This window comes from Simochromis diagramma, unplaced genomic scaffold, assembly GCF_900408965.1.
Source record: "Simochromis diagramma unplaced genomic scaffold, fSimDia1.1 OVJJ01000583.1, whole genome shotgun sequence".
NCBI classification, from domain to species: domain Eukaryota; kingdom Metazoa; phylum Chordata; class Actinopteri; order Cichliformes; family Cichlidae; genus Simochromis; species Simochromis diagramma.
Genome location: NW_024387285.1, coordinates 98,096 through 202,326, shown reverse-complemented (window position 1 = coordinate 202,326; position 104,231 = coordinate 98,096). Strand labels below are relative to the sequence as shown.

The 104,231-nt window shown below is 41.7% G+C and overlaps 6 protein-coding genes across 12 annotated transcripts in view; 3 read left to right on the top strand and 3 right to left on the bottom strand.

Moving 5' to 3' along the window:
• LOC120716111 (GTPase IMAP family member 8-like) overlaps positions 1-8,742 on the bottom strand; it is an 8,911-nt gene extending 169 nt beyond the window's left edge. Inside the window, exons 1-5 of the mRNA XM_040003492.1 lie at positions 8,631-8,742; positions 5,268-5,328; positions 2,274-2,898; positions 1,913-1,957; positions 6-817 (exon numbers count right to left, since the gene is read on the bottom strand). Coding sequence (XP_039859426.1) covers positions 6-817; positions 1,913-1,957; positions 2,274-2,502 — 1,086 coding nt within the window. The 5' untranslated portion in view covers positions 2,503-2,898; positions 5,268-5,328; positions 8,631-8,742. The remainder of the gene's footprint in view (positions 1-5; positions 818-1,912; positions 1,958-2,273; positions 2,899-5,267; positions 5,329-8,630) is intronic.
• An 8,000-nt stretch (positions 8,743-16,742) lies between these two features.
• Positions 16,743-33,398, top strand: LOC120716133 (granzyme K-like). Of its 3 annotated transcripts, none has more exons than XM_040003517.1 (5): positions 16,743-16,852; positions 17,028-17,172; positions 17,831-17,966; positions 20,372-20,641; positions 20,738-21,506. In XM_040003517.1, exons 1-5 carry the CDS (start codon positions 16,789-16,791, stop codon positions 20,888-20,890), a joined length of 768 nt encoding a protein of 255 aa, XP_039859451.1. In that variant the 5' UTR covers positions 16,743-16,788; the 3' UTR covers positions 20,891-21,506. The 3 variants fall into 3 exon arrangements, with proteins under 3 accessions (XP_039859451.1, XP_039859453.1, XP_039859452.1); XM_040003519.1 differs by lacking the exons at positions 17,028-17,172; positions 17,831-17,966; positions 20,372-20,641; positions 20,738-21,506 and adding exons at positions 30,513-30,651; positions 32,048-32,186; positions 32,612-32,878; positions 32,968-33,398 and having other exon boundaries at positions 16,746-16,852; XM_040003518.1 differs by lacking the exons at positions 16,743-16,852; positions 17,028-17,172; positions 17,831-17,966; positions 20,372-20,641; positions 20,738-21,506 and adding exons at positions 30,195-30,321; positions 30,513-30,651; positions 32,048-32,186; positions 32,612-32,878; positions 32,968-33,398.
• A 4,233-nt stretch (positions 33,399-37,631) lies between these two features.
• Positions 37,632-40,129, top strand: LOC120716129 (granzyme K-like). Its single transcript, XM_040003512.1, has 5 exons — positions 37,632-37,820; positions 37,987-38,128; positions 38,696-38,834; positions 39,090-39,359; positions 39,456-40,129. Exons 1-5 carry the CDS (start codon positions 37,643-37,645, stop codon positions 39,606-39,608), a joined length of 882 nt encoding a protein of 293 aa, XP_039859446.1. The 5' UTR covers positions 37,632-37,642; the 3' UTR covers positions 39,609-40,129.
• Positions 40,130-46,862: 6,733 nt separating this feature from the next.
• Positions 46,863-49,510, top strand: LOC120716131 (granzyme K-like). Its single transcript, XM_040003515.1, has 5 exons — positions 46,863-47,072; positions 47,254-47,398; positions 47,768-47,903; positions 48,349-48,618; positions 48,715-49,510. The coding sequence occupies exons 1-5, from the start codon at positions 47,009-47,011 to the stop codon at positions 48,865-48,867; spliced, it is 768 nt and encodes a 255-aa protein (XP_039859449.1). The 5' UTR covers positions 46,863-47,008; the 3' UTR covers positions 48,868-49,510.
• Positions 49,511-62,922: 13,412 nt separating this feature from the next.
• LOC120716130 lies at positions 62,923-64,315 on the bottom strand. The gene is made up of 2 exons (XM_040003513.1): positions 64,182-64,315; positions 62,923-64,037 (listed from the first exon to the last, which is right to left on the bottom strand). The coding sequence occupies exon 2, from the start codon at positions 64,026-64,028 to the stop codon at positions 63,165-63,167; it is 864 nt and encodes a 287-aa protein (XP_039859447.1). The 5' UTR covers positions 64,029-64,037; positions 64,182-64,315; the 3' UTR covers positions 62,923-63,164.
• A 10,791-nt stretch (positions 64,316-75,106) lies between these two features.
• On the bottom strand, positions 75,107-92,321 carry LOC120716127 (GTPase IMAP family member 8-like). Of its 5 annotated transcripts, none has more exons than XM_040003510.1 (6): positions 91,925-92,321; positions 87,692-87,735; positions 81,911-81,970; positions 79,112-79,720; positions 78,236-78,911; positions 75,107-78,184 (listed from the first exon to the last, which is right to left on the bottom strand). In XM_040003510.1, exons 2-6 carry the CDS (start codon positions 87,705-87,707, stop codon positions 76,021-76,023), a joined length of 3,525 nt encoding a protein of 1,174 aa, XP_039859444.1. In that variant the 5' UTR covers positions 87,708-87,735; positions 91,925-92,321; the 3' UTR covers positions 75,107-76,020. The 5 variants fall into 5 exon arrangements, with proteins under 5 accessions (XP_039859444.1, XP_039859445.1, XP_039859442.1 ...); XM_040003511.1 differs by having other exon boundaries at positions 78,383-78,911; XM_040003508.1 differs by having other exon boundaries at positions 75,107-78,911; positions 87,692-87,731.
• Positions 92,322-104,231: the final 11,910 nt, after the last annotated feature.

Sequence of the window (104,231 nt, the reverse complement as noted above, 5' to 3'; positions counted from 1 at the left end):
GGCGCCACAGGTAGGACCAGGATGAAGGCATGGACACCCTCAGGATCACAGAGGGAGATACACCTGAGGGATTCCTCCATCACTGCCTCCTGAGGTTTTCCATACAAGGCAGGCAGCTCCACCAGGGAAACCCAACGTCCACACACCTCTCCCTGATGTTTAACACACTCTGATGAGTTGGAGGCTGAATGAAGCTCAGTCTGACCTAAAATGGCCTTGGCTGCTGACGTCTTCCCTGCTCCTCTCCTCCCAAACAGAACCAGGTTCAGAGACGGTTTGATCGGTTCAGACTTTGGTTCTGTGGTCTTTTCAGTTAATCTGAGGAAATTCCTTCTATTTTCATGCATGATAGCCTCAATCTTATTCATTAACAGTTTGAGGTCATTTTTATACATACTATAGTGTTTTCCTTCACACTTCTTAAGCAGCTGATTTACAGTGAAGTTTGCCTCCACCCCCTCCTGTGCAGTGATGAGCATTGAGTGTTTAAAGGCATCTTCACCAAACAAACCCAGGATGAAGTTCAGCCTTCGTTTCTTCTCCTCAGTGACTGAAGGCTCCACTATCAGCAGCAGAACATTTGGTCCAGGAGGACAAAGACTCACACAGGTCTTCATCTCCTCTCTCACCGTCTCCTCAGACAGACTGAAGATGTTTGGAGTTTGAATGACTGTTAAACTGTTTCCCTCCCACTCTCCAGAGATGGCCACACAGTGATCAGCTCGTGGAGGTTTCTGAACTTTTCCTGTGATGAAGCTGCTCAGTGTCCTCTTCAAATCCTCTTTTTCTCCCAACAGCACAATCCTGAGAGCAGAGGCTGTAAGAAAATGTGAATATTGTTTGATTGATATTGGGAAAACATTTTTTGGAGAATTGTCAGGTGGCTTCAGAAAGATTTCAAATCCAGTGAGTCTCATCCCAGAAACTTGATAAAACTATGATGTACTTTTGTATAACGGATTTAACAGCAGAGAAACCAAACCAAATGTTTTTCACTTCTGCTTTTTTCCATTTCACTTCTCACATTCATAGTTTTCTGTCATCAGTCAAAAGTGATTTTCCTAAACTGTGACTGCACTAATAAAAACACAATAGCAGCAAACATATGTTTAAAAATTACCAAAATACTGCAAAACGTTGCTCTGAGCTGACAAAAACAAAAGCTTTAGAGGTCCAACACCCGTCAACTGGATCTGTATGAGGTGGGTGGAGTGTGTGGATTGCATCAAATTCCCGGGCCTCCACATCACCTTGGATTTGACTTGGTCACTGAACACCTTCGTTCTGATGACGAAGGCCCAACAAAGAACCTTCTTCCTCAGGAAACTGAAGAGAGTGGATTTTTTTTCTCCTCCTCTCACCTCATGTTATGTATTTTCGTTGTTTTTTCCTATCAGCCTACCTCGCTGACATGTCTTCCCAATGTGTTGTTTGTGTAAGTTTGGTCAGAGGGTTCCTTTCTAAGTGCGCATGCGCCATTAGTGTGCTGCCTGCTGTAACCCTGATTTCCTTCGGGATTAATAAAGTATTCTGATTCTGATTCTGAATTCAGTATAATTACTAACTCTGGCAGACTGCAAAGGAAGGCCAGTCGTACAGCTGCTGACCTCACTCACCCGAGACACGAACTGTTCATCCTGCTGTTGTCTAGGAAACGGTACAGATACATAAACACCACCCAGCTGAGGAAAGCTTTCTCCCAAGAGCTGTGAAAGCCATCAACCTGCCCTTCCCTCTGCTCCCCTGCAGACTGCTAAAGATTTCTGCATCTATTTTTTATATCTTTCTAATAAAAATCTCATTTATTTATTTATAATTTTTGTATTTTATATATTTTTGACAGCACCACTGTAATTTTTGTTATGATCTAGCAACAAAATGACAATAAATAAATCTTGAAGTTCTCACGTACCTCTGGGCAAAAGTTTCCTTTTACTTTCAGTGTTAGAGCTCCGTCCTAAGATGACACACAGACACAAATCAATCAACCAATAAATTAATGTCATCCAATAATCAAACATAATGATGTTTATTTATTAGTGCTGTCAGCGTTAATCTTGTTAAAATGACGTTAATGGCATAACCGCATTTGCGCGGCTAACGCGTTAACAAGCTAACCGTGCTAACGCATTAACACTGTGCAGCCCTCGCACCGGGCGTTAACTCGCTAACGGAGATTTGCCGCATTAATGCAGTTATGGCGTTAACGTCATTTTAGTGAGATTAACGCTGACAGCAGTAATGTTTATATTTATTTCACACGTCCCACTTACCAGGATCCGAGTCAACAGTTCGTGTTTCAATGTTTTTTAGACTCCAGGGAACATTCGGTGAAGCATCCACATATAGATCACAGCTCACATACTCTCCATTGTTCTCTTTGACTATTTGAAACATGCGTGTTAACAGCTGTGAGCGCTCGAGGTTCTTCTGCCACAGAAACCTGCCTGCACATTTTTCCATCATGTCCTTTAAGGGTGGATGGTTCTCATAACTTTCCATGTAATCTGAATTTCTCTTCTCCTTTGGGTGTTAACATCAGAATTAGTGAATGCTCAAATGACTGATCGCTGAACAGCTGGAGGACTCTGCAGAGTCTCTTTCTGTGGTTCTCAGTGAAGTCTTCAGGCTGCAGAACCAGCAGGAACACATGAGGTCCAGGATCAGAGAGCCTCACACAGGTTTCTACATGTTCTCTTAGTTTTTGTTCAGAGATGTTGGAAGACATCATGTCTGGGCTGTTGATGAGAAGAATTTCATTCTCTCCCAGCTTTTCTCTGACTCGAAAACAGCAGTCTGCTCTTTCAGCTTTTAACCCAGTTACTCCCAGTATGAAGTTCTCCACCATTCTCCTCTCACTGCAGTTATTCCACAGGAGAACCACCCTAAGTTCAGACACTGACAAAAAAAATCAGGACACAAAATAAAATACCACAAAATAAATATCACAAAATAATATAATGATGTACATTTACAGATGAAAGAAACTGAGTTTTTGCCCTGCACCAATTCTCCCTTCTTTGCTCTGTGGCACAGATCATTTACCTGAAACTCTCCTAATCCACAGTCTGTGCTGTATCTGCTCATTGAGTCGTAACAAGAGTTAAGCACAGCAGGGTTTCAATAACCTCCAAACAACTAATGGGACAAACTGCCAGCACAGACAGTAAATATCAGAGTTATTACAACTCTGGGGTGTAAGTCTCATGCTGGGACTTGTATCCCATCTGGAGAAATGAGCCTTGAACTTTAACCAAAATGCATTTTTTGAAGTTTCATTCTGAGAATGATCGAAAAACAGAAACATGCAGAGACTCATCATCAGCTGAATAACTACAGCCATAAATCCGGCTGACAGTGTAATCATACATGCACAGCAAATCCAGCATGTCCAAATTAACACTGTCGGATTTGATTTCAACACTATTAAAGTGTCTATATGGGTCCACACCAGAGAGTGTTAATTTAACTCTTTTTGGAGAGTTGGTTCGTTAACTCTGATTTAGTGTTAAACACCAAATCTGTCTGGAGTTGATAATTTAACACTTGGTGTTAAGAGTTTATATATTAACTCTCAAAGAGTATTTTAGTTTAACTACGTAAGAGTTATCTTCTAATTCATTCTTAAAAGCGGGAATTTTACTGTTCTGAACTTCTAGAAATTTCTTTTGGAAATAAACATTTACTAAAAAGATGCAATGGTTTTTGAAAAACATTTATTCTGAACTGTGCACCACAATTTCAAAACATTTTCTGAAAGATGTAACAGTATACATGTTCTCACTTTCATTAGAATTTTGTTTATCAAAAGGTCTGACATGGTAAATGCAAATAACAGCATTCTCAACACTTATTTCTTCAATACAATATGCATGTCCTTCATTCATCCCTTTGTGGAACTTCAACGCACTTCTGCTCTCCCCCATATTCCATCTTCACAAGCATATCCTGTGCGGAGATTGAATAAAAATTAGTTGACACTAATTAATGGCACAAATAATCCAGTAAACAATTGCAGCACAGTAAAAAAAAAAAAGGAATCCTCTTTGATCCATTACTTGTGTAAAAGTATTTTCCCAAAAGACAAAGACACAGGCAACAGGTAATACTGAACTAAATGTAAAACCTCAACCTTTTTAATTTTTACCTAAACCGTGTGCACAAAACTCTGGAGGGATCTATGCTAACGCTGAACCCAGTCAGGACGTCTGCTACTGCTGTTTGCTCGGTTTTTTTTTTATGGGCGATCGTTTTCAGGCTTCAAGTAGCACCATTATACCAACATTTCACATTCTAGACATTGTTTTAGGTGTATTTGACCAAAAGTTTGACTGAAAATTCACATGCAAGCTTTTTTTCAAGGCTGTGGTATTTGCCCGCAAACAATACCTTTCAGCTAGCTAAAACAGAATATTATGCTATCACCGAGCAACATGGCTAATGCCTTCTACACAGCTTTGTCTCAACTCCAAAGAGCCACAGAAGTAAAAGCTCATAATAATAATTGAAACAATCTTTGAAAAAATGACTTACCAAGCATGGCAAACAACTCAAATATGTAGAGCAAAATGTTCTGAAACGGCTTCGCTTCAGCTTCGATTGGAGCCGTGCTGGGGGCGGAGTCTGTGAATTTACTCTATTGGTGTCATAGCCCCTGTAGGAGTTCAGAGTTAAGAGGTCAAGAGTTAATGTTTCCATTGTAACACCTCCAGATTTGACAGAGAAACACTCATTTTTAACACTCGATTTTAACTACTATCATTTTACACCTCAGAGTTACATTAAAAGAATGTGACTCTACTTAGAGTAAAATTAACTCTACTTTTGCAAGAAGACTATTAACACCAAAACATTTAACACTTTTGAATTTGCTGTGTGGTTTTAGTTACCGATAGAGCATCACTGTATGTAACCTGCCAACAAACAATTAAATCACAGTGAAGAAGAAGAAATCTGTGACTGTCTGAAACAGCAGGTAGTGAAGGGCAGGTGAAGAAGGAAGGGTGGAGTGGGTGGAGCGTGTCGAGGGATTTGTGAGCAAGAGTGAAAGTGAAGGTTTAAAGACTGTAGTTGGATATTTTTCCAGGTAATATTTATGTTAAAAAAGTAAATTCTCTCACTTTAAACACTCGATGTGGTTTTTATTTTTAATTGTAAATAAAATAAGCATTTGTGAGATTTGCCACTTATTGCGTTTTGTTTTTAATTTCTTCTTCACACAACATCCCTGAATAAGTTTGTGCACACAGTAAATACTGGTTACTTACCAGGCGCTGCGGTCTCCATTACGTCATTCAGCTGTGGACCTGCTGCCATTAAATTAGGAACCTAAGAAACAACAAGTGGAATTTTTACGTGTTTCATGTTTGTTTGTTTTTTGTTTTTTTGATTGCCCAAATCCATATGAGCAGTTTCAGCCAACACCGTATAAAAAAAAATCCTAAAAAAACAGTAATATTCCAGCAGCTGGGGCGCCAAAATAATACCAGAAAATAACAGAGAATAAGTTTCTCATGAAAATACGGTTATTTTCAGTAATGACAATACAGTTTGTTGCCCTACTTTTACATGGGATTTTGCCTTTTTCAAGTGCTTTTAAACATTAAATTAGGAACATTTTAATGTGATTGAACAATGAAATTACCTATAAACAAGGTCAATGAATGCGGCAATATGAATAATAATACTTAAATGTACAGAAGTATACAGTTAACAGTTGGTTTAAATAATAATGGATTGCATTCACGTAGTGCTTTATGAGACTCTCAAAGCGTTTTACAATTCTACTTTATAATTCCCCTCTGGCCATCACCAGTAGGTGGCAGGTGAAGCTTCTTGCTCAAGGACACAACGACCGAGAGTGTTTGAGCCGGGGCTCGAACTGGCAACCTTCTGATTACAAGACGAACTCCCAACTCTTGAGCCACGATCGCCCTAAATAACAATAATAATTATTATTATTTGATGTAAAAAAAAGTTTATAAGAATCATTTTATATAGTTTTCCACAGCATTACATTTGAATTTAACAGTTCAATCTTTCAAATACCGGACAAATATTTGTGAAATTATGATACATTTGTGAAAGTATTTTAACCATCTAAGTATGCATATGTACAGACAGATACATTTAAAAAACAAGAAAATTATGTTTTATTACATTTACAGTGATTTTACGTTAATTTACATTTGAAATGTAAAATCAGTCTATTGAGGTGAATTTAATGATATTCTAGAAGAACAGTACAAAACTGTAAAATACTTTTATATTAGGATTTGTTTTTACAGTGAAGTTAATGAGTGAAGGGAAGCTATGCTAAGGTTAAGTGGCCTATAGTCTACATCTTGCTGTCTGCAAAACACAGAGTAACTTAAACGTACCATATAACTCCTACAATTCGACACAACTACACAAGCATTGTTTTAACCTTTTAAACCGAACGTTAACTTTACTCTGTCAACAGTCTGTTGTCTAAATTACTGAGCTGACAGAGTTATGTAACTGCAGACGTCAGTAATGCAGCGTAATTGAATAACCTCCCGATCTTCAATCTTTTTTCGCTCAGCCGAGCCTCTCTGTTGCTGTGTGGAGCAGCCGGAGTCACTCACTCATGCACTGGGTCTCATAAGGAAACTCAGCTTTTTGATATAACGTTTTTTTGTTCCCGAATACAAATATTTTTTAAAGTATTTGTTCGAAATAAGTATTCGGAAAAAACTAGGCACTATTTGTGCCTCCACCCCTAGTTCTTATATAGCACCATCTCAATAAAGTCCTTGTCTGTTGTTACTTCTGCTCTTCTTCTTTATTTGGGTCGTTTTCACCAAACAGATGACTGATCTCAAGCTCACCAAACTTTGACAGTCTTTAGAAAGAAAACTTTCATCTGAACAGATTAACTAGATCGCCTGTTTATACATTTTATAACTAAGTCTGACTACTTTACTCAGCGATCAATCAACAATTAAAAAAACAGGGAGTATTGCCAAAATTAGCAACATCTGTCTCAGAGTGAATCAGAGTGAACATCTCTGTTGCTTCCGTATATTATTAAAGGCTCCCTGTAAAATACTGCAGTGGATGAACTGACAGGGGCTAGAAGGGTCAGGTGACCCCGGACCCTCCAATAGCTATAGGCTCAGACAGCATGTGTTTCTTTCAAACAAGCTCTTGCTTTGATTTTCTGTCCATATTATGATAAAATATTTACAGTGTAAACAGCCCTCAGATGACTGCGGTGATGAATTATTGCCACATTAACAAAACTGACTGAACTGATGGAGAAAAGCTGTGTTGATCATTTCTGTTGGACAGTTCCTGCTTAAACTTTCAGACTTTTAACTGAGATGAATCTGTATTTGTGGAAACAGGATTTGCTCTGTTTGTCTTACATCATGGAGAAACCCTGAGGTGTGGCTCAGGTCGCAGTTTTTCAGTTTGCTGGACTGTTGGCTTCAAAGCAGTACAGCGTTCACATGATCGCTGATCAATCATACCTGATGTTCAGCTTTGAGAACTTTGTGGACTCATGTCAAGGAATTCAGGAAATTTCTTGGATATTTTTCTGAATAAAGTCAGATAATTATATCCAGTTTACTGAAAACCTGAAGCTGTGTAATTAAAGTAATTACAAACAAAGGAGCGACTAAAAATAAAAATAATCCCAGCTGAGCCGGTTAAACAGCTTCATCCTGTCTCTGCTCCGAACCTGCCAAATGAAACAGTTCACAGCTGAAAGTAAAAGTCTGCCTGAAACTTTTACTTTAATGCAGGAATGTTCAAACATTTAGACGTTCCTATGAAACTGAATCATGTCATCATCTGATGCCACTCAGACTTCAGTGTTTGTACTCTTAACATTTGTTAATGTGACATAAAAAGTGCATTAAAGTTTTTATGTGTATCTAAGAGTGGATGGTTTGAATTACAGTTTGAATTACAATTAATTAATTCATGAATTATTCATGAGTGACATCATTTCAAGTGGACGAGCTCTTTCTATTAAAAGTTCATGTTTAAACAAGGTACAGATTATTATCTGATGATAGTTTATGACCACATGTGTTAATCTTTATTTTCATTTCCTGTGTAATTCCAGTCCATGACATCACTGCCTCATCACGCTGTGTGTACAAACTGTGAGACGCACACCTCAGCTTTAAACATGAGACAAACAGCTTTGCTTTGACACTGTGTTGTTGTTTTATTCTGCACTGAAAATACATGAGCCACTAATGACTAAAGCACAGAGACATTCGCTGAAATTACTTCATGAATCTATGAAAAGAAATAATAACAGTTAAAATTACATCAGCAGTAGGAGACAGAAACATTCAGATTTCTTTCAGCTGACTGGAAATAAAACAGCTTCAGTCTTTCTTCTTCTGTTTCAGTGGGATTATCAGTGAATGGTTGTTATGTATTATTAATAATCGTGTTCAGTGCTGTTAAAATAAGATCAAACACATACTGATTGCAGACAGGACTCTCATATAGACCTCATATTAAGAATGAGTCCAGAAAGACAAACATGAAACAGGTCGGACAGTCCTGAGTTCTTCTGAATGAGATCACAGCAGCTGACTGCTGTTCACACTGACATGAACATGAACACATCATCTCTCTCTTACCTTTCACCCTCCTCTCGCTTCTCATCTGTTTCTCAGCAGCTCTGATGTGTTTCTCAGTTCACACGAAATATTTTCCTTCTGAGTGGAGTGAAAATGATCGTGTGTGTTGAGCCTTTTATCCTAAGGTGTGAGGATGTTCGGGATGAGGGATGGGCTACATCGTCCTTACTCGAAATTACATAACTTCAGGAAACTGGAGTGTTATTTACACACCTTTCCAAGAATCGAGCCTGGGCGCATGCACGCGCACACACACACACACACACACACACACACACACACACACACACACACACACACACACACACACACACACACACACAGAGCTTGTGTTTTAATTTAAGCTTGGTATCCTGCCAGATGACTTCAGTTGAGTGATATTTATTGTAATTGTTGTTCTGCAGCGGTATGAATGCCGGTGTAGAAGTGAGAGTGAAATAAACACTGAAGAATGATGATGATGATGAAGGTCTGCATGTCTGATTTCTGGTTCAGTTTCTTCTTCTTTTGTGTTTGACTGTTTCCTCCTCTCCCTCCTACCTCCCATGTCCTCGTGTCTGCACGAGATAGTCTTTGCCTCTCTCTCAAACTCTTGTTCACTTCATAGTTTAATGTTACTTCCTCTTGTTGTTTCTATGTTTTTACGTCTGCCTTTTCCCGCCCTCACCATCGTCCTGACTGAGGTCAAGTACATGACAAAATATGACAGTCTAAATTCCTAAGCTCTCTCACCGAGTTGAAAACCAAAGAATAAAGATGAGTCTTAAAGCACACTCTGAAAATCTGGAGGGTGAGGGCGAGCATAACATGTGGAGGTAACTCATTCCAGAGTTTGGAGGCTTTAGCTGAGGAAGCTCAATCCCTCAGTCTCCAAATCTATCCTTCAAAATACAAGAGATAATTCAATTCAATTCTATTTTATTTATACAGCGCCAAATCACAACAAAAGTCGCCTCAAGGCGCTTTATATTGTACAGTAGATGGCACAATAATAAATACAGAGAAAAACCCAACAATCACATGACCCCCTATGAGCAGCACTTTGGCGACAGTGGGAAGGAAAAACTCCCTTTTAACAGGAAGAAACCTCCAGCAGAACCAGGCTCAGGGAGGGGCGGGGCCATCTGCTGTGATTAGTTGGGGTGAGAGAAGGAAGACAGGATAAAGACATGCTGTGGAAGAGAGACAGAGGTTAATAACAGGTATGATTCAGTGCAGAGAGGTCTGTTAATACATAGTGAGTGAGAAAGGTGACTGGAAAGGAAAAACTCAATGCATCATGGGAATCCCCCGGCAGCCTACATCTATTGCAGCATAACTAAGGGAGGATTCAGGGTCACCTGGTCCAGCCCTAACTATATGCTTTAGCAAAAAGGAAAGTTTGAAGCCTAATCTTGAAAGTAGAGATAGTGTCTGTCTCCTGAATCCAAACTGGAAGCTGGTTCCACAGAAGAGGGGCCTGAAAACTGAAGGCTCTGTCATGGTTGGCTGTGTGGCAGGTAGGCACAAGTGGTGGACCCAAAATGCAGGACTCTTGGAGACGGGACTTAAACTGAAAATACAGCTTTATTACTGGACAAACTCTTCATAAAATAAAACTCAAAGCAAAACAAAATAAGACTCTAAACAGAGGTGCTGGAGGACAGGACATAACAAACACACAGCAAGTTGAGGGTATGACATGGGTCCAAATCAGTCCAAAACACAAGAAAATAATTAAACACCAACTAGATCACACGAGTCCACAAATAAAGTCAGGGGGTCGGCCTGGAGGTCGACAGCACATGAGCCCTAGCAATTCAGGTGGCCGACCCGGAGGCCAGTGAAAAAGACAAAATGGGCCTGGAGGCAGACCACGCGGCCATGGTGGCAGGGACCTCGTTCAATGGGCCGGCGGCGATGGCGATGATGTCCAGCTAGAGGCCTGGAAAGTGGCTTGCAGAGGTGAGGTGATCCAGGCCGAGCTGGATCAGACGGCAGTGTAGCAACCGCAGGACCAGGCAAGGTAGAGGCTAGACGTGGCAGCTGTGGAACCAGACGGCAGCGAGCCAGCTGCAGGTCGTGGCACTGCAGGCACCGGAGTTTTAACAGCTGTTGGAAGCACTGCAGGCGACAGTGTGGAAAATGCAGGTGGAAACACAGGAGGTGGCTGAGTGGGATCAGAGCGGTCAGAGGACTCAAGGCGCTGGAGCGATTCCTTCATCAAGGACAGATGGCTAAAGCGGCTCCTCTGGTCCCTCAGCGGAGACAGGCAGCTGGACGGGCCCCCCGAAATATCTAGCGGAGACAGATGGCTGAAGTGGCTCCTCTGGCCCCTCCAGCGAAGACAGACTGCTGAACGAGCCCCTTGGACCCTCCAGCTGAGGCAGGCACAGGGCCAGTAGTCAGAGAGACCTCTGGCGGGTACAGAACAGAACCAGCAGTCGAGGGGACCTCTGGCAGGGACGACGCTGGTTGGAGCTGCGCAGGACAGCGGCTCTGTTCAGGGTGTAACAGCAGGATGCAGTCCTTACCTGGCCGCATGAGCTCACTAGAGCTTCCAGCGCAGAACAAAGGTGGCAGTGTTAACTCCTCTGAGCAGTCAGAGGGGATCATTTGTTTAGACAGTCCTGTGGAGCTCCCAGGAAAGACAGGTTGTGCTTGCTTCTGCGTGTCCAGAGTTAACTGAATGCTGATATTCAGTCCCTGGGGAGGCACTGGATAGAGTAAAAGTCTCTAAGTTGGTCAGGTCTTGAGGAGCAACAAAAGTTTGTGAAGTGCTATCCTCCTCCTGAAATTGAGTGGGTGGAGCTGCAGATTGTAGTGGCGGTTGGTGTGATGGTGGAGCTGGTGATTGAGTGGATGACTGGGCAGCAGGAGATTGAACTAGGGACAGCTGGGCAGCCAAACGGGCTTCTGGCCGGGCAGCTGCTGTCCTCACCCGAGGAGCTGATACGGGTACAGAGGCCGGCAGAGCCTCAGCCGGACTGGAAACCAGAACGGGGATCAACTGGGCCCCAACCCTCCTCTCCTGGGGAACTGGGACAGGAGCAGGAGAATGCAGGGCTGCAGCTGACCTTAGAAGGGGAGCACAAAGAGGCAGGGAGGCAGGCTCAGGGAAAACAGTCTTTTTTAGATTACTTTTCTGCTCCACATGAAAAAATAAAAAACAGTCTGTTAATTTCACTGACTGTACAGATTCTGTTAACTCCAGGGGTCCAGAATCAGCTGAGGACAGTAACTCAACCTCTGGGGAAGCCCTGGGAAAAATTTCAGTCTCCGGAAAAGCCAGTTCTTTAACTGCAGTAACAGTCTTAATGGAAACAGACTCTGAGCCGACATTAACTGTATGTGTTATTATATTCCTGGGCTCGGAAGGAACATGAAAGAGACCTTTAAAATCCATGGAGCCAGAAAATATGGCCTGGGAAGAAATAGTCTCAGACCCTGCGATTTCAAATTTGACAAAACCTGAGTTGGCTGTCATAGAGTTCATTGGCTCAGGAATGGTTGACTCAGAGGTTGTAAGTCCAGGCTCGGAAGGAGCAAAATGAACACAGTCCCTCCGACTCACCGCATCTGTTGATGACTGCCGGTGACGTGGACCCATGACATTCATTTAAGGTCATCATGTGTTTTGTGAGCAAATGCTTTTGCATATTCGTAGTGTTTCCCCCCTTAAATGAAATATCTACTTTGCAAGTATTGCAAGTTGCCCTGTTGGCATCCGTTCTCGTAAAGTATAACCAAACTTTTGAGCGTTCGAGCCGCCGTGTTTCCTGCCAGGTAAATGACGCTCCACAACGTGGTGACGTCATTCGGGGCGACTGGAATCGATAAGAGAATCGTTTGCAAAAATGGCAAACAATTCCAAGGAATTGAAACAGTGGGAACCGGTTCTCAACAAGAACCGGGTTTCGATACCCATCCCTAGTGATCACTGACTGTTTTTAGGAGCTTTTTGAGATTAAATAGAAGAAAATACAAAACATTAAACATGTTAACAACACAAAAGCCATATTAAACGCAGCTACTTTAGGCCCGGAAGTAGGATTCATCACGTCATCACTTAAAGACTGGATTGGGTGATATGGTACTACAAGGTCATTAAGACATATGGTTTAAATCTGTTCTCTCTTTCTAGTCCCTGTCAGGACTCTTACTGCAGCATTTTGGATGAACTGAAGGCTTTTCATTGAGTTTTTAGGACATCCTGATAAAAATGATTTATGTTGGTCAATATCAAAGAGCAAACCAAGATAATGAAACTGACTCATGATGGGCTAAAAACTGTCAGCAAAGATGTGGCAACCTGACAGGGAAAATATCGTTCTGAAACCTTTTGGGGAAATTACTGTTTCAAAACCTTTCTTTGTACCAATGTTAGGACAATGTGTCTTTCATCAACATTTATTACACAAAATGTTCTTTTGATTTTTCAACCTGTCTTCTTTTTCATTTCTAGATTATAACGCAGCGTTCATAAACTTTATAAGGATAGATCACAGTTTCAGAGACATACCAGCAAAACATGATAACATAAATTACACTTAGTAGTATTTCACATGTGTGGATGTGTGTGCACGTTTGTGTGGATTTGTTGTGGAGTCTGACAGCAGTTAGAAGGAAAGACCCGCCGAATCTCTCCGTCCCACATCGTGGCCACTGAAGGAGCTGCTCAGTGCTGTCAGAGTCTCCTGCATGGGCTGGGAGATGATAGCCTATAAGTCTGTATCCAGACTGTACCAGCCCATCACCGGGTGCAGACATGTAGTGCAGCCGTTGTATGTGTGTGCATGTGTGTGTTAGATATTAAAGCTCAGTTTCACCCATCGGCTGTGAAGGTTTTGGGTGGATGAGTCCATTTTGCTCAGACTGCATTTCTTCAGCTCAGCATATAAAGCTGTGCACCTCAGTGTTTACTTGCTTTTTATAATTCTGAAATAACAGGTTTACACTTTTCTTATCAAGTGCAAAATGTAAATTATTTTTATTTCAGTTTTGTATTATGAATATTTTAAATGTGCAGAATTTGACTGAAGACCTTATATTTTACAGAGCTGATACAGAAAACCTTTTATGGGATTTCATCTTCCATTTGTAAATATGGAAACTGCATGTGATTGTTAACTAAACGACTGCCACTGTACACTTGAATTAAAAATTAAATGATTCGCTCCTCTTCTCCGCTGTTTTTCCCCCTCTTCCTTTCTCCCTTTTCTTTTCCTCATTCAAGTCTGTCCCGTATTTAGCAAGTGAAAATAAAAAATAAATAAAATAAACAATAAAAGGTGAATCAAATAGACCCAAGGCTGGGATGGTCAATTTGGTAAAGTAAATCCGTTGGGCATCTTTCTTCGCCTTTAGACAATAATTCTGATGCAAAAGATCCAAACGGGACAGGCAAAAAAAAAAAAATGCTTTTGAGAAACACTGAAAGAAAATGAAAGTGTTCAAAAAATGAAAGTGTTGTGCTGATCAAGGGTCATTCTGGCTTTGAAGGTTTGTGTCTCGTTGTGTGTAATTAGGTTCAGCTGTGTTCCCCTCTGGTGTGTCATTCCCTCGTTACCTTGTGTGTATTTATAGTGTGTTCCTGCCTGTGTTCCTTGTTGGTTCATCTGTATTATTTGGTCATCTCTGCGCCTCATTCTGCTCCATTCCCTGCTCTTCATCTCTTCCCTTCCCTCCTTATGTTTTCCCTGCGAGTGATTCTGTGAGTTATCGTTTCAGGTTTTGTTTGTTAGTGGTTTTCCCCAGTTCAGTTTTGCCCTCGCTTTTGTTATTTATCGTTCACTGTAAATGGACTGGTTCTTATATAGCGCTTTTCCACTCTTCTGAGCACTCAAAGCGCTTTACACAACTTGTGCATTCACCCATTCACACCCATTCGCACAAGCACAACTGACATTCACACACATTCACACTCCAACGGATGCATCGGAGAGCAATTTCGGGTTAGTATCTTGCCCAAGGATATTTGGCATGCAGACTAGTGGAAGCCGGGAATCGAACCACCAACCTTCCGATCAGTAGATGACCTGCTCTACCACCTGAGCTACAGCCACCCTTTAAATAAACTCACTTGCATCACCGCTGCTGTCTGCAACTTGGGTCCTCCTTCACTTCTCCACATGACTGCTGCGGCAGCCGTGACAATCGGAGGCAATGTTTGAATTTGAATGTCTCAAAAACTATTAACAATAAAAACCTGAAACTTTCACTGCCCTGTCAGCCACCACGAGATGAGATTCTGAGGCTACAACTGTCTTGGCTTTGCCTAGAAATGCTGTGCATGAAATGTATGCTTTGTGGTCCCATGTTTCTGGGACGCCCGCTTCCTAGTCCTACATGTCCTGTTATCTAGAACCTGGCCTTCAGTTTGGAGGTGGCACTAAGGCTCACTCCAAATAATGCTGTGCAGTGGCGGTCCTAGCCTGTTTGCCGCCCTGGGTGAACACTCCCTCTGGCACCCGCCCCCAAACACCACCACCACACACACACACACACACACACACACACACACACACACACACAAGGCAAATCAAGGATTGTACATTAACATAAAACTGTTGTCGGAACCACACTGAATTTCACCAGAGAAACACACATATGAAGAGAGAGAGAGAGTGTGCATAGTATGCAAACAGCTACCAAACAGCCATCATAATTCGTCATACAATGAGAACAGGACAAAACAATTGACAATAATTAATTAATATTAAAATCTGTAACATAAGGTATTGTTTGGAGTTTAGTCTGTTACTGTTACTATTTTTACCATTTCTTCTTGGAGCAACTGTAACTGTAAGTTTCATCAGGGATTAATAAAGTATTCTGATTCTGATTGGTTCAGGATGACCTGCCATCATCCAATCACACATCTGCTTACCTGCATCTTTTGCTCGTTTCTCTTCTTTTCTCTATTTTCTAAACTGAGCACCTGATGGCTTTGAACTTTTCTTGTCCATCTTCCATTGGTTTTAATTTTGCTCTCCAGTATGAACACAAATCCCCAAACTCGAGGATCACCACAACATAACCTAACACACCTACACCTTAGTTCACAGATTCACTTTGTCTAAGGTTTATTTCTGGGATTTCACACAACCCAGGATTCAAATCATGAATACATGATGGGCTTGGATTTACAACATTATGAATGAAATGTGCTCTATTTGGAAGCAGCCAGCCCCTCCCCCTCCCCAAGCAGCAGGCGCAGCTCGCAAACGGAGGGCGCCCTTACTCCCAGCAAATGGGCGATAGAAAACCAATCGGTGCCTGTGACATTCCCAATATGCGCTGGCTGATGTCGGTATGAGTACGAGCTATTTTTTTTATTTTTTATTTTTTGCCGATGCCCGTGATGCCGCCCCGGGCAACCACCCGTGTCGCCCAAAAACCGCTATCAAAAACCGCTACTGGCCCATTAGTGAAACGTGGCATGCTTAAAGCGGACACAAACTGTTGCAGGATGCATACCACAGGCTCAAAACCAGAGCCGGTAGCAGAATAAGCTGTCTGGCATTGGCAGAGAAGATTTGACAAGTTTTTCATTGGCACAAGCCAAATATTCTGCTTCTCAACCCACAAATGAACTTTCCTTACAAAAGTGGCGCCATTTAAGGGGAAGTAAACAGGCTTTCCAATGTTTTAATAGTTATTGCCCTGAACCATTGCTATAACAAAACATTTATATATTCATGTTATCTGTGTCAAATGTTAATATTTGTTTGATGATTTGTACGTTTCAGTACATCGCTGCAGCTACTGCTCACATTAACAACATGTTTCTTTCTTTTTAGCTGTTTCTGAGCTTAAGAAACCAGTGAAGCAAACAAGACAGCAACTGTCTCAAGTTAGGCAAAGAAAAAAAGTGGGAACAAATTGGGAAAGACTGTCAACGATATCGTTTTGCAAACTTTGGTGAAACCGTATCAAAAACTGTCCTTTGTAAATGTTAGGACATTTTGTCTTTTGTCATCATTTACTTCCACAAATGCTCTTTTATTTTTTTAAGCGGACTTCTTTTGTTCTAAATTCTTGACGGGTTTGGATGGGTGTGTCAGTTTATCTTACTCATCCAATGTCAGACCACGCCCCCTCAGCTCAGCACACAAAGCTGAGCATCACAGTGGGTTTCAGTGCATTCAGCGTCTGATCAAAGAGGGAAGAAGAAGAAATGTCCTGCCTGAAGAATTTCAGTCTCCTCATCTCATGTGTGTTCCTCTTCATCATCCAGCCAGGTGAGTAACGTTTTCCACTCTAATTTAATTTAATGATTGGTAATTTTAATCTTCATGTAAGTAAGCGTAATGCAAAGTCACACTGCTGATATCCTTCAGGTGTTTATTTCACTCATCTGTTCTTCACTTGATCATCAGCTGATTTATGTGTCCTGATGTTTGGTTTCTGTTTCAGGTCGTGGTTCTGAGATTATTAATGGGAAAGAAGTCGAGCCACACTCACTGCCTTACATGGCCTATCTTAGAACTGTGACTAATTCTTGGTGTGGAGGGACATTAATCCATCCACAGTGGGTGCTGACAGCCGCCCACTGCACTGGGTAAGAATCTGAGGTCCTATTTTCCTCAATTTTAAAAATAATGCAGTATTTATTTTCAACAGACTATTATTCCTTCAGTAACTACCCAGAGGTCACTGCCCTCACCTGTGGTCACGAGCTCTGGGTAGTTACTGAAAGAATGAGATCAGGGCCAGAGCAGCAGAAATGTGCTTTCTGTAAACGGTGGCTGGCCTCTTCGTTAGAGAAAGCGAATATTACACACTGCTATAATTATACATGCAAAGCTAATTACATTGAATGGAGAGGATGAATATAGAATATTTAAAGCTGATTTTTCCCTCTCTTGTAAGCACAATATCTGTACAGAGGTGTTCTAGAAAGTTTTATTTAAGATGGAATAACAAGCAAAATATAAGTGTTGCACTCACTTAAAATAACACAGAAGTCACAGCTACATACACATCAAACATTTGATACATTTCTTCATCTAAAACATTTTATGTAAATTTTAATTTCTTCATTCAGCTGGAAGAAAAAATAACGCAGATTCACCCAAAGCTCAGTAACAGCTATAACCCAGCCATATGTAGTAATACACAATAATAAGGAACTATGATGACTGTTTTAGAAGCCGCTGACCTGTTAACCTTTTAAATATGTAAACCTTCATCACCAGATTGTGTTTTTTCTTTTACAGGAGTTACTGGGTGATCCTGGGAGCCCACTCCAGAACGAAAAACGAAAGTTCCAAGCATCAAAGAGTCGTTGAGAAAAGTTTTCCTCATCCTGACTACTGTTGTGCAAGGTTGGACGATGACCTCATGTTGCTGAAGGTAAGGTGATATATCAGGGTCTAGGGATGGGTATCGAAAACCGGTTCTTGTTGAGAACCGGTTCCCACTGTTTCAGTTCCTTGGAATCGTTTGCCATTTTTGCAAACGATTCCCTTATCGATTCCAGTCGCCCCGAATGACGTCACCACGTTGCGGAGCGTCATTTACCTGGCAGGAAACATGGTGGCTCAAACGCTCAAAAGTTTGGTTATACTTTACGAGAACGGATGACAACAGGGCAACTTGCAATACTTGCAAAGTAGATATTTCATTTAAGGGAGGAAACACTACGAATATGCAAAAGCATTTGCTCACAAAACACACGATGACCTTAAATGAATGTCATGTTTTTAATTCCGCTCCGGACTCGTGAATCTCAACCCAGCAGCAGCGGTAACGTTTGCACGTCCTCTCCCGTTAATGCGGCAGGAAAATAATCAACTAACAATGCATATTATGTTAGCGCGATCTGCCTTATTACAAACCTGCCATTACTGTGCATTTAGGTGACCATGATGAGACAGACAGACAGATGCTGTGTTCCAAAATGTCGGCTGCATCCTTCGGAGGACGCGGCCTTCGCGGTCTACGTGGGCCGGGTCCTTTGAAGACCGAGAAGGCCGGAAGTGCGAGGCTGTGAAACGGAACGGTCTAGCCTTCAGATCTGCGTCAGCGCTGTGTCGGTGGAGTTTAATAAACTCGGCCGTCTGCTCCTTGCTATCTAAAATATAACAGGAGACTGGAGTAAACTCTCGGCCGTCTCACACTTCTGTTTAACCAGTTTTCTGTTTGACGTTTATTCAGCTGTGTGAAAATCCCGGAGGAACCCACCCGATAGATTAATAACGTTTTATTTAATCTAATAATCTAAAACCTTTGATCTCAGCCAAATCGATTTACTCCGGAACAAATAAAACACAGAAAAAATGAAAACAGTTACATTTTTAAGTGATTTATATATCATGTTTAACCTGAGTAGCAAAAGAGCGGGGATCTGAAAACGACGAAGCGATTCCGCTGTTCTCGCCGACTCGAGTGACCACTGAACCCCCCGGCTTGTTATCGAGCTGGTGGGTAACAGACGTCTCCAAAAACGTCGGCGCACTTTTGCAAATATTTGAAAGCTTCTTTCAAATATGTTAAAAGTTTATTTTGTGACCCAGAAAGATTAATAAGACTAATTTTAAAACTTAGCAGCGGCCGCCATTGTTGGCAGCTGAAATTTTGCTGGGCCGCGCTATGAATTCTGGGATATGGTGGGCCGCGAAGGACACACCCGACCCATCCTTCAAATTCGGGGAAATGAAGGACGCATTTGAAGGAGTCGACGAATTGGCTGGCTCAGATGCTGGCAGTTCTCGCTGCAGTCTACCGTTAGCGTCTCCTTTCAGGCCAGGATAGACAAATGTCACCGAGCAGTGACTCAGTTTGTGGTAAAAGGCTTGCACCCGTTTGCACCCAGAAGTGTGAGACGGTCGATTTTCGGTAAGTGAATGTGTTTAATTGTAGGCAGGGACATTACTGGATATTCTTGTGTAATTGCTACAGAATAATTTATGTTATACTTTGTTATTGCTACAGAAGAATATTTTTTTTATTATTTTACATTTACAATTTTTTTCCCCGGGGACCCTGTGACACCCCATTGAAGAGCCGTAGGCTGTGGATCTCTTAAGATCTCACTGTTGGGTTTGTAAGGCCATGTTACTCCTAAATTTCTATCTTGTTCAAAGAGAAGATATAAAACAAAGTTCTAAGCTAATCGACCTTAGTGTTCTCCTTTTTTAAACAGAATCGAAAAAGAATCGAATCGTGAAACAGAATCGAAAATGGAATCGGAATGGTGAAAATCTTATCAATACCCATCCCTATCAGGGTCTGATACAAATAATGTAAATCATAAATGGACGGGTTCTTATTTAGCACCTTTCTACTCTACCTGAGCACTCAGAGCGTTACACAACATGGCTTATTCACCCAAACACTTGTTTTCTGTGCTTAAGTGCTTTCTAACACTCACACACACTCACACTCTAACGTAGCATCAGAGAGCATCGTGGGGTTCAGTATCTTGCCAAAGGATTTCTGACATGCAGACTGGAGAGACCAGGGATCAAACACCAAACCATCCAATTAGTAGATAACATGCTGTACCTCCTACAGCCAACTCAAGTTTTGCTTACTTAACTAAAACTTAGTTTCATTTTTTTAAAATATAAAGTGTATTTCCATGTCTTTATAGACATGTTTCAACTCAGCACTGCACATATTTCATATTTTACAAGCAAAATATTAGAAATAAATGAGTGGTGCTACAACTCTTTAGCAAATATCTCTTTATTTAATGTAGTTAATGTGGAGAGATTCATTACCAATATCTGAGATTCTTTTTAACTTTTTTTCAGCTTAAAGAACCGGTGAGGAAAACCAGGGCAGTGCAGTGGCTCGAGTTTGGCGACACTGTGAGAGACCCGGCAGCTGGCAGCAGGTGTCTGGTGGCCGGATGGGGAGAAACCGAAAACAACCAAACATCAGACGTCCTCAAGTCTGTCAATGTGACTGTGGTGGACAGACAGACGTGCAACTCTCGTGATTATTACAACCACAGACCTGAGATCACCAAACACATGATATGTGCTGGTTCAGATGGTACAAACGTCGCTGATACCTGTCAGGTACGCATGAAGAATCCATGTATGTTTCCTTGTTTGAAGTAAATGTGCATTCAGCTCAACACCTGAAACACTGTCATGTGTTTGTTCTTGCTGCAGGGGGATTCAGGAGGGCCGCTGTTGTGCGATGGAGCGCTGGTTGGAGTCACTTCTTTTGGACGGGGTTGTGGTATCATTACAAAACCTGGAATCTACTCGTTTATCTCAGAGAAACAACTGTACTGGATCAAAACCACGATGAAGTTATTCTAAATGTGTGAAAGCACAGCATCAGTCTGCATGATTTGATGTTACATCTGTCAGTGTTGTCTCTGTAGACCTTTATCCATTTCATTGTTCCTCTTACAGTTTATGATTTTTCTGTTTCTGCCAGCTTAATATACTTTTTTTTAAATAGATTCTGCACTTGGTTAGTCCACCACATGAACCACATTTTAGGCCTACTGTGAAAAAAATTGGAAACACTGTTTGAAATTTTACCATCTTTCACCACACAAACCAGACAGAAACATGGTTGTATTTAATCATCATTTTTCCAAATAATTCAAAGAACTCCCAGACATGAGTGCTCCTGGTTGTTGCAGATGAGTGCGGCTGCAGTAAAACCAGGGAGAAGCAATTTTTATGTGCACACAAAACCCACGATTGTAATATGAAACAGAGAGATTATTCAGACTGTCAAACAGACAGATTCAGCAGCTCATATACAACCAACTGAAACTGAAGATGAGGCTTGTGGACAGGTTTGTTGAAAAAGACACAAAAAAAATCTTCTTTTCTTCATTTTGCATTACTGTTGCTTGAAAACCAAAAAAACAAACATCTTTTTCTACTTTCTAATAAAGCTGGAGGCATGAATAAAAATACACATTTGCTCTCTTTTTCTTTGATTGTACTGCAGTTTCAAACTGTACCTTTCAAAGTATCACCGTTAATATAATGAGTTTACAGTTACAGTCTAGTTTGAGGCCCAAGAAACATTTTCACTGCTTTTTTCTACTCTTTTGATCAGCTGTAGATTTTCTTGTACAAAAGCTTTTCTTCAGAAGAAATGAACACAGAGAATATTCACTCATGAGAAACAAAGGAACCTGAGAAATACACAACTGACAGCTTCACATGTTGAGGATCTCCTCCTCCTTAGGATTCAGTGACACGATCTGCACACATTCACCTCCATCAACTCTGTCTTTTGTCATTGATTACTTCCACAAATCCTGATTCATTTCTTTCTTTTTGTTAAATTGGCTGAAAGTATCAGTCATATACGCGTCTGCACCCGAGCACTCGAGTCTTGTGTTAGTCATAATAATGTGTGTGTTCATTTATTCCACTGCTTGAATGCCAGTTTAGCTCCTTAGGTAGATGTTTTTATATAATTATTGTTATCATTAATTATCATTGTTACCAGTATTGCTGTGAATTTGGTGGAACTTACACAGTGCCCCCCAAAATATAGCAGAGACTGCCACCTAATGGTGGAGTATAAAACTACATGTCAGTTACATGTAGTTGTCTTTTGCAGGAAACCTTTTCATAAATATGTTTAGAAGAAAACAAATGAACAAATTATTGTTTCACTGAACTTAAAATGTAAAACAAAGGCAGTGACATATTAATTTTTGATGCCACAGAAAGACTTTGTAGCTGCTGTAGCAACCATATACAGTTTGTGGTGTATGTTGTTGCGTGTCTATTCCTGGATTTATGGTTGTCATGTGGGAAGTGTTGAACGAGCAGGACATGTGTTCACTCGGTCGCTGGTGTGTCAGCAGGGAGGCTGGGTGAGTAAGGGGAGGGTGTTTCTTGTTGACGGCTGTCAGTCATCTTGATAAGTTCAGAGCACCTTGGAGTAGCTTCCTTTTGCTCGGGTTGACTGCAGCATTGATGGATTATTAAACATGCAAATAAACAATTTATGGGCCAGTTCTTGGAAACTGGATCAATTTGTTGGGTTGTTACGAGTCATTAGAGCAGTAGTCCTTACTTCAGCCTCATGTGGCTAAATTGGTCATGACAGCAGCATTTTGAAAGCGTTGTTGTAACCTGTTAACATTTAATACTGTATTGATAGAACCAACTGATTCTGCAGCAGAGCATCCCCAGTCCCTGAGCTCCTGCTGCTGCACCCACAGGTATGTACAGCAAGCACTGATACCTTTTTAGTCGGTGGGATTCTCTTGTGATCACCTTTACTAAAAAATCTACAACCAATCTGATTATATTCTATTTTTTTTTCAATATTGAAATTATAATCTAGTAGCAGTCTTCTCATTTCTTTGTGTTTTGTGCTGTTTTACAGGCCCACAGGGGAGGACAGCTCCGAGGCAGATGAGGGACGGGTCCCAGGACGGTCCATCGGCGCTGGAGCTGGCCATCCTGGTGTCCCTGAAGAGTCCACACCAGTCTCCAATGGAGCATTTCCTCCTCAGCCTTGTTCCTGCTCTGGAGAGCAGCTGGTCCTTTTTATTCCTGTCTCTCTGTAAATACTTATATTTTATATATTTATGTTTAATGTTTTTCTGTTTGAGAATTCTAATATTATTTCAAATAAATGTTTATAATGACTAATGTCTCAGTTCTACTACACAGCAAATGTTGGCACACGACTTGACACATGTAGAATTTATTTCATATTATACTAATGACAAAATATACTAATACAGTGGGATGCAAAAGTTTGGGCAACCTTGTTAATAGACATTTTCCTGTATAAATTGTTGGTTGTTACAATAAAAAATGTCAGTTAAATATCATACAGGAGACACACACAGTGATATTTGAGAAGTGAAAAGAAGTTTACTGGATTTACAGAAAGTGTGCAATAATTGTTTAAACAAAATCAAGCAGGTACATAAATTTGAATTCAATTCAATTTTCAATTCAATTCAATTTTATTTATATAGCGCCAAATCACAACAAAAGTCGCCTCAAGGCGCTTCATAGATACAGAGAAAAACCCAACAATCATATGACCCCCTATGAGCAGCACTTTGGCGACAGTGGGAAGGAAAAACTCCCTTTTAACAGGAAGAAACCTCCAGCAGAACCAGGCTCAGGGAGGGGCGGGGCCATCTGCTGCGACCGGTTGGGGTGAGAGAAGGAAGACAGGATAAAGACATGCTGTGGAAGAGAGACAGAGATTAATAACAGATATGATTCAATGCAGAGAGGTCTGTTAACACATAGTGAGTGAGAAAGGTGACTGGAAAGGAAAAACTCAATGCATCATGGGAATCCCCCGGCAGCCTACGTCTATTGCAGCATAACTAAGGGAGGATTCAGGGTCACCTGGTCCAGCCCTAACTATATGCTTTAGCAAAAAGGAAAGTTTGAAGCCTAATCTTGAAAGTATAGATAGTGTCTGTCTCCTGAATCCAAACTGGAAGCTGGTTCCACAGAAGAGGGGCCTGAAAACTGAAGGCTCTGCCTCCCATTCTACTTTTAAATACTCTAGGAACAACAAGTAGGCCTGCAGAGCGAGAGCGAAGTGCTCTAATAGGGTGATATGGTACTACAAGGTCATTAAGATAAGATGGGGCCTGATTGTTTAAGACCTTGTATGTGAGGAGCAGGATTTTGAATTCAATTCTGGATTTAACAGGAAGCCAATGAAGGGAAGCCAAAACAGGAGAAATATGCTCTCTCTTTCTAGTCCCTGTCAGGACTCTTGCTGCAGCATTTTGGATTAGTTGAAGGCTTTTCAGCGAGTTTTTTGGACATCCTGATAATAATGAATTACAGTCGTCCAGCCTGGAAGTAATAAATGCATGAACTAGTTTTTTCAGCGTCACTCTGAGACAGGATATTTCTAATTTTAGAGATGTTGCGCAAATGGAAGAAAGCAGTCTTACATATTTGTTTAATATGTGCGTTGAAGGACATGTCCTGGTCAAAAATGACTCCAAGGTTCCTCACCGCGTTACTGGAGGCCAAGGTAATGCCATCCAGAGTAAGAATCTGCTTAGATACCATAATTCTAAGATTTTCAGGGCCGAGTACAATAACCTCAGTTTTATCTGAAATTTGGGCACCACAAAAAAGAAATGAAATAAATATTTAGTGTATATCAATGTGTGTGTCTCCTATATGATATATGGGGTGCCTTTGTCTGGACGTGCTTCCCATCCAGAGCTGCACAGCACAGAGGGAAGTTCCAGCGCTCCTGGAATCCCTCTGTGATGGACCGCCGGTCTCCAGGTGAAGGCGCAGCCATGAAGTCGTCCACTAGACAGTCCCAGATGGCCGTCGCTGCCTGGGGGGTGATCTGGCTCACCGTGGACACACTGACTCTGAAACTGAATGCGATGGTCCTACAGAAGTCCCCGGTGGCAAGGAACCTGGACAAAATTGTTTCAAAAACTTACATAAAACATTTTGTAATTATAAGGATAATTACATAATATATATTAGATATAATATAAAACAGTCAGTTGTGTTTTGTTTTAACTTTAACATATCATAATTTGATTGGTAGCAACTTTCACAACTACAGTGAGCCAATCACTCATAATTCCTAAACATGTCAATCAGGTAGGAATGAAGTGAGACATTAATAGAAATAAAGAGTTGTGTGTTGACATGTAGCCCTTTCCTTGCTTAAATCATTAATCTTTTTGAAAAATTAATCTGTGATAAGACCTAGCTTATCAAGATAGAACCATGTAACTAAAGATGAACCAAACTGTTCAGTTTTATCTAACTCTGTTTTAATAAAGGCTGGTGACCCCTGCTATAGAGTCTGACAGCTGCAGGGATTATATACAAATATTCAACTATCCCAGAATCAAACCAGGTCTAAATAAAAAGGGAGTGAGTATCACTACAAAGGTTAACTCAGTGGTCTTAATGCTACAGTTTGATATCAGCAAACACCGAGCGCATACATTGATGTGACACCACAGCCATGCTATCATTGCAAACACTGATAACAGCATAAATCGAATTAAATCAGGACTTGATGAGACCTTCTGAGTATCACTAGAAATATTATAAACAGTCGTCTCTGTACCACAGTTTGCTTTCAGCAAACACCGACAGCATTCACTGTTAGCATAGCACATCCATGTTAGCAGTCTATAAACGATAGTTTAGCATATATTAGCACAGGTATCAATAAAGGACTACCGTATTAAATACTTTTACTAACCTCAGGCAGACGGACAGGCGCTCTACAGGTGGGATTGAGCGCCTGTAGTTGGTGTCTAGGCGGGCGATGCTGGACAACGCGGGACAGCAGGTCCTCAAACTGGGCGAGGGACAGACTGGTATCGCTGTCATCGCTATCATCCAGGCGCAGCTCCTGAAGCAAATAGTGAAACTCACCAAACTGCTCACACCTCTGGAGGACCTGATGGACCCAGGTACGGCGAGGACGTCTTTTACGCCGCTGCTCTGCTCTCCACAGTACATAGAGAAGGGAGACTCTCTCTTCAAGCGCTAGCTCGACAGCTGCCATCTTGCAAAGATACCGGTCTGGCACAACTTCCTCCCACATTTCCGGTTCACGCGCGTCAAAATATGCAATTTTGAGGCACGATTGATTTTTCTTGGACACGTGTCGAGGTGCGAATGTGCACGCGTCAAATTAGGGGCGTTTGGGGCGTTTTCGCTCGCGTCTATCACGTTCCAGCCAGAACCATGGTGTAACATTACCTGACTCTCAGGTGTCTCTCGTTAGAATAAACCCACACACCAAAATTGGTATGGCCCCAATCTGGCCAACACAATGTGCTTACACATGGCCCACATACACATATTGTAATAAAATATTTTTATGTCTCTATTTCCAAATAACTTAAAGATTCTTGCTGTAAAACAAAGTAAATTTGATTATTTTAATGTCTTGATGCATGATCAATAATCCAAGTAATTGGTCCAATTGGTCCACCCCAAGGATCAGGTACTGTTTATAAGATTTGGGGAAACCTGCAGTCAGCTGAGACTGAAGAAGTCACTTGGATGAGTGACGAAATGTTTCTCCCACAAAGCGCTACGTCCAGATGAATAGAATCAACTTTTGGAGATTTACTTACCTGGATCAACATACTAAACATACTAAACACAACACAATCACGTTAATCTAGCTAAGTGTAAACAGCAGTAAATACTAAATATTGAATGTTGTTGTGTAGCAAGCAGGACCGACAGCACACAGTGTGCCTTGAAGTAGCAGCTGTGGGATTATAATATTATTTTATGCCATGTTAGACCCCTAATTAAAGATTGTGAATTATTATGTAGTTTTAGTTTGCATTATTCTCCTGAATTAGAAGAAGGTGATAACTATTGCATTTGTTAAACTGATTTGCATTACATTAGACTGCTGATTTATTGTGAATGAATGATATTGTTTTATGATGCATTATACTGCTGAGTTATAAGAAATACTGTTCGCAGAAAGTCATCGCCTTATTTGTCTGATTAGAAGAGAACAGAATATACTGGAGTTTTCTGCCCCATCTCAGCAGGAGCAGATAAACAGGGAGCCAAGGTCGTAGCTTAGGCGCCGTGTGAGAGAAAGAATGTGAATGTTTAGGCTTTTATGATAAGGTGGGAGAACCAGAGGCTATAAGAGTTTGATCAATGCTCCACCATTTTGAGATCTGATGCTGTCTGCGTACGGTGTCCATCTCCCACGCGTGTGATCATTAAAATCATCGTTTGACTCAACCCGACCAGTGTTGTTATTGTGGTTTTTCCTCTTGTATCCATCCCCAATATTTGAATCCGTAACACAGCGAAGAAAGGTGTAGTTTATGTCTATGAACAGTGAACACCCGTGTGCACACCTGTGTGGATCAGCGCGCTTGTATTCAAATGGTTTCCACATGTAATGGTCTGCTAGAGGATGTAGAGAGCCATAGCCCCGTCCCCCAGGGCATGAAGCAGGCATGGAGGAGATCCAGGCCCCAGACATCCAGAGGCCCCAGAGTGTGAGAGCCCAAGGAGGACCACCGGAGGGGCATCCGTGCCACCCTCCTGGGAAGAGCTGAGGAGAGCCCCAGATGAGGGGTCACCCAGTAGCCATGGAGCAGAAGCCAGAGGGGGCTGCAGTGGTGTGCCAGCTGTGCCAGAGTGAACCAAGCTGCAGGCCCAGAGGCCGGAGGCCCGAGGGCCCCCTTTGCCCCGGAAGAGGCCTGACCGAGCAACAGGCGCCAGCCCCCGCCAAGTAGTCACCGGGAGTGAGCTGGTACATACCTGAGCGCCCAGCCCCGGACACCAAGAACCACCAACGCACCGAACCCTGAGGGCATCAGTTACCGGCAGGGAGTGTGGTGAGGGGAGAAAGGCCTTGGAGGGCTTGGGAGTTCCCAGAGAGGTGGAGTCTAAGACCCGACCTGACGTAGACACAGACAAACAGGCACACACAGACACAAACATGCATGCCCACCCTCATGCACACATTATATCAATATTCTAACTGAATATGTACAAATTTGATCCTGTGTGAATTAAAGAAAATCCCAAATAAATTCAACATTTTGCAGCCTAACCCCCTTAGCCTTACATGGTTTTTAAATAATCACTGGACATATTTCCCACATAATTAATATGTAATATGTCTTACTCTTCTTAGCCCAAGAAACCACTGAAGCAAACCAATATAATGAAACTGCCTGAAGTTGGGCAAAAAAAACCATGCAGCTGGCGACATATCTGTACATCTGTAAACCGTATTGTTTTGCAACCTTTTAGTGAAACGAACGTGTCAACAACAATTCTTTGTCAATATTAGGACTTGCAAAGAAAAGCGTCTGGACTTCTTTAAGTAGCTTGAAGACGTTTCACTGACGTTTCATACACTCAGACCTCTGTCATCATTTTAGGTGGGGGAACTTGCACAATCGGTGGCTGACTAAATACTTTTTTGCCCCACTGTAGCTTGTACTCACTACAGCCTGTACATACTTACAGTTATAGAATATTCACAACATACTTCATACCGTGTACATTATAACATACCATAATAGACCCATTTCTGTAATATACTCACATATCTATATTATTGCTAATATATATTGTAATATATCTATATCACTAAAGCACTTCTGGATGGATGCAAACTGCATTTCGTTGCCCTGTACCTGTGCATGTGCAATGACAATAAAGTTGAATTCTATTCTATTCTATTCTATTCTATTATATAATTATATATTATTTTGTTTTAACTCTTTCTGAGCTTAAGAAACCACCGAAGCAAAACAATTAAGCAAACCTGTCTGAAGGAAGGCAAAAGTGTTTATTTAAATTATTGTATAGTTTTTATAATGTGCTATAAGCACGTGTGCACTTTTATAGAGCTGTTTCCAATGTCGTTAAACTGTGTATAATGACAATAAAGGCTTTCAATTTCAATGTCAATTAAAAAAACCGCAGCAGCATTTCTGTGGCAGCTCGATTGGGAAAAACTGTCAGCGATATAGTTTTGCAACCTTTGGTGAAACTGTGTTGACAACTTGTGTAAATATTAGGACACTGCGTCTTTTGTCATCATTTACTTCCAGAAATGCTCTTTCATTTGTTTCAAGCTGTCTCCTTTTTATCCTTTTTATCCTTTTTATCCTTTTTTCTCGAACACAGTTTGTAGAAACCTTTGAAGTATCATTTTCAGTGAGACCAAACGAGCGAGAGGAGAACTGTTTTTAATGTCACTCTGTTGTTGCACATGAGTCACATGTTCGTGTTCATTTGTGTGTTCTTTCTTTTGGTTTTGTGTTTTTTGTTATATGTTGTGTTTGTTGTCACTTAAATGTAACTCAACATGACTGTAAATGAGATTCAGCCTCAAAGATTTCTTGGAGTAAATAACTTTGTGGGCGTGGTTTAACTTGTGCTTGTTCATAGTATTGATACTATTTCATAATCATAATAATCATGATCAGGATAATAAAACACTTTGTTTAGAAATGTGTGTGAGCGATTACTGTGAGTGTGTGTGTGTGTGTGTGTGTGTGTGTGTTCGTGTGTGTGTGTGTGTGAGTGTGTGTGAGTACGTGTGTGTGTGAGTGTGTGTGTGTGTGTGTGTGTGTGTGTGTGTGTGTGTGTGTGTGTGTGTGTGTGAGTACGTGTGTGTGTGTGTGAGTACGTGAGCGTGTGTGTGTGTTTGTGTGAGTGTGTGTTTGTGTGAGTACGTGTGTGTGTGTGTGTGTGAGTACGTGAGTGTGTGTGTGAGTGTGTGTGTGTGTGAGTGTGTGTGAGTACGTGTGTGTGTGTGTGAGTGTGTGAGTACGTGTGTGTGTGTGTGTGTGAGAGAGTGTGTGTGAGTACGTGTGTGTGTGTGTGAGTGTGTGAGTACGTGTGTGTGTGTGTGTGTGTGTGTGTGTGTGTGTGTGTGTGTGTGTGTGTGTGTGAGAGAGTGTGTGTGAGTGTGTGTGTGTGTGTGTGTGTGAGAGAGTGTGTGTGTGTGTGTGTGTGTGTGTGTGTGAGTGTGTGAGTACGTGTGTGTGTGTGAGAGAGTGTGTGTGAGTGTGTGTGTGTGTTTGTGTGAGTGAGTGTGAGTGTGTGTGTGTCCGTTTATCTTACCCACCATTCTCAGACCACGCCCCCTCAGCTCAGCACATAAAGCATCACAGTGGGTTTCACTGCATTCAACAGATCAAAGGAGGAAGAAGAAGAAATGTCCTGCCTGAAGAATTTCAGTCTTCTCATCTCATGTGTGCTCCTCTTCATCATCCAGCCAGGTGAGTGATGTTTTCTACTGTAATTTAATTTATTTGTTGATCATTTAAATCTTCATGTAAACAAGCGTAACACAAAGTTCCTGATATTGTTCAGTGCTACAGAGCAGTTGGTGCTGTGTTTGTTTCACTCATCTGTTCTTCACTTCATCATCTGCTGATTTATGCGTCCTGATGTTTGGTTTCTGCTTCAGGTCGTGGTTCTGAGATTATCAACGGGAAAGAAGTCGAGCCACACTCACTGCCTTTCATGGCTTATGTGACAGGTGAATATGTCTGTGGAGGGACATTAATCCATCCACAGTGGGTCCTGACAGCTGCCCACTGCACTGGGTAAGAATCCCATGCTCTAGGGGGCCTCGAATTGTCTGGGGTCTGGATCTCCACCACGCCTACTTCATGTCCCTGGGGGCGGGGCTATGGCGCCCCATACCCACTCTTAGACAGTTACACAAAGAAACCTTATGAATACAAAACGTGCTCACAAACACACACTATCTTTGGTGGCTGCTGCCTCTAAATAATCATTTGTTGTCGGTCTGGTGTAGCATTCAATATTTATTATTTACTGCTACTGATGCTCATGTTGGTTGTTTCTGTGTTTCTCTTTTTGCTTGTTTTTTTTCAGCAGGTGATCAAACAGATCTGCTGTCTTTTATCTGTGTCTCTCTTTCCTTTGTCTTTCCCGTCCCCGCTCCTGTCCGTTCTGACTGTAAGAACCTTAAAGTAAAAAGAGTAAATACTGAAGATCGAATGAACTATGACAATCAAGTGGACCAATATGACAAAAACTGTAATGATCCGCTTGTTAAAGTCAGTCTGTTGGGCTTTTTTTGGCCTTCAGACAGTCATACTGATTGTTACAGTGCCAAACAGGACAGGCAAAAGAAAAAGACATTTCTTATTCTTTAAATATATTTGCTTATTTATTATATTTGTTTTTAACAGATTGTGAAGAGTGACCTTCTTAAATTTCGATAGTTTAGAGCGTGGGATCACATGTCTGCACACTTTGATATACTGACTGTGAGTGAGGACATAAACATGATGTTGCTGGATTTATATTTATAGTAGCAAAAAATAATGTCAGCAAACATTTTACTGATATGAGCAGTATAAACATTTTTCCAACTTTACATGACAGGAAGAAAACTAGAAAACAAGTAGACAGGTTTGCACTTTAACGAAACGAGAACGTGATCACAGTCCAAAAAATGATGCTACACAAAATATGTTTGTAATTTAAATTAATAACATTCACAAACCCAAAGGAAAGCTGTTTCTTAGAGAGTAGAGCTGATCCTCTTTGAAGGTGTTATGTATAACAGCTGCATCAGAGTTTTCCTCTCTCCTGTAGGCCAGAGGTGGAAGCTCCTCGAGGGCCGGTGTCCTGCAGGTTTTAGATCTCACCCTGGGTCAGCACACCTGAATCAGATGATGAGTTCATTACCAGGCTTCTGGAGAAGTTCGAGACATGTTGAGGAGGTCGTTTAACCATTTGAATCAGCTGTGAGGGATCAAGGACACATCTAAACCTGCAGGACACCGGCCCTCGAGGCCTGGAGTCCGACACCCCTGTGCTATATAATAACACACATGCAATGAGACAATTATGATTATTGTTTTTGAACCTGAACTTTTAACTTTTAAAACATGTAAACAGTCATCACTAGAATGTGTGTGTGTGTGTGTGTGTGTGTGTGTGTGTGTGTGTGTGTGTGTTTTGCAGTATGAATAAGGCGACTTTGGGAGCACACTCCATCAAGAAACGGGAAGAAAATTCTAAACAGATCCGAGAGGTTGTGACACACGTTCCTCATCCCAGCTACACCAGTGTCGCTCTGGGCAACGACCTCATGTTGCTCAAGGTAAGGAGATGATTCAGTGTCCAAAGCAAGTAAAGAAAAAATGCAACATTTTCATATTAAATAAAGTATTTTCTTTTTAGACACGTTCACACACATTTCAACAAATCACTGCAGATATTTCAGGAAAACATAAAAATAAATGAGTGAATGACTGATGGTGCAAAAGTTCAGCACAATGCTGCATATTTATGTATATATTAGTGCTGCCAGTGTTAATCTCAATAAAATGACGTTAACGCCAAAACTGCATTAAAGCGGCAAATCTCTAATACCTCGTTAACACAGATCGCAGCGCGGGGCTGGTTAGCTCGTTAACGTGTTAGCCACATCATTTTAACAAGATTAAATTAATTGACTTAATTAGATAATTAATAATAAGAATTAATAAGAATTAACTTAATTATATGTATACTTTTTTTTTTTAGCTTAACAAACCAGCAAAGAAAACCGGGGCAGTCAAATGGCTCAAGTTACGCACAGCCAGAGACCCGGCAGCTGGCAGCAGGTGTCTGGTGGCTGGATGGGGAATAACCGAAACAAAACGACCATCAGACGTCCTCAAGTCTGTCAATGTGACTGTGGTCGGCAGGCAGAAGTGCAACTCTCGTGATTATTACGGCCACGACCCTGTTATCACTGATGACATGATATGTGCTGGTTCAGATGGTACAAACGTCGCTGATACCTGTCAGGTACGTATGAAGAATACATGTATTTTTCCTTGTTTCCTTGCATTCAGCTCAACACCTGAGACACTGTCATGTGTTTGTTCTTGCTGCAGGGGGATTCAGGAGGGCCGCTGTTGTGCGATGGAGCGCTGGTTGGAGTCACTTCTTTTGGACGGGGTTGTGGTGTCATTAAAAAACCTGGAGTCTACTCGTTTGTCTCAAGGAAACAACTGAAGTGGATCAAGGAAACATTAAAGTCAGCTTAAATGTCATGAAAGCACAGGCGTGAATCTCTACGAGCAAGAGGAGAATCTTTGATGCTTTCATGTTAAATCTCTCGGTGATGTCTCTGTAGACCATTGTCCATTTTATCATTTCTCAGGTTTTAGTTTCTGCTAGCTTGCTCACATTCTGCACATGTAGCGGTGCTGTCACGGTCAGTCGTTTCCACTGCAGGAACTGAAGGCGGGAACATTAACTGGACTGACCTGAACACGTTTTTTAGCCATTCAGTATTAAAAAAGGCACAGCCACTGTGATGGTTTATGGATTGCTGTTTTTCATTTTAGCCGTTGTAATTACACGTGTATACACAACCCTGTATAAGTGTGATGACCTCGCAACGATCATGACAGCTCCAAAAGCAATCTTCACATTTCTACAGGGGAAAATGAGCTTTTTTACCCTGCAATTTACTGATTTGTGAAAAGATGTTATTTTCACTCAAATTTTAATTTGTAATTTCTCTTTTTCAATTATTTTTTAATTATCACACATAATCCATGAACATAAAACAAGGTGAGTTTATTCAGTCTGTCAGTCATGGTTTGTCACCATCTCCTGTGTTAGAAACTAAAAATTGTGGCCAGAATTTTTTTATGCTGAATTTTTAAGCATAAATTTTTGTGTATTTTATTGCTCTTTGAATATTTGTGCTAAAAAAAACAAACAAACAAACAAACAATCCTAAAACAACAATTTGTCCTGACACATTTTCTATTCTTTCTACTTTCGAATAAAGCTCGTGGCTCTTTCTTTCATTCATGGTTCTTTCAAAGCGTCCTGTTTTTTGCAGTAACTCCTTTTGGCACCACATACTTCACTCTTTCACACTTTTCTTTTTTCGATTGTCACTTCTAACAACACGTGGCTGCAGTTTTGTCTCACACACAGCCACAACCTCAGGCCACAGTCGTTGATGCAGGGAGGTGTGATGAGCTGATGGAGCTCCGGTGTGTCTCAGCCTCACCTGCCGACGAGCCCAAACCAAACTCCGAAATCTTTCACATCACTTTGCAATGAGGAATCGTTTCAGTCCTCCATTTTTAGTGTTCTGCATATGACCACAAGCCACAGAGCAAGAAGTCCCCTGGCCCAAACCCTGAACACATCACTCACCACAAACATCCTTAAACAACACCCTGACATGATGTGCGTCAGTCTTTAGAGCACAGAATGAAAATGACAATAATCTAAGCTGAGTTTCACAGTGATACAGACACAAGGAGCGATCCAGTGTACGGTAACTGTAACCTCTGAGGAGAACAAAAACAGAACGAGGACAATAACACTCGTGCAGAGCGACAATGACAGATCTGGCTTGTTGAGCAATAACCTGTTCGAGGCATTAAACTGTCCATCGGTTCTAACTGTATGATTGACCCTGCATATGAATGTGATCACTTTGCTGATAATGCTTTATGCATTGACTTTAGCCTGTTGTGTCATGGTGCACTGTGTGCAGGCAGAGTAGGAACCAAAGACAAATTAAATGAAGCCTCATTGCTGTTACAGGAAATACAAAAAGTCAGGCAAGGAGAAAACTGAACACACAGCCAGCTGAGATGACGCAACAAGGAACAGAGAAAACCGAGGACACGGCAGCTAACGAGACCATGACTAACAGGTGGGAAGACAACTGGAACTAATTACAGAGCAAAGAGACACAATGCACACAGGACGAGAGAAAAGAAACCAACACACAACATGTCTTGAAGTTCTCCAGACGCCTGGTAATGAACTAATCATGTGATTCAGGTGTGTTGACCCAGGGTGAGATCTAAAACCTGCAGGACACCGGCCCTGGACTAGACTATCATACTCAACACTAAATACCACAGAGTGAAAGTAAATCATCCAAAAGAATAAATAATACATTTAAAAAAATCAAACTTCTGGTCAAAGACCCAGGACCGTGACATGTTAGGTGATGTTATCATTATTCACAGCTTTCAGTTTTGTACACAGTCCAACCGGTTTGTTGTTTGTCACCTGTTTATGGGCCTTTATTTATCAGGCTGCAGCAAAACTTCTAGCTTCCTGTTTGGGTCCCTTAGTCCCGCTGTAAGCTTCAGTCCAGGTTGCTAGGCAAAAGTTTAATGAAGGAGTCCCTCATGGCTGTTTGCATGTTCCAAACTTTAAAAGGAACGGCACTCTAACTCACATCCTGTCACATGAGCAGTTTTAACTTTAACACGGTCTAAATAGCACACAGGAAGACAAACAGTCCAGGATGATCTACAGCGACAAAACCAGCCTGCTACGTGCACACAGTCTGTTAGAGGAGACGGTGACACTCCACTCTGACTCAGTAGCTTTGTTTAAATGTGTCGAGGAAACAAACTAACAAAGATGTAAAGAAGGATTCATGAGTACAGCTCTACAAAACATAACTGGTGATCTAACTGAGGCCATTGAAGACATCCAGGCTGCAAATGTCCAGTGAAGAGAGCACACAGAGTGTGATGCAGTGCACCAAAGAGCTGCTCGTCAAGTGAAACTCAAGAGTCTGCAGACCTCTGGATCATCTGCAGAGAGCCAAAGCATAGAAATGATATTCAAATAAATATCATGAAGTGTGTTTTAACATCATGACCTGGGTACGTGAGGGTGCATGTGTTTCAAACAATCAGTCAATCAATGAGTCATGATCAGTGTGTGTTTGTAGCTGCAAATATTAGTATGTTTAGTTCAGATTTTACTGCCTAATTTAATTGAACAGTGATGATCATGAAAACAAAAAAGCTTCTTGCATGTTGCTGTCAGGGACCTGGGTGTGGGGACCCAGGGTCTGTGAGCAGTTTTGAACTTATTTATATGCTGTTGCGTGTACCGTGATTATGTGTGGTGCTTGTGTGTGGTTTCCCTTTGTATTGTGCATGTGTGTGATGTCCTGGTTTTCCTGGACCACCAGGCCTAGTGGGTGTGTCCCGTTGGGAGGCTGGCCACACCCGAGGAGGAGGAACACACACACCTCCAGCTGATCAGGATTGTCAGGGGAGCTACGTAGCAGTGCGGCTGAGTGCTGCTCGACACTGGATTATTGCGTGATTACCCGTTAGCGTTTTCAGTTTTTCCAGTGCGTGTTAGTGTGTTGGTATTGAAGTGAGTGCTAACGGCTGCTTCTGTGGCTTTTCCAGCAGGAGTGGGGGAACGAGAGGGCACGAGAATCACGGGAGGGGAGACGCGGAGCACGAGCATTGGGAGGAAGGCAATGAACGGAAATCGGGATGCACAGGGACTCTTTATTGTGTAATTATTTACTGCACTGTAAATAAACGCACTGTCTGCATCCAAGAGTCCAGCATTTGGGTCCTGCTTCCCCATTTCCCCACGATCTGCCTCAGACAGTGAAAGATACAACTGTAATGGTGTCAACATAAAGGCTCTAAATTCTGAACTATGTGTTTGGTTCTGATCACTACATGTACCTCAAACACGTCTGCTTCCAATGAAACAGACTGTTTTCCATACTGCTGCCACACAAATGTGTCTACGATTTTTGCAGTGTACTGCAGCCATGCAGGCTCCTCACAAGTCCTTCATTCTGTATCATTCTACCACTTTACGTCAAATGAAATGGCTGTTACTACACTGCCTTCCCAAGTGACTCCCTCTGACATAACAGCATGAGAGAGTGGACCTTTTTTACTTAGGGGTGTATCCATCCATCTCTCTCTCACACAGAGTCAGATTTTAATGTTTATGCCTTTAATTTAAGAACAACTTTATTTCATATTTGGTAAATTCTTTTATTACAGAGACTAAACTCACAATGTTTAAGCTTGAAGTGAACTCAGAGCAGACTCCAGCTGACTGCAGTTGTATTAAAAGCAGTGATGGTTTCTCTGAGTGAAGGTGAGCTGCTGGCAGGAACACAGTTTGTAGGAATACACCCGGAGCGTCTGCAGGGAGAAAAGGAGAAGCTAGAAGCTGCTGTGGTGCGTTTGAAGAGTCTTTGCTTGTAATCGGGTTCATAGAGAGACTGAGGAAGTGACATTTCTCCATTTCTGAATAATCACACCAACACTTGTCACCTTCTCACCAAGCTTATCGCTGATGATCTTGTTGTCTATCCCAGCCTTGTGTACGTCTTCAGTCGTGTCCCTGATGTCCTTCGGTCTTACCCACGGTGGTAGGAGGTGAGCATGGAGTGAATTGATTCGGTGGATCGGTGTGCTTCATACACTTAATGAGTAATCTGTAATCAGTTTCAGCAGAGGATCAAATAATTAGTGTGGCTGATTGAGGGAAATAGAGTTCAGTTATTGTATTCTGAAGTATTGGTCTGTAGTTTGTGCGCTCTGTCCTTTCAGATCATTTACTTTCATAAATATTCTAATTAAAATGGGACATTTAGAAACACTCATGAGTGTAACTGACAGTGTGGACACACCCACTGAAACTGTGAGCTGTTGCTAGAAACATTCATACGTGTTGCTCAAAGTGTTGCACCAAGTTTTGATGTGAGATAATGCACGATATAAAAAGAGCTTAAGGTCATCACTTATGACCAGTCTGACCACAGGCATTAGAACAACATCAGCACTCCTCAGTTTTGTGTGTGATTCATCACAGCGGGTTTCACTGCATTCAACATCTGATCTACCACAGCCAGGAAAAATGTTCTGCCTGAGGAGTTTCGGTCTTTTCCTCTCGTGCGTGCTCCTCTTCATCACACAGCCAGGTGAGTAACGTTTCTATTGGGCTTTAATGAATTAATGAATAATTGTGTTATGTAAACAACAAAGAACACATTGCTGATATCTTGGTGCAGAGTGTTTTTCCACTCATCTGTTCTTGACTTGATCATGTGCTGATTTATGTTTTTGGATATTTTCTTTTTGTTTCAGGTCACGGTTCTGAGATCATTCAAGGGAAAGAAGTCGAGCCGCACTCGCTGCCTTTCATGGCTTATTTAAGAAGTAAACGGTCTGCGTGTGGAGGGACATTGATCCATCCACAGTGGGTGCTGACGGCTGCCCACTGCACTCGGTAGGAACATGAACTTTTAATTTTTTCTTATTTTTTTCTAAAAGAAAAATTGCATTATTTATTTTTTACAGAACGTGTGAAACATTGTCTCCTTTTTTAATTGTGATAAATTGTAATGTCCATACACTCACTCTACTAACATACGGGTTTAGGATGAAGTGCAGTACCGTTTACTCTGCGAAGGGTCCAAAAGACAAACTTTAGCAACGTTGCTATATTTACATGTCTTTCCTCATCTTATATTCTTGTTTTCTTACTTTATAGACAGAAACCAAACAGGTGAATGTGTTTGTGGAAACCACTCAAAGTTTGTCTCCATGAAATGTCTGAAATTCTTATTTTTTTCTTATTCTTGATTTATAATATTTTATATTGTTGAAGTTTGTATTTCAGCTGGAGGAAATACGATGCTACGATGTTGCTAAGTCTCTCATGATCATCAGAGACTTAGTAACAGCCATTACGCAGCCAAATGTATTAATATATACACTAATAGCATTAATATGATTATTCTTATAGAAACTCCTGATCTGTTAACCCTCTAAATGTGTAACTTTTCTTTGACAGTATGTATAAGGTGGTCCTGGGAGCGCACTCCATCAAGAAAAAGGAAAAAGATTCAAAGCAGATCCGAGAGGTTGAGAAACTTTTTCCACATCCCAACTATACCAATGTAACCAAGGGCAACGACCTCATGTTGGTGAAGGTAAGGTGGTAAACTAATGCCCAAAAACAAGTCAAGTAAAAATGCAACAGGATTAATGCATTTGTTTTTACCTTACATGACGTATGTCTGTGTATGTCTACGTTTCAATAATACTGCACATATTTCCCATTTTCAAAGTAAAACATGCAAATAGATGACGGTTCAAGACTTTAGCACAGTGCTGCATAAATATTAGCTTAAAGACCAACTCTGTAAAGTTACTACATCAGTGTCACTCAGTGTTTCTTTTTTTAGCTTCAGGAACCAGTGACTCGGACCAGGGCAGTGAAGTGGCTCAAGTTTGGCAACACTGTGAGAGACCCGGCAGCTGGCAGCAGGTGTCTGGTGGCTGGATGGGGAAAAACCGAAACAAAACGACCATCAGACGTCCTCATGTCTGTCAATGTGACTGTGGTCGGCAGGCAGAAGTGCAACTCTCGTGATTATTACAACCACAGACCTGAGATCACCAAACACATGATATGTGCTGGTTCAGATGGTACAAACGTCGCTGATACCTGTCAGGTACGTATGAAGAATACATGTATTTTTCCTTGTTTGAAGTAAATGTTCATTCAGCTCAACACCTGAAACACTGTCATGTGTTTGTTCTTGCTGCAGGGGGATTCAGGAGGGCCGCTGTTGTGCGATGGAGCGCTGGTTGGAGTCACTTCTTTTGGACGGGGTTGTGGTATCATTAAAAAACCTGGAGTCTACTCGTTTGTCTCAAGGAAACAACTAAAGTGGATCAAGAAGACAATGAAATCATTCTAAATGTCATGAAAGCACAGGCGTCAGGCTGCACGAGCAAGATGAGAACCTTTGATGGTTTACGGTAAATCTGTCAGTGCTGTGTCTGTAGACCATTCTGCATTTGATCATTTTAGTGTTTCTCTTACATTTCATTATATTTTAGCTTCTGCTTTGCTATAATTGTTACACACTCTGCACATATACAGTATGATAGCAGCCCTCTGTTGGTTAGTCCATTACTGCCATTGAAGGAACTTAAAGCAGGTACAATGTGGCACAAACATTATCTGGACCCCAAACCATCTGGGGGGGGTATCAGCTTCCTGATACAAGCTGCAAATTCCTGCTGCAGGATTTTGCAGGATTTATTTTCATTTTGCTCTCTTCAATCAGAGAGATTCACCACCTCCTGTATTATATTCTTTCTTATTTCTGCACGCTTTCTCATTTGTTCATTTCTCATTCCAATTATTTGTGCTTAAAAACCAACAATGATATTTCTCTAACTTTCTAATAAAGCTGAAGGCATGAATAAAAAGACACATTTCCGTCCTCCTCTCTTTCTTTCATTGTTTCAGAGGATCTCTGACATCCAGCACATCCATAGAGTCATGATTTCAGCATCTCCATCAACTCTGTGTCTTTGTTTATCTCATTATTATTCCAGCAGCCTTCTTTATTTAAAGTTTAGAACAACATAGTTAATATTATTTATGATAAATGTGACCTCAGGTTATAATTGTATGTTGAGGCTGACTAGAGAAGCTGTGTCCACAGGAGAGTGCACCACACTGTCAAGTTTATATCCACCAATTGACAAGCGCACACAGGTAGGATCATTTATACCCAAACAAAATAATTACACATGCTTTAAATTCTCAACGGACAGTGTGAAATACACTCTGGGATAAATTGACCCAAGCTGGTGTCACGACACTCATGGGAAGGACCACAAATAATGGAAGTGACACAAACACCATAATAGGTACATGGGCGAGAAGTGGGTTGTATTATTACTGTGGACATCACACCCTTTGGGGAGTGTGGGGACATGTGCTATGGTGCGGTTAGAGGCACCACTGATGCCTATAGGGAGTAAGGTAAAAGCTATACCACAACATGACACGCGCACATTGATGTGTATGTGCCATGTTTGGTGACATGTGTTGTACTTTCATTCCCAACAACACTGCTCCAGATGGCTCTGTAACCAGGGCTCTGGAGGGTTTGAAAACGTTGTCCAAAACTATGCATGAACATTCGGGAGTCAATAATGCGCCGGAGAACTGGGTGACATCTGTGTTTGGGTGTGTTTATGTCTGCCATGTTTTCTCTTGTTACTTTCATGGGAATATTGGTTACAGGTTGTTGTCTCATTCCTTGTGCCAGACGAGTGCTGGAGAAACTGATAGAGAAGTCCATGAATCCTGGCTGACCCGTTCTGCACTCCTAGGAGCCTCAGGTTGAGCTTCTTCCAGAGCTCCTTCTGGGCTGAAATGCAAAAGAGGAAGCAAAGTCACACTCGGTGTAGTTATGCTGCCTTGTGATGTCCCAGCTACTGGCTGAGACCGGGTCACCTCTGGTGTAGCTGCCATTGATTGAGGCTGAGTCACTCCTGTGGTGGGTCCCTCTGCCTGCCGGAAGAGAAAGAACAGACCATGCTGATGCAGTGGCCGCACTTGTGACTCTTCCTGACACTCTGTGGTCAGCAGGACCCACAGATGTGGGCCTGGCAACTTTATTTCAGCTGAAGTCAATGGACTCAATGATAAGGATAATCAATTCAAATGTAAAGAGGTCCAGTTAGAGAGAATATCCTTAAACAAAGAGTCAAGATTCAAAGTGTTTCATGTCATATGTACAAGAAGAAAAAGCATTTCTCTGTGCAATGAAAGTCTTTCTTTGCTTCCACACACAAATGCCGGTTAGGTTTCAGAAGATCATAAAGTTCCACATACATTATAATTCAATACAAGATTTATATTGAAGTAGCCTAACAGTGGTATCAGTGTCTGCAAATGTCAAATAAAGAAAGTACAGTTTAGCAATAATTATTATTAATTTTCACAATGAAGGTGGTGAGAATAAATTAGAAACATCAAACATCTGAGTTCAGATCTGAACTGCAGCCCGCCTGTTGGTGACCAAGGCTCTATGATGTGTTGCCAAAAGTGTCAAACAACACCCAGCGGCACTGTGAGCTGCACATAAACCACAGGTGTTAAAACACAATCAGCCATCAGTTCACGTCTCTATTTTTGCTGACTCATGGTTGGATCACATCCTGTGAGCTCAACAGAAAATGCTCGGTGCTTTTAAGAACCTGATAAAAGAGAGATAAGAAGAAATGTTCTGCTGAGAAAAGTATTTTTATCTCATGTGTTGTCACAGTCTGCACAGTCTGCGCTGGCAGACCATGGGGTTGTGGGGAAAGAGGACCCAAATGCTGGACTCTTGGAAGCAGACAGTGTGTTTGTTTACAGTGTCGTTGTGGTGGAATTAAGGCACGACGGGTCCAAGGATCATGGTTTTGAGCCATTTTATTGAGCACTTCTCACCACAACACGCACCAACCCCTGAGTCCCCGTGTTTTAACTCGCCCTACCTGCACAGCACCGCAGACCACGCCCCACCACAGTCGTAAATAATTGCACAACAAAGAATCCTCCTGCACCCCGATTGCCGTTCCGTGTCTTCTTCCCAGTGCTCGTGCTCCATGTCTCCGCTCCCATGATACTCCTTGCACACTGTCCCCTGAAGATGCCTGTAAACTGGTGCTCAAACACACACATGCACCGAGGGACAGCAGCACCAAAAATACACAAGTCCAGAAACTATTCCTGAGCCCTGGGTCCCTCAGACCCAGCTCCCTGACATGTGTGGAGCAACACAGTTTAATAAAAAGAGCTGATCAATGTCAACTAAACATGAGCAAGTTATGTGACTTTACCAAATTAAAAACATTTCAAAAATACATTAAAATATATATTTTTTAAAAATACATAAAGTAAATAATAATAATAACAAATATGCAAACAAAAGACAAAAAAAGCCCAGATTATATAAGTAGGTTTTCATTTATTTATTTTCCACATATGAGGAACTGACTGTGCTCACTCAATAATTACGCCTTATACAATAAAGCAATGTGACCAACAAATAATGGAAGAAATTCCAACACAGTACAGAGAGTTGGGGAATGGCTGCAATCACAGCATTGTACGATGCTGACAGATGGACCCTTAGGCCCCCTCCTCCATTCAGAGATGGTCTTTCCCTGTTCACATAAATGGCCTCCTTGACTCCGCGCTCAAACCAGCGTTCCTCCCTGTCCTGGATGTGTACATCCTCATCATTGATTGATTGAATGATTGATTGAGTCCTGGCCTGACGAGGTAGTTCTGCTGTGTTGTGCCATCCTCTTTGCCAGAGGGTGTGTGGTCTCCCCGATGTATGAATCCTGGCAATCCTCCTAGTACTTCACAGCGTACACTATGTTACTCTCTTTGTGTCGGGGGACCCGATCCTTGGGTTGGACCAGTTTTTGCCACAGCATGTTTTTGGGCTTTAAAAGCCACAGCGACACTGTTTAGAAAAAATGTTTCACCTCCTTTGTTTAGTGTTTGGTTATGTGAGATTATTGCATGTTTGTATATTGAAGAGGTTCGTTATCGTCTGGCTTACACTCACTTTAAGTTTGCCAAAATCTGGGGCCTTTCTCAATTATATTAATGGGGATTCGGAACTAAAGAAGCTTCTCAGATGAAAGGTGAAACATCTTCAAGCAACTTAAACAAGTCCAGATGCTTTTCTTTCCAATCTCCTTAGACTACGATGACCTGAGAACCTCCACAGACACAAACAATGGGGATTCAACATAAACTGACCCATTTGACTGCACTTTGTGTTTATGTGAAGCCAAGGCTGGACTGGGACAAAAAATCGGCCCGGGCATTTTGACTAGAGACCGGCCCACCAGGATAAAGATTGAAAATGTGACGTCATTCAGAGGTAAACCCGCAAAGGATTCTGGGAACTCGTGGCAAGAGGTACTAGCACACGCAGGCTTTCAATTGAACTCAGTCACACAGCGATAAAAAGAAACCCAAAAAATGTCAAGAAGCTGTTGTATTATTAACTGCAATAGCCGGTCGCATGACAGCCACGGGAAGCCGACGGGTAAAGAGATCGTTTTTTTATCGGATTACGTCGTTGAAGAGAAATTTTTTAAGCCATGTTTCCGAAGTAAGAGCCGACGGATGGTCTGGATATACCAAATATAACGTCTCAGAACACTCGAGCTCACAGGTTAGTCTGCTCCAAGCATTCCCACAAAGGTCAGAGTTTTGTAGTAGTTAATACGTCATTTTTCTTAACATAATTGGTGATATAGGTTACAAGCAAGTCTGGCGCTGAACAGAAATTGTCGCGCTATGCTCCTTTGTTTATTGTGCATAAATAGTGAATTGTCCTGACACAATATTGCGTTTCGCTTCTGTTATTATGGTACACTGACAAAAACATGTACTTTTATTCACAGGATAAAACAGTTGTTTTGTATCACTAATTGTCCAGTGCGATTACAGCATACAGTATTATTGTCACTGCTACATTTCTGTAATGAACCAGAAATTATTTCCACTACTAATTAATTACCGTTGAGCTCAAAGATCCTATTAATAAACGGTTAACGGATGTGTATTTATGAAGACGATTTGTGAGACTGGTAAACTTACCTTTGTTCGTACGATGGTCTTTCGTTCTACACGGTGCATTTCAAGGTCCTGCACCCAACCGTCGGTAAACTGTACCTGGGCTTGTTGCAGTGACCTGAAGTTACTAAACTTCACGAGTGTATGCACTCACTCCAAGAACCGTGTAATTATAAATATGAGCGTTGTGAAAGTTGGGCAGCACGCTAACGTCTGTGTGCTCGTAAGGGTCTGACCCTTTCACTCCTTTGATTTTTCCTCGTATCTTTTCTTTGTCTTTTCGTCGAGTCTGTCTTTGTACGGACCGGCATTGTTCTCCTTTTGTTTTGTACATTCCTTTTTTGTGCGGCAAAGCAAAAACAAGAAGGTATTGGAACCGGAGAATGAACGTTTTGGGGCCCTGGTAACCCTATCCCGGGCAGGGTAAACTGTTCCCTTGATGTTCTCTTCATAAGGGTCTTCTGAATCGCTCTTTGTCTGGTCCCTCACCCAGGACCAATTTGCCATGGGAGACCCTACCAGGGGGCAAAAGCCCCCAGACAACATAGCCCCTGGGATTCCTGGGACACACAAACCCCTCCACCATGATAAGGTAGCAATTCACGGACAGGTGTCTGTCTCCTGAATCCAAATCTGCTCTCTCTTTCTAGTCCCTGTCAGGACTCTTGCTGCAGCATTTTGGATTAACTGAAGGCTTTTCAGGGAGTTTTTAGGACTTCCTGATAATAATGAATTACAGCCGTCCAGCCTGGAAGTAATAAATGCATGAACTAGTTTTTCAGCGTCACTCTGAGACAGGATTAGGGATGGGTACTGGTATCCGGTGCCAAGCAGCGCACATTTCGGTGCTTTTTTTGTTGCTTTTTTTTCTTGAGCTGTGACACACTTTAGATTCTAGCCAATCATTTTACGTTTCCGAGGATAGTAGGCGGGTCCAGGTACGTACGTTCTTTTAGAGCAGAGCTACAGACTAAAAATGCCCAAGGCGAAGCGGTCAAAAGTCTGGCTGTACTTCACAGCAAAAGATGCAAACTCAGCAGCAACAAGTGCTTTAAGCTGATACTGTGATACTGTCAAAGGAAGTAACACCTCAAATCCGATGAAACACCCGGCGACGCATAGCGTTTTTTTTTTTAAAGCCGAGAAATGCGCTGTATTTGATAGCTTGCTGCGAGACCTCACACCGAGCACATCTACTGCGGGTGTGGTGCCTGTTATCGGACCCTGGAGTTTGCAACATCCCCCAAGAACCCGAAGAGTAGAGTCCTGGCCCCTAGCCCTGCCAGTGTAGCAGAAATGATGAGGATGATGATGCAGCAGCAGCCGTTCTTCTCTGCGTGAGTAGCTTAATGTTGTTCATGTGTAATTTATGTTGAGTAGGCTAACCACGTTATTACATTAATGCAGGTAAGGTGAACTAGCAAACATCATCATAGCTACATGCAGCTGTCTTCTTGTTTGATGGCAGGTACTCCCTTCACCCTGGCCAAAAAGGCTAAAATGACCAAAGAAAAAGTGGAAAACAGCTGAACATGAGAGGTTTTTGGACAAAGCTTGTGTTTTTTCCATTGTTTAAGCACTGCTTCCAGCCAAGAGTGATGCCATATATGCCCCATAGCTGCAGAAAAGGCTAACATTGTTATCTTTTTACAAAAAAACAGCTGAACATGAGAGGTTTTTGGACCAATTTTGTGTTCTCCATTCTTTAAGCACCGGCACAGTTTCAAAAGTACCGGTTTGGCACCGGTATCGGATAAAACCTAAATGATACCCATCCCTAGACAGGATATTTCTAACAGGGCGATCGTGACTCAAGAGTTTGGTGTTCGTCTTGTAATCGGAAGGTTGCCGGTTCAAGCCCCGGCTCGGACAGTCTCGGTCGTTGTGTCCTTGGGCAAGACACTTCACCTACCGCCTACTGGTGATGGCCAGAGGGGCCGATGGTGCAGTATGGCAGCCTAGCCTCTGTCAGTCTGCCCCAGGGCAGCTGTGGCTGCAACTGTAGCTGCCTCCACCAGTGTATGAATGTGAGAGTAGATGAATAGTGGTATTGTAAAGCGCTTTGAGGGGTCCTGAAAAGTGCTATATAAATGCAATCCATTATTAACTTTAGAGATGTTGCACAAATGGAAGAAAGCAGTCTTACATATTTGTTTAATATGTGTGTTGAAGGACATGTCCTGGTCAAAAATGACTCCAAGGTTCCTCACAGTGTTACTGGAGGCCAAGGTAATGCCACCCAGAGTAAGAATCTGCTTAGATACCATATTTCTAAGATTTTCAGGGCCGAGCACAATAACCTCAGTTTGATCTGAATTAAGACATTCCTGAAGTTTACTAAATAATACAAGATATTACAAAGATACAGAATGCAACTTTGTAATGTATAAAAATATATATTTTAATAACAGTAATATATATATTTAAAAAAAGGCTCTAATAGACGCAAATAGTGCCAGTTATAAATACCCCAGTATATTTCACAAATTAAATACATATGGTTGTTCTGAAAGGGGGTGGAGTTGGGGGAGTTGGGGGTGTAGATATTACTGATACTCCTGACCATATTTGAAGGTTTGAGTGAGTGTTGTTTTGCTGACTCATTCGTTTCCACGGTCAGACCACATCCTTTGAGCTGAACATATAAAGCTGAGCATCACAGTGAGTTTCAGTGCATTCAGCGTCTGATCAAAGAGGGAAGAAGAAGAAATGTCCTGCCTGAAGAATTTCAGTCTCCTCATCTCATGTGTGCTCCTCTTCATCATCCAGCCAGGTGAGTGATGTTTTCTACTGTAATTTATTTACCTATTGGTAATTTTAATCTTCATGTAAACGAGCATAATGCAAAGTCACACTGCTGATCTCCTTCAGTGTTGCAGAGCAGTTGGTGCAGTGTGTTTGTTTCACTCATCTGTTCTTCATTCATGTGTCCTGATATTTTGTTTCTGTTTCAGGTCGTGGTTCTGAGATTATTAATGGGAAAGAAGTCAAGCTATACTCACTGCCTTTCATGGCTTATGTGAGAACTGTGACTAATTCTTTGTGTGGAGGGACATTAATCCATCCACAGTGGGTGCTGACAGCTGCCCACTGCACTGGGTAAGAATCTGAGGTCTTATTTTCCTCAATTTTAAAAATAATGCAGTATTTATTTTCAACAGACTATTATTCCTTCAGTAACTACCCAGAGGTCACTACCCTCACCTGTGGTCACGAGCTCTGGGTAGTTACTGAAAGAATGAGATCAGGGCCAGAGCAGCAGAAATGTGCTTTCTGTAAATTTTAATTTCTTCATTCAGCTTAAAAAGAAAAAATAACGCAGATTCACCCAAAGCTCAGTAACAGCTATAACCCAGCCATATGTAGTAATACACAATAATAAGGAACTATGATGACTGTTTTAGAAGCTGCTGTTAACCTTTTAAATATGTAAACCTTCATCACCAGATTGTGTTTTTTCTTTTACAGGAGTTACTGGGTGATGCTGGGAGCCCACTCCAGAACGAAAAACGAACATTCCAAGCAACTCCGATTCGTCGAGAAAAGTTTTCCTCATCCTGACTACTGTTGTGCAAAGCACAACAATGACCTCATGTTGCTGAAGGTAAGGTGATATATCAGGGTCTGATACAAACGATGTAAATGCACTGCTTCTTATTTAGCACCTTTCTACTCTACCTGAGCTCTCAGAGCGTTACACAACATGGTTACACTTGTTTTCTATGCTTAAGTGCTTTCTAACACTGACACACTCACACTCTAACGTAGCATCAGAGAGCATCGTGGGTTCAGTATCTTGACATGCAGACTGGAGAGACCAGGGATCAAACACCAAACCATCCGATTAGTAGATAACCTGCTGTACCTCCTACAGCCAACTCGGGTTTTGCTTACTTAACTAAAACTTAGTTTCATTTTTTAAAATATAAAGTGTATTTCAATGTGTGTATAGAAACGTTTCAACACATCACTACACATATTTTATATTTTCAAAGCAAAGTATTATAAATAAATGAGTGGTGCTTCAAGACTAAATTTTTTTTTATCAGCTTAACAAACCGGTGTTGGAAACCAGGGCAGTGAAGTGGCTCGAGTTTGGCAACACTGTGAGAGACCCGGCAGCTGGCTGCACGTGTCTGGTGGCTGGATGGGGACGAACCGAAACAAAACAACCATCAGACGTCCTCATGTCTGTCAATGTGACTGTGGTCGACAGGAAGACGTGCAACTCTGGTGATTATTACAACCACGACCCTGTTATCACTGATGACATGATATGTGCTGGTTCAGATGGTACAAACGTCGCTGATACCTGTCAGGTACGTATGAAGAATTCATGTATTTTTCCTTGTTTGAAGTAAATGTGCATTCAGCTCAACACCTGAGACACTGTCATGTGTTTGTTCTTGCTGCAGGGGGATTCAGGAGGGCCGCTGTTGTGCGATGGAGCGCTGGTTGGAGTCACTTCTTTTGGACGGGGTTGTGGTATCATTAAAAAACCTGGAGTCTACTCGTTTGTCTCAGGGAGACAGCTGTACTGGATCAAAACTACGATGAAGTTATTCTAAATGTCTTGAAACCACAGCATGATTTGATGTTACATCTGTCAGTGTTGTCTCTGTAGACCATTATTCAGTTTATCATTTCATTGTTCCTCTTACAGTTTATGATAATTTAGTTTCTGCCAGCTTAATATACTTTTTTTTTATAGATTCTGCACTTGGTTAGTCCACCACATGATCTTATGGCAGATAAGTTGGACTGACCTCCCTCCACATTTTAGTCCTACTGTGAACAAAATTGGAAACACTGTTTGAAATTTTACCATCTTTCACCACACAAACCAGACAGAAACATGGTTGTATTTAATCATCATTTTTCCAAATAATTCAAAGAACTCCCAGACATGAGTGCTCCTGGTTGTTGCAGATGAGTGCGGCTGCAGTAAAACCAGGGAGAAGCAATTTTTATGTGCACACAAAACCCACGATTGTAATATGAAACAGAGAGATTATTCAGACTGTCAAACAGACAGATTCAGCAGCTCATATACAACCAACTGAAACTGAAGATGAGGCTTGTGGACAGGTTTGTTGAAAAAGACACAAAAATCTTCTTTTCTTCATTTTGCATTACTGTTGCTTGAAAACCAAAAAAACAAACATCTTTTTCTACTTTCTAATAAAGCTGGAGGCATGAATAAAAAAACACATTTGCTCTCTTTTTCTTTGATTGTACTGCAGTTTCAAACTGTACCTTTCAAAGTAGCATCGTTAATATAATGAGTTTACAGTTACAGTCTAGTTTGAGGCCCAAGAAACATTTTTACTGCTTTTTTCAACTCTTTTGATCAGCTGTAGATTTTCTTGTACAAAAGCTTTTCTTCAGAAGAAATGAACACAGAGAATATTCACTCATGAGAAACAAACAAACCTGAGAAATACACAACTGACAGCTTCACATGTTGAGGATCTCCTCCTCCTTAGGATTCAGTGACACGATCTTCACACATTCACCTCCATCAACACTGTCTTTTGTCATTGATTACTTCCAAAAACAGTCTTTTTTGTTAAACTGGCTGAAAGTATCAGTCATATACGCGTCTGCACCCAGTGTCCTCTATAGTATTTATGATAATTTGACCACAGGCTTTGAAACAATATCAGCACTCGATCAACAGTTTCCTCGTGTCTGTTGCCGCGATCACACAGTTTATAAATATCATTACTCAGAAAAGAAAGAGTACTTTTTATTTGAAGTAAATACTTCAGTCAATCACCTCATATATCTTATGATTCTTGGTACTTTAAGTTGTTTTATCAAGACTGAAACAATCATCTGAGAGAGTTTGGGAACAAACAGAAACACTTGTATGCTCTGATCAAACTAATCCTTTCATTAGAGGACCGAGGAAGAAGAAAATACCTGTCCTGCACAGAGAGCAGCACTCGAGTCTTGTGTCAGTCATAATAATGTGTGTGTTCATTTATTCCACTGCTTGAATGCCAGTTTAGCTCCTTAGGTAGATGTTTTTATATAATTATTGTTATCATTAATTATCATTGTTACCAGTATTGCTGTGAATTTGGTGGAACTTACACAGTGCCCCCCAAAATATAGCAGAGACTGCCACCTAATGGTGGAGTATAAAACTACATGTCAGTTACATGTAGTTGTCTTTTGCACAAAACCTTTTCATAAATATGTTTAGAAGAAAACAAATGAACAAATTATTGTTTCACTGAACTTAAAATGTAAAACAAAGGCAGTGACATATTAATTTTTGATGCCACAGAAAGACTTTGTAGCTGCTGTAGCAACCATATACAGTTTGTGGTGTATGTTGTTGCGTGTCTATTCCTGGATTTATGGTTGTCATGTGGGAAGTGTTGAACGAGCAGGACATGTGTTCACTCGGTCGCTGGTGTGTCAGCAGGGAGGCTGGGTGAGTAAGGGGAGGGTGTTTCTTGTTGACGGCTGTCAGTCATCTTGATAAGTTCAGAGCACCTTGGAGTAGCTTCCTTTGGCTCGGGCTTGACTGCAGCATTGATGGATTATTAAACATGCAAATAAACAATTTATGGGCCAGTTCTTGGAAACTGGATCAATTTGTTGGGTTGTTACGAGTCATTAGAGCAGTAGTCCTTACTTCAGCCTCATGTGGCTAAATTGGTCATGACAGCAGCATTTTGAAAGAGTTCTCGTACAAACAAAGAAAGAAAAGAAAGTATTCGTTTTTTTACTTCTGTGTCTCGCTTTATTGAAAAGCACAGAATATACGTAAAAATGTATTTGTTTTGATGTTTCCAAGCACAAACACTCAAATTTAGACATAAACAAGGAAGCATGTTCAAGAATTTATCCATGTCAACAAATATGTTCAAGCTTAACTTTGAGTTTACGTTTAAAATACACCAAGTAGTGAATCTGTTTGGCTGACAGGCTGGATAATCTCACTTTGTTGTTTTACCTTCACGGGTTCCTTCATAATCTGCAGCAAACAGGAGCACTCATCTTCTTAGAGTTAATCTAAGTTAGCTGGAAAAAGAGAAATTAAGATTTCTACAATTTGCAGGCTGTTCAACTCTGACTCCAAAGTCTGTGCAGCTTCTCAGTCACCTAGGTCATGACAGTCTTAAGAGCTTGAAAAAAAGATGACTTTCTTTAAGGCTTTTTTCACCTCTCATCCAAGAGGCTTCTTTAGTTCAGAACTGCTTCAAAGATGTCATCACCTCCTGGCCTTTGCAAAGAATACAAGGTTAAAACACATGTAGACTGGGTACTTTGTCAGGTCTGGGATCTATGTGCATCCAGCTTTATGTACCCTCTGCAGCGATATCAGCTTCAATGTGGACTATGCATAAAAGCCAGATCCATGCATCTCCTGTATTGTTTAAATGAACATGATACTCTCAGCTCCTAACACTTCCGAAATCCAGTATAACTCTCACTTGCAATAGTGCGTTTGCATCTGATTTTGGTAACATGTCTATTTATTGATATTTATTTCTGTTTGGCATTTCCTGTTCTTATTGCATCTGTTTTAGATGTCTGTATGTGTGTTTGTATGGCATGCGGGTGGTAGCATACTACCTTTTGATTAGCAGTTTCTTTACTGCACTGCTTCACCACACATGAGATGAAAATATTCAGATTTGTCGCGTTAACATTGGTTATGGTGTCAACGTCATTTTAACAAGATTAATGCTGACAGCACTGGTAAAAATAAATATTAGCATACACCCCACAAACACCAGCAAATTGTTCTTGTTTCCTTGTTTTCCTTCCTTCCTTTTTCAGTTCCTCTATTTCATAGGGAGCTACTAGTTGTTTAGATGTTATTCTAGCCCCTCTCACTGGCATTAAATGTGTAGTATCATTCCAAAAATTCCCTATTCTTATGCTTTGTACGCTTACGGCTTCTTGTTCCAATAACCCGTTTTTCATCGCCGTGTCCTGGTTTCTCAACACCAGACCTTTAATCCGTTGGATGGCCAAGCCAACATGGCTTTAGTTCTTTATCTCTTACTTATACAAAGGTAGTCTGTGGGTACGATGGAGGTCCAGTCTGGGGACCCTTACTTGATATTTGCCCCTGATCTATTGTTCTAAGACCGGTTACAACGGAACCATCCAGCTGCTAAAGCTGCACACTTCTGGACGGAGATCTTGGATGTCATTCCTGCAATCCTAAAAATTATTAGTTACCACTGCTGTAAACAATATTTTTTTCTTATTCTTATTCCACTATAAACAGCATTTTCATTTTACATGTTTATAGCATAGCATCTTTATTTATAACGCAATTTACATCCAACAATGTTGACCAAGTGCTACAAATAGAAAACAGATAGAAAACAGTTTAAATTACATATAAAATATCTTAAAATTAAAAATAATATATTTATAATTCATAATTTATGAACAAAGTGCTGTATATATGCTCGTGTGCCTCCTGACTGAAAGGAATATGCATTAAATACACCAGCACGAGAACATTTCACTTTTACCACCAAACAGTTTATTTCCATTATGCAAGGTTCAACAGTTTTCCATATTAAATATGGACCTGCACTTACAGAGTACAGAATAAAAGCAAAAACCCCTCACAAGCAGAAAAAAATGAAAATAGTTTTATAAAACTGTATATGTAAAAATGCTGCTACACACTGTATTTACATTTTTTTAAAGTTCATGTAAACAGTTTGTAATTCATTATTCTTGAGGTATTTTATATTTACTTAGTTTAAATCATTATTTTCTTCTTATGAACACTGGATAAAAAAAGAAAAATAAACTTTTGTTGTGACCATTGTATCAGCATTGTAAGATTCAATGCTGTTTGCAGGTGTTCCCCAACTCTCTGTGAATGGTACTTATGGCCATTGATCAGTGGGTTTTGGTCAGTGGTTGTTGGTCGACGGTCATGAAAATTTGCATAATTATGATTAATGAACTGACCTCCCAGCCCATTGTTCCTCAGTGGGCTGGTTTCAGTCATTATGCAAATGTAATGTTTATAAAATTGGGGAAACCTGCAGTCAGCTGAGACTGAAGAAGTCACCTGGATGAGTGACGAAACGTTTCTCCCACAAAACGCTACGTCCAGATGAACAGAATCAACTTTTGGATAAATCTGTTGGGCATTTTCTTGGGTTTCAGACAATAATTTTGATTGTTTCATCCAAACAGGACAGGCAAATAAAAATAAAAGAATCTGAAGGTTAACATTTCTTATTCTTTTAAAATATATTTTCTTATTATACTTGTTTTTAACTGACTGAAAGAAAACAGTGTCCTTAAATTTTAATCGATATAAAGAACACGTGATCACATGTGTGCACACTTTAATGTATTGTCTGTGAGTGAGGACATAAATATGAAGCTGCTGGATTTATATTTATAGTAGCAAAAAAATAATGTCAGCAAAAACTTCAATGAAATGAGCAGTATAAACAGTTTTGCGACTTTACATCTAAGCATACATTTCCAGATCATGTTGACAGAAATCAAATTAGTATCTCCTTGTAAATGGTTTTCCTTGTGAAACTTTCTCATATATTTTTTCTTGTTTGTTGTGTGAGAGCTTTTCCTCTCACTAGAACCTGCAGAACCCTGCAGGTGTTAGATCTATTCTTGATCCATCATAGAGGATTCAAATGGCTAAAGTACCTCCTCAACATGTCTTGAAGTTCTCCAGAGGCCTGGTAATGAACTAATCATTTGATTCAGGTGTGTTGACCCAGGGTGATCTCTAAAACCTGCAGGACGCCGGCCCTCGAGGCCTGGAGTTTGCACTTCTTCGCTCACTACCCTTCAGGTTCTATCAGGTTCATGCTGGCTTCAAACCTCATCAATGTTTGAAAGTGATTGTCTCCCCTCTTACCCTCGTGTGAGTTACGATTGCACCAAAGGGTCTTGTTGTAGTTGACATGCCCAGAAAACATTGAAAGGGAGGCGTTGTCATTAGATCCACCTGAGCTGAAGCTCCGTATGACACGATGAAGCTGCAATACTCAACCGCCAATGGGGAATTAGCTCAAATGGTAGAGCGTTCGCTTTTCAGTCTGGCTTTCAAAAGCAGCACTCTACAGAGAGCTCTCTTAAAAGTTGCTAATGAGCTATTAATGGCATCTGATGCAGGGAATTATTCTGTGATCATTTTACTTGATCTTAGTGCAGCCTTTGACACCATCGACCACAAAATCCTACTTAACAGGCTCAAGGTTCTGGCTGGTATATCTGGCTCTGCCCTAGACTTTTTTTCTTTCTTTCTTTCAGACAGGACCTTTTCTGTTAGGACTGACAGGTTCACCTCTGACATTGCTGCCCTGACCTGTGGGGGCCCACAGGGTTCAGTTTTAGGTCCATTACTATTTTCTTTTTATATGTGTCATGGTCCGGGTGAGTGCTGGGCCTTCCCACAGGGCCGGCATCATGATGACAGGCTGCACCTGAGCGTAATTGGAATTGCCAGCTTCTTAAGACCAGCGCTCAGCCTCACACCTTGCCAGATCATCTGCAAACCTTTGTCAGTCAGGGTTTTCCACAGTTTTGTCAGTTCATAGTAGTTTCATGTGTTTTCTCCACTCTCAAAGGACCTCTGGATGTTGTCAAGCTGCTGCCGTCACCTGTTAGGATTTCAGCGCTGATCTGTTCAGTTTCTCCATGCCTGCCTGCCTCCCTGCCCAGCGCTCAGGACAATCATCTCCCCTCACCCGGACCACCTCCCCTCTAAGCTTTGCCTCTGCCTGCGCATGAGTAAGACTATTTACTGCAACTGCAAGTGTTTTTGGACCAGCTTGTCATGCCCTGCGTCTAACACCTGTTCTTCCTACTTTTCAGTGACTAAACCCTTACCTCTGGCCCCCCCTCTCCTTGGGAGTTCCTGCACTGACAGATTTCCAGTGTCGGGTTCTCCATTCAATCCACAACAGCCCCACGGCTTCACCACAGACACTTCTAGTGCACCTTCTAGTTTTGTTTCATAGAAATTAGAGATGGACCGATCCGATATTACGTATCGGTATCGGTCCGATACTGACCCAAATTACTGGATCGGATATCGGCGAGAAATAAAAAATGTAATCCGATCCATTAAATATCAAAAAAGTAACTTGGCTCATAACTGTAGCACGTCGCAGCAGTATGCATCACGTGATAGAGCGGCTGTGTGTATTTGTAGCTTCACCAGCATTTCATCTCCAAGGAAGTGATCCCAGAGAGAAGTAAAGCAAGTGTGTAAGTGTAACCAGAGCGAAGGTGATTTTATTTCCACAGTGTTTTTTAAAGGAGGGAAACCTTCCTCCAAACGGACAGAGCAATGGAGCCGCCAAGGGAAAGCACACGAATTAAAAACTGTATAATTAAAATATAATTTATTATATTTAAATAGTTAAAAATGTAAAATGAATTAAAACAACCCTGGCCAGGGGACAACACAGTAAAAATCAATAAAACACAACATTAAAAGTCCAGTGGCGTCCGCCACAGTATAAAAGTCACGAAGAATTATAAATCCAGTGAACCCAGCGGCGTCCTCGGCGTCCTCGCCTTCCTCTGCACGTTCTGCGCCCCGGTGCGCTAAAGAAAGGGAGGCAGCGGCAGTCACTACTCTTTTAGGCAGCTTTCATTCATTAAAAGGGGACAAGTCAAAAGACTTACCCCGGGTGGGCAGAGCTCTTAACTCTGCCCGCCGCTTCTTTGTAACCGCCAATCGGAACCGGCCCGCCTCGCCGCCTCTAATTCCCTGCAGACGCGTAATCTGGCCTCCTGTTGCTGCAGCAGTCGGACCGCTCGCTCCGCGTCCCTGGTTGCTGGCGCTGTATCCTCCTCCTCTCGAACGCCAAGCTCCACCAGTCCCATGTGTCACTGAGCACTCTCTGTAAATTACCACTCGCTTTTCTCTCAGGTGTGTCGAATTAGTAAAAAACGGGGAAAAGGGCGGAGTCTCTCCAGGACAAATTGACAGATGCAACCAAAACATGCAATATAAAAAATAAATAAGCACACTTCACATTAAAACACAGCAAAGTAAAACAACATCCGTCCTCCCCTGGATGACAGTAACAGTAAACAGTGTGTTAAGTGGATGCGTTGTACAGGGAGCCACAGGCAGGAATGATTTCCTGTGTCGTTCAGTGGTGCATCATGGGTAATCTCAGTCTCTCACTGAACGAGCTCCTGTGACTGACCAGCATGTCATGGAGTGGGTGGGAGGTGTTATCCAACATTGTCTTTATCTTGGACAACATCCGCCTCTCCGACACCACCTTGAGGGAGTCCAGCTCCATCCCCACAACATTGCTGGCCTTACGAATCAGTTTATTAAGTCTGTTGGCATCTGCGACCCTCAGCCTGCTCCCCCAGCATGCAACAGCATAGAGGATCGCACTGGCCACAACAGACTCGTAGAAAATCCTCAGCATTTTCTGGCAGATGTTGAAGGACCTCAGTCGCCTCAAAAAATAGAGATGACTCTGGCCCTTCCTGTAAAGTGCTGTGGTGTTTGTAGCCCAGTCCAGTTTATTGTCAATGTGAACTCCAAGGTATTTATAGTCCTCCACAATGTCAGCACTGACCCCCTGGATTGAAACAGGGGTCAAGTGTTTCCTGGTCTTCCTGAAGTCCACGATCAGTTCCTTGGTCTTTGCCACGTTGAGCTGCAGATGATTCTGCTCACACCACGTGACAAAGGAGTCGACCACAGCCCGGTACTCTGTCTCATCATCCCTGCTGATGCATCCAACCACCGCAGAGTCATCAGGAAACTTCTGAAGATGGAGGTCTCTGTGCAGTGGCTGAAGTCTGTGGTGTAGAGGGTGAAGAGGAAGGGGGAGAGGACAGTCCCCTGTGGTGCCCCTGTGTTGCTGATCACCTTGTCAGACACACACTGTGGGAGACGTACATATTGTGGTCTTCCTGTCAGGTAATCAACAATCCAGGACACCAGAGAAGCATCCACCTGCATCGCTGCTAACTTATCACCCAGGAGGGTCGGCCTGATGGTGTTGAAAGCACTGGAAAAGTCAAAGAACATGACCCTCACAGTGCTCGCCGGCTGGTCCAGATGGGTGTAGACACGATTGAGCAGGTAGATGATGGCGTCCTCAGTTCCGAGACGAGGCTGATAAGCGAACTGAAGGGGATCCAGATATGGTCTTACTATGGGTCGCAGCTGGTCCAGGATGAGCCTTTCCAGGGTCTTCATGATGTGGGAGGTCAGTGCCACGGGCCTGTAATCCTGGGGGCCACTGGTACAGGGACGAGGCATGATGTCTTCCACATCACTGGGACCCTCTGCAGACTCAGACTCAGCATAAACACTTCATGAAAGACTCCACACAGCTGGGGGGCACAGGTCTTGAGGACGAGGGGACTCACTCCGTCTGGTCCAGCAGACTTGCCTGATTGAAGTCTCCTCATTTGCCTCTCAACCTGGTATTGAGTAAAGGTGATGGGTGGGGGAGGGGTGTCAGGAATCTCCCAGGAGGCAACAGCACCATGTGAAGAGAGAGGCTGGCACAGTGGTGTGGCTCTGGGTTCCAGGCTGACTACAGGTGAGGTTGTGGGGGTGGGAGCAGACACTGTGGTGTCGAATCTATTGAAAAACAGATTCGATGGTCTTCATGCCCCTCCACACCTCTCTCATGCTGTTCTGCTGGAGTTTCCACTCCACCAGTCGGTGCAGAAAGTTATGTAGTCTGTGATACACTCAGTAAGCCCACTGATGTCCTTGGCGTGAGGCTCACAGAGTGTTTCCCAGTCGGTCACCTCGAAACAGCCCTGTAGTTCCGCTAAGGCCTCCTCTGACCACCTCCTAACGCTCCTCGTGGTCACAGGTTCCCTCCTCACAATTGGCACATAGCGGGGGGGTGAGGTGAATCAGGTTATGATCTGACCTACCAAGTGGGGGGAGGGAGGAGGAGCTGTATGCATCCTTGACGTTAGCATACAGTAGGTCTAGAATTTTCTCTCCCCTGGTGGGACAGTCCACATATTGTCTGAATGTTGGTGTATTGTCCAGTGATACATGGTTGAAGTCACCCGAGATCACAATAAAGGCACTCGGGTGCTGAGTCTGTAACCGGGCTATGGCAGAGTGGGATAGTGTCACATGCAGCTGTGGGGTTAGCAGAGGGAGGAACATAAACAGCCACCAAGATGACGTGAGAGAATTCCCTGGGTAAACAATACGGCCTGAGTCCAACAGCACACAGTTCAGTGTCCGGGCAACAAATCCTTTCTTTGATTGTTATGTTGGCAGGGTTACACCACCGGTTGTTAACTAAAACAGCAAGCCCACCTCCTTTCCGCTTACCGCTAGCGATGCTGTCCCTGTCCGCCCGAAGCCTTCCACGGAAGCATTCTCATCGGGAATGTCCTGGTGCATCCATGATTCGGTGAAACACATCAGGCTACACTCTCGGTATTCCCTCTGACTCCGTACCAGCTGAGAGCTCGTCCATTTTATTCGATAACGATCGCACATTTCCCATCACGATAGACGGCAGACATGGTTTATACCTCCTCCTCGCTTCGAGCCTCCGCTGTCTCACCGTCTCCTTCTTTCTTCTCTTCTGTCCTTGAACTCTGCATCCCCGATGTGTTTTCCTCTTTGTGTTGGTCTTTCACGTGGAATTCCAATAAAATTGATTCATGTTTGTGGCTGTAATGTGACAAAATGTGGAAAAGTTCAGGGGGGGCCGAATACTTTCGCAAGCCATTGTATGAGTCTTAGTAAAGTGTCTGTCAGAAAGCTACAGCTCTTTCCTCTTTGATAGAGAAAGAGCCGTAAACAATCAGTGCTTTGTTAACCTCGTAGTTTCTGTTTGTTATTCGAAGTTTCTGTCAAGGTAACTGAAAAAACGTCTGTCATTAAAACTGATGGATGGATCACATTTTTGAGAGACAGGTTCACATTATCTGTGTTTGTTTCTTAAGTACGGCCCAGACCTCAGGCTTTGATTCCACAATGAACAGCAGCATGACTGAAGATTATAGTCTTCTGGGAAACTTCTGTTTTATCCAGAATCTCTTCATGTCTGAACATGAATGTCCTGACAGCCTGAGCAGAATCTACTACTAGTTACAGATTCAAGTAGTAGTAGAAAAAGGCTTTGAGAGCTGTCTCCATTCTGGTTTGTGAATCGTGAAATTATGTCTCATATGCATGTTGTAATCTCACTGTGGATTAGAAGAGCTGGTAGGTAAAATGTCACTATGAAGAGATCTAATTGTTTTTTATTCCATCTGTAGGAAACATCACCATAAATCAGGGTTCGGCAACCTCCGGCTCCAGAGCTGCATGTGGCTCTTTAGTCCTTATACTGCGGCTCCATGTGGTTTGGAAAAAATATATATTATATACTTATATAAATAAAAGTATTTAACTGAAGTGTGTTTTATTTATGTTAGTTCTTTTTTAACCTGTAGTTCTAATTTGGAAGATTATTGTGATCTTGAAATCTAAAAATTAAATTATATGTTATTATTTTTGATCGCTCAAAATAAGCGTCATACTCGCATAAACCATACCCGCCGAAATGCTGTGCATTTATGGAGACTTTCAACCCCAGGCAGGCCAAGTATGGATCTTTCGATCCACATACATACAGTATATAATGTTCTTCCTCTACCCCCCCAATTTTTCCACGTGTCGAGGAGCGTGTCAGGCTACATTTCACTGTGTGTTATACTTGTATAACTATGCATGTGACAAATAAAGAACCTTGAACCTTGAACCTTGAACCTTGATCCGTTAGGTTTCATGGCGAGGCGTGTGAAGTGTGGTATGATCAGTTTGTAACTTCCTCCCTCTTCCTTGGAATGCATAAAGGAGTAGGAGCACAACTTCTGTGGCAGCGCTGACATGACTGAACTGTGATGTTTGATGTGTGTTGACTCTCCTGCGCGCAGTAATAAATAGCTTGATCACAGCTCTTTCTGTGTTGCAGACTTTATTTACAAAATTCCACGATACCCCTACCCTCCCACTGTGAACCTGAATACACCAAATACACAAACATTTTTAAAGGCAAGGCAAGGCAAATTTATTTGTATAGCACAATTCAACAACAAGGTGATTCAAAGTGCTTTACAGAGACATTAGAAACAAAAACAAATAAAAAGCATGATTTAAAATTGATTAAAACAAGCAAACAAACAAACTAACTAAACACACACATTTCACACCTGTTCGCGCGATCTGAACCCTTATCGTAAGGGGAGCTACCAGTCCTTCTGTGGACGAGCTACTTTCTATTTTAAATTTAAATAAAGGACAAAAATGAACATCCCACTTTGACTGTAATACAATTAAATCTTTGAATGTGTGTTTTCAAACTCTCAGATGGGCAGTATATCAGTCTTGGACTGTCTAACCTGCCGGAGCAGCACTGAATGATCACCACACATGAGCATGTTCCTGCAACATTCAGCAGCTTCTGCTTTTGGTAAGTAAAGTTACCCAACTCCAGTAACTCTAAACACATGCCATCCATTTCTAACAGCCTGGTTACTTCCTGTCAGTTACTTTAGAAACCATGTGGTCACCTGACCTAACACTGTTTCTTCTTCTTCCCCTTAATGTTGAAGTGTCAAATGTCAAACAGCTGGAGAGGAAACTACACCAGTGTACTGGGATGTTTCACCAACACGTGGCAGATGCTGTTCCTTCATGGTGACATCACCAGAGACAGCCCCGCCCACCTCAGGACCTCGCCATTGATCATGATCATGATGACAGCGAGCGGAACTAAGACTGTAAAAATCCACGACCAGAATGTTTACATGCTTTCTAATTATTAATGAATACTGAGAGCCTGTTTCTGTGTTTTGTTTGTTTGTTTGTTTGTTTGTTTGTTTGTTTGTTTGTTTGTTTGTTTGTTTGGGGTTACCTCATTTGTTACTAACAAAGTTCACCATAATCACACAGTTTACATTCTGTATGTTTCCATCTTCACCAGCCACACTCTAACTGCAATTAAGAAAATAATCCTTAGAAATCGTCAGTGAATATACTGCGCTGCTTCCTTTTATTGCGTCACACATTGATTTAAGTTTTTCAGTGTCCAGTTATTTTTTTTACTGCTTTTTGAATTCTCTGTATGTTTGACCCTGTAGACTGTTTGATGGACTGCTTGTCTTCCTGTTTGTCTTCCAATATTCTAGAATAATTAAAAAACTTTGTCTTTGTAAGTACATATTGTTAAAGTCCTAATTCCAACATGATTCTTCATAACTCCTGCTTTGAAATACTGAACTTTAAAATTTACCTGATGAAAGATAATTCACAGTGGCACTCTGTCAGGATCATTCTGACTATAAGATCACTGTATTAATCTGAATCCTTCTGCAATGTGCTGTGAATGAATTCTGATACAACTCACTGTGGGAAAGCTGTTAATAAAATGAATCTGTGACACATGCAACACATTCACAGAGGAAGAGGACACAAAGGGAGGACACGCAGAGGCTGTGTTAAAGTCAGAAATTTAGTGAAAAACAGACAGCGGTTACAATCAACTTATAGTGTTTTCTGCATATTAATTATACTGAAATAGAGATGCTGACCCTAACTGTACAGAAGCACTAAACAACTGACAATCTAACAGACATCATTGGCCTGAGCCGTCATGCACAGTGAGTCTGATCCTTTGCTGTGAGAGTCTGACAAGCATGTTTCTGGTCAGTTTGGAAGAAATAATATCACAATGTTCATCTTTTTTTCAATATTCCTTCTCTTTTACACCATAAACTGTGATCAAAGCTACTTATATTCACAGCATGTAATAATGCAGAGCGTTCTCACTCCCGAGGCGTAACATGTCGACGTTTTGTCACGTCCCACGGCGTTCCTGAGGAACGCGAAAGGAGACCTTCGGCGTTCTTATGGTACGCGGCGGGTTATGGCTGGAATCCAGTGCAATGACGCTCCCGCGGTAATAGACGTTCCAGCCCTGTATTCCAGCCCTAAACCTAACCTTATCCCTAGCCCTGACCATAACCTTATTCCTGACCTTAACCAGGACTTTAATGATGTTAAATAGCGTGTTTCTAAGCGATTTGAAGAAAAAGAGCGAACATGTGTAGATTCAGTCCAGACGGTTCTCATATGTCCTCTTTTTTCCGAGGTCGTCATTTAGGAACGTGGTGGGTAGCCGAAAACGTAATATGTTGACGATTTGTCACCTAGCGTAAAATGTTACGCTTTGGGAGTGAGAACGGGTTGAATAATGCTGACAGTCCAGGGCATTGTGGTCTGTTGAGCTAGGGTTAGGGTTTCAGACATATGTAATCAATATTACTCTTGCTGGATATAACAAACACCTAGAAATTCATATTATAATTTGATTTTCATGACATATTCATGTTCAGTATCAGTCATTTTATATTATAACCACGTATCCACCCAGGCTCATGGTGGGGCAGGGCTCTGTCCTGGGATGCCTGAGTGAAAGGTAATGTACACCCTGACCAGGTATCCAGTCTGTCACAGTCGTTTTCAATATTTGGTTCTAAAATATGAGTGAAAACAAAAGTCCAACTAGGATTCTTGCATATGATGAATGAAGTCTGTCTTTGACTGTATTGTCCAGCTTTGACACATGACACAGAGATAATTCAGATGCAAAAGAAACTTTATTAAAACAGAGATAAAAATTAAAGTAAATTGATACAGATTCATTATTTTGTTGGTTGCAGGACGAATGATTATTGGTGGAATTAACCATCTGAGATCAAGGTTATTTAATAGAATTTCAGAAAGGAAAGGGAAACCATCACCAAATTGATTAAACAAGAAGCAATTAATTCTTTAATTTCTGCTCGTTTAGTGTGCTGAGCTCTGTCGCTATGATGGCTCTCAGCGACAAAACCACAGGTACACGGGAGAACTGGAGTTGGGGTCTATTGGAACAACATGGTTCCCAGCATCCTTATTGGCTTTCACAGCAGAGTCTTTGGTGAGCACAGTAACACCGCGGATGGGACTGAACTCATCACTTGTTGTGTACCACAGGAATGTCTTCTTTCCAGCGATGTCGGTGCTGAGCTCACGATCCAGTTTTTTATAGGATTGTATGCAGTCATCACTGGAGACTAGCAGATCTGTGATGGCAATGTTAGGGTCGTCAGTCTCACGATACCAGATGAAGGCTTTTTCCTCACTTGAATTTCTGTTTGTGGTTTCAGCCACCCTGATATAACCACTCTTGAGGTTTTCCAAGTCTTCATCAAAGTTAACACACACTTTGATGTCATAGATGTATGTTGCTTTGCTCCTTCTTACCCACAGGTGAACCGATGGTTCCTCAGGCTTCTGGTTCAGGTCATAGCCCACCCTTTCCCAGCCCAATCTATACAGCTCAGGTTCATCATCTGCTTGTGTAGTGACATGAAGGGCCATGATGCGATCATAGTGTGATGTGCTACTACTTTCATCTTGTTTGTAGTACCAGAGGTAGGTTTCTTCTCCACCGGCTCCAGTATTAAGGTTTTTCTCAATCTTGTGGTATCCTGCAGAGTTGAGGTTCTCACTCATTTTATTATTAAATGAAAACTCAATCCTGGTGATTCCACGACCTTTGCCTCTTCTGTACCAAAGACAGATTGCATTTCCTCCATTTCCTTTGTTCAGATTACCAGGAACTGAACGGAAACCATCTGCAATGAACATTTCTTCCTCATCCTTATTCACAGAAATTTGGAGATCAATGATGTTGGACATGTTGGGTTCCTGCATCAAACAAAGTTAAAGGATTAATGAATGGAAATTTGAACATGCGGAAGTCAGACTGTAATAAATTCTAAATTGTTGTAGTTCTCCATTCTAACACAAATAATCTAAACACAAATGCAGAGCGTGTGGTTGTAGACTTACGTATGTGCACACCGTTTTTGGCTGGATGAATTCTTCTAGTCGGCTGAAATCTGCTAATCTCACGCTCTCACTCAGAAAGACCTGCCTTTATATACCCTACAGACCGGAGGGTAACTGTGACATGAACGTTTTTTGTTGTTTTATGGAATATGGAAACATGACAAAGGTTACTGCATTACTCAGTTACCTCATCCACAAACCTGTTTTTTCTGTTCTCTTGACAGATGTGTGAGTTACTCCCCAATAACTGTGCTGCTAAAGGAAAAGTCAACATCACAGTCTGTGATGTGAAGAATTAAACAAATGGACTCTGACATTTAGCTTTGTGCCATTACTTCTTTCCAATGACTGATGTGTGTTTCTATTCCCTGAAATCAAAAAATGTCCATGCTAAAGATCATTCATTTCAACTAATCGCTTGTCTGTTCATTATATTTAAAAAAATAAACAGTTTCTTGGTTTACCAAAGTGGGAACTAAAACAAGACAATGATCAACAGGAGGATGCAGACATGCATATGCAACTACTGCATGTGGGACATAATTTCACAATTTTACATTTCATTAAAACTGATGGATGGATCAAATTTTTGAGAGACAGGTTCATGTTACCTGCGTTTTGTTTCTTAAGTACGGCACAGACCTCAGGCTTTGATTCCACAATGAACAGCAGCATGACTGAAGATTATAGTCCTCTAGGAAACTTCTGTTCTACTCAGTGTCTCCTCAAGTCTGAACATGAATGTCCTGACAGCCTGAGCAGAATCTACTATTAGTTACAGATTCAAGTAGTAGTAGAAAAAGGCTTTGAGAGCTGTCTCCATTCTGGTTTGTGAATTGTGAAATTATGTCTCATATGCAAGATTAGAAGAGCTGGTAGGTAAAATGTCACTATGAAGAGATCTAATTGTTCTTTATGCCATTTGTAGATCCTCTGGACTTTGTTGATGACCCTCTGGAGTGATGTTTTTTCCTGACCATTACTGCTGGCAGACCACACTGGGATACAGTATGTCAAGGTACTTTCAGTGGAGCACCTGTAGAAGGACACTAACAGCTCCTTGGCTAACGTGTTGTTCTTCAGGAAGTTGAGTTGGACTTCCTCACTGGCAGAACTCAGGTGGTGAGGGTGGGCAGGTGCTTCTCCAACAGCATCACCATCAACACAGGAGCACCTCAGGGATGTGTCCTCTCGCCACTGCTCTACTCCCTCTACACTTCAGACTGTGTGGCCACCCATGGCTCCAACACCATTGTGAAGTGGTGTTGGGTGCCATCTCCAACAACGATGAGGCGGCCTACATGGACGAAGTGAAGAATCTGGCATCGTGGTGCCAGGACAACCACCTCCAGCTGAACGTCGGCAAGACCAAGGAGCTGGTGGTGGACTTAAGAAGGGGTCAGCACAGAGACTACAAGCCCATTATCATCAATGGAGCTCCAGTGGAGAGGGTGCAGTCCTTCAAGTATCTTGGTGTCCACATCTCCTCAGACCTGACATGGGCTGCCCACATTCAGGTCCAGACCAAAAAGGCTAGGCAGCGCCTGTATCACCTACGACAACTGAGGAAGTTCAGGGTCTCTCCAAAGATCCTCAGGATCTTCTATACAGGCGCTGTGGAGAGCATCCTCACACAGAACATGACATCGTGGTTTGGGAACAGCTGTGTGAAGGACCAAAAAGCTCTCCAGAGAGTGATCCGTACAGCAGAACGCTGCTGCAGGATTGCTCTCCCCCCGCTTCAGGACACCTACACCAGGAGATGCCGGACTAGAGCAGATACTGAAGGACCCGTCCCATCCTGGCAACAAACTGTTCCAACTTCTGCAATCTGGTAGAAGGTTCCGCATCTTCCAGGCAAGGACAGAGAGACTCAAGAGGAGCTTCTATCCCCAAGCCATCCGGGCCCTAAACACACACACCCGCCCTCTCACATCATCTATAATTGACTGAGACAGGACTCTCTTCCAGACACTAAACCAAGGCACAATGTACATTTCAATTCCTTTAATTTTAAATATGTTTATATTGTCTATCCTGTAAAATAGTCAGATGTCTATTCATATTAATATACAGAATTCACCTGCTTGCTGCTACTACTGCACATTCACCCAGTGTATATACTATATGTCTGTATATATATATATATATATATATATATATATATATATATATATATATATATATATATATATATAATGTTCTTCCTCTACAGCCCCCCCCCCATTTTTGCACATGTCGAGGAGCGTGTCAGGCTACATTTCACTGTGTGTTATACTTGTATAACTATGCATGTGACAAATAAAGAACCTTGAACCTTGAACCTTGAGTTGCTGCTGTGCCTTCTTGATCATAGCTGTGGTGTTTGTTTTCCAGGATAGGTCGTCACCCAGGTGCGGGCCCAGGAGCTTGAAGTCAGAGACCCTCTCCACACAGACCCCATTAATTTGTATGGGCTGAGATTTCTTTGGCTTTTGTGGTGTTGAGGACCAGATTGTTTTTGGCTGCACCATGTTGAAAGTTTTTCCACTTCTTCCCTGTAGGCAGGAACTCGTACCTGACCCAGCGTGGGCACTCCACCTTCTTCCGGCTGAGGACTATGTCTAAGACTTGGAGGTGCTGATTCCCATCCCCACCGCTTCATATTTGGCTGCGAACCGTTCCAAAGGCCATCACCCAAACTACATCATTCGCGAAAAGCAGAGATGAGATTCTGAGACCACCCAAGTGAAAGCCTTCAGCCACATGGCTACGCCTAGAAATTCTATCCATAAAGATTATGAACAGAATCGGTGACAAAGGGAAGCCCTGGTGGAGTCCATCACCCACCGGAAATGAGTCCGTCTTATGGCCGGTGTACCAAGCTCTTGCAATGTTTGTGTAAGGATTGAAAGGCCCGTAGCAATGGCCCAGACACCCCATACTCCCGGACTTCTCCAAGTCCACAAAACACATGTAGACTGGTTTGGCAAACTCACACTGGTCCAGTGTTCCGCACCCAAGTTTTTGCTTCAGCCGCTGCCAGAGCCACGTTCCGTTTGGCCTCTTGGTAACTATCAGCTGTCCCCAAAGTCCCACAAACTAACCAAGCCCGATAGGCCTCCTTCAGCTTGGTGGCTCCCTTGGTGGCAGCTCAAGCTCAGACTACAGTCAGGACCCGTTCCCCGACATGAAGGCGCAAGAAACAAACCCTTTCATTCACCGGGAAAAACCCCAACGTGCCGGCAGCAAGCCAAGGGGATATTGGATAGCCACCTTAGCCCCCTGCCTCTCACCATGGGCAACTCCAGACTGAGACAGAGTCCAGCTCCTCTCCAGGAGACTGGTTCCAGAGCCCAAGCCATGCATTGAGTTGACGCCGACTATATCTAGCTGGTACCTCTCAACCTCACGCACTAACTTAGGCTCCTTCCACACCAATTCAATTTCAATTCAATTCAATTTTATTTATATAGCGCCAAATCACAACAAAAGTCGCCTCAAGGCGCTTCATAGATACAGAGAAAAACCCAACAATCATATGACCCCCTATGAGCAAGCACTTTGGCGACAGTGGGAAGGAAAAACTCCCTTTTAACAGGAAGAAACCTCCAGCAGAACCAGGCTCAGGGAGGGGCGGGGCCATCTGCTGCGACCGGTTGGGGTGAGAGAAGGAAGACAGGATAAAGACATGCTGTGGAAGAGAGACAGAGGTTAATAACAGATATGATTCAATGCAGAGAGGTCTGTTAACACATAGTGAGTGAGAAAGGTGACTGGAAAGGAAAAACTCAATGCATCATGGGAATCCCCCGGCAGCCTACGTCTATTGCAGCATAACTAAGGGAGGATTCAGGGTCACCTGGTCCAGCCCTAACTATATGCTTTAGCAAAAAGGAAAGTTTGAAGCCTAATCTTGAAAGTAGAGATAGTGTCTGTCTCCTGAATCCAAACTGGAAGCTGGTTCCACAGAAGAGGGGCCTGAAAACTGAAGGCTCTGCCTCCCATTCTACTTTTAAATACTCTAGGAACAACAAGTAGGCCTGCAGAGCGAGAACGAAGTGCTCTAATAGGGTGATATGGTACTACAAGGTCATTAAGATAAGATGGGGCCTGATTATTTAAGACCTTGTATGTGAGGAGCAGGATTTTGAATTCAATTCTGGATTTAACAGGAAGCCAATGAAGGGAAGCCAAAACAGGAGAAATCTGCTCTCTCTTTCTAGTCCCTGTCAGGACTCTTGCTGCAGCACTTTGGATTAGTTGAAGGCTTTTCAGCGAGTTTTTTGGACATCCTGATAATAATGAATTACAGTCGTCCAGCCTGGAAGTAATAAATGCATGAACTAGTTTTTCAGCGTCACTCTGAGACAGGATATTTCTAATTTTGGAGATGTTGCGCAAATGGAAGAAAGCAGTCTTACATATTTGTTTAATATGTGCGTTGAAGGACATGTCCTGGTCAAAAATGACTCCAAGGTTCCTCACAGTGTTACTGGAGGCCAAGGTAATGCCATCCAGAGTAAGAATCTGGTTAGATACCATATTTCTAAGATTTTCAGGGCCGAGTACAATAACCTCAGTTTTATCTGAATTAAGAAGCAGAAAGTTAGCGGCCATCCAGGTCTTTATGTCTGGATGGCCGCTAACCAGAGAGGTGACATTCCATGTCCCTGTTGCCAGTCTTGGTAGCGGGGATCAGTCCACCAGGGCCTCCGCTCCTTGCCGCCGCCCAGCACACAATGCCCTCGACCACTATGGCGGAGGGGCCCATGTCCCTTTTCGGGCTATGCCCAGGCGGGCCCCATGGACTAAGCCCCGGCCACCAGACGCTCACCCTCGGACACCCTCCCCGGGCTTTGTTCCGGGCAGTGTAAACTGTTCCCTCGGTGATACTCTCGTAAGGGTCTTCTGAATTGGTCTTTGTCTGGTCCCTCACCCAGGACCAATTTGCCATAGAAGACCCTACCACGGACTGCGCAGCTCAGCTGGCTGGAGTGTTTACACACATCTTCAACCTTTCCCTCTCTCTGTCTGTAGTCCCAGCCTGCTTCAAAATGGCCACCATCGTCCCTGTACCCAAATCCTCCACCATCTCCTCACTGAACGACTGGGGACCTGTAGCCCTGACCCCCATCATGAGCAAATGCTTCGATAAGCTGGTCAGAGACTTCATCTGCTCTGCACTACCCGACTCACTGGACCCTCTACAATTCGCATACCGTCACAACAGGTCCACTGATGATGCCATAGCCCTGACACTACATACCGCCCTCTCACACCTGGAGAAGAGAGACACATATGTGAGAATGCTGTTTGTAGATTACAGCTCAGCATTTAATACCATCGTTCCCTCGAAGCTGGACAGAAAACTGCAGGATCTAGGACTGGGCAGCATCACCTCATCCCCCTTCACAATGAACACTGGTGCTCCACAGGGGTGTATTAAATTCGGTTCTTTTTTTAATTGTAACATCATATCAATTTTTTATTTTTTTTAGGTTGATAAATATAAAAAACATATTTGTTAACTTTAAGGGTAAAGAGAGAAACTATCTGTATTTCTAAAGCTGAGCCACACTGATGGAGCTCCACAGTTCTTTTCCTGGTGTTTTGGTTGACATCTCTTGATTTTCCCATTTCAAAGAAACAGGCTGTGTGTTTTGCCTTATATGCATCCACAGCTGTGCCACCAATTTACTCACATGGACTCCACTAACCTATCAGAAGCTTCTTCAGCTCAAAATGGAATAGTCTGCAGTTTTCTTATTAATTAACAATAAACTTAGTGTATATGTGCTCCTGAATTTGATGAAAGTGATAAAAACAGCTCTGTCTCTCTTTATTCTGACATTTAACTAATTCAAAAGATATTTCAATATTTATTTATCCAAAACAAAACAAGTTTACTCTAAATTGATGTTGTACAGTAAAAAAATGTTCTTGTGTTTTCCATAAAGTGTAAATATCTGGTTTAAACTGTGAATATACTGCTGTGTATTGAAATTCCTCTTGTTTTGCATAGAAATATACTGAACAACATACAAAGCATAATATATAAAATAACATCTACCAGAGTTTTTTCTTTGAAAGAAGCTCCTTATGTCCATTCTTGTATATCAGTGCATTACTGAAACCGATTTTTTTAGCCGTGGAGGGAAACAACTGAAAATATGAAATAAACACACATGTAAGCTGAGACTCTCTAAAGAAACAGCAGTGTTGTTCTTCGGCTTTTCATTTCGCCATTTGTTGATTCACTCGAAGAGCGAGTAACGTAATATGGGTCAAGTGAAAGATCAGATCTTTTGTGATACACCGTCACATTTACATTATTTGTACAGTACTAATGATTTGCTTTGGTACCTGGTCAAACTTCAGTTCTCCTCCGGCTGCCTCGCTCGGATCATACCAATATGAGTGGGGATTTACGCACAGTCGTAAATTCCCACAGTGTGCACTATGTGCTTCCAATATTGTGTGTAGTTTTTGTTTTATACAGTTGTCAGCCAGGCATCTAACTATGAAAAAATGACACTCCAAAAGACCCCGGGCTTCTGACAAAACAACCCGGGCTTAAGCCCAGTAAGCCACCCCCCCCGCTCCGCCACTGCTTACAATTAGTGCAAAATACTGCGGCTCGATTTTTAACTGGTAGAAGGAAGTTCGACCATTTCACTCCGGTTTTGGCCTCTCTACATTGGCCTCCAATCGAATTTAGGTTCCGTTTTAAAGTTCTTTTATTGGTTTTTATTCAACGTGTATTTTCAGTGTGGTTTAACTTGCTAATCTGATCTGAAATACTTTCCTTGAATGTGCCTTAATTTCACTTCTTTCTTCTTTTCTTAGCTTACTGAAAATGTTGGCGACCAAAGGCCGGATCCAGGGTTGTGTGCTTCTTGTGCTACTGGCGTTATGTGGGCAAACTGCTCGCTGTCAACATCAATACAAAGATAACAAAAGAATAGCCTAGTGTAATCTAATAGCCTAGTGTAACGTAGTGTTTTATGTTTTTTTGTTTTTTCTAGAATGATTCAAATGTTACCATCATTTCAGGCTCTGCGACCCGTGAAGAACTGAGACTCCTTCTGGTCGGTAAAACAGAATCGGGAAAGAGTGCATCCGGAAACACCATCCTGGGTGATGCGAACGCTTTCAAAGAAGACGTTTCGCCTGAGTCTGTCACCGACGGCTGTCTCAGAAAAGAGGCAGAGGGTGAAGACGGAAGAAATATCGACACTCCGGGGCTGTCTTCTGGATGAAATAGATGAAATGGTGGATTTCAATGGAGGAAACCACTACACCAACGAGATGTATAAGGCGGCCCAGAAGAAACTCGAAGGAGAAAGGCTGAAGAGGAGAAAGGAGGAAGAACAAAGAAAAAGGGAAGAAGAGGAGAGGATCGAATTGAAGGAGCGGTGTAAATTCTTCGGCCTCGCTTCCCTGGGATTATTTGGCACAGGAGCGTAGTTTACATCTTATGTTCTCATGGGGCTCGGTGGAGCCCTTGGATATTCTCAGTTAAATTGTACACTGTCAATGTTCGCTTAGCTAAACCCACCCCGTTTCTCCTTGTTACACTATGAAGGCTGAGTTTCATTTCACTTGTTTTCTAGGTTTTCTAGTTCTAATGCAGTCTATGTACTTACTTACTTACTTACTTACTCACTGAATGTTTGCCTATGCTGTAGCTGTTCTATGAAGTCGCTATAAAACAAAAAAAATAAGCCCCCCTTTCTAGTTTTTTCAATAGAAGGCGATTGTCTCGTTTGTTCTCGGAAGAGGGAGAGATACTGTCCGACGCGGAGTGTGACAGAGGCGGGCGAGCAGCAAGACGCCGAGCTTGACGGTTGGGCGTCTTCTTTACTCGTCGATACCGTGAAAACTGCGTAGGTGTATCACCTACTCGACCTAGTGATCAACGAGTACCGCACCGAAGCATGCAAGACCAATCACCCCAGCCAGAGACAACACGAGTGTCTGCGAGTCTTGGTGTCAGGGTCCCTGTGCCTACCCGGTCGGCTCAGTATGGCTACATATGTTTTTCATTTTGTTCCTGCTCTCTCCCTTCCTCTCTTTCCCTCCTCCCTCTGCCAGGGCAGAGCTCACCTGTGGGCTTCTGCCCTTGGTCCACGCACCTGGTCGCCATCACGCACCTGTGGCTCGTTACGAGAGTGTTCCAGCTCCTTTATAAGACGGCAGCTCTGTGTTTCTCATCGCTGGACCGTTGCCGACCCGCATTCCCTGGACCAACCCCTGTGTTTCCTGAGTGATTGAGTGTGCGAGGAGTGGAGTACGTTACAAGGCGACTGTGGCTCAGGGGGTTGGGAATCGCATCTGTAACTGGAAGGTCGCCGGTTCGATCCCTGGGCTCTCTGTCCTGGTCGTTGTGTCCTTGGGCAAGACACTTTACCCTACTTGCCTACTGGTGTTGGCCAGAGGGGCCGATGGCGCGATATGGCAGCCTCGCTTCTGTCAGTCTGCCCCAGGGCAGCTGTGGCTACAACTGTAGCTTGCCTCCACCAGTGTGTGAATGTGAGAGTGAATGAATAGTGGCATTGTAAAGCGCTTTGGGTGCCTTGAAAAGCGCTATATAAATCCAATCCATTATTATTATTATTATCATGTTTTCTGTGGAGTGTGGAGAGGAGCGTGAGGAGTGGACGGAGTGCGTGTGGACTTTCAGTGTCTTTTCCCTTTGTGTGAGGACCCCCCGGCTTCCCCCCTCACCTCTGTAAATAGATCACCTGGTGTGCTGTAATGAAGATTCTTGTGTTTCCCAACTCAGAGCCTGCGCGTGTGTCCGTTCCATTCCGCTGTGACACTTGGAGGATGACTTTTACGCTGAACATTATTACAGCATCAGGAAAAGACTCCTCATGCCGCGTTTCATTCCTTCCATTCAACGTCTCCTGATCATATATTCACAGCCACCGGAGGCGCTGTACAGCACCGAGCACCTGAAACACGCACAGTTTGTTGATATTGTAATCAAAAATACAGCCCCAGGGGGGGCGTTTTAAAAACGCACCCCCCCTATTGCGCATGTCCCTAAATGGTATGGCCTTCCAGATTGCCTCAGTTGTATCGTGAGTGTAATTTCAAATAAAATAAAATAAAACTCAGAAGCGTCTGTGTGTTATATTCTTCATCTTATTATTATTATTATTATTATTATTATTATGCTTCATTTTCATGTACTGGGGTATCAATGACCCCCACGCTGCCGCAGCAGCTTCTGTGCGTGGCCCCCAAGTGCTACGTTTTCTTTCCCGTCTTCTTCCCATTAGAATCGCTCTGGGGCACTCTTCGACCCCAAATGATCGTTCTGTTTTTTTCATTTTCATTGACCTGTCTCTACTGAGGGTGGGGTACTTTGGGACCCCCGGGGTCTGGGGCTGCCCCGAAGGGGAGCACAAGGGTTAAGGGACGTGACAAATCGTCAGTATTTTACGTGTCGGGAGTGAGAACGGGCTGTGGGACTTGTAAATGACAAGGACCTGGTTTAATTTTGATTTTTCACTGGAGTACATGGATTTGGTTACACATATTGAGAAATTAATTTGTTATGACCTTGAAACAGAAAACCAAAACAAAATAACAATAATTATCTTATACCTTTTTTATTAATTAATTTTATTAATCACTTCTCGTTACCCCATGTATACTACACGATGCATGACGCACGATGAAGGCGAAACTCGGGCCGATCACCAAAACGGTCGCACGACTGAAAAATCAGCTCAAAAATCACAGTGTATGCCCAGCATTACAGATTCTGATCCGTCGGCGCGTGCGCGCTCTGTGTTTACGTCATTGTGCAGAATCCGTGTACCTGCTCTCATTTACTGTTTCAGCTGTTTGGTGGTTGTTGAAATTTATGAAGTTCAACCTGAGATTCTGGCGTTTGGGGCAAAATAGATTTATATTTAAAAATCAATTCAGGATTTTAATGAATCGATTTTAATCGGAAAATGGATCAACAAAACCCACCCCTAACATGGAGCAACTGCATTTCTGCTTCCTCATTTTATGTGGGTGTTCCACAAATGTGCAACTTGCTGCAGCTCTTCCTGTTAAATATTTACAGTTAGAAAAATCTTATATCAGTACAAAAACACATTTCTTTTGGCTCAACATGTCACCCAAGAGCACCGTATCAGTCAGAACAATAGAGTTTATCAAAAATACCCAACAACAAGAATAACAGTGGTAGATGTTTATTGGGGAAAATTTAAAGTAATTATTGAACGTGAATTGTTTTAGTCAGCCTGATTTTATGTTTCTGGCCAATGAAATATGATTTTTTTTTTTCCTATTCTGAACACAATGATAATAAGCCTGGTTTACAAGCATGATGGCTGTTAAAGCCAACTTTTTATCCTCTCTCTGTCTGTCTTTCTCTCAACCCCATAAGGATCAAGATATTTCGGTAAATGTCTCACAGTACTCTGCGTGACAATAACCTGCCTGAATGCAGTTCAGGTGGTGTAGTTTATATCCATGGACCCTGCCGTGTCCCTCCAGTTGATCAATAAGAAATCCTGCCACCTCAATCGGATCGGACTCTTTCTCCTGTACAGTCCCATGCGTTTTAGGTTTCTTCTAAGTGTCCGCATGCTTATCACAGTACTGTCCAAGCTGCTCAATAACAGCAAGATCTCCCCATGCCTCAGTCCAAGCACAAAATAGAACTTAATGAATTCAGATAAACGAGCCATTTTCTCGCACTCTGATCTGCACTGTCATCCGCTTCACTATGTTTTAAGGCAAACAAATATATCGTGTTTGAACAATAACAGATATGCTATAACGTAAAAACTTTATTGTTCAAACAATATGATTATCACATTCTAACAATATAATTTTTATGTTGTTCAAATGTGAAAAGTATATTGTTAGAACAAGTTTTCATGTTATAATGTGATATACCTCTATTTTTCTTTTGCTTGGGTGGCAGCTCGATGCTTCTGTAACTTGATCCAACAAAACTGAAGAACAACATTTTAGTCCTTTTAGGTTATTTATAAAGAAAGTCTGCCATATATCCATATATGTTCCCAACTTTCCAGTAATCAGACCACACACGATACATTAATAGAAGGACATTTTATTTTTATAAAACATTCTTACATAATGACCAACAACTTTTTTATATTCACTCTGAATTTCCATATGGGAACTAAGGCACTGCACGTGTATAGTATCCACCAATAAAATCAGAGTAAAACTGTTCATAAGTCAATAAAACATTTCCTACCCACTTAAATAATTGTATCAAACTCTATTATAAACACAGCGCTCAAATAAATGCATACAAAGACACATTAGAAAATAATGTAGTAACATCATATAATTTTTTAAAACCCTCAACATCAGTAATTATTATGTGCATGTATTTTGATATTTACCAGTTTTATATCTAAATGTTATCTTATTGTTTACAAAGTAAATTTTTCACAACTATTTTCCTTCCTATTTAAATGAATACGACTTGCAAAGAACAGATCAGAAATTATTATTATGTTTTTAATCCTGCCATAAAATTTTTGTGGCTCATATAATACAAATCATACAAACAATATTTCAAATACATGATCTGTAAACTGTTCAGTATTTCCAGGTTTGCAGTGGAAATCATTAACAGACAATAATTTGGTGAATTACTTTGAATTACTTTTACTTTCAAACGGAGAAGATAGAAAATTAATGTCCTTTTATGAGGACTACACTCGCTCTCTGGTCTGAGGCAACTGTAGGTCCTTTGTGATGTTCCATGTTTTATTTTATGTTCACTTTCAAACACTGGTATGAAACTCATGTGTTCTTCTCTGTTTTACTGCTGCACTGTTTAAAGTCATCAGGCTATGATGCATTTATGTTTTTGTTTATATTTGTTAATTTTTTCTTCATGCTTTTTCTGCATTTCCTCCAAGTCTTTCTTCAGTCTTTCTTCTTTGTCACTGGAGACCTTGTGCAAATGAGAATACTCATGTTTGTGTTTCTTATGCTTTTGCATCAACATCTTATATGTTTCCTTCAGATCCCTTATCTCTTCATTATAGTTCTCTATCAGAGATTCAAAGTCACTGGTGTATTTCTCTTTGAAGTCATTGATGTCTTCAGCTTGATTTCTGGCCTCGTCTTCATATTTCTGCTTCATTTGTTTCATTTTTGTCTTGTGGTCTTTCTCTAATGCTCTTCTTTTTCTTTCCTCCTGTTCTATTCTGACACAGTCATCTTTTATTCTTCTGTGATAATCTTCTTTTTCCTTTTCATATTTTTCTGTCAGCTTTTTGATTTTCTTATCTTCTGCTTCTCGTCTCTGTTTACTTTCTTTATACCTATTGTCCCACCATTCTTCCCTTTCCGTCTCCCAGGCCTCTCTCTCTCTTCTCATTTCTTCTCTGTTTTGCTCCAGCTCTCTGATGAGCTCTTCTTTTGATTCAGATTCTATTTGCTCGTCCAAAGTTTCCAGTTTTTGCTTCCATAGTTGTTCTTGAGTTTCTTCCTGTTCTTTCTTCTTTCTCTCCTCATCTTCTCTGATTTTCTGTTCTCTCTCTCTCTCTTCTCGCTCCTGGTTAATGCGTTCCTCCATCTGTTTGAGTTGTTTCATACTCTGCTCTTTCTCAGACTCAAATTTAGAGATCTGTTCTTCCATTTCTCTTTTTATTTTTTGCATTTCTTCTTCATGTTTCCTTTTAAGCACCCCCTTTTCTCTTATCATGTCTTCATCCTTCTGTTTCAGCAGCCTCTCCATCTCCTTCTGTATCGCTGCCTCAGCCTCTTGGAACAGCTCAGTGGTGTAGTATCCGCCATAATTGTCTTTCAACATGTCTTCAATTTTCATCAGCAGGTCTGACACTTGTCTACGGTTTTTTGGATCTTTGTTGTTGAAGACGTGGTATCTGCCTCCACAGTCTTTAATCAGAGTTTTTACAAAATCAGGGCAGTCTTCTTCTATGTAACTTTCAATGGTGTCTTCAAGCTCATCTCCTCTGGTGAAGGTAACAATGATGAAGTTTCCTGACTTCTTTCCAAAAATCTCTTTGATCTTTTTCACAGTTTCTTTTTCCTCCTCTGTAAATCGACCGATCTGCAGCACCAGTAAGAACACGTGAGGTCCAGGAGACAACATGCTGATACAGTTCAGAAGCTCCTGTCGAACTTCATCATTGGTCAGAGAGGTGTCAAACAAGCCGGGGGTGTCGACCACAACAACAGGACGTCCATCAATCTCTCCTGCTGCTTTCTGACATTCTCTGGTCACAGATTTCCCACTGACTCTGGATAAAAACACCTTTTTGCCCAAAATGGTGTTTGCAGTTGCACTTTTCCCACTGCCAGTTTTTCCAAGCAGCACCATCCTGATGGACTGTTCAGTTTGATTTGTATCATCGGATAAAGCCACACTGCTGCGTTTAATTTCCTGAAGTTCAGCTTTAAGTCTTGTTACCTTCTCCATTTGAGCTTTGGTGAACATTTCCTTTGTGAAGCACTTTGATCCTTTAGCTTTCATCTTATCCACTTCATGCAGAAGCTTTGCAATCATTCGCTTTTCTTCGATGTTGAGAACAACTAATTGTTCTCTATAAGTCTGACAGAGCTTCTGAATATCTGAATGTCTTACAATGTTACCAACAGCTGGATCTGTAGGATCTGAGTCCACAGTGAACAGAATCATGGTGAAGTCATTGACTCGAGAGCTGAATGTGTTCTGGATGGTCTTCAACTCTCCCTTGTCTTCATCAGTGAGGGGAGCCACAGGTAGGACCAGGATGAAGGCATGGACACCCTCAGGATCACAGAGGGAGATACACCTGAATGATTCCTCCATCACTGCCTCCTGAGGTTTTCCATACAAGGCAGGCAGCTCCACCAGGGAAACCCAACGTCCACACACCTCTCCCTGATGTTTAACACACTCTGATGAGTTGGAGACTGAATGAAGCTCAGTCTGTAAAATGGCCTTGGCTGCTGACGTCTTCCCTGTTCCTCTCCTCCCACACAGAACCAGGTTCAGACTGGACTTCAGATTGGGTTTAGCCTCTTCTTCTAACAGAACCAGGTTTAACGATGGTTTGATGAGTTCAGATTTTATTCTTCTGATCCCTTCAGGTGGTTTGATGTCTTCAGACTTTGGTCTGATGGTCTCTTCAGTTTGTTTGATGTATTGGGACTGAGATCTTCTGATCCCTTTAGGTGGTTTGATGTCTTCAGACTTTGGTCTGATGGTCTCTTCAGTGACTGTGAGGAATTGTCCTTTGTTCTCATGCACGATGTTCTCAATCTTCTCCATCAACTGTCTATGATCATTTTCAAACATGTTGTACTGTCTACCTTCACAATCTCCAAATAGAGAATTAACTGAAACTCCCATCTTCTCCTCATCTGTGATGATGACCATTGAGTGTTTAAAGGCATCTCCATTAAACACACTCAGGGTCAAATTCAGAGTTTTCTTGCTCTGCACAGTGAAATCAGAAGGTTTCACCATCAGCAGCAGAACATTTGGTCCAGGAGGACAGAGACTCACACAGCTCTTCATCTCTTCTCTCGCTGCTTTCAGAGACGGACTTAAGAAGTCGGGAGTTTTCACTACTGTTAAAGGTTTTCCTCTCCACTCTCCATCGAAAACCTCTCTGTCTGGAGAAAATCCTGAAAAATCGTAATTTTTCTTCACAATAAAGTTACAGAGTTCTGTCTTCTTTGCTGAGTTTCCTCCAAACAGCAACATGCAGAGTCTACGTCCTGTAAAGGAGCAAAGATACAAACAGGAAATTACTCTCAGACAGTCTGACTGATCCTAAAAGCCTTTTGGTCTTTCTTCACTTTTTTTCATCTTCAGTAAATGCTGCTTCATGTTTTTGGTGGATCGTTCCTTCTGAGCACTTTAGAAAGTGTCTTTATGTTAAAATATCTACAGATAGAGTTTGGGGTTTTTTACTTACCAACAGGCTGAGGATAATTCAGAGTAACAGGAGCTTCTTTTCTTTGTTCAGCGCTGGTGTGCTGACAGGTCACATGTGTTCCATGGTTCGTTTCTACAATGCGTTCCATGTTTTCTAGTAACTCCCGAATGTTGAGGTTTTCAAGCTCCAGTGACTTGTTATTACATCGTCTGATCATTTCCTGTATAGGTGTATGATACATGACATGATGCCCTAAACCCAGACGCCTCTCTCTGGGTGGTGATATCAGAACCAGTGAATGATCAAAGGAATGATCACTGAAGAAGTTCAGGACTCTGCAGAGTCTCGTTTTTTGCTCCTCAGTGAAGTCTTCAGGCTGTAGAACCAGCAGGAACACATGAGGTCCAGGATCAGAGAGCCTCACACAGTTGTTCACATGTTCCTTTAATTTCTCCTCAGAGATGTTTGGATGAAGCAGATCTGGAGTGTTGATGAGAAATATTTCTTTCCCTTGACTGTGTCCGCTGACTCTCACACATCGGTCCAGTTCTTCCTCAGGGTTGAACTTGTTCTCTCCCAGTATAAAGTTCCCCGCTGAGCTCCTCTCAGACCAGCTGTTCCCCAGCAGGACAGCTCTGAGCTCAGACACTGAAATGACAGCAAACACAAACACTGAACAAAGAATCTTTCAAAGTTAATACAAGCAGCAACAACATTATATCACAGGTTTTAATTAATCTAAATTTAATCATTTTCCACTTGTAACCACTGAGTTGTAATTATTGAAAAATGCACAAAAATTGTCAGTTTGTTTAAATATGTGTTATTTTTTTTCTCGTATTTATGGATCATTACTGAGCCATAAATATATATTCACATGTGAGAATACTACATAAAGTTTGAGAGCTGAAAAATAAAATTAACCTCTGTTAAAAGCTCAGTTTTAAATCCACAGAATCTGAAGACCTTTTTTTTTTCTTGTTTGGCACAATTTTACTTCTATAATCTCTTTTGATCATCATTGTCACAGGATACAGCTGGATATAGAGACCATACTAACACCATGTTTTTGAAATTAAAAATATTGAAGTTTATGGATCTTATAAAATACAAAACGGCAAAAATTATGTATAAAGCTAGATACAATATGTTACCAAGAAATATACAGAGGATGTTCTATGACAGAGAAGGAGACTATGAACTAAGGGGTAAATTGAATCTGAAGATTCTTAAAGCACGGTCAAATGTTAAAACCTTTTGCGTAACTATTTATGGAGTAAAACTGTGGAATAGCTTTACTGCAGAATTACAGCAATGCTCAGGAATTGGCAAGTTCATAAAGACACTTCGAAAATTACTCTTGGAAGGATATGATATTGAAAAAGACAATCACCCATTGTATGTATAAATATGTCAACTCGTATTTAAATTATAAATATCGTGCCAGCCTTGTTGATATAAGTTTTCTTGTGTATTGTGTGGAATATGTGATGAGGAGAATTAGGTAAATATGTGGGATTAATAAGATGTTGAGCAGGGGTAGGAGTTAATAAGTATGTGCATACTTCTTCCTACTCCTTTTCAGACCAAACAACTGTTATCTCATGTTAGACGAATGTGTTTTATTTTATTATATTTTTCTTGTTTGTCTGTACAAATACGTGTGTGTGTGTATATCTACACATATATTCATATTCGTAAATGAAAATACATGTAGACGAGTATATATTGGGTTTTTTTTTGTTTGTTTGTTTTATTATGTCTGAAATAAATAAAGATACAAATACAAATACAAATACATCACAGTTTCAATAAATTGCACCAACTTCATGTCTGTGGCATAGAGCTACATAAACACTGGTATCCTGAATGTTTGATCTGTTAACATGAAGTTAAGGAGACATTTGCTGTAACCTCTCCCAGAAATGACCCCCAAAAGTTTACATGAAATAGTTTTCTTCACTTTTCTGTACATTATATGTGTCAGGGTCCTGGGACTGGGCGACCCAGGATCCCTGAGCAGTTGTGAATTATATTATTATTATTATTATATGTATTTTGGTGTTGCTGCTGCTCTTCTCCATGCTTGTAGATGTGTGTGTGTGTGTGTGTGTGTGTGTGTGTGTGTGTGTGTGTGTGTGTGTGTGTGTGTGTGTCTGCGTGTCTGCGGGGATGCTTGGAGGATGGAGCTCAGCCACCTGCAGGCCTGAGGGGTGTGGCCCTGCGGAAGGACTGGCCACACCCGAAGCCACACACCTGCCGCTGATCAGGGCTCGTCGGGGGAGCTACTTAGGAGAGTCTTGGAGCTCCCACCGACGCGGGATCATTGCATGAGACTCCACGTTAGTCACCCTGTCTAAGTTTAGTCAGAAAGTGTATGCCTGCCATTTCGGAGTGTCCTGACAGCTGCCGCTATTGTTTCCCGCAGGAGGAGCGTGGAGGCCACGGAGAGCAGCGAGCACCGGGGGGTGCCGACACGGGAGCAGAGAGCACACGGATTATTCACGGGAGACACGACACGGGAGTCTGGGAGAACACGGGGATTTATTGTTACGTTGTTTTTCACCTTGTAAATAAACACTGCCTATACATAGAGCACCGCGCCTGGGTCCTCCTTCCCCACTCCTTCCACGGTGTGCCATGCCATACCGTGACAATATGAGCTTTAAATGTAAAGAGAGAAAGCAGAATCCGTGCACTAAGAGGTTTTTAATTTTTCCAAACAGGCTTCACACTTCCTGCTATATTTTGTCTTCACCTGCTCCTGTCTAATGTCTTCCACCTTAAATTGCCCAGTTAAAGTTTGCATTAAACATAATCTTTTCTTTAAAAACTCACTGTAGGGTGGCAGAAGTTTGATGCTGTTCCTGCGACGTCTGGGAAAAGCGTCTTGTGGTCCTGCAAAGATAAAGAAATACATAACTCTCCTTTCATTATTATTAGTAGTAGTTTATGCACTGAGACGTAATGTGTTATCCTGCAATGACTACATCAGATGGAACAAAGCACTTTTAATGTCAACAGCTGACTGCATGAACAGATCACATTAGTTCTGGGAAAGATTATTAAACATGACTGTTAATTTTCAGAAAATACATTCTGACTTTCTCACTACCTAATTTATAGCCAAGGTATTCACTCACTGGCTGTGTCCAAATTCATGGGCTGCATCCTCCTGAGGACCCAGCCTTCGCGGTCTACGTGGGCCGGGTCCTCAGAAGGTCCTTTTTACAATCAGTTACACTGGTCGTGTCCAAATTCATGGGCTGCATCCTCCTGAGGAGGTCGGGTAGGCCGGAAGTAAACGGCCGTGAAATTGGACGGTCTAGCCTTCAGATTAGCGTCGCCGCTGTCTCGGTGGAGTTTAATAAACTCAGCCGTCTGCTCCTTGCTATCTAAAATATAACAGGACACTGGCGTAAATTCTCGACTGTCTCACACTTCTGTTTAATAAGTTTTCTGTTTGACGTGTAGTCAGCTGTGTAAAAACCAAGGAGGAACCCACCCGGGGGATTAATAAAGTTTTATTTTAACTAATCTAATAACTTTAATCTCAGCCAAACCAATTTACTCACGAACAAACAAAACACCGAAAAAAGCCCAACAATAACATTTTTAGGTTGTCTAAGTGACTTATATATTACGTTTAACCCGAGCAGCGAAAGTCCGCGGTGATCTGAAAATGATGTGCCGGGAGTTGTGCCGTTCTCAGCCGCATCAGTAACCCTCGAGCTCCCGGCTAGCTATCGAGCTGGTGGGTAGCAGACGTCTCCGAAAACATCGAAGCACTTTTGCAAATATGTGATATCTTGATAAACAGAGCAGATATTTGATGTTTACACAGCTACTTTCTCGCCTGAAAATATGTTAAAAGTTTATTTTGTGACCCAGAAAGATTAGTATGAGTAATTTTAAAACTTAGTAGCAGCCGCCATTGTTGGAAACTGGAGTTTGGCTGGGCCGCGCTATGAATTCTGGGATATGGTAGGCCACGAAGGACACACCCGACCCAAAAGGAGGACGCATTTGTTGGCTGCATTCGGAGGAGTCTATGAATTTGGACAGCCTTCGGCGCGTCACTGTGACGTAATCGGTCTACAAATGCGGCCTCAGGAGGACGCAGCCCATGAATTTGGACACGACCACTGTCTCTGTACTGTTTCGCTAGCTTAGCTTAGCTTGTAGCCGACTCGTTAGCACCATGGCTACTTCACCTGTCCCTCCTGCACTTTCCTGCTCATTGTGTCAGATGTTTAGCTACTCCTCGGCCTCCTTTAGCAGTGATGATATCTGTAACAAATGTAGCATATTTGCAGCTCTGGAGGCTACTGAATTGGAGACTCGGCTTCGCACCCTTCATTCACCCGTAGCTAGCCAGGCCCCTGTAGCTGGTGCAGCCGAAGATAGCGTAGGCCCCGCTAGCTGTTCCCCGGCAGACCCCAAGCAGCCGGGGAAAGAGGGCGGCTGGGTCACGGTGAGGAGGAAGCATAGTCCTAAACAGAAGCCCCAGGTAAACCACCAACCTGGTCCCCTCCCTAATCAGACCAAGAGTCACATGTTTAGCCGCATGTTCTCCTTAAATTGCTGGCTATCTGAGTGGTGTCCCAGAAACGATGTGGGCTTCATAGATAATTGGCAAACCTTCTGGAGGAAACCTGGTCTTGTTAGGAGAGACGGCATCCATCCCACTTTGGATGGAGCAGCTCTCATTTCTAGAAATATGGACAAATTTATTAACCCCCCCAAAATATGACTATCCAGAGTTGGGACCAGGAAGCAGAGTTGCAGTCTTACACGCCTCTCTGCAGCTTCTCTCCTCCTGCTACCCCCCCAAAAACCCATCTCCATAGAGACTGTGTCAGCTCCCAAAAAGACAAAACAAACTAAAAACCAGCAACAAACAACTTAAACATAAACAATTACAAAGAAAGAACAATACAGTATCCACATCTGAATCAAAGAGTAAAACAGTGAAATGTGGATTATTAAATATTAGGTCTCTCTCCTCCAAGTCTCTGTTAGTACATGACTTAATAATTGATCAACAAATTGATTTACTCTGCCTTACAGAAACCTGGTTGCAGCAGGATGATTATGTTAGTTTAAATGAATCAACACCCCCGAGTCATTCTAACTACCAGAAACCTCGAAGCACAGGCCGAGGGGGAGGTGTGGCAGCAATTTTTCACACCAGCCTATTAATCAACCAAAGACCCAGACAGACTTTTAATTCATTTGAAAGCCTGATGCTTAACATTGTCCACCCCAGCTGTGAAGCTCAAAAACCAGTCTTACTTGTTATCATCTATCGTCCACCTGGGCCTTACACAGAGTTTCTGTCTGATTTCTCAGACTTTATATCTGATTTAGTTCTGAGCTCAGATAAAATAATTATTGTGGGTGATTTTAACATCCATGTAGATGCTAAAAATGACAGCCTCAACATGGCATTTAATCTGTTATTAGACTCAATTGGCTTCTCTCAAAATGTAAAAGAACCCACCCACCACTTTAATCACACTCTAGATCTTGTTTTAACATATGGCATAGAAACTGAACATTTAACAGTGTTTCCTGAAAACCCTCTCCTGTCTGATCATTTCCTGATAACATTTACATTTACAATAATTGATTACACAGCGGTGGAGAGTAGACTTTATCAAAGTAGATGTCTTTCTGAAAGTGCTGTAACTAAGTTTAAGACTATAATCCACCCACTGTTATCATCTTCAATGCCCTGTACCAACACAGAGCAGAGCAGCTATCTGAACGCTACCCCAACAGAGGTCGATTATCTTGTTAATAATTTCACCTCCTCATTACGTATGACTCTGGATACTGTAGCTCCTGTGAAAACTAAGGTCTCTAATCAGAAGTACCTGACTCCGTGGTATAATTCTCAAACACGTAGCCTAAAGCAGATGACTCATAATCTGGAGAGGAAATGGCGTGTCACAGATTTAGAGGATCATCATTTAGCCTGGAGAAATAGTTTGCTGCTTTATAAGAAAGCCCTCCGCAAAGCCAGAACATCTTACTATTCATCACTGATTGAAGAAAATAAGAACAACCCCAGGTTTCTCTTCAGCACTGTAGCCAGGCTGACAAACAGTCAGAGCTCTTTTGAGCCAACCATCCCTTTAACGTTAACTAATAATGACTTCATGAACTTCTTCACAAATAAAATTTTTATCATTAGAGAAAAAAAAACCCAATAATCATCCCTAAGATAAGATAAGATAAGATAAGATAAGATAAGCTTTATTAGTCTCACAAATGGGAAATTTGTTTTATCACAGCAGGAAGTGGACAGTGCAAAAGTTATGAAGCAAAAATTAGAATACACTAAGAATAAATACAGTACACAACTGTACAGAATAGAATAAAATACTATATACAGTAGAATAAATTAGAATAAAATATACAATAAGATAAAAATAGAATACAAATGGTATATACAACTGAGTAAAAATACAACGATGCCAGAAAAGATTATTGCACATTAGTGTTATTGCACATTTGTGGATGTGTGTGTGTTTGATCAGTTAAAGTCTTTGTTGTGGAGTCTGACAGCAGTGGGGAGGAAAGACCTGCGAAATCTCTCCGTCCCACACCGTGGGTGCCGCAGTCTCCCACTGAAGGAGCTGCTCAGTGCTGTCAGAGTCTCTTGCATGGGGTGGGAAATGTTGTCCAACAGGGATGACAGCTTAGCCGCCCTTCTCCTGTCACTCACCACCTCCACTGGGTCCAGAGGGCATCCTAGAACAGAGCTGGCCCTTCGGATCAGCCTGTTCAGTCTCTTCCTGTCCCCAGCAGAGATGCTGCCGCCCCAGCAGACCACACCATAGAAGATGGCTGAGGCCACCACAGAGTCATAGAAGATCTTCAGGAGTGGGCCCTCCACTCCAAATTAATATTATCTACAGCTACTCTTAGTACCATTGATGTTAAGTTAGAGTCTTTTTCTCCAATTGATCTTTCTGAGTTAACTTCAATAATTACTTCCTCCAAACCATCAACGTGTCTTTTAGACCCCATTCCTACAAAACTGCTCAAAGAAGTCCTGCCATTAATTAATTCTTCGATCTTAAATATGATCAACCTATCTCTAATGATCGGCTATGTAGCACAGGCCTTCAAGCTGGCTGTAGTTAAACCTTTACTCAAAAAGCATCTCTAGACCCAGCTGTCTTAGCTAATTATAGGCCAATCTCCAACCTTCCTTTATATCAAACATCCTTGAAAGAGTAGTTGTCAAACAGCTAACAGATCATCTGCAGAGGCTTATTTGAAGAGTTTCAGTCAGGTTTCAGAGCTCATCACAGCACAGAAACAGCTTTAGTGAAGGTTACAAATGATCTTCTTATGGCCTCTGACAGTGGACTCATCTCTGTGCTTGTCCTGCTAGACCTCAATGCAGCGTTCGACACTGTCGACCATAATATCCTATTAGAGCGATTAGAACATGCTGTAGGTATCTGTGCATGAAGCCAGATAACACACACCAATGAGTTAAACTGCAGGAATGTCTTAAAGACATAAAGACCTGGATGGCCGCTAACTTTCTGCTTCTTAATTCAGATCAAACTGAGGTTATTGTACTCGGCCCTGAAAAGCCTAGAAATATGGTATCTAAGCAGATTCTTACTCTGGATGGCATTACCTTGGCCTCCAGTAACGCGGTGAGGAACCTTGGAGTCATTTTTGACCAGGACATGTCCTTCAACGCACATATTAAACAAATATGTAAGACTGCGTTCTTCCATTTGTGCAACATCTCTAAAATTAGAAATATCCTGTCTCAGAGTGACGCTGAAAAACTAGTTCATGCATTTATTACTTCCAGGCTGGACGACTGTGATTCATTATTATCAGGAAGTCCTAAAAACTCCCTGAAAAGCCTTCAGCTGATCCAAAATGCTGCAGCAAGAGTCCTGACAGGGACTAGAAAGAGAGAGCAGATTTCTCCTGTTTTGGCTTCCCTTCATTGGCTTCCTGTTAAATCCAGAATTGAATTCAAAATCCTGCTCCTCACATACAAGGTCTTAAATAATCAGGCCCCATCTTATCTTAATGACCTTGTAGTACCATATCACCCTATTAGAGCACTTCGCTCTCGCTCTGCAGGCCTACTTGTTGTTCCTAAAGTATTTAAAAGTAGAATGGGAGGCAGAGCCTTCAGTTTTCTGCTGGAGGTTTCTTCCTGTTAAAAGGGAATTTTTCCTTCCCACTGTCGCCAAAGTGATGCTCATAGGGGGTCATATGATTGTTGGGTTTTTCTCTCTATCTATGAAGCGCCTTGAGGCGACTTTTGTTGTGATTTGGCGCTATATAAATAAAATTGAATTGAATTGACAAATGTTATTGGTTAAACACATTGTTAAAGCATGTTACATGCAACACAGCAGCCTGGTTCAGCAAAGACACTCAGATGAGACCTGCTGTAAAATATTAACCTGTAGTCACATCGTTTATCCTCTAATAATCACTTTTTCTTCATTTTTTTCACATTTCTCCAAACAGGAGAAACCAAGAAACAATTAAATTATTGTCAGAAAGTGCTTGTAGAGGGAGGTAACTCACAGTTACTGCATGTAAGTGTGACAAAGTAAGACTCACCAGATGCTGCTGCCATGCTGTCATTCAGCTGCAGAACTCACTGACTGTGGAGTTAAAAAGAAAAAACAACAATGACAGAGAAAACTGTTTGTTTTTCATGTTTGAACCTCTGACATCGAAGGAGTTTTGCATAGACGGTGCTGTCAGTGCGCCCCAGGGCAGCTGTGGCTACAATGTAGCTTGCCATCGCCAGTGTGTGAATGTGTGTGTGAATGACTGAATGTAGTGTGAAGCGCTTTGGGGTCCTTAGGGACTAGAAAAGCGCTATACAAATGCAGGCCATTTACCATTTACCATGGATACAGACACTTGGATGGTTTTATGTAAATATTCACAACAAAGCGAACAAAAACTCTTCAGAAGCACGACTGCCTGTAAAACATGGCAGAAAGTCCCTTTCAGACTGTTGTTCACTTTAAGGTGAATGAAAGTACTCTCAATGAATCATATTCAGTTCTTCCAAATGAACTCAACTTATTTGAGTCAAGAATAAAGATGTAATCTATCCATGAAGCCAGATAACACACACCAATGAGTTAAACTGCAGGAATGTCTTAAAGACATAAAGACCTGGATGGCCGCTAACTTTCTGCTTCTTAATTCAGATCAAACTGAGGTTATTGTACTCGGCCCTGAAAATCTTAGAAACATGGTATCTAACCAGATTCTTACTCTGGATGGCATTACCTTGGCCTCCAGTAACACTGTGAGGAACCTTGGAGTCATTTTCGACCCGTCTGTAACAATTGAAAATAAAATAAAATAAATAATAACAACAAAGGACGATCAAATGGACCAATACGGCAAGGCCGTGATGATCCACTTGGTAAAATAAATCCATTGGGTATCCTTGTTGGCCTTCAGACAACAATTCTGACGGATAAAAAACCAAATGGGACAGGCAAAAAAAAACCCACTGTGCAGGGGCGGGTCTAGCAAAGTTTTGCCAGGGGGCCAGGTAGGGCATTAACAGGGAAAGGGGGGCACAAAGAAATACTTATTCTCATTTAAAATGTCTCGCTTTTATTAAATAATTATCTGAAGCTTACAACCAAATTTTTTTGTTTGTTTGTTCTTCCGCTTGTCCCGTTTGGTTCTTTTGCCATCAGAATTATTGTCTAAAGGCAAAGAAAGATGCCCAACAGATTTACTTTACCAAATGGACCATCCCAGCCTTGCCATATTGGTCTATTTGATTCACCTTTGCTTTTATTGTTTATTTTATTTTATTTTCACTTGCTAAACATGGGACAGACATGACTGGGGGAAAGAAAGAGGAGAAAGAAAGAGAGGTAGGGAAAGAAAAACAGCGGGGAAGAGGAACGGGGATAAAGGTCAAAAAACAAAAACCAACAAAACAAACAGAAAAGAAATACATATATCAATCACCTGGAGAAAGAAAAAAGAGAAAGCAAGCAAAAAAAAAGAGATTAATATAATAAACAACATCATCGCGATGATCTATGTGAATGTGACAGTAAATACTAAATATTGAATATTATTGTGCAGCATGTAAAATCGACAGCGAACAGTGTGCTTTGAGGTAGGAGCCAAAAAGGGTGTAGTTTGTGTGTGTGAGCACCCGTGTGTACACCTGTGAGCATGGACGCGTTTGTTTTTAAAAGGTTCTTTCATGTAATGATCTGCTAGAGGGTGTGGGGGGGTCACAGCCCCGTCCTCCAGGGCATGAGGCGGGTATAGAGGAGATCCAGGCCCCAGACATCCAGAGGCCCTCAGATAAATCAAAGTTTTAATCTGATGTAAAATGTATAGAAATCATACATATACCAACAAGACTGTACATCGCTGTCACAACAGCGTCTGTTTTCATTCAAAGGCTTTATGGCTTTAATACCTGGTGGGCCGGTCTGTAGTCAAAATCCCTGGGCCGATGTTTTGTCCCAGTCCAGCCCTGGTCACGACACGCAGTGAATTAATCTGAGAAGGTGTATCAAAAAATAAATGGCCAGCGGTGCATTAAAAACACATCGCAAATTAGCTCGCATAGACACATTAGTTGAACCGCTTCTTAATGACGGTATCTTAGCTAACAACCCAACTACCAGATTGGCTAAAAATAAATTAGCCTACCGGTGAGAGGGACGTTGCTAGCTGTCAGTTTTTTCAAGCGATGTTGAAATTTCCACATTCTGACACTTCAAAAGCTTCAGCACAGCGCAGCATCAGCACCACAGAAACACACGGATACATCTGAAGACTCGAGACAGAATTCACAATGTGTTTTCAGGACTTTCAGGTGTTTGGACCAATGTTTTCTTTTCTGATCAAACCAGAAATCTTTAATGAGCAGCTGGATTTGTCTCACATTAATTGGCTGAGTTAATGCCAGTTAATGCGACATCGAAATGCAGCTGATTGAACTGAAAAGCTCGACTCTGTGGGGGTCAAAGTTTCAGAACTACGAACACAGCTGGAATCCACAGCTGTGTGTGTTCATGGAGCTGCATGTTCACCTGCTGGACGTCACTACCTGACAGGTTTAACTGTCTTCAGAACATTGCAGAGGCCTTATTGACAGTATTTGGCTCTAATATCTGTGTGAGCAGGTTTTCTCTCACATGAGTCCTCAGGTAGCCTCTGAATGCTGGACACTCGGAGACCAGAGATCACATTAACATGTGTGTCCCTGTATTAACAAACATGCCATATTGGCCCAGTTTATTTCTCTTATCATTGCTGTGAGGAGGCCATAGATAGCATTTGTATTTTCTGTTGTACAGTTCATTTGCTGTTATGGATAACAAGTCTTTTTTTGGTTTCCTAATAGCTGATAACTATTCGCTGACAGCTGCCAACATCTGCAAACAAATATAATTCTATGAAGTTGTTCTATGTAGTGTGTAACTGTTAATAGAGAGCGTTATTAAATATATTGCTAATACAGTCATATGGCACACTGACCTCTGAGGAAATATTAGATGGCACTCATCATCAGAAAGGTTACCGACCCCTGCTTTAAAGCAACATAAGGGAACTTCTACTTGTGTTAGTGTTCTGTGATTTGGATGGCTTATCATAAAGCTATGTCCTCTAACTTTTCACCATTTTAATAGGATACACACGCACGCACGCACACACACACACACACACACACACACACACACACACACACACACACACACACAAGAATGCAGTTAGTCCTGTTCAGTGTGAGCTAACAAGTAAAAGCCGGTATTTCACGAACCATTCATTGAAAATGTTCTACAACTACACTGGCTGAAATTCAGTTGTCAAATAAGAGTACTGTAAAATAAAGCTGAAATAAACATGACTCAGAAATATCAGAAGTGCCTTAGATTAACGTGTAACTCTTACAGTAGCTATATAATAAAGATAAAAATGGGGGAGAGATGGCATCAAAGTTAGAGGGAGGAAGCAATTAAAGGAACTCGTGAAAATCAGATAAGAGCCATAAGTTGTAACTGGCATGTAAGTGCAGAGGTCCCAGGGATGGTGCCACAAAGACAATATGAAATCCCTGCATTACAGGTAATGTTCAGGGGCAAGGAAATGCAGTTTACTTGGTTCACTTCCCTGCTGTTATTCAGTAGTGGGCAGAAGTCCAGCCCAGCTGTTAGCAACAGCTCATCCCTTCCCTGCTGCTCCACACTGGTCACCACTGCAAATCTTTAATTTTCCCCCACCTTTTCTCTTTTTTTTTTCCTCTCGCCCGCTGAACAGGACAGGTTAAACCTGGTTAAACCTGTCCTGTTCAGGACAGAAAAGACGAGAAAGAAAAGAAAAGAAAAAAACAACAGCTTGTGGTCAAAATAGACATTCGTTTTTGCCTTAATCCTCGAATCTCTCCCAATTATTTTCTTACCACATTAATGTTACCTTCCTCACTTCTTCTTCTGATGCTAACAGTGAGGCCTGGTTACTAGTTGTTGTTGGCATACGTTCCGACAGCTAATTTCTAGTAAGGAAATGAAATAAACGAAATGGAAAGATTAAGACCAAGGTGATCACAGTTACAGTTGAGTAATATGTGCAGTAGTAACCTTGGAAATAAAGAGCAAACAGCACTATTCTTCTACACCATTTCCTCGTCTGATTTCAGCCAGAACTCAAACTAAACCTGAAGTTATAAAAGCTTCTTGAAATCTGGAGTTCAGTGAGAGAGAGAAGCTTATTTCTGCCTTTTAGTTTAACGAAGCTGTTTGCAGCACAATCATCGTTTTATCAGCAAAAAAGGGTTGAACACAAACTCACCCGACACTCGTGAGACTAACTTTCCTTCCAGGTTCGTCCTCTCGTGCTGCCAGTCATCAATTATTAAAATCAGTCCATATAGCCAACACACTGACTGAGTGCTTTCCTCTATATATTTCTTTTTCGTTTTAAAACGTTTAGTTTGATTTGATTCGACGGAGGAATTTATTACTGCGCACCGACGCGAATGAAAGCGAAAGTATTTAACTGACCAGGTGTGCATTCCAATTTGCTTTTGAAGGTTTCCACTGTAAATGACGCAGACGCGGAAGTATCTGCGTGGCGATCATAGTAAGAGCTGCTCCAATTCTCCAAACACTAAAGAAAGGAGCTTCAATGTTTCCTTTATTGCCTCCTTTAGCACAGGATACACTGGACCATCCTTTATGAAAAGGGAGGAGAAAATGCCGTCCCATAATTCATTGCTGACCGCAATTCGGATCGATAATCTGACCATTCATCAAAGCCATCAACATAATAAAGTTGTACAGATCATTTAAATTGTAACTGCATTTTCTGTTTCACTCATAACCTGCTGGTATATTTATATGTTTTAACAACAGTCTGTTAAACTCTCAGCTGGACTCTGAACGTCACACTGCGGAATAAAAACTACTTAATGTTGAGCTGAAGAAGGCAGAACGATATAAGACGGTGATCTTTATTAACCTAAAAAAGTGTGTTAATTTTTTCTGTATAATCAGTGTTCATTAAAAATGTCCTTTGCTTTAGGATTACTTTTTCCTTTAGTACACTGTAAAAACTGTGACTAGAGGTTACTTAAAAAACCTATGGCAACAAAGTGACGCTTAATTTACTTAAGTAGATTTTAATTTCAAGCGATTTATGTAAAATGTATATAAAATGTTAATTAAATTTCAACAAAAAACAAAAGTATACATGAATAAAATTCCATTGTAAATATGTGTTGGATTTAGGGACAAAATATCAAATTGGAGGTTAAAATTGCCTAATTGTAACAAAAAATAAATTCATTTGAAATAAATCTCTGAAAAAAATTACTAACATTTTAAATGTACTAACAATCTGGCAAAGGTTTAGTAAAACATTACTAAAATATCCATTACAAAGAAATTATTTTTTTTATTAACTTTATAAATAATGACTGAATGATAAGAGAAAATTAAATTAATTTAACTTCTTTTCTGAATAAAATGAATCAATTTCACAAAGAGAAAATTCAAACTGTAATTGTTTTTATTGTGGAATATAAAAGGTATAAAAAATGTATAATATAATATTTTTTGCTTAATTTAGATTGTATGCACTGAAATTCTTCACTAGTGCTTGCCCCCAAAATAATAGGAAGAATAGGCCATAATTGAAGATACAGTTTCAGCCAACTTCTCGAGAATGTCAATCTTTACTTTGGAGGTGGGCAGAAGATTTCCATTCTTTTTATACTCTCAGTGGCTCTTTCCAGGTACATTTCAGTTTCATGTGCAGACTGTGGATGGGGAACAGCTTCGGCCAGGGCTCACAACGTTCTGTGAACTTCTGCCTTTTGAGAATAATGGTGTCCTGAGAAGATGTGGTTGCAGCAGAGTCTTTATTGGATACTAGAGATGGACCGATCCGATATTACGTATCGGTATCGGTCTGATACTGACCTAAATTACTGGATCGGATATCGGAGAAAAATAAAAAATGTAATCCGATCCATTAAATATCACGAAAGCACCTCACAAAACTTGCAACACGCCGTAACTCACCTCAGAACGTTAGCACGTCGGAGCAGTATGCATCACGTGATAGAGCTGCTGTGGCACTCAGGACCTGTCGGTGGTCTGGATAGCATGTGGAGCTTCGCTAGCAACCCGGCATTTCATCTCCGACAAAGTTATCCCGAGAGAAGTAAAGCAAGTGTGTAAGTCCATCTCTGAATGTTTGTAAAGCATTCCTGCGTTAAGCTTAACAAGCGACTGCCTCTCCTGCTGCTACTTCAATCATGAAACTGCTTAATGATCAGCTGATCGGCTTTTCTGTCGCGAGTCCGTGTCTCTAGTTTGCTTTTGGCCCACTTTGCACCAGAAAGAGGAAACCAGCGGCTGAACAACAGCAGCACGTTTAAGCTTGATCAGCTGTTGTTAGAATTTATTTAATATTACTTTCTACTCCAGGATCTTTTTCTACGTAGCTGACGCTGGTAACTGTGCAGGGGCGGATCTAGCAAAGTTTAGCCAGGGGGGGCGATAGGGCATTAACAGGGAAAAGGGGGCACAAAGACATACTTTTCTTTCTTATTCTCATTTAAAATGTCTAGCTTTTAATAAATAATTATCTGACACCCAAAGTTTTAATTTGATGTAAAATGAATAGAAGTCAATTACTGTATATAGTAACTATTAAGTCTAATATATATACCCTAGTAAGCTATAGTACTTTTTCCTTTGGGAAAGTACCATCTGTGCAGTCTGCAGTTCTGTTGAAGAAAAGATGTTGAATCTATTTAATATTTCTTGAAAAATAATTGATTTCTGTGCATTTTTTTTCACACTGCATCAAATTAAGGTTGATTACGTCGAGTAAGCATCATGAGGTGGAGCGTGAGGGGTGGTTCCCTATTTTTTTATTTTTTTATTTTTGTTGTAGCTGGGAGTTGGAACCCTATTAGTTAGGTTGCTTAATATTTATGCTAAGTACTCTTTAAAATACCAGAATAGGGAGGATGGTGTAGGTTTAAGTTTATTAGATTGATCAGTATTGCTGAACTATGAAATATTTTTTTTTGCATACAGGTATAACAGAATAGCTTTAGTGTAGTTGTTGTTTTAAACTTGAGTATGAACTTATACAAAATACAGCAAGATATTTAAAAAAACAGTTTTTGTTGATTAAAAAACACTGTATCGGATTCATATCGGTATCGGCAGATATCCAAATTTATGATATCGGTATCGGTATCGGACATAAAAAAGTGGTATCGTGCCATCTCTATTGGATACTACTGGATTGGATGATGAGTCATAGTCAGTTGACTAGCGCCGCTTTTTCTGCTGCCTTTATGGATTCTGAAATAATGAACTCCAACTGTAAAAGTGTTGAGGACCTTTCGGACATTCTTCATTCTACCTGCACTGATATCTTGGACTCTATTGCTCCGCTCAGGACTGCGCGCTAAGCATTTATCAGAGCTGTGGTTGAACGAACATACGCGCTCCCTCAGACGTGACTGCAGACGCGCCGAAAGGAGATGGAAAAAGGACAGATTGCATGTTTCCCTACAGATTTAAGGACTCGTCTTTCTGCTCACCAAGAAGCTGTAAAAACTGCAAAGACACAGTTTGTCTCAAACTTAGTGTCAGTAAACAGTCACAGGCCTCAGGTACTTTTTAATGTTCTTAATCGCTTTCTTAGTTCACGTGATAATGCTGGAGTCACTTCTTCACCAAGTATGTGCGATGATGTTTTAGCATTTTTTAATGACAAGAATCTATCGATTAGGGCTCTTGTCTCGTCGTCTGCTGCCTCAGATCAGAGTCTTTCTCCTGTGTGCTCAGCTGTCTTAGAGCAGTTTGATCGGACTTGACCGCTGGTAGTTAGTAACCTAAGATCATCACACTGCCCCTCTGACTGTCTCCCCCGAGCTTGCTTAAAAGCACTTTTAATACTGTTGGGCCTTTTATCCTGAGATTAATTAATACGTCCCTTGCTACAGGCTGCTGTCACGGTGGTGGACGGACTCAGGCACAGACCGAGGTAGCACGGTTCAACAACACTTTATTAATCACTCCGGTCCGCTATGTACACGTAAAGGGGGGGGAAACACCAGAGTCCCGGGGATCAATAGGGGGGAAGCTCACTTCTTCACTCTTGCTCCACTCCTTGTCCAAACACTCCTCACACGAGCAGCCCACTCACACTCACGGGGTCCAGGGAATCAAAACAGGCGGGTCCAGATAAACCTTTAAACATAGACGAGGGTAAGACGGCGGCAAGTACGGGAACAACTAATTCACAAAGAAGCCAGGCAATACTGACGAGGGTCACTCAATATTCCAGCGACAAATAGCTCAGAGCCCCTGCCTTAAGAAGAGCCAGAGATCAACTGCAATTCACTTGAGATCAGCTGCAGGTGCGTGGGCCAAGGGCGGGAGCTGTCAGAGCTCCGCCCAGGCAGACAGGTAGGAGAGAGAGAGAGAGAGAAACAAACAACAAACACTTGTGGCCACACTGGGCTGGCCGGGGAGGCACAGGGACCATGACAGCTCCGTCCCATCATGCTTTAAACAAGCTGTAGTTCAGCCTCTTCTTAAAAAACAAAACCTGGACCCAACTGTTCTGTCCATCTACAGGCCTATCTCAAAGCTTCCTTTTCTATCTAAGGTCTTGGAGAAAGTGGTCTACCTACAGTTGCAGGACCACCTTGATTTTAATATGATCTCTGATAAATTTTCAATCTGTTGGTCTTCCATGGTCTCTTGTGTTCTGGGGGCCTCTGGATGTCTGGAGTTTTGATCTCCTCCATACCCGCTTCACACCCTGGAGGACGGGGCTGTGGCTCCCACACTCCCTAGCAGATCATTACATGGAGAAACCTTTGGAATGCAAGCATGCTGATCCACACAGGTATGCACACAGGTGTACACATGGGTATTCACAGACGCGGACTAAAGCTTTCTTGGCTTGCTGCCTCAAAGCACACTGTGCGCTGTCTATCTTGCGTGCTGCACAATATCGTTTATTTAGTAACTATTGATATCTATGACTAGCTAGTTTATTGTGATGGTGCTTTGTTTTCTCTATTATTATGTTGCTCTTTGTTGTTTGCTGTCTCCTCTGTTTGTTTGTTTTTTTCTCCATACAGGTGACCCAGGAGTTTTTTTTTTTTTTTTTTTTTTTTTTTTTTTTCTCTCTCTTCCCCCCCCCTTCTCACCGTCTCTTCTCCCCTTTGGTTTTCTTTCTTTCTCTCCCCCTCTTTCTCTCATTCATTCCCCCTGTCCTATTTATTAAAAAAATAAATAAATAAAAAATTAAAAAAAAAAAAAAAAAAAAGACAAAGGATGAACTGAAGCTCTGCCATCACGTAATGTCGCATACTGCTGTTTCTGATGTCATTTAAAAAAAAAAAAAAAAAAAAAAAAAAAAAAAGATAAATTTCAATCTGGTTTTAAATCACTACATAGCACTGAGACGGCACTTTTAAGGGTTTTTAACGCTATTCTTTTAACTCTGGACTCTGGCAGCCCTGCTGCCCTTTTATTGTTGGACTTGTCAGCAGCTTTTGACACGGTCGACCATGACATCCTGTTATCACGGCTCGAATTTCATGCTGGCCTAAAAGGATCTGCCCTCCAGTGGTTTTGGTCCTATTTGTCAGAAAGGTTTTTTCATGTCAATATGGGCCCCCACAACTCCAAAATAGCCCCTCTTAAATACGGTGTACCTCAAGGCTCTATTTTGGCTCCTGCCCTGTTCGCACTCTATTTGTTTGCCATTGGGCTCCATCTTCTCGCGGTACAGCATTTCATTTCAACTGTTTTGCTGATGATTTGCAGATTTATCTACCTTTAAAAAGCAGGGTTCAGACCATCCGCAGCTCTTATTACGCTGACAATGTCAAACATGCATCATTATTTTTTTAAAGCTAAATGAAAATAAAACTGAGGTTGTCATTTTTGGCAACTTTAATCATATCGACAGCACTCTGGGCCCCTTTCCTTCTATTGTAAAACACATATAAAAAACCTCGGTGTCTACATTGATGGTTCTTTTAAAACTGAATAAGCAGGTGAGTGCAGTAGTTCAGTCCTGCTTTGTTCAGTTAAGACAGCTAGCCAAGGTAAAGCCATACCTCCCGGCTAACGTTTTTGAGCGTGTTATTCACCTTTTCCTTACTTGCAGATGAGACTACTGTAATTCATTGTATTATGGTCTAGATCAGGCCACCATCCATCGTCTTCAGATGGTTCAAAATGCAGCTGCTCGCCTGCTAACTGGTACCAAACGAAGAGAGCATATAACCCCCAGTTTTAGCTTCTTTACACTGGCTTCCTGTCTCCTACAGGATCCAATTTAAACTTCTACTTTTTGTTTTTAAGTCACTTAACGCCCGAGCCCCTCCTTACCTGTCTGAGCTCCTCTCTGCCTATGCTCCAGGAAAACCACGAGGTCTAGCTCAAAACTAATGCTGTCCATTCCCACGGACTAACCTCAAATCCCGTGGTGATAGATCCTTCTCTGTGGCAGGTCCCAGACTTTGGAATAGTCCTCCCCTTAAATATTAGATCTGCACAAACACTTGAGCAACTTAAATCATTACTAAAGACACATTTCTATGCCCTGGCTTTTAACACACTATGACCCAAGCATTTTGGTCTTATTTCAATTAGTTTAGGTTATTGTTTTTATTCTTTTATAGTCCTATTATTGTTTTTTATTGTTATTATTGTATTACATTGTTGCTTTTTAATACCATTCTTATATTGTTAAGCACTTTGTGCAGCCTCGGCTGTTTGTTTCTATATAAATAAATTTGACCTTGACCTTGGCAGGTGATCAGACGGGGCTGCCAAAAAATGGCAGGATGACCAGGGTGATGCCAACAACCTTCACAGCGTCTTTGTTTTTTATCTGGTCACTTCTGTGAATAGTGAAGTCGTCCTGAAATTCTGGGTCAAAATAGTGAAGACTGAAGTCGTTTGAAATCCCAAAGGTATTCTTCACAACACTTTGCAGCTCCTCTACTGTTGGTGGGATCCTGATGGAAGAACCAACTTCTCTATTTGGTCATCAGTAATTGCACAGAACTTTGCCTCCATCTCGTTCAACCTACAATAAAATGTAAATGGGCAGAGTTAAGTTAGATTAAGTTAGATTAAGTTAGATTAAGTTAGATTAAGTAGGGTCAACTTGGTCCTTTTCTGCTGCTTTCAAAACTAGTAGTTTAATTTAATACAATCATCCATCACAACCTATTTAAAATGCATAGTCTACATACTGATCAACTGAATTTAAGTTGAGGGATCTTCAACAACTGGAAAAGAACACAACATTAATAACACTCGCACTCTCCGAAGTAAAATTTTACACACACAAATTGTTAAAGACAATTTTAATTAATACTAACATTTTTAAAGGTGAGGCTCACATATAAAACAATGAAACTCTTTATTATATATTAAACAGGGGATAGACCCTATTTTCGGTACCAATTGGTGACAGATCATGACATGAAATAACACTATTTATGTATTTATATACTGTATACATAGCTGGACTGTCCATCGGGCATTTGCCTGGGGGGCCGATGTGATTTTTTTTCTTGTACTGTCATGAACAATGAGAGGCGGTGGATTGCCCAGATGCTGGCCGATGTGTAAAAATAACTCGTCAGCAGGTAAATGAGGGAAAGGTGAGGCAGGAGGAGCAGAGACCTGAGGCGGCCGCTGGTCCGAGCGTCAGGTGAACTGAACTTCAGGTAAGAAGTTATGACCTGCAGTCTCTCTGGGTCAGATATAAACCAAGTTTAGTGGAGTTTATTTTCATTATGCTGACTTTTTACAGTCAGTTACAATAACTCGTACTGCGTGCTAGCTAGCATGACGGAGTTTCTACAGCTGGGTGGTGCTATGATGTTACTGATAGTGAACTTTTTCCTATTTTATTCCTAAGGTTAGTTAGTAGAGTTTCCAACCTTCCTGTAAAAAGACGGAATCGTCTCGTATTCAGAGAAAATATTACGCGTTTTGTGTTGAGCTGAGAAAGAACACAGTTTTGTCTCGAACTTCAGCTACAATGACAAAGACACAAAGCTGGAGTTATTCTGTTGTTTACCTGCACAGCTGCCTCTTCTTTCTCATCCTCTCCCCTCCCTCTCCTGTTTCTACTTTCAATCATGAAACTGATCATGATCAGCTGATCAACTTTTCTCTCTTGTTGTTATCGCCCACTTTGCGCAGAAAGAGGAAACCAGCGGACGTCGCGCTAAACAACAGCAGCACGTTTAAGCTTGATCAGCTGTTGTTAGAATTTATTTAATATTACTTTCTAGTATCAGCTGATGTTTGCTGGAGCCACAGCTGTAAACCTGCTGGTCATGATATGGTTTGGATATGTGGTGAGAGGGAAACATGAAGATTGAAACCAGGAGATGTCCTTACTGAATCATCAGAGCTGAACAGGTGATGGAGAAACAGGTTTACCTTTTAGGTGACAGTGGATGAGTTGAAGGGAAGTTATGAACTGTTTCTGAGAGACAAATAACACCAGGATCCTTTTTTACTGACAGCTGGTAACTGCAGGGGCGGGTCTAGCAAAGTGTTGCCAGGGGGGCAGGTAGGGCATTAACAGGAGAGGGGGGCACAAAGAAATACTTTTCTTTCTTATTCTCATTTAAAATGTCTGGCTGTTATTAAATAATTATCTGAATCTTACAGCCAAAGTTTTTATCTGATGTAAAATGTATAGATATCATACATATACCAACAAGACTGTACATCACTGTCACAACAACGTTTATTTTCATTCAAAGGCTTTATGGCTTCTCCTATAATACCTGGTGGGCCGGTCTCTAGTCAAAATGCCCGGGACGATTTTTCGTCCAGTCCAGCTCTGCTACACACTAACTACACAAGATTTGCGCTAAACGTCGCACATCTCTCACATCTCAAAACACCGCCGTTGTCAGGGTTCCTGGGTCGGTGACCCAGTGTTTTCAGTTTTGTTCATGTTCAGTTTATTTTGCCACTTCCATGTGCTCACTTCCTGCTTTCCTGTGTCAGCTCGTCTTGTGTCATTAGCCAGATTATGTTCAGCTGTGTACTCACCGGTCTCTCATTATCATCCTCATCAGTCTGTGTATTTAAGCCCTCTGTTTCTACTCGTTCACTGTCGTGTCATTGATGTTGATGTGTTGTCCTTCCCGTGTGTTCCCTCAGTTCAGTCAGCCGTTCAGTTGTCCAGCCAGTCAGTGTCTGTTCACCCACTCCCTATAATAAACCTTCACCTACCTGCCAGTCCTGCGTTTGGGTTCCTTCTTCCTCGCCTCCACACAACGCCTGACAGCCGTCACTCCTAAAACTTCCCCCTTCCTAAACAACTAAATGCCATGTTTTGATTGGTCGACATGGTACATTTTTCCACCAATAGGAAAGGGTGGGGGTGTTTTGGTTTTGTTTTTGCTCACAGGTGGAGAGTCCTTTCGAGCGTTTTCCTTATAAAACGCAGTTTTTACCGTTTCTTCCTGCAGTAAATATAAACAACGATAGTATTCAGGAAGAAAACCAAACATTGCAGATATTTTTATCATAACTCTGGTTTTACGTGGCCGATCAACACAATTTAACAACTGGTATAAAGTCCACACTTTTTCCATCAGTTGTTCTGTCCTGCTCACATCTCCAATGGTTGTACACGTTGTCATTAACGTGGCTTCACTCCTCATCAGCCACTTTGCTAAAACACCGGCACATAAGGACGCTGTCATAGCCTGTCAACCACGTTGATTAGCTGCGTATATACGAATGTGAATCGCATCATTGGCTGGACTGTGGGATAAGGTGGCATCTTTCTAATCCCATACTGGAGCAGTCAGTCGCTCACTGACTAACACTGCAAAACAGAATTGTTAGTTTTAATTTTAATTTCAATTCAGGTGAGATTTTTTTTCTGTGCGCAGAGACTGTGCCAGCAGTGCCCAGCTTAGAAGGAACATTGTCTGTCTTTGTTTCAGTGTAATCTATCAGAACAGGAAAAATAGCAGCTTGACTTGCAGTGTAAAATATTTATTTCATTTTATGCAGGTTAAATGTTGCATCTGTTCTGCGGAGCTTTCTTACACAAACAAAAGCACCTCCTCAGTGTTTAGATATTACAGAGCCAAACATGAAAATGAGGAGACAAACACACTGAGAATGAACACAGGTCGGCCTATATTGACACTGAACAGCTTTATCATCTTTTTTTTTATTAATATGTGTTTTATTATTTTGAAATCAAGCATCTAGGAAGACTGTTCTGGACCAGGCAGCCCTGAATTTTATTATAAAGGACTGCCAACCCCTTAGTATTGTGGAGAGTGTCGAAGAGAAACATTCCAAGATCAGAGGATCCTTTAACGTACTGGGGGAATAGGAAGACATCTTATCTGAACCTTTTCTACCTGGCTTTACAGTTTGTGTACCCCAGCTTCATCTGTGCCTGTGAGTTTTCCAAAGCTGGGGAAATGGTGTCAGAAAAACGCAATAGACTGAATGCTAAAACATCGGATAAACTTATTTTTCTGAATAGAAATTTACAATAAACTCTGAGTCAATTACATTTAAATGGGTAATATTACATTCACAATACTTTCATTTTAATTTTCGCTTAATGTCATTCACAATATATTTAAAGATGTCTACAATATTTGCAATGTAAAAGATATAAAATGATTCCATGGAAAGTACAATACCTTACAGTGTATACAAGGATGACCAGGTCATTAAATCAGTGTCTGTTGTGAATCTCAAGTAAGTTGCCTGCAATGATATTTAAGGTCCAGCAGGTGTCAGTATGGAGCAAAACAGCAACACTGTGTCGACACAGTTTGGGGAGTGCGCTGAAACACTTCACGAGACCTCATCTACCCATCACTACCAATTACTATGCTAAACTACAACATTCACCTATGGCATAACTTAGTGCATAAACCATACTACTCCGTCTTCTTCTTCTTCTGTGTGTTCTTTGTGTTTAACGGCGGTTGGCAACCAACGTAAGGGAGCATTACCTCCTCCTACTGTTCCGGAGTATGGGTCAGACAGTGAGTTTACAATTTGTATCCAAAAAAAAAAAAAAAAAACTACACTCTTTCATAAACACCTATATCCTTCAGAAACCCCACCAGTTCCCTCACCTGTGCCCTACTACCCTCCAACACACTCTTCAGATTAAATTCCCCAATTCCCCGCTCCTTCAATCTATTCTGCAGAACTTTCCTCTCCACATCATAGCCCTTGCACCACAGAATTACATGCTCTACTGTCTCCACCTCCTGGCACACTCCACAAAGCCTCGTCTCATGTTCTCCTATCATCTGTAGTGTTTTATTTAATGCACAATGTCCCAGTCTAAGCCTGGTAATGACCACCTCTTCTCTCCTATACAACCTACTCTCTGCCACCTCCTTCTTAAGATGATACAATTGCCTGCCCTTACTCCCTGAATCCCACCGCTTCTGCCACTCCTGAACAACCTGCCTCCAAACAATACCTTTTGCTTCAGATCCGCTGTTTTAATTTCCATCTCAGTCCTATTTTTAGTCAACGCTCTTTTTGCTAACCTATCCACCTTTTCATTTCCACTGATTCCTACATGAGCTGGCACCCAAAGAAAGTGAATATTGCCACCACAACACCTTATTCTGCTGATAGTCTCCAGAATAGTATACAGCATGCCCTGCCTTGTCTTCGAACAAAATGATTGTAGACTTGAAAGAAAAGCTGCCAAGTCAGAACATACTACCACCTGGCTGATTTTTGAACACTCTACCCATTTCAATGCTACCAAAATTGCTACCATTTCAACCGTGTACACTGCCAGTCCATCCGAAGTGCGTCTGTGTATTTCAATATTTTTTGACGGACTGCTATTCCAAACCCTGTACTTCCAGTATCTGGACTTTTAGCACCATCCGTGAACACATGAATACACTCAGGGTATTCATTCAAGCTGTGAAAATGAAATGCTGAAACAAGATAGACTTTGCCTTTTCAATTTTCTCTTCAGATCCAGCAAGAACCAGTCCACAGGAGGGGTTCCAATAACCATGGAGGAACCACAGAGAACACTACTGCAGGACATATTTTAAGTTCATACACATGACACTCCTTAACCCACTGATTCCCCACCTTTCCAAAATGATCCTTCTGTCTTCTTCCATACTCCCAGCATTCCAAAAGTACCTCCTTTGTGGGATGTGCGTCACCATGACCACCAAGATGAACCCAGTAATTCACAGATACTTGCTTCCTCCTAAGATCTAGGGGCATTTCTCCCATCTCCACCTGTAGGGTATGACTGGAGACATTTTAAAAGCTCCACAGCACACTCTAAGGGCTTCCGATTGCAGAACATCCAAACGTCTCAACACAGGAGCTGCTGAACCATGCACGCACCCATAATCAAAGGCCGATCTAATTAATGCCTGGTAAAGTCTTTTCAAAGCAGAAGAGCTCGCTCCCCAACCCCTCCCAGCTACACACCTCATAACATTAATAACTTTTTTGCATTTGGTTTCAATCCGGTCAATATGCTCCCGCCATGTCAGTCCCGAATCAAACACAACACCTAAGTACTTAAAAGA

Coding starts and splice junctions, on each gene's coding strand:
- LOC120716133 (XM_040003517.1), top strand. CDS start 16,789: ATGTCCTGCCTGAAGAATTTCAGTCTCCTCATCTCATGTGTGTTCCTC. Junction 17,173..17,830: donor ACAGCCGCCCACTGCACTGG/GTAAGAATCTGA, acceptor TTTCTTTTACAG/GAGTTACTGGGTGATCCTGG. Junction 20,642..20,737: donor ACGTCGCTGATACCTGTCAG/GTACGCATGAAG, acceptor TTCTTGCTGCAG/GGGGATTCAGGAGGGCCGCT.
- LOC120716129 (XM_040003512.1), top strand. CDS start 37,643: ATGACCAGTCTGACCACAGGCATTAGAACAACATCAGCACTCCTCAGT. Junction 38,129..38,695: donor ACGGCTGCCCACTGCACTCG/GTAGGAACATGA, acceptor TTTCTTTGACAG/TATGTATAAGGTGGTCCTGG. Junction 38,835..39,089: donor ACGACCTCATGTTGGTGAAG/GTAAGGTGGTAA, acceptor TTCTTTTTTTAG/CTTCAGGAACCAGTGACTCG.
- LOC120716131 (XM_040003515.1), top strand. CDS start 47,009: ATGTCCTGCCTGAAGAATTTCAGTCTCCTCATCTCATGTGTGCTCCTC. Junction 47,399..47,767: donor ACAGCTGCCCACTGCACTGG/GTAAGAATCTGA, acceptor TTTCTTTTACAG/GAGTTACTGGGTGATGCTGG. Junction 48,619..48,714: donor ACGTCGCTGATACCTGTCAG/GTACGTATGAAG, acceptor TTCTTGCTGCAG/GGGGATTCAGGAGGGCCGCT.
- LOC120716130 (XM_040003513.1), bottom strand. CDS start 64,028: ATGTCCAACATCATTGATCTCCAAATTTCTGTGAATAAGGATGAGGAA.
- LOC120716127 (XM_040003508.1), bottom strand. Junction 79,721..81,910: donor CAAACTTCTGCCACCCTACA/GTGAGTTTTTAA, acceptor CTGTCATTTCAG/TGTCTGAGCTCAGAGCTGTC. Junction 78,912..79,111: donor GAATTATCCTCAGCCTGTTG/GTAAGTAAAAAA, acceptor GCTCCTTTACAG/GACGTAGACTCTGCATGTTG.